The sequence below is a fragment of the Coenobita brevimanus genome, chromosome 14 (genome assembly GCF_032717465.1).
Source record: "Coenobita brevimanus isolate Jiangsu-jjx chromosome 14, ASM3271746v2, whole genome shotgun sequence".
Lineage (NCBI taxonomy): Eukaryota > Metazoa > Arthropoda > Malacostraca > Decapoda > Coenobitidae > Coenobita > Coenobita brevimanus.
The window spans coordinates 6,280,001-6,406,579 of NC_136967.1; the positions used below are offsets into that span (position 1 = coordinate 6,280,001).

Sequence of the window (126,579 nt, forward strand, 5' to 3'; positions counted from 1 at the left end):
CTAGCCCCTCCTCACCCCTACCTTCTTCCCCAGCCACCTGCCCACTCTTCCCTTACGGTACCACTAACTCTGCTATAACTTAACAGGACGTGACTATTTTTGTTGATACCCTCCTTCCATAAACCCCTTTGCCTTTTGTCTTTATATCCTTCTCTTCATTTTCTGGTTCCTCTTCTCCCTCTTTAACCCCCCCTTCCCTTTCCTTTTTCCCTGTTCCAATCCCTTCTTCCCCTTCCCTTTCATCCATCTTCGTTTTCCATCCTCCATTCCCTTCCTCCCCTCCCACTTCCCCTCTTCCCATCTCCTGACTCCAGACCACACCCTTTATTCAGCATCCCTGGAACATTATGCGGCTTCCCATCCATCTCTCTCTTAACCAGTTCTTATCTCATCATTCTATCTTCCCTCTCCCTCTCATCAGCACCCATATATTTCACTTTTCTGTCCTCCCCAATCCTCCCCTCTTTTTCTTAAGTTTCTGTCCTATCTCCCTGTTTTTTCCTCCCCTATCCTCCCCTTCTTTCTTCCGTTGCCACTGCCGTCCTCGACTCTATCCCTCCATCTATCTTTCTTCAACCAGTCCCAACCCTCGTCATTCTACCTTCACCATCCCGTGCCAGTTAACACCCATATAAAAAAAAATTCTCTCTTTCCTCCCCTTCTTGTCTCCCTCCATTATTCCTCTACACATTCTGTGCAAATCGTATAGTATTTCCTCATCGGTTCTTCCGGGGGGTGAGGGGGACACATATTTGTTCTTTCCAACAGTCATGGTGTCATTTATTCATTTTTTTCTGCAGGCCGGGGGGTGTGGTGGATAAGAGAGCCTTCCTCTTTTTTTTTTCCTTGTCTCTCTCACGTTCCTGTATATTTAATGTAATTAATATTAACCTTGTTACACATCAGCAGGCCTCTTGTTACCAGTACCTCTCATTAACTTTATTTTACTACATCTCTCTCTCCGTCTATCCAACCATCCTACTCTTCCTCCCTTCATCCCTTTTCCCCCCCTCTCTACCTCTCTCACTCCCACATCCCTCCCTCCATCCCTTCTCATCCTCTCTAGCCCACTCACTCTATTTCTTCTTTTCACGTTCCCTACCCCCTTACTCCACCCCTTCCTCTCACCCTCTATACTTCCTCCTCTCCTCCCCCCCTTCCTTCCTGCCTCTCCCCATGACCACACCCTTGGCCATGCTGTGCCCTGGTGGCTAGACGGGCGTGTCCCTGGTGCCCCTCGTCAAGGTCCCCCTGCCACACCCTCACAAGGACACCGCCGCCACCACCACCACCACCACCACCACCACCACCACCACCACCACCACCACCTTCACGCCTACCGCAAATACCCACCCTTCCACACCCCACACCCCTCACTCCTCCTCCACGCCCCTCCCTCCCTCCCTCCCGCACTTCCCTTCCTCCCACCTACAACTCCCTCCTTCTTACCTCTCTTCCCTCTTCACTTGATACTTTTCTTGTTTCATTTTTCTTTTCCTCTTTACTACGGTCTCCAAAATTATTAACTTCTAACTTCTTTCTTCGTTATCCAGCCCTCCCCACCCCTTTTTTCTGTCCCTCTATGCCTCTTCCTCCTACTCTTATCCCCGCTTCACTTGATACCTGTCCTGTTTTTCCCTCTTTAGATTCTGCATATTTTTCTTCTTTTTCATTGTAATCTCTGTCGCCTCTTCGTATTCCATCCACCTCTTCCATTATCCTCCCTCATGCCCCTCCTTGCTACCGCTCCACGCCCCTCCCTCCTACCCTTCCACTTTTTCTTCTCTTGTACACACTGCAGTTGTTTAACTTCTTTTCAGAGCCTCTTTTTCTCTCACCTGTTCGTTATCCACCCTTCCACTCCCTCCCTCGATTCCACCAGTTCTTCCACTTTTACCTTTCCACTTTTTGCAACTAGCACAAATTTTCATTTTTTTCAAATTCCCCCTCCCCCCTTTTTTTTCTCGCCTCTTCGTTCTTCACAATTCCAGTCCCTCCCTCCAATCCCTTCCACTTTTTTCCTCCAGTACACTACACAAAATGTTAAGCTTGATTTAAGAGCTTTTTTTTTCACGCCTTCGTTAACCAATCTTCCACTTCCCTTGCACTTGCCACCACACTCACGTCCCTGCCACCCTTTTGCTCTCTCCCCCCACCAACCCCTGCCATAGTACCCGACTTTTTTTTCCGTCTCCCGTCCAGTCTTCTAATCTCTACCTTCCTCCTCTACCTTTACCCACCTGCTCCCCTCTTTGTATTGCCTTTCTGATGCCTCGTTCCTACCATCATCAGTAACCCTCAATATTTTCACTCAGTAGCCTACCTCTCCGTTCCTTTCTGCAGTAACATCATCCCCTCTACGTGTAAATTATGTACTATCTATAAACATACTCTACATGCCTCTTCGTCTACCTCGCTGATCTTCCTTCCTTCGTCCTCTCCTTTCCTCGGTCACTGCTTCCTTCCTTTTCTCCATCTCCCTGTTTTTCTATCTTTCCATCTCTCCCACTCTCCTCTCCAGTCCTCTCTTCCTTGTTTTCTCTCTCTCTCTCTCTCTCTCTCTCTCTCTCTCTCTCTCTCTCTCTCTCTCTCTCTCTCTCTCTCTCTCTCTCTCTCTCTCCATCCCACTCTTCTTCCATCTCTCCACCATCCCCTTGGACTCTCCTTTAGTTCTCCGGTAACGTACCCAAATTCTCCCCGGGTCTTCATACCCTTCTCCATTTTCCCCTCTCCTCCCCTCCCCTCCCCTTCACCTCTCTCCTCTGTTTTACTTTCTTACACCCATCTCCCTCCCATTGCATCCTTACCCTTCCCTAGTTCACCCCCATCCTTCCCTCCTTGCAGCCCTCCCTTGCACCCCTCCTTCTCCTCTCCCCTCGCTTGCACCCTCCCCCTCCTCTCTCAGTCACCCCTCTCTTTCCCCCACTTACACCCCTCTCCCCTCCCCCAGTAAGTGGTTCAGCTGTCCCCCTTCACCTTCAGTGGGCATACCAGTATCTCCCGCTAACCCCACTCGTCTTTAGGAGTTTCTCAGGGTCGCCTACTTCACTGTTTTATCACCACTTCCCAGTTATGTCTTTTTAACAATAAATTATCCACTATCTCCCATGACCATTCACAACATATTTCCCATTAGCTCTTATGTGTTTATCCCGTGGTGTATTTCTCAGGATTTTTAAGTAACTTTTTATCCCGAAAATGACGTTTCTTTCTATTTAATTCCTCCTAAATTTTGGTGGGTTTAATCAGCGTAGGGAAGGCTTTTTTGAACTGAAGGTCCTTTCTAAGTTTAATGAAACCTTTTGGTGGTAGCTTGATTAAAAGGGAAGAGAAAAAAGTGTCTTCCTTATTGAGTTAATCTGTAGCCCCATTTTTGTTGCGTTAACGTGTTTAACTACGTCGACATACAATCATCCTCCACTAAATTTCCCGCTATCCCTGTCAATATATCATTGTCACACCCATCTCACACTGTCTCTGTTAATCTGTCATTACCAGCTGAAACACAGAAACAATCTCTGGGTACCAAATGATTAGCAGGAGGACCACAGCAAGGGACGTAAAGGGAAAAAGTGACAGACAGACAGACAGACAGACAGACAAACAAACAGACAGAGACAGAGAGACAGAGACCCCCAACATGTCTCCTTCTTATGGGAAAAACATGATGATGATGATGATGCACCAAGTCGACCGACGTAATGGGATCCACAAAACACCCGCACTGGTGAGCACAGCAGATTTTTTCTCCCCCCTCACTCCCAGCGTCGTCTGCTCAATGCCACCCTCATCATTTCGTGTTTTTGTGATGTATCCTTGTGGGTTTGTGTCTCCGCGTCGAAGAAGAGGGAGGAGGAGTGAGGAAAAAGTTGGAGATGGACTAGGTGTGGTTGTATCAGCTCGTCTGCACCACATACATACATACATACCGGACATACATACATACGTACATACATAAACATTCATGTATGAAATAATGACATACAATCAAACATATTTACAGTATCTCTAAGGTATTTCTCTCTCTCTCTCTCTCTCTCTCTCTCTCTCTCTCTCTCTCTCTCTCTCTCTCTCTCTCTCTCTCTCTCTCTCTCTCTCTCTCTCTCTCTCTCCACACACACACACACAAGCAAGGACGCACAGACCATTATGTAGGATCCGATAACTTCAAGTTGTCTCATTTGGATTCATTTGGATTCCAGGCCAGTCGATGCTGCTTAATTATTATTCTCCAGCCAGGCGCTAAAACATACGCATTATCATCATCATCATCGCCATTATCACCATCACCAGCGCCGCATCATCATCACCCTAACCCAATTTCATCTCTTAATCAGTTGGCATCATCATCATCATCATCATCATCATCATCATCATCAGCTTAAGCCAGACGACGTTGACTGGTATGCTGCGTAGTCTCATATAAAACTGTAAAGCCTAACTGAGAATATTCCATGCAGTCATAGGGTTGAATCCTAAAAAGGAAAACAAAAATCAGATGTTTCATTAAAGATAGCAGAAGAAACGGAGGTTGAGGGTTGGGATGATGATGATGATGATAGTGATGATGATGATGACAAAATATTCTTAGTATCCAGTGGGTTACAAAAAAAAAAAAAGTTGACCTTCCCGGCTAGTTGGAAATGTGATGCTATAATTTCGAGTACAACCAGAGTCATGGTTTTAAAAAAAAAATGATGCGTATGTTTGCCTCCAACGCTATGGTTTTTTTTACGTCTTTTTCTTTTCTTTTTTTTTTTTACGCCCTTGGTCCAAATTCCCGGGCGCTCTAAAAGGCTGTATTATCAGGTACTTATACGCTAACCTCGGTACCTCTGTCCCCTGATGATGATCGTTTTTGTTTTGTTTTGTTTTGGAAGATGGGATGCTATTATTTTGGGAAGGACGTGAGGGAAGATACATTTAGTAAATATTTGATTTTCTTGGTGGTCTTCTGTGCGCTAGGATAACAAGATGAGAGAAGATGTGTATAATAATAATAATAATAATAATAATAATAATAATAATAGTAATACTGTAATAGTGATGTTTTTCTACATCTCGACTGAAAATCCCCAGTGCGTTAAAAGACCATAATTATCACCGCCTTTACGCAAACTTACCTTGATTTTTCCCAGGTGCTCATCAGCGTACGCACTGAGGTTACGCCAGTACGAACACACAAACACACAGACAGAAGAAAGAAAGACAGACAGACAGAAAGAAAGACAACCAGAAAGAAAGACAGACAGACAGAAAGAAAGAAAGAAAGAAAAAAAGACAGGGACAGACAAACAGACATCACCTGAGCGTCACTTCCAACCCACTGTAACTCTGAACAAAGACATGATTGCTTGTGCAAATATGTTTGATGATGATGATGATGATTTCAGTACCGTAATATTCATACGAGTTCTTCACTCACGCACACTTAAACACACACAAATATACATATCTGAATACAGTCACATACACATACATGTTCACAAATACCAGACTACACAAATGCGCGTACACATATATACATAACTAAAAGCATACATATGTACAAACAAACTTTTATACACACATAAGCACACATAATTCATAAACTAACTCTCTCTCTCTCTCTCTCTCTCTCTCTCTCTCTCTCTCTCTCTCTCTCTCTCTCTCTCTCTCTCTCTCTCTCTCTCTCTCTCTCTCTCTCTCTCTCTCGACCTCATTAACAATTGAATACCAGTGACACTTATATCACAACTAATAGCCTTGTCGGGTCTCATTCATTACGTACATACTAATTATCTGCATGCACACACACACACACACACACACACACACACAGATCCAGGAAACCCTTACCTCAAGCTCTTTTACGCAACTACGCATACCACACACACACACACACACACACACACACACACACACACACACACACACACACACACATTTACGCACTCATCCTCCCTACGCATCTATGCCCACGGTCTCACACACACACACACACACACACACACACACACACACACACACACACACACACACACACACACACACTTCCTTATCCAGCACTCTCTGGTATGACCTTAATCGCCCTTGCCATTTCGTAACTTGCATGACTTAGAGCTCTTCCTGGTGGGCTTGGGAGGCTCCGTAGCACCTCTTCCTGACCGATTTATCCCTGCTTAATCATGCATGCAGTTCCGTAACGTGCAAAAGTTAATATCAAAGCGAGTCTTCTTTTCTTGCCTCTTCGAAATTGCCGCTCTTATTCATCATCATCATCATCATTATTATTATTATGATTATGATTATTATTATTATTATTATTATTATTATTATTATTATTATCATTATTATTATTATTATTATTATTATTATTATTATTATTATTATACTACCCCACTTTCTCATTTCCCACTGTAATAAGAGCAGAATCTAGAAACAGGAAAATGAAAGCTCAAATGAAGGAGCTGTTATAGTACCCTTTACCAGTGCTAATTATAGTATTTATTTATTTATTTATTTTTTGGAGAGTTCAGAATCTCGAAACAGGAACACAGAAAAGGAAGAGAAACTATATTACAACATTAAACGCAAGGTAATTTTGTCTCTCTTGTTTATTGCGTTTTGCTTATGGGCTGGGTTCTTGCGTAAGTTAGCTATGGGAACCGACTTACGCCCCACCCTACACCTCCAGCCTTTTTAGTTACGCATGAGGGTTGATGGTAATGAAGAGGGGTGGGGCGATGATGATGATGATGATGGTGGTGATAATAGGGAGGTGATAATGATGAAGGTGATAATGTGGTGAGAGAAAAGAAGGGCAGGGTGACGATTTTGGTGGTATTGGTGATGATGATGATGATGATGGTAATGGCGCTGGTTATGATAATGAAGATGGTAGTAAGAATGATGATGACGATGGTGATGGCACTAGTAATAATAACAGTACTGGTAACACTGATGATGATGATGATGATGATGGAGTTTGTGAAATAGTGGTGGTGGTGATGGTGGTAACTGTGGTGACATCCTACGCGGGGAGGTCGTTTTTGTGGTGAGGATGGGAAGGGAAGACAGGCTGAGACCCCGATCTTCTAGTTAACCTTGGAACTTATGTCGAGCATCCACAGAGCCACTCCCCCTCTCCCACTCCCCTCTACCACTCCCCTCTCCTACTCCCTCCTCTCTCCCCTTCTCCCACTCCCCCTCCTCACGTTCTTCCCCTACTCCCTCCCTCTCCTTACCCTCCACCATCTCTTCTTCCTCCTTCTCCGATTTCCAATGGTCTTCTTCCTCTTGGCTCATATCGTCTCTCTTCCATTTCTTTTATCGAGCAGGACTCAAACTCACTATCTTCTTCCTACCCCCTCCCCTTCGTGTTTTTCTACCCCCTCTCTCTCTTTCCCCTCCTTTTATCCTTCACTCTTCATCCCTCTCCATTCTCTCATACTCTTCCACTTCGTCGTTGCTTATTTAATCTCTTACTTTTTATATTGTTTAATCCTAGCCTTACATAAAAAAAAATATCAACACCCCACCCCATCTGTCTCCCTCCTCCCTCCCTTATGTTTTTTCCCTGCCCCTCCTCACGCCCTCCCCTGACCCTCCTCACGTCGTCCCCTACCCTCTCCCCTTCTCTTACTCTCCCTCTTCCTTCTAGCACAGAGGAAAACTGTTCTTATTTTTCTCACTGTTACTGCCACTTCCAGTTTTAAATCGTACAACTACCAAACCTTCCACCCCTCTCTTCCTTCCCTCTTCCCCCTCACGTTCTCCCTCTCCTGTCTCTCCTCCCTCCTCTCCTGGTCTTCCTCGTAGCACAGGATAAAGACGTATTTTATTTCTCTTGCATTCTTCCACCGCCCATTCCAGTTTTATTTATTACATCCACTACACCCCTCTCTTCCCCCTTATTTACTTCCTCTTCCTCTCCCCTCCCTCACGCATTCCTCCTCCTGCCCTTCGTCCTCATCTTATATTATCCCTCACCCTTTCTCCTCCCCCACATTCTCCCCCATCCACTCCCTCCTCCCTCTCCCCTCCAAATCTTCCTCTTCCCCATTGCAGGCGTGCTTTATTCCTCTTGCATTTCTCATCCAGTCCTCGTCCCCGTCTCTTCTGGGTGACAAAAAGGGCAGTGGGTAACAAGCTTCAACATTCTTTTTCTCAATAGCCTTTAGGTTTCGGCCTTCCCTTCCTCTTCCTCCTCCATTTCTTCATCGTTTCTTCTTCTTCTTCTTCTTCTTCTTCTCCTTCTTTTTCTTCCAATTCTTCTTCGTTTTCTGCCACATCTTTGCTTTATACCTTATTCTTGTTCGTAATCCAGTTGTTGATGCTTTTCGATTCTATTCTTGATGTCCTTAGTTGTCTTTGTTCTTGTCATTTCTCTTCCATTCTTGTTATCGTCCTTCTTTTCTTATTATTTCCTCTTTCGTCTCTAGTTTTTTTCTCTTACAGCCTCCCCTCATGTTTCCGCCATTTTATATTACCCCTCTCCAGTCTTTAACATCTCCCACCCACCCCATTCCCCATCCTCCTCTCCTCCCAAGTCTCCCTTCCCCTCACCTTGCACTCCAGGATTTTCCCCGATCCACCTCCAGCCCCTAATACCCCCCACCAACTCTAGCCCCTTCCCAAATCTCCCCTCCTCCTAAGTCTCACCCTTCTTCCCCTCCCTAGCATCTCCATCTATTCCCCTGCCCTTCTCCTCCCTCTCCCACCTTCATCCCTCCATATCTCACTCCTCCCCTTCAGCCCCTAAGGTCTCCCATCCACCATCTTCTCCATTCTCCTCTCCTCCCGTCTCACCCTCTCACCCTCCCTCCCACTCTCCCTCCCCCTGCCCACCTACCTTCCCCCCTCCCCCACCTTCACAAGGGTAGCGTCTTTAGTCATCTCGTTTGTTCTCGCCTGTTGACCTCGTCCTTCATGCAACCTTGGACCGATGCTGCTGAAAACTGGGCCGCCTTGGACCAATACCCAAAATATTAGGGCCACACACTGGACCAGGAAAAGGGGAAGACCAGATAGAGAAGGGAGGAAAAAGGAGAAGGGAGGAGGGATGGTGAGAAGGACCAGGCAAGGAGGGAGAAAAGATGGGGATAGGAGGAAGGAGAGGACAGTTAAGGTTGAGGTGGAAGGATATATATATATATATATATATATATATATATATATATATATATATATATATATATATATATTTATATATATATATATATATATATATATATATATATATATATATATATATATATATATATATATATATATATATATGACATGGATAGAATAGAGGTGAGTTAGTGGTGGAACAAGGAAGAGAAGCGATGGGAGTTAAAAGATCTGCAAGTGAGGTGTTGAGAGTGAGAGTGGGTGAGAGGGAAAGCACGTGAGGTGAGACTGCAAGTTGGTGAGAGGTGAGAGCGGATGAGATGCATGAGTGAGAGTGAAAACATATGAAAGGGGTTAAAAATAAAAGTGAAAGAAATGAGGGGGATAGGAGATGAATGGTAAAAAATGAGACGAGAGGGAGAGAGAGTGCGTGGGAAAGAAAAGTAAAAGCAAGCGTAGAGGAAGTGAGAGCAGGTGTGAGATAAGAGTGAGAGGAGTGGCTGAGAGAGGGTGCGAGAGTGAGAGCGAGGATTATATAAGTTACACAAGAGAGGCTACTGGCTGCACCACACCCCTGAGCGTACCCTTTGTAAGCCTGTACCCTCACTAAGCACGTACCCTAGGCATGTACCCTTTATAAGTTCCTATTTAAGTAAGCTTGTACCTCAGTACACTTGAACCTTCAGCAATTTTGTACGCCCAGTGAGCTTGAACCCTCAGTAAGCTTGAATTTTCAGCAAGCTTGAACGTGCAGTAAGCTTGCATCTGCTTTAATAGTGAACCCTTGTTAAGCTCCTGTCCTGTCTCAGTAAGCTTACACTCACAGTAAGCTTGAACCTTTTATGTGCTCCTTTTCTTAAACTTTTCTTTGAGATGTGGAACCTAGCTATTTATTTTGACTAACTCCAGACAATTATATTCAGCAGTGTAAACCAGTATCTCTAAACTCTTTCACTGAGATCATTAGCTTGATATACCCTATTGTTGCTGGAGAGTCCATTCAGCAGGAATGTCGACATAAAAAAAACACTTATCTTTTTAGGTGTTCTACAAGGTTTCGCTCTACCGAGATTTAATGAGAATATGATAACGCTCGTTAGAGAGAAAACCTGTAAAGACTTCTCCTCATAAGGTCTTTCCTAACCAGTAACCAATTATTTCACTGGGATAACAGAAGTTCAGTATTCCAATGTAAAGTAGGTAACCAACAACATATTCATCCACCAGACCCTGATCAAAGAATAAATCCTTAAAATGTACTCCCAGTCTCCGAAAAGTCTCTTCCTTTAAACGCTATCTCGTCCCCTCTTAGCGCTCTCGTCCCAGGTCCCCAAAAGGAGGGCTGGGCCAGGAAAAGGGAGGTGGGAGAGAGGACGTCGAAGGGGGAAGATTCAAGGCCCCGAAAAAGGCTAACTCGTCCTCCTGTCCAGCAACACCCATCTGTGACACTACCACACCCATCCTCTCACCTCGGCCTTGTGTGTGTGTGTGTGTGTGTGTGTGTGTGTGTGTGTGTGTGTGTGTGTGTGTGTGTGTGTGTGTGTGTGTGTGTGTGTGTGTGTGTGTGTGTGTGTGTGTGTGTGTGTGTGTGTGTGTGTGTGTGTGTGTGTGTGTGTGTGTGTGTGTGTGTGTGTGTGTGTGTGTGTGTGTGTGTGTGTGTGTGTGTGTGTGTGTGTGTGTGTGTGTGTGTGTGTGTGTGTGTGTGTGTGTGTGTGTGTGTGTGTGTGTGTGTGTGTGTGTGTGTGTGTGTGTGTGTGTGTGTGTGTGTGTGTGTGTGTGTGTGTGAGAAATAGGGGGGGAGGGTACAGAAAGTCACACCACACCCATCTTCTCTGCTCTTCTCGTCCTTCTGAGAGAGAGAGAGAGAGAGAGAGAGAGAGAGAGAGAATGTGAATATGCTGATACAAAAGGAAAAAGGAAACACGAAATTTTTTACTGGTGAATATCGTCAACCTTAATGAATCACATGCCTAAAGGTGATTCATCTGGACGTGTGAGCTGATAATTTAAAGGTGGGAGTGTGCTGAGCGAGATGCTGTGATGTGCTCGTTTGAACGCATACAAAAAATACACAGAAAAAAAGACAACAGATTTATCGATATTTTCAAGGCTATTCGTTATAAGACTGACAAAGACTAACGGCACCTCTTCTATAAGTTTCAGATAAAGACAATAAAGTGTGGTGAAGGTGTAAGAATGATGAGGGGCATAAATCTACGATAAGGATAACGTATTGTCTTGAGGGTGTGAAAACGATGAGGGTATGAGTCCAAGATAAGGATGACAAAGTATGGTGAGGGTGTGAGAACCAAACCCCCTTGGTGTGATCAGTGGGGCTAATTAAAGATGGTACGCAAGTCAAGATATAAACCGGTTAATTATACAGGTGTGCGGCAAAAAAGTGCAATGCGATCAGGTAAGAAGATTCACGTAATAGGGATGATTAAATTCACCCCTTTCCTGCGACTTAATAATTTTTCATTTTATTTTGTCCCCAGGCTATTTCATTCGGCTTAAGAATTCATGAAGCAGGAAGATTAACCTTTAAACTGATATTTATGAACTCACTAAATTTTTGCTGACGTTAGAAAACTTGGTGCAGAAGAATGGTTAAGTAAGGGATGATGATGATGATTATGATGATGATGAGGAGGAGGAGGAGGAGGAGGAGGGGGAGGAAGATTAGAAGGAGGAGGAAGGTGTGAGCATTATGGTGTTAGTCACTGAAGGTACAGGTAAAAATAGTGATGCAAATAAAGGCGTGATGATAATGGTGGTGGTGCTGATGGCAAGGATGTGATAATGAAGACGAAGGGTACGACAGTGACGGTGTTAGTTGCTGAAGTTGCAGGTAAAGGTATGATGCAATTAATTATGAGGGTGCAGGTTAAGGGTCATGAAATACGTAATGATCCTGGTAGCAATGGTAATGATCCAGCTGAAGGCGAGATGATACTGGTGATTGTGGTGATAGGGAGGGCGTGGTGATGAGGCGGGGTGGGACGGGGCGTGGTGGTGTAAGAAGTGGTCGGGTTGGGCATCAGTGGTGACCTTGCTGGGCTGGGAAGGTCGCCTCGGCCACCTTTTTGTGTTTACCATCTTAAAGTGAGGAGGCCCGGGCACAGGGGGAGGGGGACAAAAAGGGAGGGGTATGGGCACTGGAGGAGGAGGGAGAAGGGGGAGGGGATAGGAGGAGGAGGGAGAATTGGAAAGAGAATAGAAGGAAGAATAAGAGAGTGATAGAAGAGGGAATAGGAGAAGGAGGGGGAGGGAGGGGGATAGAAGGAAGAAGGGGGAGAGGGAGGGAAGAAGGAGGGAGAAGGGGAAAGGGGGGCAGGAAAAAGAAGGAAAGAGAGATGGCAAGAACAACAGGAAGAGAGGTAAGAGAGGGCAAGAGAAGGTAGGGAGAAGGGGGAGAAACTAGAGAGAAATAAGTATGAGAAGGGAGGAGTAAGCTATGGAAGAGAAGGAATACAGGACAGGAACATAAAATGGGGGGAAGAGGAGATGCAGACAGGAGAAAAAGAGAAGGTGGGGTGGGGTGAGAATGCAAGGATAAGGAAGAGAAGGGCAAGAGTTTTTTTTTTTTTTTCTGACAAACTGACCGAACCTTAGAACACACATACCTGGAAACTTAATAAGTGATTCAGTTTTTATTCTTATCGAAGGTGATTTTTTTATTTCTGGGGAGAGGGAGGACTATATTTTTTGAAGGCATGTCTGTTTTTATATACGGTACTACCCATAAAACCTGATGACATTTGTTCGCCTAATTTCGACTAGGACAAAAACTGGAAATATAGCATAAAAACAAAGGCAAAAAAAAAAGGAAGATTACTATTTAATGATATGCTTGTCTTTATATAAGGGAGCCTAAGAAGTGAAAGAAATAACTGATGAGGATGGACAAAGGATGGATGATTGATAAATGAACGGGGGTGAGGGAGGGGAAGAGGGAGATATGATAGAGAGGGAGGGAGGGAAATGGAGAGAGGAAAGGGAGTAAGACACCGAGAAAGGAGGAAGTCTAAAGGGAAAGGGAGAAAGGTAAATAGGGGAGGAAGGGAAGGAAGAAGGGAGATAAAATAGGGAGGGATGTAGGAAGAAGGGAAGGTAGGAGGGATGAGGAGTGAAGGAGGAGGAGAGGGAGGGAAGGAGGGAGGTAGGACAGTGGAGCAGGGAGGAGAAGAAGGGAGGGAGAAGAGACGGGGAGGAGGCAGGACAGTGAGGAGGAGTGGGAGGGGGTGGGGTGATGGAGGAGGGGAGAAGGGAGGGACTAAAAGAGCGGGAGAGGGGGACCAACTTTTTTCCCTCCGACCTTGTTCTTGTTTACGCGTGTGTGTTTTGCGTGTGCGTGTGCGCCTCTGTGTGTGTGTGTTTGCCTGCGTGTGTGATCAGTGGTTAGTGTGTGTGTGTGTGAGGGGGAGAGGGATTATTTTTAGACCTTAAGTACGACGGCGTGCTTGTGTTTATGTTCCTCAATTTTTTTTTCTTGCTTTTTTTTCCCTCTGTGTGATTGTGTGTGCTAAGTTGGTAGTCTCGTGGGCTTAGGAGGCTTTCTAGCACCTCTTTCTTGAGCGATTATCTTTGTAATATCGAGACAGAATACAGTAAAAACGCACAAGAGAATATTAACGTGAATACACTAAGAAAAAGAGACTGTTAGGGAGGAGGAGGTGCAAGGGAGCCTCCTAAGCTCACGTGAACAAGAAGCATTTTTTTTTTTTTTTTCCTCCTCTTAAAGGGAGATTGGCCTTGGCTAGTAGTAGTAGTAGTAGTAGTAGTAGTAGCAGTAGTAATTATTGTTCTTGTTCTTGTTCCTGTTGTTGTTATCATCTTCATTATTATTATTATTATTATTATTATTATTATTATTATTATTATTATAATTACGTCGTTCGATGCTTCTAAAAATACCCGCACTATTTTTGGCTTTCCTGTGCGAACTTCGGTGTGCGGGTGAATAAGGCTTGATTTTCGAAGGCCATATTGAGCGAGTGGAAGTGTTGCCCATACTGGCTGCCCACTAATGATGGTTCTGCCTGTGAGTGTGTGTGTGTGTGTGTGTGTGTGTGTGTGTGTGTGTGTGTGTGTGTGTGTGTGTGTGTGTGTGTGTGTGTGTGTGTGTGTGTGTGATTTGTTTTTCTTTGTACTTCTTTATGTGTATCTGTTTCTTTTTTTTTCCCATTTCTGGATCCTATTTCCCCCCATGTGTAAACCTGAGACTAGGGTGTGGAAGGAGATGATGATGATGATGATGATGACGATGATGCTTAGCTATGTGACGAAAGCATTGAGAGTGATTCTGGAGGCCGATGGATACACTTTCAGCTCATTAAATGTTCACTTAATTTACTCCTGTTACTTATTCTTTATTCTTCCTGTTCTTCGTCTTACTCTCCCTACTCCAGTCATCCTCTCAGTTTCTTCCTCTCCCTTTTTCCTCTCCTGTTCCATCCTTTCTCGATCTTTCCTCACCCCTTCCTCCTCTTTCCATTCCCTCTCCCTCCATCCAACATTCCCTTACTTCCTTCCCTTCCCTCTCACCGCCTGTCGTCTTACATTCCAATTTATCCCTTCTTCCTACTCCCTCCCTCTCTTTCCCTCTTCCTCCATTCTCATACTCCTACTCCTTCCCTTCCCTTCCCTTCCTCTCCACCAGCGTCCTGTCACTCCCCACCCACACATTCTCCATTTGCCCCCACTCCCAGCACCTTGCCCCCTTCATGTTCCTCCCTCCATCACGCCCGATCCCTCTCCCCCACTCCACCACACCCTTGCCCTCACCCTTACCCCATTCCAGCCACCCAACGCCTCTCAACGTACACCTCTTACCTCACTCCACCCCTCTCACCCCCTCACCCCTCTCACCCTCTCATCCACGTCCCTCTCCCAAGTCCCCTTACCGCGTACCACTCACCCAATACCCCTCATCCCTCTCCTCTCCCACGCTCTTCTCCTCATCCTCCTACACTCTCATCCCCCTTCCCTCACCCATTCACCCTCCTTTTACACTCTCACCCCTTCATCCCCCACTCTCCCACCCCTCACCAACTCACCCCTCACCACCTACTTTTCACCCCACGCCAGCCTCTTATACCCTCTCCCTCCACACCCCACATTCCTAACTCCTTATCTGATAACCTAACTTCACCTAACCTAACCTTACCCAGTGTTCCCCTCTCTCTCGCTCTTCTCATTCTCAGTTCACTTCTTACCCTCTTCCTCCATTTTTCTTCCCTCTTCCTTAACCGCTTATTTCACTCTCACACTCCTTCACTCTATCCTCTCACACTCTCACCAACACTTTTATCTCTTCATTCTCATTTCCCCTCCAACCCTCTTCCTTCATTATTCCTCCTTCTCCCTTTACAATCTATCCCTCTCACCCTCTCCCACCATCAACCATTCCTCTCACACTCTCCCTTCTATACATATACCTCGTCTCCCATCTCCCTTCCACCACTTTCCTAGAACTTGCCTCTTATTCTCGTGGTTGAATCATACATACCCATACAAAGGAGCTGCTTATTTTATTGGCCAACCGATCATCTGCAGTTTTCTTCATATATGTTTCTTCTCTGTTCACTTCTCTTCTTCCACTCACCTCTCCCCACCCATCATTATAGCTTCTCCATTTACTCGTCCCTTCACGCCTGCACCATGTCTCATTCATCATTTCTCCTTCTCCAGCGTTTTCTACTGATCTCTTCTTCATTCATTTCTCCCTCTTCCATCCTGTTCTTCTCTGTTCATCTCTTCCTTCTCCATTCATCTCTCCTCACCCACCCTCATCCTTCATCCCTCCATCTCCAATCTCTTCTCTTCCCCTCACCTCACCTTCCCTACCCATCTCTTCCTTCTCCATTCCCCTCCTCACCTCTCCTAACCCTTAACCCCTCTGCTCACCCCTCCCCTTCTCCCCTCTCCCCATCCCTCTCCCATCCCCTCTCCCAAAGTCACCTTTACGTAATGTCAGAGTGACAAATGAGGGATGAGGACGTTGTGGGGAGGGGAGGGAGAGAGGAAGCATGGGGAGGGGAGAGTAGGAGGGAGGAAGGATAGGGTGAGGGCGTAGTGGGGAGGGGGGGAGAGAGGAAGCATAGAGATGGGGGAGGGGTGTGAGGAAGGATAGGAAGAGGGGAAGGGGGAAGGGGAGGGGAAGCACAAAGAGAAACCCCCCTCTTCTCTCTCTCTCTCTCTCTCTCTCTCTCTCTCTCTCTCTCTCTCTCTCTCTCTCTCTCTCTCTCTCATTCTTTCCCTATATCTTCCATTGCCATCTACATCCTCCCTATTTTTTCTACCAATTCTCTCCCTCCACCCCTTATTCTCTGGCCCCTCCTCTTTCCTCCTTCCCCACATCCTCTCTCCTGCCTTCCTCCCTTCTCCCTCCCTCTCTCCCTCCCTCCAGCTCTCCCTCCCTCTCTCCCTATCCTCCCTCTTACCCACCTCCCATTCCAGACACTCCTTAAATTCCCTTGCTTAGAGCTAGTGGTGAGAGTGAGAGTGGATGAGAGAGTGAGAGAGGCGAGAGTGAGAGTTGGAGGGACGAGCCGAGAGCGAGGGACGGGCTGAGAGTGAGAGTAAGAAGTGAGAGTGAGTGAGCAAGGACAGGAGAGTGAGTGAGAGCGAGTGTGAGAGTAGCAGTTGATGAGAGTATGATGTGAGAGCATACGAACAAGGATAAGGCAGCGAGAGAGAGAGAGAGAGAGATGGGGGGGGAGAGAGAGAATGCAAGATATGCCAGTTCGGAATGACAGTGGAAGAAGCAAGGACGAAAGCGAGAGAGGACAGCAGAGTGAATGAAGGTGTGTGAGATAAAGTGGAAAGGGACGCTGTCAAGAGAAAAAACAAACCAAAACTATGATGAGAAAGGAATGTGTGGTGCAACTGTGTAGGGAAGATACAGACGGGGACAAAAATTTCCCCTACTATTCCACTGCGTCCAATTCTCACTTATAGAATGTCAGTCCTATTCCTCCCTAACGCATCATTTAAGAGAGAATCATATATGGGCAGAAAAACATAGGCCTCTCTGAGCTTAGGAATATTAGGCAACAGAGGAAATATTGTAGCACAAGAGGTAAATTGTTAGAACTTTTGTCCCCAACTGTGCAAGAAAAGGAAAAAGAAAAGGCGGAAAGGAGAGAAATAGGAAGAAGATGGAGGAAGAGATGGAAGCAGCAAAAAAGTGGGGAAGAGAGAACTGTGGTGGAAAATTAAGAGAAGGAGAGAAGAAAGCCAACAAGAAGAGGACAAAGCAAATGAGGAAATGTAAAGGGAGACAGGGGAGAGAAGAAGGAAACAAAAGAGTGAGCGAGAAAAACAGAGAGGAAAAGGTCAAGACAGAATGAGATGCACAAGAGAAAAAGAGATAAGAAAAAGATGAAGGAGAGCAAAGTTACCAGAACAACTTTTTTCAGCCGTCTTCTTCCTCATTCTTTTTCTCCACACCTTCTTCTTCCACTTTCTCCTCCTGCTCCTTCGTCTCTTCCTCTGTCTCTTATTGTCTCATCATCATCATCATCATCATCATCATCAATAACATCATTATCAGACGAGAGGGAGTGTGAGGTTACCTTTTGCGTCGTAAAGTTCTTTTTTTTTTTCCTTCTTTTCTCCTTATTCCTTCTCCTTATTCTCCTCTTGTACGTATTCACCCTCCTTTTCCTCCTCCTCCTCCTCCTCCTCCTCTTCCTCCTCCTCCTTCTTCCCCTCCTTCTCTCCTGCCATTTCCTCCTCCCCCTCATCATTATCATTATCATCAGGTGAGGAGACGTGCGAAGTTACTAAATAAGAGAGTCTGAGAGTGAAGGTCGAGTGTTTCCTCATTTTTATCATACTACTTTCCTCCCTCTTCTCATCCTCCACTCCATCTCACCCTTCCCTTTCCTTCTCCTCCTCCTCTCCATCTTACCCCTTCCTTTCCTCCTCTTCCTCTTCCTCCTGCTCCTGCTCCTCGTCAGACATCCCTCGTTGGGCCTTCAGACCTTGAGGACCACCACCCTAGAAAATGCCTTCCTTCCTTCTCCACCCACCCAACATCCTATGCCTCCCTTCTCCTTCCTCTTGTCCCTGCTTCCTCTCCGTCCTTCCTCTTCCCCCTCCCTCTTCCTTATTCTTCCTCTCCTCTCTCCTTCCTCTTCCCCTTTCTTCTTTATATGTTTACCCATCTTCCTTAGCACCCTCTCTTTCCTTTCCTCTCCCATCTCTCTTCTCTCCCTTTTTCCTCTCTCTTCCTCCCTCCTCTTCTCACCCTTCCCTCTTCCCCCTCCTTCCTCCCCTACCACTCCTTTCCTCCCAATTCTCCCATGTCTCCCACGCCCTCATTACGACATCCTACAGCACTGCCTCTCAGCTCTTCATTCATTTCCTTCTCACAGTCCATACCCTTCTGTCGCTCACTTCAAGCTATGTGTGTTTATGTACCATCGGGCTTATTAAACTCCGTCACTTAGAGGGCTTTTCTTTTATTCTATCGTTAGTATCTACAGACGAATTTATTCAGCTGATGTTAGATGTAGACTTCAGTAAATTCATTCAGTACTAAAATCCATCGTAGGTTAAGTAAAATCGACTGGTGGTATCCTGATTAAAAAAGAAAAATAAAGAAAGAAAAAGAAAAGAAAGAAAGAAAGAAACTCGCCATCGGTGGGAAGGATTTAATAACTATGTTGAGAATGTGTGTAGAATTTGGAATGGTGTTGGGAAAGCGAGAGTTAGAGGACAGTGCCAAATATGGACACTGTGAGGTTGAGTGAGGGACGTTCAGGGTGCCAGGAGAAGGTACGTACGAGAGGTGAGCTAGTGGCAGGTGAGGTTAATCGGGAGTATCTGTAATCAGTCAGCTGAATAAAAGCGTCTGGCGTAAATTTGTTAGAGTTCTCAGGTGAATAAAATCTCTTGCGAAATGCTCCGAAGGTTTCCACAGCTCAGTAAAATCATCTGGCATCCCTCTGCTGGATCAAACCACCTGCCATTAACCAAACTAAAATCCTCAAGTGCCTTCGCCGTCAGCTTAAGGGTATTATCAAGAGTGCCAAGTGGGGTTGGGGTGCCAGGTGTGGGCGTGGCACCAGGTAACAACCAGGGGGGGGGGGTAGGATGATGCGCGTGTTGGCCAAGGGCACCTTCATCCCCTCCCTCCATCTCCACCACTCCCTGCCCCGCGCCTCCCCCTTACCCCCCCCTCCCTTTCCTCCCCTCTCTCACTTCCCCTAACCCCCTCCCAATCCTTCCTTACCCCTCTTCCCCTCTCCTATCCAGCCATCCCCCTCACCTAACCATTCCCTTCCCTTCTCTCCCCGATCCTCCCCTTATCTACTCGTATCCTTCCCTTTCCTATATGGTCCCAGCCCTTCCCTCCTCCATCCCACTGTCACCCAACCTCACCTCTCATTTCATATTCGATTCCTCTCTCCTTTCCTTCTCTCCCTCCTCCCTTCTTTTCTCTCCCCCACCACTCCCCCTTCACCTTTCCTCCTCCTCTACCCCGTCCCCATCCTCTCTTCTCCCACTATGTCCCGCCTCCCACCCACTCCTATCCCCTTACTGCTTGATTCACTTGCCTGTGGATGTACCCATTTGGCCTTCGTCCTCGTTTGCTCCCATTCCATCCTTGCCACTGTCTCTGTCTCTCCCCCAACTCCTCCTCTTTTCACTCTTCTTCCTCCAGCCATTTTCTATTCTTGTTATTCTCTTCTTCCTATTATCAGCCTCTCCCTCCACTTCTATCTCTCTCTCTCTCTCTCTCTCTCTCTCTCTCTCTCTCTCTCTCTCTCTCTCTCTCTCTTTCTCTCCCTCCACTCTCTCTCTCTCTCTCTCTCTCTCTCTCTCTCTCTCTCTCTCTCTCTCTCTCTCTCTCTCTCTCTCTCTCTCTCTCTCTCTCTCTCTCCACGTCTCATTTTCTCCCCGTTTGTGTTCCTCCCTCCCTCCTATTGTCGCTCTCCCCCCACTGTCCTTCCTCTGTTGTCAATCATCTCGCCTCCAACACTTGAGTCAGCAGGTTAAGGCGAAGTTACCCGTTCAGAGTTGGCCAATCATCCCCTTACCTCCTTTGAAGCAACACTGAACTGAATTGCTCTCGGGGGTTCATTGGGCAAGAGATGTCGCAACAGTGTATGACGGGATCGCAGGGTTGTACTCGTATGTGAAAGCTTTTTTTTACCACCCCTCACGATGAATGAAAATGCCTTCGTATCTCGGGTATTTCCGGGACAAGCGATGATGATAATAATGACGAAAGGATGAAAATATTATTAAGAATTGGTTATATTTAGAACATGTATGTCACCGGGCATAACTTACCAAAGGCACAGCATTCCAAACTGATACGTTCCCAGAAATTTCCTATACCACCCTTCCTACAGCGTGTTGCGTCGTGCTGTGCTGTGCCACGTCATAGCATTGTGCCTCCACCTCATTCATGCTTCTCCCCCTCTTCCTTACCACTGCTCCTAAGCCCTTTTAGCGTGATAAATGTCCTCTGTAATTCACCCCTTCTGTTCGATGACTTATTGGCTGGCTGGGTGACAGGTTGCTCCGACACTCATATTTCCGCACCAAGAACCACATCGTCCTCCACTGTTCCTCTTCAGACCGAAGAAATGATACCAAGTTCGGCCAGCTTTACACCTTGCCTCACCTTGCCTCCCCACCCCTCACCCTTCACCTTGCCTCACCCCTCACCCTTCACCTTGCCTCACCCCTCACCCTTCACCTTGCCTCACCCTTCACCTTGCCTCACCCCTCGCCATGTCTGACCCCTCAACATGCCTCATTCCATACCCTTCCTCCCCTCTCTGCAGTATACCTTTCTTACCTTTCAACCCTGTCTCACTCATCACAAATCACCATCATTTCCCTCATGTTCCCATCATCACTTCTCATCCCAATCCCTACTTCGAACTTCACCACGAATACTCTCACATACCCACCTCCTACCCTCTCCACGCATTTACACACACACATGCACAAACACATACACACATACATACATATACACACATATCCACCCACCTTACCCACAGATACTCTCACCCCTAACCCACTTCGCTCATACACCCTCACCCACACATAACCCTCACCCGCACACAATCCTCACCTATCGCAAAACCATCACCCTTCATTATCCTTCACCCATTGTCTTCTCTCTCACCTGTCTCGGCCAAATCCCCACCCCCACCCTCCCTGCCTTGAACCCCTTCCTCAACCTCGCCTAAAATGAACCCCCATGGCTGAAGGAGCAAAAAGAGGTCCCATTAACTCCTGCACTAATAGAGGCCTTCCCAAAATTGAGTAAAGTCGTCTGGTGGAAGCAAGAATGGAAAAAAAAAAAAAAGGGCATCATCTTACTGCAGGAATTCACCTTCACAATCGCACTCGACCCAGCAAACTATTTTCATCACGATAACCGCTTCAGTTGGACACGAGGCTCAACTCAAATGCTCACGTTCTCTCACATAACAAGCACACTCAGGCTCCACGCACACACTTACACACAAGCACCCTCCACACACTCACACACACCGTCATGCAGGCAGGGGTGCGGGCAGGAACAGTGGACGTTGCAGGAACTCTTAAAAAACAGCCCAGCTCAAGGTCGCCCCGCGTGAGCACACAAGCCTCGCTCCTGTCCCTAACCCTCTGCCCCCTGCCCTCTCTCTTTCCCTACCTCCTACCCCTGCCCTCTGTTTCTCTACCCCTCACCCTCTGCCCCTACCCTCTTTTTCCTTTCCCCCTATCACTTCCCTCTTCCCCATGCTCTGTTTCTGCACCCTCTACCCCTACCCCTGCCCCTGCTCTATTTTTCCATACTTCATATTCTCTACCCCTGCACCTTCCCTCTTCTACTTCCTACTACTTTTCTTTCATCCTTTCCTTTATCCCTATCCCCAGTGGCATTCCCCATGTTTCCTTCCCCCATACCCTGTTTCCTACACTTACCCCTGCCCCATATACTCGCTTTCCTGCCACCTACCCCTTGTTCCCTTCCATTGTCCCTACCTACAATGCCTTGTCGATTGCCAATGTTGTCAGCTATAAAGCTGAATGAGATAAAACAATAATATACTGACCGATAATCTTAGAAACACGCCATTATTACAGCTTTTCGTTAAGGGCGACTCCCAGCGACCGACACCGACATATTTTTTCACACCAAATTACAGCCACAACTCACTTCCATGGACCAACGAAAGAACGGCTTGGAAACGAACGATGAATAACGAAACACCCATTCCCAGCCCTCAAAAGTTCAGAAATCATCATTCACACCTGCAGAGCTATCGTACGTACGGGCTGCGTTACATACACTTGGCCGCGAACGTCAGTATGCCAATCGGTGTACGTTCACTTGATCGCTCGTGACAGTATCGAACCTATTAGTAATAAAATAATAATAATAATAATAATAATAAACAATAAGAGGAGCTACAATGAAAATTAGGTATAGGTCGGAGGACAAAGAGATATATAAAGGTAGTACAAGAAACAAATAGAGAAAAACGGGAAGAAAAAAAGGGACGAGAAGGACAGAAAATAAAGATGAAATGAAGGCAATCCTCTAACTTCATAGCCAGTCACAACACATAACAAACAACCCGTCCAGAGTCTCTTTCACAGCTCCTTATCGCTGTACACAACGCATGGGTGTGGACGGACCAATAAAGATCTATAAATGCGTTGTCAGTTCCTCGATTGCAGCACTTAACTCATTCATTGCATTACAGAAAGGCTTCCCTTAAACTGAATAAAATCGCCTGGCGGTAGTAGAGACAATATAAGAAAATCAAACGTGAATTTAGTATCTCATTCCTGCAAACACCAGACAGTTTTATTTATTTTAGGTGTGGCCTCTTGTTGTTCAGGCTTAACAGTCTCGAGCAACCCCACCAGGAAGAAACTAATCTCGACTCTTTATTTTTATTAATTCAGATGATTTGCGTTGTTTCTCACTCTCCAAAAAAATAATAATAATAATATGTATAGGAAAAAGTTACCAGCGGAAATTACCAATCTGTCCTTCTGAGTCACATCGTTTTCTCTTTATCTCTCAGGTTTTCGTTTTTTCCCCGCACCTTCAGCCCCAGGACGTATTGAATAATCCACTCTTGTTACCTTCAAAAGATTTTATTCAGCTTAGGGTGAGGCATGAGGTTGTGAACGGGGATAACGGAAACTATTTCTAGTCCCCTCTACAACAAATTTTCTCCAAAGTTAACAAAATCACTTGGTGGAAGCAAAATGAAGATGAAAAAATACGCCATTTTAAAAAAGTGTTGGCAGAAAAAGAAAAAAAAAGAAAGCTGCCAGAGCAAATTTGGGATATCCCGTTGTGAGTCACACCGGACGCATTTTGAGATCTCTTATCTTGTCGTTTTTTCGCGTGCTTAAACATGGCCTTACTGGGAGTGCTTTTGGGCCTCGTAAAAAGTGGCATTGGATCCCCTTTAGCGCAGAATGCGTGGAATTAGATCCTTTTAGCACGGTGATGTCCTTCTGCATCTGAGTCTTCTAACCACAAGGGATAGATTGACAGAAAGGTCGACAGATAATAGGCTTAGAGGAGACTTTTCATGGTGAAGGAAGGGATTGTAGACAATAAATATTTACACACCTTCAATATGATACAATATTTCTGTGCTTTTCTGTATTCGGAACACATTTTATCTATATTTTCCATATTTCGGGGGAAAAATCCTTTCTTCTGTTTTGGAACAAATCTCTTTCTATATTTTGTATATATCAGAAATCAGTTTAATCTCTTTTTCTCCATTTTCAACCACATAATTGTTCTGTATTTTTTCTACATTTCGGAAGACATCCCTGCATACAGTGAAAGCTGCCTGTGTTGCGCATCCTGTTTTTTGCCGCCACGTTTGCATCAAGAATATTGCGTAGGGATGTAGTTCTCCCTAAGGCATCTTCTGATATTACGCCGGGGGACACTGTTATTATCCTCACCTGCTCCGGCGTATTCTCAAGGGCGTAAGCTGGGGGTATTGCACTCCTGTCACCTGGGGCAGTAATGCGTAGGGCCGCTCACTCCACGAATAAAACGTAAGACTGTGTCGGTTGTAGCCTACTCTTTTATCTCACTGGCCCGATTTCTACAGTATGTGGCATGTAGGACATTGTAACACCTCTTTCTCAGCGATCCATTCTATATATTAGACTTTTACATCATTTGCTGAAGGGAAAAAAAAAAGAAATCAAATTACGTTTTCTGATTAAATGGGTTACTGGATGCCACTTTAAGCCAATGGGAACTACTGCCATCGCAACATACGTACAGTACAATCACAATCAAAAGTTTGCTGACACCTCCCTGTATGCTGTGGCGATGGAAGGTGTTACATGATTAAGTTTGTTTTTGAGACAGGGGAATGATGAAAAGGATGGGTACTCTCTGGCTTTCGAGGAGAAATAATAAATATGGAAAACAATAAAATGGTGTCAGGGGACTGTTGGCGAACTTTTACTGAGATACTCCATAACTGTCACCCCGAGGAAGGACCGAGGTGTCAGTCCTACCCCACGGACCGTCCCTAGAGCAATCCAGTGGCTCGGTTGGATTGATATTGACCTCATGTTCGAAGGGCGCTCTGTCGTGAGTTCGAATCCTCTGTCTCTGAGTTCAAGGGATGGATATTCACAAGCTAACGCCAGTCCGCAACACTCATAACCAGACCCACACAGCACCAGTCTACTACCACTATCTTCTTAACCGCCTGTGCCTTGTACCTGCCATACGCATATAACCAAACCTACGCCATACCACAGTGTCCTATCACTATCTTCAGCTTCGCCACCTGTGCCTAGGATCTTCCCTTCTCTGATCCTAGCCCCCTATGACTTCACGTTCCGCACCTCACTCAGTCTGGAGAAACGGACATCACGGACACTCAAGGCCTCAGAGCGAGACTGGCTTGAACGCATCAGAAGCAGCCTTGACAAACTACACGAGATAAAGGTCATATTCTCGTGGGCTTGGCAGGTTCTATGACATCTCGTATTCCCATAGGCTTGGGAGGCTCTCTGAAACCTCTTTTCATTTCTAGTAAGGTAAAGAGTCTCCACGGCACTTCTTGATTTCTTGTGGGTTTTCCTCTCTGATACTACCATCTGTTGTCAGTTGTTTTAACATACAAAAAATAAGGGTATTGCAATGAGTGCCTTGCTTGTCTGTCTGGTTTGTTGGTTGACTGGTTACTTAATTACTTGTTTGCAAATCTGTTTCTTGTTTGTCTGTGTCCGCCCATCTGCTCGGATATCTGGAAAAAAACTTGACATTTTTTTTTACATTTCACGGTGATTCCCTAGATCAGTATGCAGGTCCTTCGCAAAAGCTAATTAAGATACAATCTGGAGTTATCGTTTACATGTATGTAATACAAGTAATCTGTACCGGGAGAGAGTGCGTTGGAATTCCTTAGACTTTTGCAGTTTTGCTCTGCCAGTAACCGAGACACATATGGGAGTGTGAGCTTGTGTGTGTGTGTGTGTGTGTGTGTGTGTGTGTGTGTGTGTGAGAGAGAGAGAGAGAGAGAGAGAGAGAGAGTTAACCAATGCATTAGTGAATATGTATGTCTGTCTAGAGCCGTGTATATATGAATATATTATTGTTTCTGCATGTGTGAGAATGAATATGCATGTTATTCGTCTTGCCTTAGTGTGTGTGTGTGTGTGTGTGTGTGTGTGTGTGTGTGTGTGTGTGTGTGTGTGTGTGTACTACCATCCAGTTTCTTCTGTATTTACTACCATCCCAACACCTCTTACCACCATTCTTAGCACCCCACGTCCCTACCCTATCACCAGTACCACCACTCTTAGCGCCTTACACCTCTAGCCCAGCCCTCCTCAGGATCAAGGTCAGAGCGGTGATCGTGAACTGCGCTTCATCCCCTTGACCTTTCACAACCACCTGGACAAAAACAACCTTGGCTCGTCTGTGGTGTTGTGTGTGTCCATGTGAAGCTTGAGCCCCGCCCTTCCCAGCCCTACCCTGCCCCTCCCTTATTACATTGTCTTTCTGTACTTCCTCACCAACTCCAACTCTTCCAGGACTCCCTCATTAACTCCTTGTGTACCTTCCCTCCTGTCTGTGCCTTTTCACTCCCTCTGCATTCCCTCCCTCTCCTCTGTACTCATTCATTCCCTCCACACTCCCCCTCTTCTCCCTCTGCTCTCTTTCCCTCTTCTTTCTAGTCTTTAAGTCTCTCTGCTCTTCCTACCGCATCCTAGTACTCCATCACCCTCATCTCTACTCCCCCATCTCCAGCTGTACTTTTTTCAATCTCTGTTCCCCCTTCCCCTCTTCCTCTGTTCTTTAATTTTATCCTCTCTCTCGCTTCCCTTTCACATCTCCACATTTCCTTCGCTCCTAATTAGTCCCCTCATCACTCACTCTGTATCTCTTCACAGGCATCCTTCTCTCTTAACAAGATCCTATCCGTCTCACCCGCCTCATCGCCCGTCCTTCACATCCCTCGTCGTCCCTATCGCCTTGGCCTATCCCTTCATCTTCCAACTCCCACTCATTCCTTTTTTGTCATCCCACACTCGGTCCATCTATCTTTTTTATTTTTAACCATCCCATCTGGCATCCACCCCCCCCCTCCTTCCTTCCTTCTATCCCTCACTCTTCAGCCATCCTTACCTTGGCCCCGCCCTCCTTCTCTCTAACCTTTACCATTCCCCACCATCCCCCACTCCATCCCCTCATCCCTCCATCCACAGTCTCATCTCTGCGTTCCAGCATCCCACATCCCATTCTTTCAGCTCATCTTATCATCATCATTTGCATCCCGTTGTCGTTTGCTTTATCGACTCGTTATCAAGGCATAGTCTCCTTCTCTCATGTTCATTATTCTACCTGATGTCTCTCAATTCTTCTCCTCTTTCTCTCCCTCTTTCTTCCATGTTCATTTTATACCTTACGTCCCTCTCCTCTTTTTCTCTTCCTTCTCCCCCCCCCTCTCTCCTTTTCCTCTCTTTTCTCTCTCCGTTGGGCTCATCCTCCTATCCTCTAATTTATAAACCTTCCCATCCCACATATTATGATGAAACTTGCATATTATCAAGTCATTTTCGCCCCCCCCCCCCTCAATATCTATTCCTTACTCTTCCCACCTCTCCTCTTCTTTCTCCCCCCCCCTCTTCTTTCTCTCATCTCTTCTTTCCTCCTACTTCTCCTTTCTCCAGTCCCTTCTTCCCCTTCATCCCGTCAGCTCATCTTCCCATCTCCTATATCATTATCACCTGTCAGTCTTTGTAACTTTCGGTCCATTACTTCCCTTCCCATTCTCTCTTTTCAACCTCCTTTTTATCTTTTTCTCTCTCATTTTCTTCTCGCTCCTTTCCCTCCTTCCCACCACCTCTACTGAAGTTGTCCCTTTTCCCGTGTTATTACTGTGGTCTCTCATCTTTTGCCATATCTTTTGCCCATTGTTCTCTTTTCCTTTCCTCCGTCTCATCCTCTCAGTTCTCTCTCTTTTTCCACCCCTCTGCACCTCATCCCATTCTTTCCTGCCTTCCCTAACTTGCATTCCTCTTCCATCCAAACATTCCTTCCCACAGGCTCTTCCCGTTTCTCACACACAGGTAACTCTAGCATAACCCTGCAGTGCATTACCATAACAAACCCACCCCAGCCCACTGCATCTCTCTCCCAGCATCAGCATGTGAATCAAACGAGGGTTGGGGGGGTTAGAGGGGAAAAAAAAATAGGGAGAAGAGAGGGGGTACTAAAGAAAAGAAGGTATAGTCTTGGTTGAATGAAACGCATAAGCCTCGAAATCCCACCCTTACAGTATGCAGTAGCAGCCTTCACACCTGCATCCACGAGGATAGACCGAGCATTCATCCTTGCACCCCTCTACCTGCATTGTAACCCTTTCTCCCCCCTCCCCTCCCTCCTGCACCCTTGCAACATGGCCCCGTTGCAAACTCTTCCCTCTCCAGACAATGGCAATGCAGTTCAACTTTCCCTTATGGGCGGGTGAGGATGCATCTCTGAGCCGACACTGAAGGGAGGGAGGGAAGGAGGGGCGGCTGAGAGGAAGGGAAGCAATGCAGGTCCTCCTTTGTTATCCTGGGGAACTTTTCGACGGGCGGATCCCAGGGGTGACGCTGGGAGAGGGGAGGGTAAGGTGCGGCCTGAGAGAAGGAAGGGAGGGAGTAGCTGGTGGGGACGAGGGAGGCAAGATGAGAGAGAAAAAAAAAAGAGGGGGTAACTGCAGTGAGCCGGTTGGCCTACGCTCTGCATATCTTGTTAGTTTCGTCTTCATTGCCATCCTGATACAAAGAGCTTCGAAAGGATCAATAGGTCACTTGTTATTTCCTTTACACTGTACTCTTTTATACTGCAGCAATCCTCTCTTCTTTTTGTTTTTATTTATGATTAGACTACAAGAATAAGCCGAGGACAGCAAAGACGAAGACGACTAGAGTAAAAGAGAAAGGAGGAATAGAGGAAGAAGGGTGATTACCACTTGGGAGATAGACAGGGAGACAGGGAGGTAAGGGAGAAGAGAGAGAGATTAGCATTAGGGTGAGAGGAGCAAGGAGAATGTAATGTGGAGTGGCCTGCATTGTGGAAGTAGAGGGGCTGGTAGGGAAGGTGGGGTGGGGCTGAGAGTGAGAGTGTGTGAGAGTGAGAGTATGTGAAAGAATGTGTGTGTGTGTGTGTGTGTGTGTGTGTGTGTGTGTGTGTGTGTGTGTGTGTGTGTGTGTGTGTGTGTGAGAGAGAGAGAGAGAGAGAGAGAAGAATGTGTGTCAGTGTGTGAGTGTGTGAGGACGGGTATGTGTGAGGGAAGAGATTGCGTGAGAGGATGTGGGCGTGTGTGTATATGACAGTGAGTGTGTATGCTGTTTGCCAGCGAATGAAATCAAGTGCAAGACACACAAATTCACAGAGCGAAGGGAAAAAGTAAAATGCACTGTCATAGTGGTAGTACACGATCTGAGTTCCAACCTGACCGTAGTTGACAAATAACCTCAATAACATTAATAAATAAATGAATAAGTACAAAGCCGGAATCCCAGAGCTCTCTAAGTTAAATAAAATCGTATGACATATCATCATCATCATCATCATCATCGTCATCATCCTTTTCCTTACGTAAAGACGAGGTTAAGACATTTGTATCACTAGGCAGTATCAAGGATGAAACGAAAATAAAGACGCCATCATATTAAATGGATTAACTGAAACATGCAAACTCATCCACTTGATCATCCGTTAAGGTAAATAATAATCGCCATCAGTGACTAGGAAAATAAAGACACGACAACCATGGCTGCACTCGGTGTCAGAAAAAACATGCCTTTTTTTTCTGGAATTTTACCTGCATAAAACCTTCATTTCAGTGGGCAGGCGGAGAGGGGTTGCATCCCATTCTTGTCTCCATCCATCTATTTCTGTCTCTCTCCCTCCCTCCCTGCCTCTCTGTCCCTCCCTCCCTCCTGCAATCATTCCTTCATTGCCTCCCTCCTTTCCTTCTCTCCCTCCCTGTCTCACTTCTGTTGTCCTTCTCTCAGAGCCTGTCTCTTTGTCGGCCTTCCCTTCTTTTATGCCTTTCTCCTTGTCTTCCTCTTATAATTCTTATCTACCTTGCTGTTCACCAAATAGCCACGAAAGGACCAACAGATCGGTTGCTGTTTGCTTTCCTTGGTACTCCATTGCACTCCATCCCTTTCCCCCCACCTCTCGTTCTGTTACCATGCCTCCCTTCCTATCTGCCTCCCCCATGTTTCCATCCCTCTACTCCATTCTCCCTATCTTCATGCCTACCAACCTGCCTTCTTCCATGCTCCCCCCCTTTACTGTCTCTTCCTCCGCCCCTTTTACTATCCCTTTCCTTCCCCTTTTACTACCCTTTCCCTCCCCCTCTGTATTTCTTCATCCTTCCTATTATCCTTCCCACCCTCTCCCCTTCCGCATCTCTCTCCGTCTTATCATCCCTTCCTCCCTACCTCTCACTCCTTCTTCCCTACTCCTTCCTTCCCTATCTTCCTTCCTTGTCTTCCTGCTTGCCTCTCTCACCGTCTCTCACTAGCTCCCCATCTCTCCCTCCCTCAATCTCACTATCTCTCCCTACTTCTCCTTCCTTCCTCCCTCCTCCCTCCTTCCCTCCCTATCTTTCTACCTCTCCCTCCCTATCTCCCTAGTCCCTACTTCTCCCTCCCTCAGTCTCTCTCCCTATCTCTTTACCTCTCCCTCCCTTCTATCAGGTTAGTGGGGATCCCCAGGTCATAGGTCAGGCGCAGGAAGCACGTGGGGACGTCCGTCAGGTGTCTGTGAGGGGGGAGGTGGTAGATAGGAATGTAGTCCAGGTGACGGAAATTAACTCAGCTCCAGTACCAAACAGACGTTCGACCAGTGAGAAGTATAACGAGTTAATAAATATAATATACGGAGGCCAAGATAGATATATTCCTTCAAAACCGTTTAGAACTAACAATTCAGAACCAAGATGGTTAAACAACAGATTAAAATCTCTCATAGGCCAAAGGAAAGGAATATATAGAAAAATAAAACGTGGAGAGGAACACTTACGTAACCGGTACACAATTTTAAATAGAGAAGTAAAGAGGGAGATAAGAAAAGCAAAGAGAAGTTATGAAATTAAGGTTGCAAGTGAATCAAAAGTAAACCCCAAGAGGTTTTTATCAAATGTACCGAACGAAAAATAAAGATAGGATAGGACCACTCAGAACAGAATCAGGTGACATTACCAGTGAAGATAAAGAAATGTGCTCCATCCTAAATAATTATTTCATATCAGTATTCACCAAGGAAAATCTAAGCCTGGTCCCTCAAGCAGCAAATATTTACCATGAGAATACGGAAAAAATTCTTAGTAAAATAACCATTAGTAAGGAGGACGTATTGAAAGAAATTAACAAGTTAAAACCTCAAAAATCGCCAGGTCCGGACGATATATATGCAAAAATTATAAAAGAAACCAAAGAAGAATTATGTCAGCCACTTTTAACGTTATTTAATGACTCTTTAAGTTCAGGAGAAGTTCCAGAGGCGTGGAAAACCGCAAACGTAGTGCCCATCTTTAAAAAGGGTGATAAATCAGCTGCGTCGAATTATCGTCCGATAAGTCTAACGTCAATAGTAGGAAAAATGTTAGAGTCAATTTTGGCAAATAAGATTAGAGAACACTTAGAAAGATTTAATCTTATAAACGAAAGTCAGCACGGATTCAGGCAAGGACGATCCTGCCTCACAAATTTGTTGTCATTCTACTCGGAGGTCTATGAGGCAGTAGATAGCGATAAAGCTTACGATGTTATTTATCTGGACTTTAGTAAAGCTTTTGATAGAGTCCCACACGAAAGGTTAGTTAGAAAGGTTCGTGCACACGGTATAGACGGCGATATCTTAAAATGGATAGAATCCTGGCTGAAAGGACGAAAGCAGAGAGTATTAATAAATGGAAATAAGTCGGACTGGGGATTAGTAACTAGCGGTGTACCACAGGGTTCAGTACTCGGTCCCTTATTATTTATCATATATATAAATGATCTAGACTTAGGAGTCAATAGCAGAATCAGCAAATTTGCCGACGATACAAAAATAGGGCGTATCATTAACTCGACTGACGATTGCCATTACTTACAAAAAGACCTCGATACATTGTCCAAATGGTCTAAAACTTGGCAAATGGAATTTAACGTTGAAAAATGTAAAGTACTTAACGTAGGCAAGACCATTGGAGATACTAAATACAGCTTAGATAACAAAGAAATTAGCAAATCGGAATGCGAGAGAGATCTAGGAGTTATGATTAGTAACGACCTTAAACCTAGGCAACAGTGCATTAATGCGAGAAATAAAGCAAATAGGGTCCTAGGATTTATTTCGAGAAGCGTGAGCAATAGATCATCTAAAGTAATACTGAAACTTTATCTAGCATTAGTAAGGCCACATTTAGACTACGCAGTACAATTTTGGTGTCCTTACTATAGAATGGATATTAATTCGTTAGAAAATGTACAGAGAAGAATGACTAAAATGATACATGACGTCGGAACCTGTCATATGAAGACAGACTGAAAAGACTAAGTCTGCATTCGCTAGAGAGGCGTAGAGTAAGGGGAGACTTAATTGAGGTTTTAAGTGGATGAATGGTATAAATAAAGGAGATATTAGCAAGGTACTTAAAGCGAGCATACAGGATAGAACTAGAAATAATGGTTTCAAACTAGAAAAATTCCGTTTCAGAAAGGAAATCGGTAGAAATTGGTTTGGTAATAGAGTAGTAGACGAATGAATAAGCTACCTAGTAAAGTAGTTGCTGCCTCTTCCATTGAGAGTTTCAAGCATAGGCTAGATAAGCATATGACAAATAAGGGGTGGATATAGAATAAAGAAAATATTATAACCAATACTAATTAAAAATAAATTTTCTTTTCAGGTTACACTATGATAGTCTCTATTCTCCTTTCACACTTTCCTGTAAAATGTCCACGCCAGTTTTTCTATACGGCGTGGTGTTCTTTCTGACTTTTTCCTGCCGGCTTCGGCTGGAGGGTTTGGAGGGCGGGGGAGAGCCTTCTTCTTTGCTATCCTTATCTCATTCTAGTAGTTCAGTTACTCTTCTAGGAGCTGCCTAGCATGGGCCAACCGGCCTACTGCAGTTATCCTCTCTTCTTATGTTCTTATGTTCTTATGTTCTACAGGCCTCCCTACCTCCCTACCTCTCTCTTCTCCCCCCCTCTCCCTATCTCCCTACCTCTCCCTCCCTGCCTCCCAAAGCCACACCTGGGGATCCCCAATATGGCGGAAAGGACACCAAGGCACACAGGATGGTAGGGTGTCCTTGAGAGGGATGCTCCAGTTTGCCCTTGCACCACAGCACACCCCTCGACCACAGCACCACACCACGCCACAACCACCCTTATGTTCGTCATTTATACAGCCGACCTTCCTTCTACCCCATTCACATACACCACATCACTTCATTAGAATCTCTCCTATTCCTCCCAGTCACAGAGTCGATTTTACCTCCACGCTTTTCACACACGCCAAAACCACCCTTAGGTCCTTCATTCATAGAGACAACATTCCCTCTACCCCATCCATACACAACACTACGTTTATTAAAATCACCCGTATATTTCCCAGTCGTAGTGTCGACCTTACCTTCGCCCGATTCACATACAGCACAACACAATTAAAATCACCCCTATTCTTCCCTGTCACAGAGTCAACCTTACTTCCCTCCTATCAACACACGGCAGAGCACTTCATTAAAATCACCCTTACTTCCCCCAGTCATAGAGTCGACCTTCTGTTACCCTATTCCCCCCCCCCTCCACACAGACATAATACCAGGATATCATGAAAACACCCTTATGTCCCTCTGTCATTCTCCCCACCCCCTTCCCCTCCATACATACGGCAACCTGATCCATAAAATATTATCCCTTTATTCCCCTATTATAGAATCGTTCTTCTGTTACTTCACACACACACACACACACACACACACACACACACACACACACACACACACACACACACACACACACACACACACACACACACAGTCCATTCAAATTCACCCCTATCTCCCCACGCCACAGAGTCGACCCTCGAATTCATTTCCTCTCACCTTCACCCCCTTCCCTTCCCCCTCCCACAGACGCCACCTGTTTTTGCGAGTGTGTTTTTGTAGCGGCGTTGTCCACACGGCTGCTTTTCCCATCCTGTACCGTCGCACCCGCAAATAGAAGAGGATCGAGTACTCCTTTCCGAAGCTCAAACTCGGTGCTAAAATGATCATAATTGGCGCCCGGCGGAGAGTTGAATTAAAAAGTCTTTCTTATTTCAAAATGCCGGAAAGAGTTAAAACGTATGAACTATAAACTGAATCTGTGTTTATTTTTTCAGGCAGAGCAGTTTCGGACCGGCTTGGATCCTCTTGAGGCTTTAAATCAGACAGATAGGGTTGCCGTCTCAAAATAAACGCAGCCTAAGCATGATGTGGGATTAACCTTATAGAGGACAGGTTTTCACTTTCGTATTTAATCTAGCTACTGCCTGATTAAGGAAAACCTCTACCCATTTTGACCCTTAAGCTGAAAAACATCGTCTGGAGAGAGAGAGAGAGAGAGAGAGAGAGAGATGCAGGAAATGAATGCCTACTGAGGTGATGCAGGACAACCAAATGACTTGTGTGATAAGCATTATGAGAGAGAGAGAGAGAGAGAGAGAGAGATATGCAGGAAATGAATGCCTACTGAGGTGATGCAGGACAACCAAATGACTTGTGTGATAAGCATTATGAGAGAGAGAGAGAGAGAGAGAGAACCAGGAAATGAGTCGGTTACTGAGGTCAACCAAGTTTCTAGATATTGTTGTGCGGTAAACAATATTGACAGATAAGGTTATCGCCGGGGCTGTGATAGACCTTGGGTGCCCGGGTTCATGACAGATTAACAACCCTTCTATTGAACATGATTAACAATTGCATGAGGATTTTTACTATAGTCTTTCCACATTAACTTGGCCCATATGTCCACCCTTCTGTAGTTTTTTTTTTTTTTTTCACGTATCTTAGTGACTGAAGAAGACATTACTATGGCTCTACATCCTTGCCATAGAGTTAGTTGTGGCTAGGAACATTTCGCAGTGTTAATCTATTGTTACAACTCAGCATTCACGATGGAAAGTTGGCAATTATAGGCCAAGTTAGAGTAAAAAGAGTCTAACCTTTCTCCTCGCAGCTGAACAAAGTCGTCTGGAGGTAGCAAGGATGGAATATAATAGAAGGCATCGTACTGAAGCGGTTTAATACTCATGTAAAGACCTATCTATTAACTTTTTTCAGGACGTCAGACATTTCAGATACAATTTTCTACCTACCGTCAATTAGTAGTAGCAGCAGCAGTAGTAGTAGTAGTAGTAGTAGTAGCTGCAGGTGTGGTTGTTGTTGTTGATCTCGTTTTTGTCGTTGTTGTTGTTCTCGTTCTTGTCGTTGTTTCAGTTGATCTTATTATTTGCTGTAGTAACGGGTTCCTGTTCTCGTACGATCAAAAAAAAAAAATCCCGAACAGACTCAGGACGATAAAAATTTAACTCAATTAAGATAGAGTCAAAAGGTCATATTAAACCTAAGTGCTCATATAAATTCTTCATGTCTCTTAATTTTATTGCCCCACCTGTTTAAAAGTCAGCACGTTCTTTCTTATTTCTTTTTTATCCAAGGTGTACCAGTATTGCACGATTTGGACGCAGATTGTGATTTGGATTCATTGGTCGTACAAGGTCTCGTAATACTGTACATTCCGGATTTAGTGCACGAATTTGTATGAGTTGAATTTCTGTTATTACTAGTGGTCATGCATGGGGTCTCAGTATTGCACGAATTGGATTCAGTTTGTGATTTGGATTCATTGCTCGTGCAGGGTATGGTAATATTGCCCACTCCGGATTTTTTGCACGAACTTGTATGGGCTGAATTTCTGTTATTACTGGTGGTCATGCATGGAGTCTCAATACTGCACAGCTTGGATGCAATGTACGTTTTGGATTCAGTGTACACTTTCGCTGGTGGCTATATAAGGTTGAAAATTGCTAGCTTTGGACCAAGACCGGCATTTTAAGTAGCATAGGAGACTTCACAGCACGAATTATTGAAAATATTGCACTTTGGCATTCTTTTTATGTTATTGGTATCGCTTTAATATTGACCTAGTTTACAATAATAACATTACAAAAGAATACTGAAGTCTAGTGAGAAATCGTTAAGTAATATATTAAATTTTAAAGCAAAGAATGAATTGCAAACAAAGAGGTGCCACGAAATCTCCAAATCCACTTGGAATACGTCCCCTAGAGCCTGCCAACCCCACCAGACAGCGTCCAAAGTTGTCTCATTACTGCACGTCCTTGGCGGCGGTCCCCGAGGTCAGATGAAGCCTGGCCACCTGAAGGCAGACCCAGTTGACTGTGACTGAGGACGCATACTTGAGCAGACGGTGGGCTTTGGAGGCTCCCTGGAATCTCTTCTCGTATACTCGTGGATTTTCTGGATGCTCTTTGACACATTTCCTCGTATTCTCGTGGAGTCTGGAGGCTGTCTGACGCCTTTCGTATTCTTGTGAACTTGTGAGGGTTTCTGACACCTTTCCTCGCATTCTTGTGGACTTTGGAGGCTCTCTGGCACTCCTTTGTATTCTCTTGGACCTGGGAGGATCTTTGACACCTCTTCTCGTACTTTGGTGTACTTTATTTCTTCATATAATACGTTAATATTTTGTGCATATCACTCCTGCAAACTAAATTTCACGATGTTATATTCCTATGTTCCCTCTGTTACTCTGTCGACAAGTGAGATGCTAGAAAGAACGAATGAAAGCCATAGACTGAAAGTATGTTGAGATGGCATTCTAAGTCCACGAGAACGCGACATCCCTTGCTGTCCACTCACTTCCTCCTTCCCTCACTCCCTCCTGACCCCAGTGTCATGCTTAGGTGTCGTGCTGTGCTGCGTTGTGATGCGTTGTGCAGTGCTGTGTCGCAATGCATTTTTCTGCTTTGTGATGCGATGTGTTGTACTGTGCTGTGTTGTGACGAGTTGTACTGTATTTTTTTTTTATGATGTGTTGCGATGTGTTGTATTACACTGTGTTCTGTTCTGTCGTGTCGTGGTGTTTTGGTAATTGTGTTGTGCCATACCATATCATGTTACTGTGCTATGCTGTGTTGTGTCGTGCTCTGTTGTCTTGTGTTGTGTCCCTTCCTGACGCCATGCAGCCTCGGTTTTGGCCACGTTCTTGCATGATTCAGTAGAGAGAAAAAATAGCTCCTTGCCTCACTCCACCGACGACCTCACCACCAAGTGCGGTTCCTCAAGGGGTGGATTTGGCTCCCCTTCTCTACCTATTTTGTGTTTTTCCTCTCTCTTCCATCCCAAAATGTCAGTTTGGGTTATAATTGCCGTAGGATTGTCTGGAACAGAAAAAATGTACCTTGTTTGGAAATTGTGTTTATAGCTACTGTATCCTCTCCATAAACCTAGCCTGTAGTCCACTGGGTTCGCGTCCACATAAGCCTGGGGTTGCAATGAGTACAACTAATTCTGCTATCAATAATAATAATAATAATAATTATAACAATAACAACAACAACAATAATAATAATAATAATAATAATAATAATAGTAGTAGTAGTAATAATATCATCATCACCACAATTTCCGTATTCAGGCATAATTCCTCTATTTAAACAACACACGGGACTGCAAAATCAAAACGCATAATTTTGATGAATCCATACAGTGCGGTTCACCAAAGGGGTATAATTGCGTCCCTTTCAATAAATATTTTGTAATTTTATAAGTTTTTGTGTCCACACGTGTCTCTACGGAAGGGAGGTGCGACGATTATCCTGAAGGTTCTGTCAAGTGCGTTTCCTCAAGCAGTGGATTTGGCTCTCCTTCCGCATTTTAGAGAGAGAGAGAGAGAGAGAGAGAGAGAGAGAATGTGTACGTATGTATGTATGGTTATGTATGTATGCATATATGTATGTATGGATGGATGGATGGATGAATGGATGGATGGATGTGAATGTAAACAGAGATTGGTACCTGTGTGTGTGTGTGTGTGTGTGTGTGTGTGTGTGTGTGTGTGTGTGTGTGTGTGTGTGTGTGTGTGTGTGTGTGTGTGTGTGTGTGTGTCCCACTGTTTCTTCTTTTTTATGTATTGTATGTGCTCATCTCGACTGCCGGTTGTTGGGATAATTGCCGCACGAGTGGGAGATGTGAGAATTATTTTGAAGGTTGCGTGCAGGATTCCCCCCGGTAGGATGCGTTACGTCATGTGTCCTTCAGGCCTCTGCATCCCCAGCCTCATGACTACACCGCTGGCAGGAAACACGAGCGTAGATTGACAAAAAATAATTACGATGGTTTTCCTCACGTAGCTAAGATATATTTTTGGCAGTAAGACAAAAAATTAAGATGGGTTTCCTCTCATAGATAAGATATATTTTTTGCAGAAAGGCCAAAAAACACTTACGATGGGTTTCTCTCGCGACTAAGATATATTTTTGTAAGGGAAGACATTAGCAGGTTCCTTTCATTGCACTGCCGCCAAAAATGGGAATATGGTAATGAATTAATCTTAAATTTGTCTGTTAATTCTGCCAAGACGAAGACGAAGCCATTTTTTAAGGAGCTGTCTAGAATGGACTACCCGGCCTATTGCAGAAGTTCACGTTTTCTTACTGTATATTTTTATGCTTATTTTATTTAAACTTAAAGATCTCTTGTAATGAAGTTAATGAAAGCTATTACTAATTCAACCAGTTCACAGTCTCTCCTAATTTGTATATTTATCAGGTTGCAACACACACACACACACACACACACACACACACACACACACACACACACACACACACACACACACACACACACACACACACACACACACACACACACACACACACACACACACACAAGAAAAAAAAAATCACTGGACTGTAGCAGCAAAAACTTACCAATAAAAATACGTTATCAGATCGTATCTATCTATCTATCTATAGCCCGACGCCCTAATCCCGCAAAGGGTGGCCGCAGACAAAACGCCTCCAAGTCGCTCTGTCACCCATCATTAATAACAAAGAAATAAATAAGTAAATAGAAATACGTCATCGGCCTGAAGTAGTTAAGTATCTTAGAGGGCGGCGATAATTAATATCCTGCTGCGGTGCCGAATGCGACGCGATGCAAGGTTATCAGGAAGTGCTCTTACGTCTGGCGGTGCTGACGGAGATCGCTGTCAGGACGCGGATTCGTGAAACGCGCTTACGATATAATTTCCCGCCGTAAGTAGGATGTTTTGCCGACTCTGTACACTGATTTACATAACCAACTACCTACGATCAATTTCCGATAATACTTTCGCTCAGTCAATACACGGATTCATAAAACAAGCGTACGATAAATTTCCCGCTGTAACCAAGATATATTTTGCTGACTCAATAAACTGATTCACAAAACCAACTACTTGCGAACAATGTCCTGTCGAGCCTAAGACTTTTTTTATATGCACTGGATCAATGTTCAGTCGTTAATAACTAATGTGTTTGCCGATATACACACGATCAGTATTCTTCCGTAACTAAGATATTTTTGCTGAATCAAGACAAGGGCTCACAAATCGATCAATTTCTTGTTGTAGGTAAGATTTATTCGCTGATATACATACGACTAATACTCTCTGGAAGCTGAGTGAGACGTACTATACATTCACAAACTTAAGACCCGTTTCCTGTCGTGACTAAGATAATTTTAAAATGAAGGACGTGAACAGAAGGATAAGTAGAGGAAGGTGCAGTTTTTACTCTCAATTCAGCCATACCTAAGATTTTATTTTTAGTTAGACAAGGACGAAGGTAGACGAGGAAGTGGAATTTTTACGATCAATTTTCTGTCGTAACTAAGATATATTTTTACTAAGAAGGATGAAGGAAGGGGGGGGTCGAGGCACTTTCATGAGCAGTTAATTGGAGTAGTTTTAGATCTGTCTAGTTATATCTTGAACAGCCACGCCTAGGTTTTTTTTCTCGTCAAGGTCACCCCTTACTGGATACGGTGTCAGGCAATAGAGGTAAATCGATGGATAGGTAGACAGATAAACAGATAGACAGATAAATAGATAGGTAGGTAGACAAGTAAACAGATAATAATAATAGATAGGTAAGTAGGTAGGTAGGTAGGTAGGAAGATAGGTAAGTAGATAGATAATAATAGATAGATAGGCAAGTAGACAGACAGAAAGACAGACAGGAACGACGGAACGACTGCAAAATCTTTGCAATTAATTCTGTGTCATAACTCATTTTTTTAGAGGTAGAACAAGGATATGAGATTGCACAACCTTCCCACGTCTCTAGTCATTCCTCCAAAAACAAATACTAGTTACGAAACAGACGCCATCGTAAGTGTGTCTGTGTATCTACCTATGTCATTATATGCTTCGTGATACTTTCTTCAGAGCGATTTATTATTGTTCTTACACCTCGACTGTGGACCTGGGGATGGGGTCCTCTGGTGGTGGCATTGGTATAAGTGGTCGGCTCCACTTCCCGATTATACAGACGTCCCTCATCTCCCCTATCCCTCAAAAGGAGGATGGTGGACTGCAAGAGGAGGACAACTTCAACTTGCAGTCCACCGGGTTCACGTTCAGATGAGTTGCAATTACCTCTACCACTATACCTTGATAATTAGTACCTACAGTCTTCCTTGGCGAAATACAGGAGGATAACTGAGGTGTAATGGGCAGAATAAGTTGCTAAGGAAGAGGTGTTACGAAATCACATATCACTTGCATTACTGACCTACGTCCGGAACAGCTTCGCATAACAACAGCCCGCCAGCCCACCTGTGTCTACCCACTGACAAGTTTGAATAGACAGGCAGTACGTAAGGTAGCTGTGACGAGAGTGGAGGGGGGGAGGAAAGAGGTGAGGAAGCAAGAAATAGACAGAGGTAGGGAGAAGTATGGAGAAGCTGGAGAGAGGAGGAGAGAGAATGGAAAGATGAGAGAAACGAGAAAGATAGAGAACAAACGAGAAATTGGGAGAGGTGGGAAGGAACGAGTAGATGATGCAGGAAAGAGAGAGAGAGAGAGAGAGAGAGAGAGAGAGAGAGAGAGAGAGAGAGAGAGAGAGAGAGATGGACGACGAGAAAAGAAGGAAGGAATAAGGAGAGACAGAGGAAACGGGTGAGGAGAGACGGAAGGAGGAAGAGAAGGGGGAAGGATGAAGAAAAGGTGAAGTTGAAGTGAAGAGAGAAGGGAGGAGGAAGGGTGGAGGAGAGGGAGGAGAGGGAAGGAAGGAGGGAGGGAGGGAGGAGGAAGGCCCCGACTCTGACCTTGATCTTGAAGTTGCCCAACACCCCCGACGCTGCCGCCTCTCCGGGAAAACTTATCGTTCTGGGGATTGTGTCGTCACCCCGCCGTAGGATTCAAAGGGTCCTATTTATAAAGGATCCTAACCGACCCACAGGATAAGTAAGTCTCCAGACATTAACTATTTCCACAGATTCTTTTGTTTTCCGCATTTCGGGCACTTTTTTTTTTTTTTTTTTTATTCTGCATATGGCGCACTGATATTGTTTGTTTGTTTCTGTTTTTTATTTTGCCTTTTTTACCAAGGAACGTATTTTCGTGGCTTTTGGATGCTCCCTGGCACGTGTTCCTTACCGATTTACTCTGCTTGTTGGACCGTAACATTCGCAATAACCACTTCAGCCTGGAGACGTCTTTTTTTTATTCATTCACTCATTTATTCACTTATTCATTTAACGCCGGACGATTTTATTTATCTTAAGGGAGACTTCGTTGTTAATGTTGCTTCTTCCCAGACGAATTTCTTCTGCTCACGTGATGCCTCTCGCCTTGGAGGGGTTTAAAACAGTTGCCATTAACCGCTGCAGTGAGATCTCGTTAATTTCACTTTATTCTCGCCACTTGCCAGACGATTTCATTCAGCTTAGGGGAGACCTCGTAGTGAAAGGGTGAAAAACAATCCATCTCCATTAACCTCAACACTGCGATGGGGTGACATCTTTTATTATTCCAACTACTGTCAGGCGATCTTATTAATCCCTTCAGTCCGATTTTTTTTTATTCATGCCCTTTTCAGACAACTATATTCAGGTTGAGTCTGCCTCAAGCTGAATAAAATCGTCTGTAGTGAGCAAGAATAAATCAACGAAACATGTCATCAGATTGAAGGAGTCAAGCCTGTGGAAGAACGCTTGTCATGCAGAAGTAAAGCATGATAAATTAGGAGGAAGATAAAGGGAGATGCTATTGTTGTTGCTGCAATTGCCATTGCTTTTGTGGAATGTCTGAGTAGTTTTAATGAGCCCCTTTGGGGCTAAGATGCGAATGAATGTGTTTGAATGGATGAGTAAATGGGGAGTGTGTCGTCCTGTCTTGGCTACCTCCCTTTTCTTGGGGGAAGCAGCCTATGGTATACACAGTAGATAGATAGAAGATTTTTATTCATATTATCACCGGACGAATTTATTCAGCCGAGGGGCTTATTTTATTGTTGTTGTCGACAGGTAATTTAAATCAGCAAATGGAAGTGGGTTAGATACGATAAACAAGCACAAAGATAAGGCCTGTTATTATGTATGTCCCCTACTTCCTATGAGCAGAATCGAGGCCACTTTTTACTGCCCTCGGGAAGGTCATTATCAAAGCACACTTTATTCAGGAAGAGTGAATCTGCCAGCGACCCAGTGAGTGTGTGTTCGTTGCCACGGTAAACAGATAAGAGCTGCTCAACCCTTTTATCAACGCGATAGGGAGGGCGCAGATATCAGTCAGTGACCCCTCGGAGGCCACTCAACAAGGCACGGGTAATCAGCAGAGTCAATGTACCCGATCGTAAAAATGTTCCCTCCTTATCGTGTATCCTATCAGGGTCCCCCCACTGACACCTTCTCTACTACCCCAACATATGTAAGCACCCTGCCCAACCCTTCCCTCCCTACTATCACATGTTCCTATCTTTCCTTCTTCCCCCCAACCCAGCCCCTCCCTACCTACCTACTTTTGCTCTTTCCCCCCAAACCAGTCCCTCTCTATCCACCCTCACATCTCCCTACTTTTCCTCGTTTCTTCTGTGTCACCTAACCTGTCCCTGATCATTTCCAAACGCCTTATTCTTCTTCCTCCTCTCTCCCCTTATCATCACATATCCCTACTTTCATCCTCCCTCCCTTTCCTAACCCATACGTCTCCATTTCCACACCTCTTTCGTTTCCTCCTCTCTCCTCTCTCCTCCCAGCCTACACCCTCTCCGCACTTTATCGACCTTCTTTCCCTCCCTTCTCTCTCGACCTATTCCACCCATCTTCCACATCCCTTCTTTCATCCCCCTTACTCTCTACATTCCCCCTCCTTAACCCTCTCCAGTCCAATGCAAAGGTTAATGTCACAGAAGGGTTAAGATGAGAGTCGGGCAGATACGGTGAAACAGAAGATAATGATGGCAGACATTGGGATGGTGTATGTTTGATTGTTTGGAGTGCTGACACCTTGCGTCTCAAATCCTGTCCCATACGTCTCCTCTCACACTTACCCATTCTTGTCCCTTCCCTTCGCTCTCCCCAAACCCATCCCTCCCCATTTTCACGCCCCAAGCTCCTTTTTCCCTTCCCTTCCCCCATTCCACCCCTCCCCACTCCCACATATCCCTTCCCATCTCCGTTCCTCCTTTCCTCCCTCCTTTTCTTTAGTTCCGTCTTCTCCCTCACCTCCCCTTTCTTCTTGCCCTCTCCCCTTCTCTATCTCGCCTTCTTCTTCTCTCTCTTTCTCTTTCTTCTTCATAGTTCTGTCTACCCTTCCTCTTCTCTCCTGCCCCCCACTCCCCCTCTCCGTTTCTTCTCAGAATCTCTTCTACTCCTCCTCCCTTCCGTCTCTTCCCTCTCTTCTTGCTCCCCTGCAGTGCCTCCGCCCTTGTTTTTGTCTGCCCTCTCCCTTCCCTGTTTCATCATTGCTTCCTTCTTCTCTTCTTACATCCTCTTGGCCTTTACCTACAATTATTCGTCCTTTTATTCATCGTTTCTTTGTATCTTTCGCCCCTTTCACCTTCATTTTTCTCCTTTGATCCTCACTTGCTCCTCTTTCAATCGTCTGCTTTATTTTTTACGTTTCTTCCCACCGTCGTTATTCCTGTCTTTTAAAGTCATAGATGGGTTAGCAGAATACGATAGCTTAGATACAAGACACAAACGGTGGCACAGAAGATAGTGGTAGTAGATGGTAGTGTGGTGTAGGTTTGTTTATTTAACTGTTGTGGCTGGGCTTATATTATCTATCTCTGCCCTAAAATTTCAGTGACAATTAATGGCACTCGAACCCAAGCCAGAGAGTCATCGGTACGCAAAGCCAATACTAAACTGACCGACCTACATAATCTTTTTTTTTTTTTTTTTTGCAAGGGGGGGGGAAGGAAGAGGTGGAGAGGATTGGTTAAAATGATGTACAGAAGTAAAACAGACAAGTACAGATGTATGATGTAGTTTACGTGATGCTGTTAGTGTTGAAGCTTAGTGTTAATGTTGTCTTAAGTGTGTGTGTGTGTGTGTGTGTGTGTGTGTGTGTGTGTGTGTGTGTGTGTGTGTGTGTGTGTGTGTGTGTGTGTGTGTGTGTGTGTGTGTGTGTGTGTGTGTGTGTGTGTGTGTGTGTGTGTGTGTGTGTGTATGTGTGTGTGTGTGTGTGTGTGTGTGTGTGTGTGTGTGTGTGTGTGTGTGTGTGTGTGTGTGTGTGTGTGTGTGTGTGTGTGTGTGTGTGTGTGTGTGTGTGTGTGTGTGTGTGTGTGTGTGTGTGTGTGTGTGTGTGTGTGTGTGTGTGTGTGTGTGTGTGTGTGTGTGTGTGTGTGTGTGTGTGTGTGTGTGTGTGTGTGTGTGTGTGTGTGTGTGTGTGTGTGTGTGTGTGTGTGTGTGTGTGTGTGTGTGTGTGTGTGTGTGTGTGTGTGTGTGTGTGTGTGTGTGTGTGTGTGTGTGTGTGTGTGTGTGTGTGTGTGTGTGTGTGTGTGTGTGTGTGTGTGTGTGTGTGTGTGTGTGTGTGTGTGTGTGTGTGTGTGTGTGTGTGTGTGTGTGTGTGTGTGTGTGTGTGTGTGTGTGTGTGTGTGTGTGTGTGTGTGTGTGTGTGTGTGTGTGTGTGTGTGTGTGTGTGTGTGTGTGTGTGTGTGTGTGTGTGTGTGTGTGTGTGTGTGTGTGTGTGTGTGTGTGTGTGTGTGTGTGTGTGTGTGTGTGTGTGTGTGTGTGTGTGTGTGTGTGTGTGTGTGTGTGTGTGTGTGTGTGTGTGTGTGTGTGTGTGTGTGTGTGTGTGTGTGTGTGTGTGTGTGTGTGTGTGTGTGTGTGTGTGTGTGTGTGTGTGTGTGTGTGTGTGTGTGTGTGTGTGTGTGTGTGTGTGTGTGTGTGTGTGTGTGTGTGTGTGTGTGTGTGTGTGTGTGTGTGTGTCCTCCCTTCCCACTGCCCCGTCGCCCCTCTCAGTGCCTCTCCCTCTGGCCCCTCCTGGCACCTCCCCGTCTGAGAGATAGCGTAAGTCGTCCTCCTGCCTTCATGCCCTTGTCTGCTCGAGGTGCCACTTAATCCACATGCTATTTGAGGCCACATTCTAGGTGCATGGGAGGCTTCGTGGCGTCTTTTCCTTAACCATTTATTTTGTTTATTACGGTTGAAAATGCCCTTGTTTGTCATCAGTATCCTATTTATGGACATCGTTCGTATCAGTAATATAAAAAAGGATAAACACACACACACACACACACACACACACACACACACACACACACACACACACACACACACACACACACACACACAGAATAATGCCTACAGTTCCAGTAAGAATACAACATTATTCACCCTTTGTTGTTACTGTCGTTGTTGTGTATAGGAAATCAATGGGATGACACATGTTCTTATCGCAGATGGTGTGGCAAAGACAGACTTAGAGTGGTGGTAAAAATAGGTCGTGGTAAAAAAAAAAAAGGTTAAAAAATCGTAGAGGTTCTGTTCATTAACGTAAAGATAACTGTGCCTTAATCCCTTTACGGTGCCTAGGGATTCCAGACGGATGAATAAAATCGTCTGACATTAAATAGGCAAAAATATCTACATGAGAGAGGGTTACTGAGACAGCCATTAACACCTTCACTAGGACGATGGAGTATTTAATTTATTCTTATTACCTCCAGACGATTTTCTTCAGCTTGGTTAGATATAGTTTCCATTCACACCTTCGCTACAAGACGAACTGAAACAGTCTGACTCTAGCTGAAAGAGAATGAAACAGACGTCCACGGGCTGATGGGGTTAATTTGAAACCGGGTCTAAAAGTGAAACTCGGGCAAAGACATTTTCACTTAAATATTCAGATCCGTCTCATATTTGTAAACAGAGGGAATCGGCAACCCATCTTGACCTGAAGGTGACCTGAGTGCGCGCGCGCTCGCGTGTGCGTGCGCGCGTATGTGTGTGTGGGTGTGTGTGGGTGTGTATGTATGTATGTATGTATGTATGTATGTATGTATGTATGTATGTATGCATGTATGTACGTGAGTGCGTGCGCGCGTGAGCGCAGGTAAAACCAGGTCAAATGTCCTACCAACCGCCCAGCTGGGTGAAGGTCATATTAATGTTGTCTCTGGGGTGTAAGATTTATATTCTGTTTTGGTTTAGTACTCGTAGTAGTAGTGGTTGTAGTATTTATGATCATTTTATATATCAATCTATTTCATCTGTTTCTGTCTATGTATCTCTCCATCTATCTGCCTGTATATCTGTGTATCTATCCATCTGTTTCTATGTATCACTCCATCTATCTGCCTGTATGTCTGTGTATCTATCCATCTATCTATCTACCCATATTGCCTGGCGCCACATCCTGTATAGGGTGGCCTCGACAATATAATCTTCAGGCATTTCCTTCCGTCCTACAGAAAGGCCTTCAATGATTTATTTTTGTCCCTGCTTATTAACAACCCACTATAGCCCCTCCACACTGAACTGGCTTAGATATTTGGTCATTCTGCAAAGTATTTCTCGTAGCTCTTTGGCAGAATAATACAGTACCGCTCTTCTCCATCTTCTCGATAGCTCTTTTTCGTGACTAGCACCCTATTCTAAAGTTAATCTCTTGTTACTGCTCAATGGTAGAATAAGACTGCTACGGCGCTGCATCCTTTCCACAGCACTTTTTCGTGACTAGCATCATATTCTAGTGTTGAACGCTTCCTACATTTCATCAGTCAACATGGAAGGACGGTAATTTTAGACAAAGTTAAAGTGAATAAATTATAACAGTACCTCCAATAATTTAATCCAGTAATGTCAGTCAGAACGGTTCATCCCTCCTTGACCTGACCTTCGGCATCCTGGGTCAAGGGTTAAGAGAGAGAAAAATATAGGACGTGACCCCTGGAAAGGAAAGCAGGTCAGCGTAGATAAATGAGGAAAGGGTTGGAGCGCTATTCTTAGAAACTTGTTTATTTAGCGAAATGATAAAACCACGATGAATTCCAGAGGGCGAGAGATAACTTGGGAAAAATAAGAGCCATACTCGGATCCTTCTCACTTTTTTTCTGCCGGCTTCGACGAGAGAGATTTAGGTACTGCTTCATGCAAAAACAAAATAAATGCTGAGTGCCTGCGAATTAAGTCAACCAAATAGGATACCATATTTATTATCCTTTCATTTTGAGGTGCCTGGATACGCTGGGTAAAAAAAAAAAAAAAAAAAAGTAAAATAGAGGTCATAGGCAGTGGGAAAGATAGTTCGAAGAAGACAGCTCTACAGTGTACAAAGACACAACTATCTTTTCAGTTCCATCTGACGAAAATTTACAACTGGCGAAATAAAATGAAAACCCTATCTTTGCTAGTGCGTATTTCAAATAGTTCGATTTTTCCGCTACGTATTCGTCAAACTTTAGAAATGTGTGTTTCTGTCTGTACAAGAAGAATCGAAAATATCAGTCGGTTCTTCTTTTACAAAACTGAAAAAAAAAAAAGGAATAAACAAAAGAAAAGTGGGGTAAGATGGTAGAGCTAAATGGCTCAAATTGTATATGCCAGCCTTCTTGGTTTCCTCTCCATGTCTAACACTAACAACAGATACCATATGCATAATCTGCCTCAACAGTAACTCTTAAAGTTTTATTGAAATGTTAACTAAATCCGTATTTTCTTTTCTTTTCAGGTAATGATGATATGTGAACGACTATGACAACTGTACAGCAGGAACTTGTCAGGATCCCCTTTAGTCCTGCCAACCCCAGACGATTTTATTCAGCTGTGAGTAGATAAAAATAAGAAGCTTACTAGTTTAGCATAATCATATAAGCTGAAGAACAGAAATAAAAAAAAAAAAAGATGTGGCTCTAACAATAGTGGTAGAAATAACAATGGCAAAGGATGAAGAGCCAACTTGACAGGTGAGTGTCTAAATAAAGAAGTCGATGTTAACTAAGCAGTGATAGTAACTGAGGAGAAAGATAGCAGACGAAAAATAGACCCCTGACATAAACAGATCTTCCCTGATGTTTATAAGATCGATGGGATTTAAGTTGTTTGCTTTTATTTGTATATTACTCGAGAATGTGTGTGTGTGTGTGTGTGTGTGTGTGTGTGTGTGTGTGTGTGTGTGTGTGTGTGTGTGTGTGTGTGTGTGTGTGTGTGTGTGTGTGTGTGTGTGTGTGGTCGTTGCCTGCCTTTTCGTATTCTATATCCCCTGTTTTCATCGTTATTTATCCCATGCATCTTCTGTTATATACTCGATTTCTCCTACGTATTGTCTCTGTTCTACCTTACTTTCCTCACCCTTAACCTCTTTTTTTATTCTGCAGACAGCTAGTGTCATATTCCCTGCCTTTTCATTATGCGTATCTTTACTGTAATTTATCTCATGCATCCTTCATCATTTGTCTTACTCCACCTCTGTTTCTGTGCGTCCTTAATTTCTTTGTCTTGATCTGCCTTTAAATTGCAGTCATTATGCATATGAATAATGTCACGACTCTTGTGTTTCTCTCCCCATCCACAAAAACTCCCTCATGCATTCTCCGTATCGTTTCCTCACTTCCTCCATTCTGCTTGCTACTTTCCTATCCTGTCTCCCATTCTCCCTCTTCTCCTGCTTATATTTTCCCCTCTCCGCTTATTCTACTGCCTACCCATTCTCCCTTCTTTTCTTATTTCCCTTTCTTTCCTTCCCTTCCTATTCGAACGCACTTCCTATCCCTCCATCCTCTTTTCTCTCTCTTACACTCCTTATCTCCTGTTATCATCTCTCTCTCTCTCTCTCTCTCTCTCTCTCTCTCTCTCTCTCTCTCTCTCTCTCTCTCTCTCTCTCTCTCTCTCTCTCTCTCTCTCTCTCTCTCTTCATACCTTCCATTTTTTCCCCTATCCATAACCCTACTGTACTTTACTACTTCCCCTCCTCTCTCTCCTTCTCCCACTTTTCCTACTGTACTTCCCTTACCCCACTTTCCTTTTCCCCGACCTGCCTTGCTCCTGATGTCCTGCCAGAAATTTTTCCTATTCCTCCTTCATGACGCTACAGTTTGACCTCTGGCGCAGTCTAGTACGTCGCACAATATCCCCCGCCCATTCTTTATTTTTATTCTTTTATTTATCTTATTTTCACAGCTCAGTTTCGTTCCCTGGAGATCTGGACTGAGACTCGCGAATACGCATAAGATCAGTTCTGTGTAGCAATTCTCCCTGACAACAAATTGGTTCCGCGTCATTATTCTCCATTACTTGTGTTTCCTGTAATATAGCCTGCATATCAATACCTGTCCTTACAAAGATTTATTACCTTATACACGAAGAACGAGAGAAATCTGCAGCCTTTATACCTCCCTCTCCTTGTTCTTCTCGCAAATACAAACAACTCCCTGTCGTAACGGAGATTTATTTGTGTGGTATTAACAACATTGAAAGATAATACACTCTCATCTCCTTGTCCTTCTTGAAATTACAGATCGATTTCGTGTCGTAATATTTTTTTTTCCTCGGGTGAAAAACGAGGCATAGATGATTCTGTCCTCTGCTTTCCTTGTCCTTTTTACAAAAATAAATCCTTGTTACGAGAGGCAGTTAATCTTTTAAGTCTTTAGAAATTTCAGCCTTTGCCTTATATTTGTTGGGATCTGCTTTCTTCAAGGCTAATTTCCCCTTTCCATTACCTTCCTTCATTTTTTTCTATATTTTTTTTTCTCCCATTTGTTCTCCAAGTGCTCTCGTTCTTTTGTCAACTGAATCTACGATCTCTGTGGTCAGTTTCCCTTTCTCCCTTTCTCTGTTTACGTCTTTTTTCACACTCCATCCACAAGTTTGTCGGTTTCAGTCTTTTCCCATAATTCTTTCCTCGTCTTTTTGTTCGTTGATGTAGTTTAATTTTTTATTTTGTCTTCCTCCTTCTGATATCCTTCCTTATACATTTTCTCTTAGTCATCTCTGTATTCTTGTTCTTGTCTTCTCACCTTTCCTGTCCTTCCCTCCTCTCTAACCCCCTCCCCTCCTCCTTCCCTCCTCTCTAACCCCCTCCCCTCCTCCTTCCCTCCTCTCTAACCCCCCCTCCTCATTCCCTCCTCTCTAACCCCCTCCCCTCCATCTTTCCTCCTCTCTAGCCCCCTCCCTTCTTCCTTCCCTCCTCCCTTCCCTTCTCCTTCCCTCACCTTCTCAACTCCTTACCTTAGTCTCCTATTTAGTTCCACCCTCCCTCTTCTCATATCTTTCTAACCCCCCTACGTTTGCCTCCTTCTTCCTAACCTCGTATACTAACACAGTCTTTTTTCTGTTATTCCCTCCTCCTTTGTGTACTCTTGTTTGCTCGTTTCCCCCGGTTCCTCCTTCCCCTACTCTCCCCGATTCCCCCCACTGCTTCACCCTTCTCCTCCCTCTTCCCCCCCTCCTCTCCCTCCTCCACTAGTCTCCTCCTCCCTACGCTTGCCCCTGACCCTGGGCGACCTTGGCTGTCATTCACTGGAGGAGCCCGGGAAGTGAGAGTGGCAGCAACGCTCACTGACGCCACCATCAACAGGCCACGCACCGAGCATTATTACACTCACGGGCTTAGAAAACACCACTCCGTTTATGTAAGCTGCTAGTGAGGGTGACTTGAACCAGCCTCTTGAGGTTCCAGTCACCCTCATTGGTCTATAATTTTCGTACTTATATTGTTTGAGAGTACAGGTTGGTTGGATTTTATTTATTTATTTTTTTTGGGGGTAGGGGGTGTTGGTCGTCGCCGATTGTTACCTGTAGCAGCCTGAGCCTCAAAAAATAGCGGAATATGCTCCCGGGAACAAGTAAACGTCTGTAATTGCATAGCTGTATTGTTCGAGAATAGAGGTTATTTTAGCTCTTTTTATTGGGGAGGGAGAGGGGGCTGGTAAACCTCGCCCCATGTACCGTAATCTCAAAGACCGTTGTGGCTACTACTGTACAGTCTCAAGAAAGAAAAAAAAAACGAAATATGCATGGGAAAACGAGCACACGTCTAAAATCTACAGTTTAAGAGCAGAGAAGACAATTTTAGTGCCATAATGTATATTTTTGGATATCGCGTGTCAGCTCAAGGACCGAAGTGGCTGCCTAGGTCTCAAATAAAGGCGGGATATGTTACCTTGAAGCAGCTTACGACTAAAATTTACATAGTTGCATCGTCTGAAAGTTGACAATCATCTCGGGAGGTTATTTTATTGATCTGGTTTTATTTTTTTGTATTCCTTTTACGGCCGCGTGTGATCTCAAGGACCGATGTGGCTGTTTGGATCTCAAAAAATAGCAGGATATGTTAGTGTGTTCCCGCGCGCTGATTTTTGGCGGATCTGAAGCAAGGTGGTGTGCCGCATGGTCCGCATCCCTGGCTGTCCTTGGCGGGCCCTCGGATCGTATTTACAAAGGATCTGAACCATTTTTTTCTTTTTCTTTTGTGATAAACAAGTCTTCATACTAGTCGGTTATTACGAAAGCTTTTGTTTCATTGCTGGGGCTGTGTTTATAAAGGATCTCAGTCAGTTCTTACGGTAAACACGTCTCCTTAGCAATCAGTTATTAATATTTACTTTTTCCACTGTAATTTTCACACTATTGTTAAGTGTAGTTTGGTTGTAAAGGATTAGGTAGCCATTAATGTGAAAACGAAATGTGTAAACAAGCAAGCTTACACACAACTTCTTCACTACGATGACGTCGTTTATAATCATTCTTACTGTCCCTAGATCGTCTGAAGGTAGCATAATGAATAATACTCGTAGTAATAGTTAGGCCTGTACGTTACCGACTGAAGGGATAACGTTCAAGAAAATCTGTGAACGTGGACACTCTTCTGATTCATCCCAGTTATTAAGAAATTTTGTGAATGCAGACACTGGCTTCCCCCTTCCCCCCTTCACCTGCAACACACTTTCCGGTGGAGGTGGTGGCAGTGTCGGTGATGCAAATAATGGACCGTGATGGGGATAATGGGTGGAGGTGTGGCTGTAATGGTGGGGGTAAAAAATGAGATGTATGAGATATTGGTTGGTTTTGGTGATGAGGTTCTTGCGAGGGGTTGGTGACTCGGGGGAAGATGCAGATGTTGATAGGTAAAGAGTGACAGTGACAGTGAAAGCAATAGGGCGGTGATACTGATGAAAATGGTGATGGTGATGTAAGTGGACTTTTTGTTGAACCAAACCCAGTGGACTGCAGGGGCGGTAAAAAGCGAGAACATTTTGTTCATAAAGACGCAGATGGACACCGCATATGATGAAAATAGTGATGGTAATGCAGGAGCCGGCGTGACGCAGAAGAGAAATAAAAATGCAGAACATAGGAACGAAAGAAAAGAGGATAGGTGCAGAAGGCCGGTTGATCCATGCGAGGCAGCTCCCGTAAGAAACTTCCTAGACTAAGAGCATTAGACCAGGATACCAAAGAAGGTCGCTAAAGCCTTCAGCAGAAACTGGCAGGAAAAAGTGAGAAGGAGCACAAAACATACACTAGTGATGCAAGGAGTGAGTGGTGGCTGTGAAGAAGTTGGTAAAATGACTGTGATCCACGGGAAGGCAAATGCAAAGAATATGATGATGAGATGAAGGAAAAGTAGAGAAATGTGATGATGATATGTAAACAAACTTGGTAATTATGATGAACGTGATAATGGTGATCGTGTAAATGTAATGATAATGGATAATGACTAATGACGATAATGACTGTGGTGAAGAAAATGGCTGAAAAGTAGGATGGTGGTGACGGTGATGAAGTATGTGGTGAAGAAAATGAGTGATGACGAGAGGTGACTAAAATGTAGGATGAGAGTAATAATGTAACATATAATGAAGATTAAAATATATGTGGAGGTGAAGATGTAATATGTAATGGAGGAAACGACAATAATGATGATAAAAGCAAATTATTAAAATGTAGGGAGGTGGTATATTGCAATTATCGTCCTTTATGTTCTTACGTTAAAGTGTAATTAAGATGAATAATGATGAATGACTGCAGCCAGAAACGTGACTAATGCCCAGGATGGTGGTAGTGATGATGCAATACTTGAAGAGAATGAGAGTGGTGTTGAGAGAGTCAAATGAATAGAGGTGGAGGTGATGTATGGCACTGTAAATTGCAATGAAAATGAATGATGAATGATAAATAAAAAGGTGACTAATATGGAGCTTGGTGAGAGTGAGGATATAATACCAGAGTGAAGAAAATGAGAGTGGTGGTGAAAGAGGTGAGTCAAATGTAGGGGAGGTAGGACAGGGGGGGAGCCAAGCACCCAACCATTAATGTTGACAGAAGTGACGCAACCACCCCTGTCCTGGTCACGCTCTACTTGTCCCCCCCATCTCTATGTCTATCTGTCTATCTATGGCTCTATCTATCTATCTGTCTATCTCTCTATCTATCTATCTATCTACGTATCTATCTGTCTGTTTTTCTATCTATTTATCTCTATGTATCTCTTTTTTATTTCTGTCATTATAGCAAAATTTTCTCACGAATTACCTAGAAAGGACCTAAGGATTTATGTGGTCTGTGTGTCATTACAATAATGTCTGTCTATCTATCTGTCTACCTACCTACATGTCTGTCTATCTATCTCGACTACTTGCCTCACGACTCCCTATATTTCACAATCACATTATTCCGCTCAGAAATTATAAAGAGGATTCGACGGTGGGGAAGACACACGTGAGGAAAGAGGCAGTGAGATCACGAGAGTGTGGGGTCAGAATGTGTGTGTGTGTGTGTGTGTGTGTGTGTGTGTGTGTGTGTGTGTGTGTGTGTGTGTGTGTGTGTGTGTGTGTGTGTGTGTGTGTGTGTGTGTGTGTGTGAATAAACAAGGATATGATGTGGATGAGGCATGACTGTGCTAAGTGGAGTGAAGAGGGTCCTATTAAACGGCAAAGTGAGTGAAGGAATGAGTAAGAGAAGACTGGTGAAGAAATAGTCTGGAATGTGTGGTGGCCTTAGGTGTAGAGTACAATGATGAGCGCCCCGAGTGTGGAGGGGGGAGGAGGGAGGGAGAGAGAGTAAACAACCGGCGGATGTAGAAGTAAGAACTGAAAGGAGGTGGAGAGAAGGTGGAATGAAGGAATGGGACGAGTGAGAGAAGTGAGGTGGTAACAGTTGAAGCCTGGGAGGGAGTAAAGAGGAAGTACATGAATATTGATGATGAGAGAGAAGTGTGTGAGGGATTGATTGAGAAAGTAGTGGAAGGATGGGTAAGGAGGAGCTTGGGGACAGAAGGGAGAATAGTAGTAGTTCCACTGAGGAGGGCGACAATCATGGTCGAAACTGTTTAGAAATACATGTTTTCGTCTACCAGTATTTCTCTGTCTTCATCGATGTTTCCGACAGTGTGACTCTTCAGCCAAAAATGGAAGATAATGGAGAGAATGAGTAAACAAGGAGTGAGTAAGTGGTAAGGAAGAGAATGAGTAATCAAAGAGTGGGGGAGAGAATGAGTGAACAAGGACAAGGATAGAGGAACAGGAAGGGGAGGAGAAGGAACACTGAATATAAAGGGAGAGGGAGGGAGGGAGGTATTCATGAGAGTGGAGGGAGGAAACTGGAGAACAGAGGAATGGGAGGGGCAAGGAGGAGGATTAGGAGGGAGACAGGTGCACAGGGGGAGGGGTTGGGTAAGGGGGTGGTGGTTGCGGGGAGGTGGGATGGTGGGGAAAGGATCAGGAAATGGAATTGGTTGGGATTGGCATGTAGGCAGACTGAGAAGCCAGGATGTGAAGGAAATAAGTGGCAAGATGTTAAAATGTGGGTAATGAAGTCGAAGTAGAAAACGAAAGTGATTTTTAACAAAGACAAAAGTGAATAAGGAAAGCAAAAGATAGACAAGGATAAGGAGGAGGTGGAGGAGGGATGAGGAGAAGCGTATATGAAAGGGAAGACGAGAAGAAAATATAGACTGACTGCAAAAGATGAATTGCCACGTTCCAGAAAGCTCCTAGTTTTGAGTGTAAAACAAGTATAGGAATTAGGAAGTCGAAAGAAAAGGGACAAAAAACAGAAAGATAAGAAAATGAAACGACATAAAAGTAAAAATGAGAAGCAGAGAGAGAGAGAGAGAGAGAGAGAGAGAGAGAGAAACGAGAAGTTAAGTATGAGAGAAAAGATTAAGTAAGAATAAGAAGCAGAGTAGGGGGACGGGGACGTTGGGAAGGAGAGAGAGGGAGAGAGAGAGAACCTGTTTGTCCTTGAGCAATTCCTGTCCTGACGCGGAAAGGAAGGTCAGCCAGAGGTCACTGAAATAGACCAGCGGCACTCGAGAGAGGTCAGGTGGGGTCATGTGTGAGAGAGAGAGAGAGAGAGAGAGAGAGAGAGAGAGAGAGAGAGAGAGAGAGAGAGAATTTCAATGGATGGCATTTTATTTGTCATTTTTCTTATCTCCAGACGATTTTATTCAGCTTTATATAGACTATTCTAACTGGATGGGTTAGATGAAGCCCTCATTAACTACTAAGTTGACTAAAATCATCTAATATCTGAAGCTGTTTGTGTTTATGTGTTTGTGTTTGTTTGTGTATGTGTTTGTGTTTGGATGTTCTGTTGCTCTTGAGGTTTTTCGTGTTTAGTTTATGACTTTGACTTTCTAGCTCACTTCTGCTACCTTGCTTATCTCTCGCTCTCTTGCTTTATCCGGATTTACCTGGCTGAAATTTCCTCTCTCTCTCTCTCTCTCTCTCTCTCTCTCTCTCTCTCTCTCTCTCTCTCTCTCTCTCTCTCTCATTTTCCATCATGATCTCATCCCTACTTTGTCCCTTTCACTCCCTCCCTCATTCCCTCTCCCCCTCATGCTTTTCTCCTCTCCCTTCCTTCCCTCTCTCTTTACTCTCTCCCCTTCCCTCTCCTCCTCCATCCATCCCTTCTTTTTCCCTCCTCCCTATTCCCTATCCTTCTTCTAATCCTCCTTCTCCCTCCCTCCTCCTACCTATTGTTTCCTCCCTCTCCCTTTCCTGCCCCCCCCCCTTCCCTCCCCTCCTTCCTGACCCACCCATGTGCGTATTAGCGTGTGCGTGTGTGCGAGGCGGGCAAGGTTGAACTTGACATTGGAGCTATTTATACGCTGCCTCCATCATAATTCTTTCATTACTATTTCTTTCTCTTTATCTATCTATCTGTATCACAGATTAGTAACATCATTCCATTCACACTGTAGGTATCCCAAAATACATTCTATCACTTTGCATCCCATCAAATTACGTATACAATTCTCATAATCACATATACATACCCTGTCACATAAACACCATAAAAATGTGTCTCATCACATAATGCATAGGCTAACCCATTACATATAAATAACCTTTCAACATAGTTCATACGGTTGTTCATCCGTCACATACGCGTACGCTATTTCACCATCGTCATCCATTTCTCATTACACTCCCCTACCTCTCCTCCTCCATTTACGTTCTTCCAGGAACTTTTATTATTCTTCCTACCACCTCCATGTAAACGAACACTGGCTGACGCTCTGCCCGGCTGGCGGCAGAACGTCAGCACACACACACACACACACACAGCTTAGGTTTTCAAGGTCGTGAGGTATGTGCGTGGCTTAGCTTGCTCTTCAGATATCCCCTTCCCCCGTCAGTCACACTTGCCCCCGAGTTCTTTATCCTCCTCATTTTCTATCTCCATCTCTAAGTCTGCCTACTGTGTAAATTTAAGTCTCCTGGAGTGAACGCAACATAATGCAACATAATCTAAAACAGGAAGTGTCGCGCGGGTCCGGTCTCCTGGTAATTTTGTCGTTCGTTCATTCATGAGCTCCTAGGTTATGGGGTAATATTTGGATCTGTGCAGAATTAATCGGTTGACGTGCTAGAATATACGTAGCTTCTTTATCATGTGCCATTTTTCTTCGAGGAACGCTTGAGACAAGAGCCTTTGGTCATGACTCAGGAAGGAGAGGAATACATGAATAAAAGCTCCCGGGTTCTTTCGTTAGAGGTTTCGATAAGATCCCAAGTCGGCGGTAAGGTATGTAAACATATATCGCAGAATCCTTATGTTGATATGTCTGGCAATATCCCTCCAAAATTTATTATATTCTCTATTTGCTAAGCGTGTGTGAACATGCACTAAGTTAACAGAGCTTGAAAAGGCGTTAAATTATTTGCGGGAAAGCATTTCACGCCGTATTGGTCCAAGGTGCGTGTTCTCCCCTCGAGCCGTATCCCTGCGAAGCGGCAGTGTGCGGCAACTTTTATCCTCTCCCCTGCCAGAGGCACGACAACCTGCCTGCACTACACGCTGAGGCCAGTGTTTCAATACACAGCGATCACACTCAACACTCACACCACCACTCAGCCACTCCCGCGCCAGTCACCAAGCACGCACGGACGCGCGAAACCCAGGTTACTCTGAACTGGAATTGTGATTGTGCTCGTAACTGGTAGTGAAAGGAAAAGTAAACTCTGTAGTGGATGCAATATTTTGACCATTTTACTCCAACAGTGCATACGAAAACAGTGATGTATAGCTGTAGAAACAGAGTACAAAGTGATCGCTCACTCGCGCAACTATACCAACCACGCCACTGAAAAAAAAAAAAAAAAAAGCAACAATTGTGAATGCCCCACGATTTCAGTACAAGTTTTTATTGTGGCCGTGAACCATAATCAGGGACAGCCACAGTGCTCACGTACGGTGATTAAATGCATACCGGTGTAAAAAAAACAAGCCAAAACAAAAGTGCATGCTATCATCTGGTGTCGTACTGAAATAAAACAGCATATACACGTTTTATTAAGTGTCGTGTCAAAGAAAACCCGAAGAAAACTTTGAGCCCCATTTCGTGACTCGTATCCAGGAAGGTGAAGGTGATGATGAAGGCTGACAGGGAAAGTGACACGGGACTTTATCTCGGTGGAAGTTGGAGTAGGTGAGTAGTCTTGAGCCGCCCCATTGTTACGTGTTACCTGGTGTTACGTGTTACCTGATTTTACTTTTTATGTTGCTTTTTCCCCTGTTCTTGTTAGGTGACTTTCATAATCGTATTGCTTTACCTGTAGTTACTTATTACCTGTTCTCATTGTTGCTTGTTATCAGTCCATCCACGTTACAGGCTACTTATCTCTTGCTATCTGTTAATTGGTATCAGTTACTGTTACCTATTACTTGTCCACCCATATTACCGGTTACATCATTAGGCCTTTTCACGTTACCTGCATTTACTCCCTGGTGATACCGATGTATTACTGATCCGCGTTAGGGTACTTGCTCACCCATATTACCTCCCGTTACTCATTCATCCATGTTACCTGTAAGTCGGCCGTATCACCTGTTGTTACCTGCCGGCTTTAATGTTACCTGTGGAGTATTATCTACCTGTTATCGATGTAATCCTTCACATCCCTCGCGTTATGCTGTCACCTGTCTGATTTCTCACCTTAGTGTTATTAAAGGAATCATCATCATCATCATCATCATCATCATCATCACAATCATCATGCCAACTGTTCCCACCAAAAAGATGTAACGCAGTGATCATATATACTGAAGAAATGTTTATACTCAACAGGGCAGGGTAATGCTTTTGAGTGGACAGGGATGAGCGCGTAGGGTCCTGAGGCTAGGATAGGTGAGGTGCATAATATCAGTAGTGTAATAATTTTTAGGTGAAATGGAGGGCAAAAAGAGGTATGGTGTTTAGGTGCTCAGTAGGTTAGTAATGTACTGAAGGTGAGATGGTGTAGAGGAGGGGAGGGGAAGGGAGAAGTACGGTCGAGTGCTGAGGCCAGGCTGTGTGCAGAGCATGATAATGTAATCCTTTGGGGGTGGGGTGGAAGAGAGGAAGGGTGCTGAGGTTAGGGTATTTGAAGTTTAATTGACAGGTGTAACTATGTATGACGAAGGGTTGTTGGTCAGATGTAAATATGTGGTGAAGACAGATGTGTTGGTAAATACTGCAGTGCTTAGTTATAGGGGTGTGATTCTGTGACAGGTGTGGTATAAGATGGTGCGATGAGAGATAGGAGTGTAGGAAAGTTATAGGTGGCTGGGTATATGCTGGAGTGATGATAGGCGATTTTAGGGGTGTGATGAGGTGACAGGTGTGCTGGTAAGTGATGATGATGATAGGTGATTTGCAGAGGTTACAGGTGTGGTTCCAAATGCTGAGATGATGACAGTTAAATAATTCGGGTGTGAAAAGGTGACAGGTGCACTGGTAAACGCTGACGTGGTGATGGATACACCGAGGTGAAAGATGATGTAATGATAGATTATAGGGTTGTAAAAAGATGACAGGTGAAAAAGCATTAAGTAAGTCCTGAGATGAAGTGATAACAGACAAGCTACAAAGGGAGGACAGGTGAAGAGAGAGAGAGAGAGAGACAGAGGGGTGGGAGGGAAAGAAACCCCAAGGGAAAGACACGAGGATGTAATTGGGATCAGAGTAGACATGAACAAGGCAAGCAGTGACTGATATATTGCGAGGGACGATTAACGAGGTGGCCAGGGTTAACGAGGTGAGGTAAGGTGATAAAACAATACACTCGACTCTGCTTCAGGACTCTTACGTAAACAACCATTGAGAGACATTCTTTGGCAGCCGCCCATCCTGCATGAAGGAGTAGGAGGGTGAGGGTGTAGGGCAGAAGAGAGGAGAGGGAAGGGAAGGTGAGGGGGAGAGAGAAGAAGGGAAAGAGAGAGGAAAGGGGACTGGGACAAAGAAGAAAGAGGAGTGAGGAGAGCTAAGGAGAGGGTGGGGGGAGGAGGAAGGGGGAGAGGGAAGGGGACTAGGACAAAGAAGGAGGAGGAGGAGAGCTAAAGAGAGGGAAAGGAAATTTATATTAAGGTGGGGGAGAAGCTGACAAAGGAGTAAGAGTGAGAGGTCTTGCAAGGATGGAGGAAGATCAGGGGGATGGAGGAATGGAAGAAGGAAGAAAACGAGAGGGGGATAGGATTAGTGGCCAAGGAGGGAGAAGAGTAGGATATGAAGATTATACGATGAATGAGAATAAAAGAACAGAAAGGTAGAATTTATGGAAGTTGAGTGAGAGACAAGGAGATTGTTGGGGGTGTGGGGTTGATGGAGGGGATGGTGGGGGTGGGGAGGGTTATGTGTTGTTGCTTAGGGAAGTGATAAGGCCTGGGAACAGCACTTCAGAAAAGAGTGGAGGAGCGGAAGAAAGATGGGACGAGGTAATGAGAAGAGAGGAACGCAGAACAGGTTATGGGGAAAGAGAGAAAAGGGAAAGAAGAACGGTGAGAAGGAAATAAAAGAATAAAAGAGGAGGAAAGAAGCGGGAAGAAAAAATTGGATGTGATAGAAAATTATGAGGAAAGAAAAAATAGATTGCAGGAAAACAGTTAAATGTATGGAAGGAGACTGGAATGGAAAGTGAAACTGGAGAAGTAAGAAAAACGGAGGAAAGAGGAAGTACGAAAGGAATGTGAGAGAGAAATACGCAAGGGAAATAAAAAAAAGACGACACTTGTACAAATGAGAAAAAGTGGAAAGACGAGCAGACCTGGAGAAAGAGAGAGAGAGAGACACACACACAGAGAGAGAGGAGGAGGTGGGGTACATGGGTAGGGGATGAAAGGAGAGGGGTGGGCAGGGTAAGGGGCGGATGAAACATTGAACAGAAGGGGAGGACCGAGAACGCGTGGGAGTTGGGGAAGGGCAGGGGGGGGGGGAAGCAGAGATAGGGGGGCATCGCTGTGTCAGCGATAGTGATTTAACCCCTCCAGTACGACCACGCCCCTTTACATTCGATTTTTTCAAGCACTAGACAGTATTACTCATCTTAAAATCTAGACACCCGTAAAGAACTGATTAGAAATTATCGCCACCTAAATTCCATTACTACGAGAGGTTTCCAGAAAGATGCATAGAATGATCTCGAAATGGCAGTATTGAAACATGAAGTCGTTATCGCAGTCAAAGCATTAATGCCGACCTGGTGATGCAATTGCATGATAATGGTGGGGGAACGACGTGAATTTGTTGCCGTGTGGTGTTTATGTGGTATTAGTTGGTGCTGTGGTGGAGTGATGTCGTGGTGGTGGTGTTGTGGTGGTGGTGGTATGATGCCTAACCTCACTGTCCTTCTTAGGTGGTGTTGGTGGTGGTAATGGTGGTGTTAGTGGAATGGTGTGATTGTGAGGTTTAGGTGTGAGTGTAGTGTACTGTTGTGGTGGTGATTGTGGTGGAAAAGATGTCGTGTGATGGTGTTCCAAAAGCATCATGGAATTTTTTTTTATTGTGGTGTCAGTGTTACAGAAATGCTGTATCTATAGCGAGATTTTTTTTCTTTTTCTTCTGTGGTATGGTAGTGTGGTGATGGTGGTGGTGGGGCTGCGGAGTGCCAGGGAAGAGGGTCAGGGAGGAGAAGGACAAGGACAGGTGCCAAGTCAGGTAGCCTAGGTAGCCCTGTAGCCCCCCCCCATGTAATGAACCCTAATTAATCACCTGCCTAGCCTACCACATCCTTCACCCCCCCCCCCCGTCCCCTTTTTCAGGTCATTAACCTTTTCATTCGGAGGTCCTTTTTTTTTTTCTTTTTTTTTATTGCATTTTTTCTTGCTATCACAAAAATAAAAAATCTCGTCAGCTTAGAAGGGACGTTTGGCAGTGCATAGGTTAGAAACAAACATTACAAACATACACCCTTTCCATCCGAATATATCTTTATAATTTCTTTTTTGCTGTGACGCCAAGGTCTTTTCAGCTTAGGGGGGACCGACCTTTTAACTGTAGGTGATGGATACAGCCTTCATTTACCCCTTTACCACGAAAGGTCTTTCCAAAATTGATCTATACCTTGTGGAAGCAGCAATAATATATAAATAATAAAACATCAGCTTTGTCCTGATTTTAAGTACAGTGACGTCCTCCTTTATTCTGTTCTAACACCAGACGATTACATTTAGCTTAGGAGACAGCCCTCGCAGCGAATGGAGTAAAAATAAACCCCGTTTCGTAATCATTGCACTGGCAGTCTCGGTGGTGCTGCATCGAAAGTGACTGAAAGTGAAGTTGAGGATAATTAAACGAATATATAAGCCTCTTCTTTTTTGTGCCAATTATTCATTTCATTTATCCTACTTTAAGATTATTTTATTCATCTTTGGGGAGGTTTAGTTACAGAGCATTATTTATTAATTTAAGTGCAATGCAATACCCGTATTTTTCATTTTACTCTTCCAAATTTCAAACGATTTTATTTTTTAATTCTTGGGTGAGACTTTTCGAACTAGTTGGGTTAGATTTCATTAACACCTTCACTACGAGAGGGAGGAGGTCTCTTAACATAATTAAAAGTCTGACGGTAACTAGAAGAAATTGAAAAAGACACCTTCGAGCTGAAAGGATCAAAAGCGCAGGTGCACATTATAGTTCGTTCACCTTAATCTCGCTGAGAGTTTCGTCCTTTCTCAGTTTATTTCCTGCAGTTGAATGACAGAGTAAGACAATAATCCCTATGGCACTTCTTCGTGACTAGTAATATATTTTAGTATTGGACTCCATGTTTCACCTCGATATTCATGACAGAGAGATGACAAATTTAGAGAAAGTTAAAGGGAAGGGAATAGTTTCCATGACCTTACTAGAGTTATGCTGATCGATTTATCTTGGCCTGAGACAGCCATGGCAGCCATTTGAGCAAACGAAACGAAACTGAGCTTTAAAGAACAGTCCGATGTACAGATTTTATTTTTTAATGGAGAAGTTAGTTTTATCCCCCATTAACCCTCCAGTGCGAGAGAGCTTTCCTTTGCTGAATAAAATCGTCTGTCGATACCAAACATAGATATGACGCCCTCATAATGAAGGGAAGATTGTAAGTAGGAATGTATGTAATTAAAATGAAATGTTGAAAGAGATGTTAAAAAAGATGAGACTGCCTACTGTGGTTAGAATAGTGAGAAAGATGAAGTACTAAACAAGATTTTTTTTAAATGAAGTTGTATTGTGGATAGCAGAGTGAGAAGGATACAGTGGTGTTAGGTGAAAACATTGTACTAAATGAAGTTTCTTGTTGTGGACGGGGTTGTAAGAAAGATGAAATTCCACTCTTTTTTTCTCTTTAAGATGGCATGAAATTAACATATCCGTCGTCAGTACTCAGTCGTAGCAAGATATTAAACACATGTACTGGCCATAAGATGTGCAGTGGAAATGGTGCAGGGTCGTAGTTTTGTGTTTTTCTGTTATCGAGCTACGGGAAATAAGCTGCAAAAGGACGGAAATCTCTGCCAAGTTGCAGTGAAAGAATTACAGTGAGTTACGGTGCTGTAGGAGCGATCGATGATCAAGAAGGTGGTTGTCGTGGTGTTTCTGGTAAGTTGTTGTGGCTGTGTTGTGATGCTTCAGTCGTTGTGATCGGAGGCGTTGTTGTGGAAACTGTGCAAGTGTTGATTCCATGCTGGGGTATACTCGTATCGTGAAGACTCTCCCTATTCCCTCCTCCCTCAGGTTAAACCGTGGTAAACCTTCCTCTTTCAGTCTCTGTTTCTTCCATTTCTTCCTCCATCAGACAGGCTGTCATATGTTCTTCCTTCAGTCTCGAGGCCTTCTCTTCCCCCCTTCTTCAGGGTAAACTGCCACAAATTTAAACTTCTCGTCCTGCAGTCTCCAGGCCCTATATTCTTCCCTTCTTCATACGTAACTATAATAATTTTCATTTCCTCCTCGATCTCCTCCTCTTTCGTCTTCACCACATCCTCCTCCTCCTCCCCCTCCAGTCTCTAACCCCTCCTTACCCCCTCCAACCAAGTCCCTCCAATGCCTCCTTTTTCAGTCTATAAAGTCCTCATCCTAAAGTTTCCACACACACGTGGGGTTTGGGTATGAGAAAGTTCCCCCCGAGGTGGATGGCACATTAATGCCCCTCACACCTGCGCACACTCAATGACAGGTGTGGAGGAGGTGGACACCTGTGTGAACCCGAACAGAGCGCATGCATTTCTTTACAGTGAAATATTTTGAAGTCAGAGTGTTCGAAGGCTTGGCTAATGAGCGAATGGGTGGGTGTTTATTTATGTTTAGGATAATGTTTTTTTTTTTTTTTTTTATGGCCATTCGTTTAATAGTTCTGATTTTTATGCGGCGTGAATAGACCATATGCATTTCTTTACAGAGAAATAGCCTGAGCGTCTAGAGTGTTCAAAGGCTTGCGTGACTGGTTGAGTGGATGTATATAGCTGTGTAAGATGTTTACTCACAGACTAATATACGAGCAATTTTTCAGTCATTCATTCATCATCTAATCCTGTGTTGTCCCATGAGGAGCGTAGGAGCCTGGGGCTAGGCAAGTTGGTCCTGACATTTAAGATGAGAGTGACCAGCCTTACTCAACCCTGAGTGGCATTGCGTGAGCAATAAACCCCAACCATCCCTTGAATATAAACATGCACCGGCTCATTCCGATTGGAGCACCTTAATTACCCACTAAACCACCAGGCGCTGCAGTTTGGATGTATAGTTACCACCCAGCTTAGTAAATGGTTTCCTCATGTACAAGAACCCATTTGGCTTGTCGCTTAGTGTACAGTCACCCGTAGACAGAAGGAAGAGGAAAGAATGATGGAAAGAAAGACAGAAGAGGAAGGAAGGAAGAAAGGAAAAGGCACCCACCTGAGAGCAGCACTACATCGAGTGAGTGGATGATGAGAGCCCCCACCTACCATCTAGTACTGCTGTACCATACTGTATATTGATGTTAGTGATGATGATGTTGATGATGATGGCGATGATGATGATGATGATGATGATGATGATGACGATGGCAGACTGATTGATTGACTGATTGATGATATAACTTTGACTTCCATATTTTTACAAAGCCTCCCTTCTCACTTTGTCAGTATTGCTCCGCCTGAAAATCTCCCAGTCCTCTTCCATCACCCTCTCTTACCTCATCCATACCCCACCACCCACTCCATCCACGTCCACCAAAACCACTGCTATAGGCATTATGGCAATCCCACGCTCCACATAGCCTACCCTGATTCCTACTGTACCTCGCCACCTCGCCATCTTCCCTCCCTTTCCACTGTCCCTCCACCCTTCCACCTAACACCTTCACTTTTTGTTCCCCTACCCAGTCCTCCTCTGCTTTGTACTCTTCCATCTGTGCACCCCTCCGCCAGTTTCCTGTCTCCAACCACTTCTGCTCCACCAACGTCCCTCCACCTACTTCTGCTCTACCAATATATCTCCACCTGCTACTAACCCGCCATCCACCTGCTTCGCCACAAAATACTGCTCCCTGTCCTCCTCCTCCTCCTCCTCCTCCTCCTCCTCCACCTTTTAGTCGCTCCACCTATCCCAGCTCCCATCCATCACTCCCCGGACTCTCTTTGTTCCCTTCCACTCTCGTCTTTGCTCCTACTGTGTCTGTACTTTGTAACATCACCATCTTCGCTGACTCTACCCTCATCCATACTTTCCTCGTCTTTCTTTGTCCTTTTTAACCCGGAATTCATGTACGTAACACCTACACATAATTCCTTTCTTCCTTCGCTCCCCCCGCCCACTTTCTCCGTCTTATCCTCCCATCCATCACCCGTCCACCATCTCCATTCTTTGTTTATCTTCCACATCCACCTGCACCCACAACCTCTCCACTCTGCAATCTAACATCATTCTTTCCTCTCCGCCGTCTAACCCCCATCATTCTCCTCGTTTCAGTTCCTCACCCATCCACTCCTTCTACCTCAAACCTCTCCTCCTTTCTCCATCATCTTCCTCCACTTCATATTCTCACCTCCCCACTTCTCCACCATCCTTCCTACCATCTTCCTCCACCCATCTCTATCCCCTTCCCTCCACCTTAACCCCCCCCCATCATATTCTTTGTTTTCTTTCCCCCCTCACCCCCCTACACCCGGACACCACAGGGGCCGAACATGTGTATACCATAATGTGACAGATGCAGTGGCTATAGAGGAAGAGGGGGGAAGGGGGGCGGAAGCCCCTTTTCCTTGCCTACCTACTGTTTTTACCCTAGCACGCCATTTGATTTATTTTCGCCTTGTGGTACTGTGTGGCTTTGTTCTAGGAGGGGGTCATTTTGGGGTGAATGTTGTTGGTGTTGATGTTTTTGTTCTGGTCTTATTATTATTATTAATATTATTATTATTATTATTATTATTGTTGTTGTTGTTATTATTTTGAGCAGTAGTAGTATGATAGTATCATTATTAATCCTAATGTCCAGATTTGGAAATTATTACCGAATAGGCAACTACTACTACTACTACTAGTACTACTGCCACTACTACTATTACTACTACTACTATTACTACTACTACTACTATTGCTACTATTACTACTACTACTACTACTACTTATATTACTACTGCTATTACTACTACTACTACTACTGCTACTACTACTACTACTACTACTACTACTATTCTACTACTGCCACTACTACGACTAATGCTGCTGCTAATTGTACTCATTGCTCTTGTATAATTTTTCCGTAATTACTGTTATCCATCCTGTTATTATTTTTATCATTGTTACATCCAGTGCCACAGTTTCGTAATTCATATATTTATTAGCAGTCTCTCTCTCTCTCTCTCTCTCTCTCTCTCTCTCTCTCTCTCTCTCTCTCTCTCTCTCTCTCTCTCTCTCTCTCTCTCTCGTTTGGGTACATCTCTTGGTCGTTAGCTGTGTCTAGAAAAAAACTCCCCGGGTTAGGTAATCTCTCTCTCTCTCTCTCTCTCTCTCTCTCTCTCTCTCTCTCTCTCTCTCTCTCTCCTGTTTTTATTTGCACTTATCGTGTGTGTATGTATGGGTTTGTGTGTGTTTTACACACACACACACACACACACACACACACACACACACACACACACACACACACACACACACACACACACACACACACACACACACACACACACACACACACACACACACACACCTCACTGCCACTCCGGGATCTTGAGAATGTTGCAAAGGGGGAGGAGTCATGGGGGGCAGCAGGAGGATGGGAGGTAGGACTGAGTACGGTAGCTAGGCGAGGGGTAAGGCAGGTTAGGTTGAGGCAGGCAAGGGTGAGGCAGAGGAAGGCAGGCAGGAAGGCAAGTAGACAAGGGTGAGGCAAAATGAATAAGAATAGGTCAAAACAGGGAGGCGAGGCAGGGTGAAGGGGCCAAAACAGGTTGGAGTGAGGCAGGTTGGGGTGAAGCAGGGTAGGCAGGCAGGGAGAGGCAAGAAGGAAAGATGCCAAAACGGGAGGGTAGATGTTGGAGGAGGGGGAGCAGGGGGTGGCAGATAGCTAGGAAGGCAAGAGTTGAGGAAGAAGGGGTAAGCTTAGGCAGGCAAGGGGCTTGGCAGGTTAGAGGTGAGGCAGGAGAAGGTGGGTTAAGAAGGAAATGGGTAAGAAAGGCATTGACAGAATTAGGCAGGAGAGTGGTGAGGCAGGGTAAGAGGAAAATGCTGGTCTGAAATTAAAGGGCGAGGTTATACAAGTGTTCAGGAGAGAGAGAGAGAGAGAGAGAAGGAAGGAGTCGGGTAGTGAGAGCAAAAGTCACGAAGGAATGAAAGAAGTAAAGAAAAAGAATCATGCATGTGGGGTGAAGTAAGGTCACACAGGAGAAAGGTTAGGGAGGGAGGGAGGGAGAGAGAAAGGGTCATGCGAGAGGGAGGGAGGGAGGGGGGGAAAGGGATTATGCTGGAGGGAAGGAGAGAAAAAGTCATGCAGAACGAATGGAGAAAGAGAAAAATGACTGCGAAAGAGAAGGGAAATGGATTATACAGAAGAGAGAGAGAAAGAGAGAGAGAGAGAGAGAGAGAGAGAGAGGGAGAGGTGGAAGATAATGCCTTGGGAGATATACGACCATGGAACTCGATATACGTGGCCTCGTCCGGAAGGCAACAGTCAGGGTCACGTAAGGTCATGGTCACGGTTACGGTGAGGTGCGGTACGGTGATGGTGTGATTGCGGTACGGTTTTGGTGGGGTGCGGTACGGTGACGGTGAATTATCGTTACGGTGATGTACGGTGCGGTTCCTGCGTGGTACTGTTACGGTGCGGTGTCTTTACGGTACAATACGGTTACGGTTCGATTTTGGTGAGGTACAGTACGGTGACAGAGATATGGTTACGGTGTGGTATCGTTACGGTGCAGCCTGGCCCAGGTGCGGTTACGGTACGGTTGCGGTGCAGTAAGGTACGATTACATGAAGAACAAGGTGCCTGCGTAGTGTGGTGGTAAAGGTATCAGGTCGGAGCCCGCCTTTTCTTCTTTGTCTGTGTTATGGGCGTGTCACGGTTACGTAATAGAAGTTCATAGTATTTGTTTCTCCTCCCGCTGTACCTTAACCCCTTGTAGTAATAATAATAATAATAATAATAATAATAATGACGACAGTGATGACGATGAGGCACCTTGAATTCTTCCTTTCAGGCAAACACAGCCAAGGTATGACTTTATTGCTCTGTGCTACTGTAGTCTAAAGGTAAAAGAGGATTAGAGGTCATGACAAAGCCTTATTATCCCTGCCTTCCCCTTTACGTGAATGATCTGTCACTTTGATACACAAACAACAAACATATGATCTTTTTCCCGGCTTGCGTAAGATTAGTTTATGCTGCAAAGGACAGATTAAAGCAAAAACACCAGAAATGAACTAGTCGTAACTAAGAATGAAATAAGAAGGGATCCGGTAAACAACACTCTTACGATCAGTTCTCAGTCGCATTTTTTACGAGGAAAGGACAAGGCAAGGTCAGAGCAATGAATCAAGCAGGGGGACGGTAGTCAGCGCCACTCTTACGGTGAATTTCAGGCGCAACTAAGATCCATTTTTATCAGGAAAGGACAAGGATAGGTCAGGGTCGCGGCGAAGAACTGTCCCTTCCTCTCCCATCACGTGCCTGGCCCGTCACGTTTTCTCAACCCCCTTATCTGGGCCTCTTAAACTCGCCTTCCTTTCCTCCTAACCTTCGTCCTTCACAAATACACTTACACTCTTTTTACTCTAAATTGGACTAAAATTGCCATCTCCTCATCTTGAATGCTGAGTTGTGACATAAAATTTGCACTAGAATATAATGCCTGTTGTAAAAAATAAAAAATGCTGTGGAAAGGATGTAGAGCCGTAGTATTTTTTTTTTCCGAGCTGTGAAAAATGCCAACAAAAGACGAAATCCTGGGCCAAGGTACGGTAAAACGATTATAGCTATGAATTTTGACCCCCTGGTACGTTGCCCTTTATTATTTTTTTTTATTACGACTAGAGAATTATATTTATGGGAGTAGGAAAGGAGATCAAAGTGTAGAGATGACGTTGTGACGAGTGAGTTAAGCTGTGAAGGTAATAACTGCAAGATTTTATGTTGTTGCGGCTTTACTGATTCTTCCTCCTCCCCTGCCTCCATCTTCTTCTCCTTTCTTCCTTTTATCCCCTCTTCCTTTCCTCATTTAACATTCTCTCTCTCTCTCTCTCTCTCTCTCTCTCTCTCACACACACACACACACACACACACACACACACACACACACACACACACACACACACACACACACACACACACACACACACACAAACAAACAAACATCTTTCTTTCCTCCCCCTCTTACTCGTCCCCTCCTCTCTCCCTCCGTAAGCCGAGGCCAGTGCCAAGGCCAGGGATCGGGACATGCTGGCACTCCGCGGTCATTCACCCAGTGGCACTCTTGTCTGGTTTTCAAGGTCTCTCTCTACCAGGTGACGCATTAGGCACTGCTCGCTTGTGTAATAGCTTTCGGTCGTTTCAGAATGCTTCGTACCCTCAGTGCAGCGACGCGTTATGGTTGTTTATTTATTACCGACGTTGCGTGTTTTTCCTTACGTTATATGCCAGTGACGTGGGTGGTTACGGGAGACATATACTGCACCTAGTTTGTTTGTGCTGGTGGAATCGTAGCAATGTTGTTTTGGATGTTTGTGCTTCGGTTCGGGCCACCTCTCAGCGATAAATTTAGCTTGTAGTGCTACGTGCTTGCCTAGAGACCGCGGCAATACAAGAGCAGGGGTTAAATCCATCTTGCTTGTACCACGTGAACCTCCCCCTAGAATCTTCCCACACCCTCTGATACCCCCTTCCTCCCTTATCCTTAGGTCGTACCCTCATCTCCTCTTCCCCCTCATACTCCCTCCCCTCCCCTCCTCTCTACGAAACTCAACCTTCCCCTCAGTCCCTCCCCAACTCGTCCCCTCCCCCTCCTATCATTACCCCTTGGAATCCCTCCCTCATTTGTCCCCTTCCCTCACCTCACCTCCCTTTCCCGCCTTTTTACGTCACCCCTACCCCTCCAAAATCGACACCTCTCCTCGAGTCCCCTTTCCCTTTACCTCACCCCCTCCCCTCCAATCCCCTTTCTCCTTACCTCGTCCCCTCCCCTCCCTTCCCTTCCCCTCCCAGTCCCTCCCTTTAATCTCGTAACCTCCCTCCCCCTCCTTTCCCCTTCCCTTTCCACGTGATTGTCTAATACTCACGTGCCATACCCATTGATAGGGAAGTGTGGTATATCAAACTCAGTGATAGGATGAGATTCTAAATGTCAGGAAAAGTATTATTATTATTATTATTATTATTATTATTATTATTATTATTATTATTATTCGTAGTAATAATAGTAGTAGTATCATCATCATCATCATATCATTGCCAACAAATACTTGAGGGTGGGTAGGAATATGTAAAGACTTAAATTAATCACACACACACACACACACACACACACACACACACACACACACACACACACACACACACACACACACACACACACACACACACACACACACACACACACACACACACACACACACACACACACACAGTGACGTAGGTATTGATTAGCGAGGGGGAACATTCTTAGCGCCACAAAAACAAGCCACCATCGACTCACAAAAAGCCCGTGATAATGCAACTACTTCTAATCATGCAGAGTGCCCGAGTTTCATCTAATACACAATTATGTAACATTGTACAGTACACTATATGCAGCAAATACAGTGTTATGCAGCTTTGTACAGTATACGCAGTTTCGTACGTGATATGCAACTTTATACAGGATAAGCTCATTTGTAGCCACACCATGCAACTTTCCACACTTTACACAATACTGTACACTATACATAATATTATGCACTAGCCTATGTGCGGCATTGGGCACTGTACGTAATTATATGCAACATCGTGCACTATATGCATGTCTGTACACCACATACTACAGTGTACACATTGTATGCAGAATAGTACATCACATGAAAAATTGAACACCATATGCAACTTTGTACACTATCTGCAACTTCGTAGAGCATATGCAAATTTCTGTGCAATATTCATGTAAAGCAAGAGTGTCACTGAGGGCGAGTGGAATACGGTAATGTGCTGAGTGGCCCCATGTGAAGAGCTTTATCAGGTTAAATCAGGCACTTTCTGAGAAACACAAAAGTAACTGATGATAATACCTGCATTGTCTCTTGTAACTCTGATTTGCGTCGTAACTGTTTGTGAATTTTTATTATTATTTTTATTATTATTATTATTATTATTATTATTATTATTAACAACAAGGGATATGGAAAATGCTGTACTCTCCCTTTTTTCAACGTACTTTCAGCCTTTTTTTTTTTTTTTTTATAAAGAAGCTACTTGTAGAAAGTGTGTTAGGAATGTACGAAGACATTTTTTCTGTTAAATATTTATTACTGTATATTTTTATAATGATAATTTTACTAGAAAGACAGACAGGCAGATAGATAGAGTGATTGATTTATTGATTGACTGACAGACAGACAGACAGACAGACGGATAAATAGATAAACTGATTGATAGTTATGTAGACAGATCATTGTTTTGAGCACAAGGGAGACTCTTGTAGTGAAGGAGAGCTTAACTTTGTTGAAGTAAGCATGACTTGGGAGCCCGCGACGACACGAACATAAAGGCAAGCATAAGGGGTCGAATTAGCAAGTTCACTGACACCGAAAATTCTCGTAAAAAATTAATGCGGGCTTTTCGTCACGAGCACTGGCGGCCGAACACGAAACACGAGCGTTCTATTTTTAAACGAAGGCAAACATCCGGAACATTACAAACATGATTATTTAGATATGTCTGATGACGGGGAAGCTATGTTGGTGGCAGTTGCTCTGAGGTTGTATTTTTAAACACTTCCAAGCATAACTTTCCGTATAAGATTCCTTTTAGCCTATGTGCGTTTCTCTTCAACGCATGCGACCACCATGCACTTCACACCCAAACTCAGAGTAAAAATGAAAGTACCACATCGAAATAGCAAAACGGTCTGCAATACTAAGGTATGTATTTGTTATGGAGACTTCTTTGTCGCAATAAGTGGCTAGGAGTATTTGTAAATACTCACCTTGGTACCTTATTATGAACATTGCGTAGCCTGTCAGTTTAAGCAATACGAACACATCAGACATTACTATTAGATAATTGTGAGTTATCGACAAGGAAGCTTGAATGATGATTGCTCTTTTCTCGTTAAACGTTACGAAGATAATTTTCCTTACGAGCATTTCAAGCATTACCTGCCCCAAAAAAATTAGCACAAAAATATGATGATACAGTCTTGGCGACGAGCATTTTATACATATTACCATTTCAGACATTCCTGGTAAAATTATGAACGCAACTAGGAACCAGAATTTAGCTGATGATTATTTTTCTCGATGACTGGTGACAGGGTGGCGAATCATAAATTATATAATGTACCCTCCCAAGCTCACAATTATTATTAACACGATCATTGCTGGTAAATACAGAGAATAATTTGCCTCGATGACTGATGACAAGGAAGTTACGAAATACTATATAATAATTACCCCTGACCTTGACAAGTCACGATTATGCATTGGGAATTCTCTAATCTAAAAGGACACACCCCGCCAGCCCGTGAACAATATAACCTGGCAACCTCGAGAGCGCCCCGTCCCCCCTCCGCCTCCGCCCCTCTCCCCACACACATTTTCATTGCAAGTTCATTGACACGGGGCGGTGGCAGTACGTGACCTTGGGAGCTATAATGATGGCGTGGTGGGCTGTTGTATCTAAGGTGTTTGTGTGGTGCGTTTCCCAGGCCCTGCCACCACACACACACACACACACACACACACACACACACACACACACACACACACACACACACACACACACACACACACACACACTTACAGATTCTTTGCCAGTATATACACACACACTCTCTCTCAGTATGTACCCACCACCACCACACACTCACACTTGTGTTTCTTAGTCACCTAACACTGCCACCAATACACTCCTTGTTACGTCACACTGCTACCAACACACATTCTTACCACTACTCATTACCACAACTCTCACTACCACCACACACTTTGCCATCACACTGCCACCACACACACTGCCACCACTTTCTACCACCACACACTCTGCCACCATTACACACTCTGCCACCACCATACCACTGCCACCACACGCTCTGCCAGCTTCCTTAACTTGTACCCTGGCAACCATACGTCGTACCATCATCCTTACCCCCCACGACTCCCCTCTCCTCTCCCACCTCCCCTCTCCTCTCCCACCTCCCCTCCTCCCCTCTCCCATCATCACCCCTCTCCTCCACTCCTACTCTTATGTCCCCTCCCCCCCTCGCACCACTCCACAAATGCACCCTGTTACCTCTCTAATAGATCCTTGTACCTTCCCATCCACCACCACACTCACACCTACTACAATCATAATTTTCCACCACAAACACATTCTCTTGCCCCACACCCACCACATCACCACACACCATGTCCCTCAAACACCACACTCGTTACTTCCGTTCTACCATGGTCACAAATAACGCACCACCAAAACATTCCATACTAACACCACTCAGCCACACCCCCACCACTCCCCCCACCATCACGCCACTCCCCTCCCCAACCTCGCCCCGCCCCGCTTCACACACGTCACCCACCCCACCACCCTCACCCCACCGTACCCCACCACCCTCACCCCTACCATACCACACCACCGTCCTCCTCTCCCAGCCCCCACCACCTTCGTCTTCCACCCTTCTCTGACTCCCTCACCTCCCCGACTTTTCTCCCTCCCTTACTAACCCTCTCCCCACCATAACTACCGCTTCGTCCACACCCATTACCCCCCCTCACCTTGCACTCACTTCTCCCCTCAGCCCCCCCCCCCGCTCTTCTCTCTCCGCACATTACCCCTACCACCACCCTTATCCCTATCCTCACCCTCACCTCCCTATCCTATCCTCCCATCCCCAGCCTTACCGCCCACCTCTCCTCTGCCTCACCTCTCCTCCCCACCTCCATCCTCGCCCTCACTTTCCTTTCACTCACTCCCACTCTCGCTCCCTCTCCTTCCCCGCCTGCACCTTCACCCCTCACCTCTCTTTATCCCTCTTTCTCCCACTCTCACCCCCACCCTTCCACCTCCCAACCCTTGCTTACACATCCACGCACACAACTCTCAGTACACACTCAGATATTCACACACACGCGCCCACACACTTGAACATACATACACACGTATACATATTTGATGCAGTATGCAGGAAGGCATGCACATTAGCTCACATGGGCAGATATCCACGTACATACAAACACACACACAACATATACATACATACATACAGACAGACAGACATGCATACATAACATTTTATTCAGCATGCAGAAAGGCATGTACATTAGCACACTTTGAAAAATGCGTACTCACACACACACACACACACACACACACACACACACACACACACACACACACACACACACACACACACACACACACACACACACACACACACACACACACGACACGCGAGGTCAGACGAGGGCACTGACTTCTCTCTGTTGAGGGACAGGAAGGGGTGCTCTCTCTCTCTCTCTCTCTCTCTCTCTCTCTCTCTCTCTCTCTCTCTCTCTCTCTCTCTCTCTCTCTCTCTCTCTCTCTCTCTCTCTCTCTCTCTCTCTCTCTCTCTTTCCTTGTTCTGTTCTCTCCTTGTTCATTTTGTTTCGTTCTTTCATTTCCCCATCGTACCCAATACACGCAGATCATCGCACGTCATAATTCACTATCTCTTTAATTACTGTTTTTATTTATCACTCCCTGTAATTACTCATTTTCTGTTTTCCCTCTTCACTCCTTGCTCATTATTTTTTATCTTCCTCTTACCCTCTTCCGTGTTACTAAAGTGTTTCGTTATCATTTTGCAGTGTTTTCCTTACTTTCTTATCTTTCATATCTTTCATCTGTCTTTTTCGTCATTATCTTATCTTGCACACATCTTTTTTTTATCATTCAGACTTTCTTGTTTCCACTTCATTTTCCTTGTTGTATCCGTCTTTCATTCCTCTCTTATTTTACATCTACTTCCTTCCTTTCTTCCATCCACATTTTTCCTTTCTTCCATCCATCCTTTTCCAATCGTTCGCTTACCCTCTCTTTCTCTTCCCCAACTAATCTCATCTTCCATACTTTGTGCTATCTCTCTTTCTTCTCTCCTACACACCCCTTTCCCCTTTTTCCCTCCGCCCTTCCCTGTACTCCATGCGTCCTCATTATTTCCCCAGTTTATCAGCTATCTTCACGCCTGTTCTTCCATGCTATTCATCATCTCCTTTTCTTCTGTAACTATCATTCCATTCCGATTTTCCCCCGCGTATTCCCTGTATACTATCCTGTATAATTTTCCTTAACAAATCTCATCTTCTGTTCCTTCTTTCAGTCACTCATTCCTTCTCAGCAATTTTCTTTCCTTTGTGTCTCCATTCACCTCCATTACCATAGACCCAGCTAATCTTTCTTCCCTCCTTATCTCTCTGTCTTCCACGCCTTCAGCCAGTCTTCCATCCCCACCTAATCTTTTCTTCCACCCTTAGAACTCTGTCTTTCACGCCTTCACTCTTCCATCCCCGACTAGTATTTTCTTCCATCCCCAGCTAGTCTCTTCTTCCATTCTTTGTTTTGCATTCCACACCTAATTTTTCTTCCATTCTTTGTTCTGTCCTCCACACCATATCTTTTCTGCTATCCTTTGTTCTCTTTCTTCCACTCCTTCACGGCCTTCTGCTTGTATTGCTCGTCCCGGAGATATCGACCGGCGGCCCCCACCTAAGGCTCGGGGTACTGAACGCCTGATGGCACTTCTTACCTTTGACATTTCGTAATTGTAGGAGGGGGGGCGGCGGAGAGGGGGGCGCATGTAGAGAGGGAAAGAGAGGGGGGGGGTTGAGTGTAGGGGATGGGTGTAGGGAGTGCGTTGGATGGAAAAGAGGTGGAAGAGGAGACTGAAGGGGAGAGATGAGGGTATAAAGGGTAAAAGTGTATGTGTAGAGTAGTATGTGAACGGTGTAAGGGAGGAATCTGAGGGGAAAATAAGGGGAATGTGAGAGGAAGTAATGGGAGTGATAAAAGTTAAATATTTAGGAACAGAATTAAAGGGGAAAGATGTAAACAAATAATGTATGCGAAAATGGTGAGGGTAGAAGCAAAAAGAGGATGAGGAAGAATATAAGAAGAGGGGAAGTTTTAGCTACAGGGTGTGAGGGGAAAGGGATATTAGGGAAAGAATGAGGGGTTTGGATAATCTGAGGGGAAACGATGAGCGGTGAAGAGGGGAAAAGGCGTAGGTGATGGGATAAGACAGAAGGGGTAATGGAGTGGTGGTGACAAGGAGAGAGAGAGAGAGAGAGAGAGAGAGAGAGAGAGAGGTATGGATTGAATCAGTGTTTATGGACAAGCTAGGAAAGAGAGAACGAAAGAATATTGGATTGAGAAATAAAGAAAGAAGGAGAGAAAGAAAAGGAGAAAGCTGTAGGAGAGAGAGAAGACAAAGACAGATTTAAAAAGTAATTTGTGAGAGCCGAGAGAAAGAAGATTGGAATGCAAGAAGATAATTAGAAGAAGAAAGAAATAGAAAGTAGACATGCAAGGAGGGAAGGGAAATTGAGAGAGAGAGGAGGAAGAAAGTTAAAGTAAGAGAAGAATTGGGAGAAGCGTGAGTTTGCAAAAGAGAAGCTAGGGACAGGGGAAGGGAGGGAGAAAGAGAGAGGGGGGAATGGAGGGAGAGAAAGAGAGGGGAAGGGAGGGAGAGAGGGAGAGGGGAAGGGAGGGAGAGAGGCAGAGGGAAAAGGAGGGAGCGAGAGAGATGGGGGAAGGGGAGGGGGACAGGTGTGGTGGCAGTGAACTTGGCACAAAGAGCAACACACACGCACGCACACACGCACACGTACACACGCACACACACACCTGCCGCGTTGTGTATGTGGGTCAGAGACTACAGGTGCGGGGTAGGTAGGTAGGTAGGGATGTAGGTAGGGGGGGGAGGAGGGTGAATAGTTTGGAGGTTGGTTGGAAGGTAAGAAAGTTGGTAGACACATAGGAGGGTGGGTGGTAGATAGGTACAGTTGATAGTTGTTAGGTAGGTAGGTAGGTAGGTAGGTGGGCGAGTGGGTTGGTAGGCAGCAAAGTGAATTAGTAAGTAAGTAGGTAAGTGAGCGTCCAAATAACTGTAGGTAGGTAGATGTTATTTAGGTTAGTAGATAATTAGATAGGCCGCTGTATAAGTGGCAGAGAACATCTACAACACCTACCTACATATTACGGTACGTAGGTATATTAGTAAATAGGAGGGCCAATAGTAAAATTATCTGGATATAAGAAAATGGGTAAATAAGTCATTAAGTCGGAGAGAAGGGAAGGAAAGCAGGAGAGAATGAGGGACAGGTGTGGCAGGTATTAAAGAGCGTGAATTAGGTGAGCCAGAGAAAGTAGGAAGACAGAGGTCGGGGTGTGAGAGAGAGAACGGTAACGAATGTGGGTAACAGGAGAGAGAGAGAGAGAGAGAGAGAGAGAGAGAGAGACAGACAGACAGACAGACAGACAGACAGAGACAGAGAGAGAAAGAAAGAAAGAGAGAGAGAGAGGGGAGGGCTGAAAGAATGAAGAGAGAATGAGAGTATATTGGTCTAACATTGTGAATGGATGGAACGTATTACCGATTTTCTTTAGTGTCCGCTCTGACGCGATATTTTTTTCTCTGACGAGTAGTGTAACAAAGAAAACGTTAACATTAAATCGGACACTAATCTCAACACATCTGCACCCATGAGTTTTCGGTCGAATGTAAAGATGATATTTCCATAAATTGTGAAGTGATGGAGGAGGGGGGAAAGGGGAGAAAGGTGGACAAGTAGATAAAGGGTCAGGTGTAAAATTACTATATTTATCAGGTTTTACGACAAGCAAACGCAGCTGTGTCATTTGAGTTTATGCTCGGTGACCCGTACATTCAACTGACTTACATATTGATTTGTGTACTGATTTATATGTAGATCAGGCAAAAGTTTAAGTTAAATCACATGGCATCGCAAAATATCAAAGGCTGGAACACGATTTATGCCGGTTAAAGTCTGACAGTGTTTCATTGTCTAGTAAGGTGAGGTGTTCTGGCAAGCAGTAAGGTGGGAATGGTAGACCGAACAGCTGTGGTAAGAACCTCCCCCCCTCCCGCGTCTCAAATGCGCAGTGGCCACGATATCACATGCACATACACTCGTACACACACATTTTGTTAACACCTGTGTATCTGTGAGCGACCTGACACGCACCCTTCCGGTCACTCACCCCTACTGTTTGCGCAAGACGGAAAGGCATGACATGAATGCAGTGGGGGGCGTTAGGTGGTAGTGTATGAATTATTTTGCCGATTGCTTGCGCGGAAGTTGCTGAATCCGTTTTATTTTATTTTATATTGCATTTATTATTTTGATCTTGTGCGATATGCTATGATACCAAGAACACTGTGTACACAGAGGCTTACTGAATTGGTTTTTAGTGTTTTCTCGGTATTTTATAGTAGTATACTAAGGAGCATTTTTAATAAAGGTGTAGAAGATTATGCTTTTTACTTCCACTGAGGTTTATTGTTCCAGTCTGTTCATTATGATGATGATTGAGTACCAAACAATATTTTAGATTATAAGAACTGTTTTTAGGTTCAGCGCATTTAGTGCTTCTAGACTATAGAGTTCATGTTATTCTTATCTTTGTGTGTTTTAATAATAAGGTACTGAATGAACTGTACAGTACGTTAGCGGTAAATATAGTCATGTATGAAGCATGAAATATGACTGGAGAAAAAGCTAGTAAAAAAAAAAAAATATTAATTGAACTGTGATAATTTTTTTTCTTCCTCAGCAGGAAAAAATAAAGTAACAAATGAATGGTGACGCAGTTATCTTCTTTTCTACTTTATTCTTGACATTAAACAATATATATATATATATATATATATATATATATATATATATATATATATATATATATATATATATATCGTGGGTGTAGATAAAGTGAGGCACTGAATCTTTTCTCTCTACTTGCAGGACCCCCCAAGTGTGAGGGCAGGAGGAGACCCCACCATACCCCCAACCCCCATCAACCCCCCCATCACCCCCTCCAACGGCGTCCCCGGGAATGTGGGCGTCACTGCAGTGAAGACACCGTACAGATGGTAAGAAGGGAGACTGACAAGGATAGCACCGAAAATACACACACACACACACACACACACACACACACACACACACACACACACACACACACACACACACACACACACACACACACACACACACCGCTCGCTGGCTCAGTGGTAGCTTTTTCGCTTACCATCTGGTAGACGGGAGTTCGCGCCTCGCTCAGGTTGCGAAAAGTTTCACTGACGAAGTGGGTGGTTACTGTCCCCCTTGAGCAAGGGGATGGGGGTGTGCGTGTGTGAAGGTCACAGCCTTGCCCTTAGAGAGGACTATATGAGCTCAGCTCCCTTCCGGGAGGGTAAAAGCTGACGATCACGACCATCAAGTGATCCTGACCGACCCGGTGAGTTACGCACACACACACACATTTTTAAACCCGTCAGCACGAGGACGGGACTTCTAAAAATTGTTCTTGCTACTACGAAACTACTTTAATCAGCTTTGGGAGACTTCTGACTGGAGGTATTACATACTGACTTCATTAATCCCTTCAATGCTACATATTACAACGTCTTCAGCTCAGTAAAATCGTCTGGTAGTAGTAATAATAAAAGAAAATGTCCTTGTAATGACGTGGTTACAGTGTTCTCTAGGTCATAAGACTAGTTTGTTTACATTCATTCCTGGTTTGAAATATATATGAACATTTGATATCTTACTGTACCATTTTGTTGGCTGTTTAGTCCCTCACACAGTGCTGCTTAGATGTTTCTTTTTTCCTTCCGTTCTCACTATGGCCTCTTGTCATTGCAGACTGTGACCTTCCTAATCCTAAACTCTCCTTGTTTCTCTTATTGTAATTTATTTATCTTACTCAAACTTATCTCTACCTTTTTATAACTCTCTCTCTCTCTCTCTCTCTCTCTCTCTCTCTGTATATATATATATATATATATATATATATATATATATATATATATATATATATATATATATATATATATATATATATATATATATATACATACACAGTATATGCATGTATGTATGTATATAATACTGTCCGCAAGGAAAAGGAAAGAATAAAGTTTTCCGAACACTTTCTTGTACTGTAATCGCATTTCCTCATATGATGTGATTACGAGTGCGCTTGGGACATTTTTGTTTTTCCTTTTCATTATGGATATAAGCATATCTATGAATCACGCATAAGCAAGTGATATAGGCTATAATATACAGTATATACCGTGGTATACTCATTCACATCAAATTTTTCCTGTTCTTCCTATTCATCATCCACTCCTCACTTACGCATGCCCACTCCACAGACCTTATTCCTCATCTCTCCCTAACCCCCAGTCTTTCTCAGTAACCCACGTCTTTCACGCTAACCCCCCCTCTCCCTCACTACCCCCAGCCAAGCAAGATGGGCGAGGAGTGGGACTTGGAGAGCATCAAGGAGGAGGAGTGGGAGGAGAGGGCCGTCTACCTAGTTCCGGACACCCCCACCGAGGAGAACTGTCCCAATCATGCCACACTCTCACTCCCTCGCAACCTCGTCCTCAAGGCCTCTGCTACCATATCGGATGTGAGTATGGGGTTTTGTGTGTGTGTGTGTGTGTGTGTGTGTGTGTGTGTGTGTGTGTGTGAGAGAGAGAGAGAGAGAGAGAGAGAGAGAGAGACTGTTCAGGTGAGGGTGAGAGTGACGATGTAATGAATGCTTGAGTGTAAATAACTGTACATGACTGGAATCAGCGTGGATGAGAGTGAGAACTGTGATTAGTAACTGTGAGTGTGTGGGAGTGCGAGTGGATTGCGTTGGTTAGTTTATTTTCTGTTGTGGGAGAGTGTGAACTGTGGTGAGTGCGTGAGGATTGTCTGAGACCGCGAGAAATGCGTGTGAGTTGTGTTAAGGACATTTGTAACTTAAGAAAACGTGTGTGTGGGTTGTCTGGGTGTATTTTGTAAATGGAAAATGATGAATGTGTCTATATTGCTCTGACTTATTCTGTAACTTATCGTAACCTGGGCAAACCACAGCTACCTTAATGCCTGTCATGACAGATCTCTTAAAGGGGAGGATCTCTCTTCGATTTTTAATGCCGACTACTTTTTTTTTTTTTTTTTTTTTTTTTTTTTTTTTGAGAGGAAAGCTTGTGCACAGTAATGAACCAGCCTAACGTAATGTAACCAGCCGAACCAAACCAAACCAAACCAGACCATATTAACCTTCCTTAGCCTACGCTAACCACTCTAGATAGACCTTAGCCTGATCTAAATTAACCCAACCAGCCCAGCCCAACCTAACCTCGCCATACTTCACCAAACCCAAATCAGTCCAGTGAAAGCCAATCCAACCTAAGCTCACCAACCTAATTTTACCCAACCCCAGACCCAACCAACACACCCCCCTAACCATGACCAACCTTTCTTCGTCAGGTTATGGGCATCTGGAGCACGGACTACATCCCCCGGGGCACTCGTTTCGGGCCGCTCCAGGGCAGGTGTTATGCCAAGGACCAGGTGCCCAAGACCGCCAACAGGAAGTACTTTTGGCGGGTAAGTACCAACAGAATTTATTTTTATACTACTACTACTACTACTACTACTACTATTATATTCTTTGGTATTGAATTACATTTATTTAGGCTACCTTTTGACAATTTTTTCCCTAGCTGTCACCTTAATTTTTTTTCTGCTAGCTACATATTCTTCTTAATAACAATTTTTATTTCTTGCTACATCCAGAGAATCTTATTTCTGCCTGACGATTTTATTCTATGCTACTGCTTAAGCCGGATTTTTACCCCCTCCTGCTGGTTGGTTGGTTGGTTGACTGATTGATTGATAGATAGATAGATAGAACACACACACACACACACACACACACACACACACACACTTATTACCCTAGATATTAATGTTATGTTGCTGGGAATAAGTGTTATAATGAGGATACAAACTGGGGACTGACTCACCCATGAAGTTTTATGGTGAAATTTTCGTTTGTTTATTGGAGATTTCGTGAAACCTCATCCTCAGCGATTTATTTTGCGTGAATTTTTATTTTTTTTATTATTATTATTATTTTTTTTTTTTTTTTGGGGGGAAAGGGTTAGATTTCGAAACATTTCTTCAGCGATTTATTTTGCACGTTACACCTCACTGTAGGCTACTTACTGGTCCAAACTGTGCCAAAATTAAAATGATACTAAGCCTGACGGAGTCCAGGTTGGGCCGTAACTGTTCCACATTCTTAAGGAGCATTTCCATAGGTGGGTATAATTCTTCCCTTTGAAGAATCCACACTACAGTAAAATTAAGACACATAAACATATGAAAACAGCGCCAGCAAATTTTAAGATTTACTACGCAAAATAAGTCGGAACGGAGAAGGTGCTACGAAATCTCTTATACCAAAAGAATATGCATGGAGGTGATGGTAGTAGTGAGAGTATTGGGAGACTAAATCGTGGCCTATATGAGAAAGGTAGATAGTTGGTATTAGATAGTAATCAAACTTAAATGCTCCAGAGGTTAATGATATTGCCCACAAAGCCTTTTTTTTTTTTTTTTTTTTTTTTTTTTTGCCCCTTAAACTTTGGCTGCCCTGAAACCTTTCCGGGTGACGATCATTATAGGTCCTTGTGCCTTGCCAAAAATTAGAATAAACAGACTTCAGGACTTGTTTTAATTTACTTAAACTAAACTGCCTGTATTTTCAACCTAATACTTTAAGATTTCAAATTATCGTGTATGAAACATGAAAGAAATACAACTATACCTGAAGTTCAAGAGTTACCATACAGAAAGTATTTCTTTCACATAAACTTGGCCTTGTTTTTCGTTCGTATCATAGCATTTCTTCGTGACTAGCACCGTATTTAAGTGTAAATCTCTTGTTACAACTGAGCATTCAAAAATGGAACAATGGCAACTTTAGGGCAAGTTTAAGTGAAAAGAGTGTAGTGTGACTAATGTACCCTGTGTGGATGGGACAACCTCTGTCACTGTGGCGTGTCCGTCACCCATGAACATCCAGTGGTAATTTTTGGAACGAATCAGCAATACAAATGAAGAATTATAGTTCTTTCACATGGCCTTGGCAGAAAATTTCGCTCTTTTGCAGCTTATTTCTCATTGTTCGATGACAGAAGGACAACAATACTACAACTCTGCATCTTTTCCATAGCACACACTGTCTGATGCTATGTGTTTGTCAATGTGTTGTTCCAGCGCAGCATTCAAGATGGGGAAATGACAGTTTTAGGCCATGTAAAGGTAAATGGCTATAACTGGGTGACAGACGCACCACAGTGGTTCATTCCTTTTATCACAGGGACTGCTAGTTTTGGTTCATAGGGAGAAGGGTACGATGGTGTGAGAGTGACTAATTTCTCACTTATATACCTACAGACAAATTTCCTTACCGGTGATGGGCTGTCAGATAAATTAACTCTTGCACGCCCCTTCCAACCATCTTCCATGATAATTGGCTGTCTCCGTGAAAATAAACAAACAGACAAAAATCTCTCCATGTGTCCTAGTTAGCGACTGGTTGGCAAAATGTAAACAAAAGCCTCCAACTTTTTACTCTCTGGTGATGGGCTATCAAATTATAAACAAAACACCCCCTTTCTTACCTGATGATTAGCTGTCATATTGTACACGAAACACGCGTTTTGTTTCATCTCTGATGATTGGCTGTCAAAATATAGGCAAAACTAATTGGCTGTCAGAAGTAAACAAAACAAGCCCGTCCACCTAAATGGCTGTCAGAATGTAAAAAACCCACACCCTCTCTTTCCTCCCTGGTGATTGGTTCTCTTATTCTTCTGTAGGTGGACCTCGACCCTGGGAAGCCATCTGAGGTAAAGGGAAATTTATCAGTATACTTGCATGTCTTCCATCGATCCTCTCCTCCTCCTCCCTTCCTTCAGCTTTGTAATATTAATATCCCCTAACCCCCGTATTTTCTTTCAGCGCCATTGCTACTCATCCCAGCTTTTTATTTATATATGTTCTGACATCTCTTTTCAGCTCCATGTGACCCTTTTAAGCTTTAATTCATTCTCTGTAATCTCCCCCCTCCTTTTTTTTTTTTTTAACTCATTCTCCTAACAGCAAAGGCAGCGATAACCTTAACAGCTTCATGTGTACCTCTTATGCTTTCATTATGTTGTCGTATACTCAAATTCCTCGTTTACCCTCAGTATTTTATGTATTACACTTTACTTCTCATACTGTAACTACTAACTGCAATACTTTATCTTATACCCGTAGCTTACTTTCAATATGGTGATGGAGAGGGACGCCTTTATGCGGTGGCACTTATGTACCTGAGCAACTCCTCTGCCCGAATAATATGTAAACGTTTCTCATCATCACCCTTCCTGTCCCCCAAAAGGACGGTTGTGGACTGCAGGATGAGGGCAGCTTCAGTCCTCAGTCCATTGGGTTCAGAGGATCCTGGGGTTGCAACTATTGCTAGTACTACTTTCACTACTTTTTTAATTTTATTTTTCTTTATTTCTCATACTGTCGCAACTAACTGGATAAACTGCGATAATTCTTCAATTTTGTTGCTCATTACTTTTTATAGTCTTATCTCTAACAGCCTAAACCAATAATCATCTCCAAATCATCATCCCTCACCCCTCCTGACCAACCTGGGTACCTTATATTTAGCATATTCCCCCTTAGCCTGTCAATATCCCAATTACTAACCAACTTATAAGCTTTTACTAAACCCTGCCAGCCACCCAACCCTCCACTTACGACTGCTACCCCACCGACTGAAAGGGAAATGTTAGACTGTAGGAGGGGGCAACCTCAGCCTGCAGTCTAACCGAGTTACAGCTACTACTACTACCACCCTACCAACTACTGATCCGTCCCTTGCCATTACCATCCAGATGCACTGGCACGAGCAAAGGTTGTACACTTCCCAGCCGGTTGCAGCGAACCAGAGGGCTAGATGACAAAATTGCATATGGGATCGAAAAGAATGAAAATTCTAAAAATATGTAACATACAAAAAAGAAAACAAAATGGTATGAAAACAAAGAATACTCTGACGATCAGGGAGCAGTGAGACGTAAAGATAATGCTGGTGACTGATTCCGAATATTTAACACGACAGTACAATAACATCCCTCTACATTTCTGCTAGAATAAAGAAAAAAAAAATAGGCGGGTTGGAAGGGTAGGAATCTCGTTTAAGTACCGTAGTTCTGGTACCCTGACTTGCAAAGGGAATATTGAGCGTGATTGTAATTCTGTTCAAAATGTTTGCGGCGGGTGTGAAAGCAGAGGGTAGGTTTGTTGGTTGGGGTAACAGAGGCAAGTTCACTGACCGACAGACCAGGCAGTTGCACGGAATAATTATCTACCTTCCCCCCCACCACCACCCCTCCTCCTCTTCCCCCAACTCTCTCTCTCTCTCTCTCTCTCTCTCTCTCTCTCTCTCTCTCTCTCTCTCTCTCTCTCTCTCTTTCAAAAAAAAAAAATCCTTTTCCTACTTGTCCTTTTATCTCATTCCTTCTCTTTCCCCTCTCTCCATTTCTTATTTGTCATTTCCCCTCTCTTCCTTTTTCCCCTACTTGTTTTCCTCCTTTCTCTCTCTCCTTCATTCCTCCCTCATAAATGCCTAAGCAGCATTTCCGTCGCAGGAGCTTCCCAAACTAACAATGGGCTCGTCTGAATGAATACCTAGCCTAAGCACGCCCGCCTTTCCTTCCACCATTCTTTTCATCACCCTCGCCACGTAAATATGGGGGAGGCGGTGGCTCAATCGGTTGAGAGGTGGCTTGTAGTTCTAACGGACCCGGGTTCAAATCCCGCTGGAGCAGGGAACAGTTTAAGGATTTGAATTTCATAAAAATCAGACCTTACTGATTTAAAAGAATACCCGCCGACATGTGAAAATACCCTCGCTAATACCAATACACCAGTCCTGTATGAAACAGCCCTAGCATGTATTCAGTATGGACGGTGGGTGTTAGCGCCGAATTGGTGACATGTAGAGGTGTGCGGTACGTAGGAGGGGTACTGGGTCTTGAAAGCAGGCTGTGAAGCCTATGCCCAGAGTCGGACACACGGGGGGGAAAAAAAAAAAAAATCCTATTAACCCCTAGTCCCTGCGACGTCTCTCATTTTATTCTTGCTATTTCCAGACGATTTAAGTCAGCTTATGAGAGTTTTATCGAATTTCAGGGATTAGCATTCGTTAACCTCTCCACTACTAGAGATTCATCCTGAGCGGAATGGCATAGCCTGGTGCTAGTATGATTGACCCCATAAACCCAAGAGTGCTATTTTTTTAATTCTTGCAACTACAAGACGTTTACTCAGTTTTAAAAAATTACCCTACAGTGCAGGTTTTAAGGAAGGCTACATCTAAACCCTTCAGTAATAAATATAAAAAAAAAATGAATCAAATCGCCAGCAAGGGGCAAGAATAAAATGGAGAGAGAGAGAGAGAGAGAGAGAGAGAGAGAGAGACGTTCTTACGTTGAAGGACCTAACAAGCAGCGTGTGTGTGTGTGTGTGTGTGTGAAGACAGGGCTGTACTAGAAACTCATGTAGCAGTATCTTATGTTTTGCGGGGACGGCACATTCTGTTACTATGGACGTGGGTGTGGCAGTAGGAGTAAGAAGTTATAAAATGATGCAGGGTAGATACCGATAACACTGACTGAGCCGTCCTCGCAACACGCCAGAAATCGCCCAGCGGTGTGGGATTAGAGTTATATAATGGCCACCTTGTACAGTATAGGCTAGCCTACATATTGCCCAAGCACGCCCGACTGTCTCGTCTTTCCATGACCTTGCTAATTAAACTCGCTCATAATCCCCCTGCATTGAGCTTGCATTTTGATAAGAGTTATGATAAGGATTATATGTAAGTCTCCCCCCCCCCGTCCGCTTTCCTTCGTAGTTTTCCACTTTCCATTATGACCGATTTTTTTCTTAACGTCCCTCAGTTTTCTCTGCCATCGTGGCTATACTCTCTCTCTCTCTCTCTCTCTCTCTCTCTCTCTCTCTCTCCTGTTCCCCGGTTTCACTTTCATAAATTTCATTTCAGTTCCACTCATGTACTTTTCAAATTTCTTTGTCCCTTCGGACTCATTCCACTGTCTCACGATATTCACTCCTTGACCATCATGGTTCGAGCTTCGTCAATATCTCAAGGTTTCTCGTCCTCCCCTTCCTTGGTTTTCATTATTTTAACCCTTTCACTACAAAACCTTGATGTAGAGTGGTCTGTAAATAGCGCTGTACTAGAAACTCACTTAGGAGTATCATATGTGCTGTGGGATGGCTCAGTCTGCTGGTGTGGGCGTGGGCAGGGCAGTGGAAGTAGGAAATGAGTAAATCATGAAACACTGATATCGCTGACTAAGCCGTCCCAACACTCAAGAAATAACCTGGTGGAGTGGAAGAGGAGTGTTATATACGGACCACCATGTATTTTTTCTACTAATGGAAGAACTGATTCAAGAGAGGCGTACTAAAGTGGTTTGAAGCAGTCTAAAGTCACCCTCGCAGCACCAGGATGCCTTTTTGTTCTTGCTGCAACCAGACAGTTTTTGTCAAGCTTATATGATAGAGTTCTGGTAGTGACGATGGTAGAAATTTCATTCCCTTTTCCTTCTTACTCCTCCTCCCTTTCCTCACTATGTCAGAATTCTTCCTCATGCTTCGTCTCCAAGCTTCATTTTATTTATTTATTTCATTCTACACCACTACAGCACCACAAAGACTCCTTCATTCCCCCCCCCCTCACCCCTCCAAGCCTCACTGAACACATTCCTTCCTCTTATCCTTTTCCCGAAACACAGCAGAATGCCAGCTCCCAATCCTAACCTGACCATTCCCCCCCCCCTTTTTTTTTTCTATCCCTTTTCTCCACAAATACAACATTGCTTCATCCATTCAAAACTCGGTGATTGCATTATCCTCAGTCAAACCCCATTAACTATATTTCCTCATTCAAACCCCATTAACCATATTTTCCTCATTCACACCCCATGAAGTGTATTTTCCACTTTCAAACCCCATTAGCTCTATTTTCCTCATTCGAACCTCATTAACTGTATTTCCCTTTTCTTTCTCACCACAGGTATACCGTGGGGATGAGCTGTACTACTATATCGATGGGTATGACACCAGCAAAGCCAACTGGATGCGCTATGTCAATCCGGCCTACAGCTCAGAGTCACAGAACCTGATTGCCTGCCAGTACAAGGTGAGAAAGAAAATCTTATGAAAAGCCAGTTAATTTTATCTACAAGGGTAAATGCAAAGAAAGATCATTGTTTTAACCGACTGCCTGCTAGTTACTAAAAGAAAACCTATGGTGAAAGCCAACAAAAATCAAACACAGAATTAAATTTGAAGAAATGTAATAATTTTTGTTGAGACTGCAGATACTCAGTAAAGTGGAGTACTGATTGATTGCTGGTGCAACATGAGAGAGGAAATCTAGCATCAAAATCTAATTTCTCCAATGTGACAAAAGATCATTATTTTGTCTGAACTTTTTGAGAGCTTCCCAGTAGCGTATAAAATAAGACTGCTGATTAACTGCCACAAGGGAAGTATTTCAGGAACAGTGAAATCCAGGGTGAAGAGGAAACCAGCAATAATCACGATGTCATATGTGAAGAAAGACCATTATTTTTGTTGCTGACTTCTTTAGAGATTACCAGTATAAAATAAAACTGGAAAACACAACAAAATTAAATAAGATTGTGTGATTAACCTAAGTTCCCTCCCCTTAACAGACCAACATCTACTTCTACACAATCAAACCCATCCTGCCAGAGCAAGAGCTGCTTGTGTGGTACTGTAGGGAGTTTGCCACCAGACTCAACTACCCACTTACTGGAGAGCAGATGCTGCTGAAGATTCGTGAGTTTCATCCCTCTTTCTGTTACAGATTAGAGATTACTGCAAACATTTACTTCAAGCTAATCTGCATCTGATATGAGATTCAGGCTGTTAAGATTTCTGTTATAAGAGACCTGTGTATCTGTCAATCTATAGCCAGACACTGTAATCCTGTAAGGGGTTACCATTTGTCTTTGAGGTAATTGTTTTACGGAGAGGGGCACCAACCCTCCACCAACCCACTTGTTGACACATAGGGAACACGTATGGGTTGGTTATATGGTTACCACCCAGCATTGTAAAGGGTTTCCTGGCTTACAGGAAACCATTAGGCTTGTCACTCAATGTAAAGCCACCTGAAAAGGAATGAGTAATAAAACGTGACAAGAAAGATGGGAGAAATAGGAAGAGAGGAGGACAGAAACAAAAAAAGAATGATAAAGGTGAAAGAAGTAGGCAGCATCACATCTGGTGAGTGGATGATGGTTGCCACCATGGATCTTTTATAAAATACTGATTTCGAGCTAATCTTCATCTTACATCAACCTTAGAAAGGGATTGTCACTGGCAGGAAAGACCATAATACGGTACTTTCGTGGCAATTTATTTTGCATATTATATATTTCTGTAGTACGTTATTAGTGCAGTATCTTTAATATCAACACAGTTTTCATCATTAAAATATATTAGGATAATTATGTGAACTAGACATAGTAGATCACAGGAAGAGGTCCTATTTCTTCTAAACATGGAGTTATATGGCTCTTGAACACTTCCCTTCCCAGGCCAGCAAGTAAGTGAGGTTGAAATAAAAGAGGAACCAGAAACTCCAGCTCCCAAGAGTGTGACATTATCCCCAAATGGATCATCTGCAGCAGAGTCTCCTCTTGGTACTTCCCCAAACCAGTTTGAGGCCCGCAATGGACAGTTGACCCCAACAGAAGGATCTGTTAGATCAGATGAAGGATATGATAGCAATGGCTATCATCATGACTATAACCTTCCTGAGGACTCCTCAGATTCTGAAGGTGACAACAACTATGTTCTGGATTTCAGGTAAGAAAAGTGTGTGTGTGTGTGTGTGTGTGTGTGTGTGTGTGTGTGTGTGTGTGTGTGTGTGTGTGTGTGTGTGTGTGTGTGCATGCAGAGAGAGAGAGAGTGAGAGTGAGTGAGTGCTTTGGTCATTTTAATGCTGCTGCTAATAATAGGACATTTACTCTATTTGCAAACCAGCACTGACATTTTTGTGTTCTGTTGTAGCAAAAAGAAGAGGAAGGAGTCCCCAGCTGAGGATGAAGAAGCAGAACTGCGTAATGAATACCGCAAGGTGAAAATTAAGATGTCAAGGGCATATCACTATCGATCCAAATCCACTGGATCAGATTCTTCTGAGAAAGAGAAGTCTGTGTCACCACCTTTGGAGCATCAGCAATCTGCAGCTGAGCCTCAAGCAGCACCACAACCACCACCACCACCACCACCACCACCACCACCACCTCAGGCAGCACCACAGCCACCCCAAGCAGTGCCTCAGGCAGCATCACCACCGCAGTCTCTAACACAGGGAGCACCCAAGGTTACCCCTACATCTGCTCACCCAACGAAACGTGATGCTGATGATTCAACATCCATCCCTCGTCGTTCTCCATCATATCCACCACCACCACAGTACACACCTTCACCACCTTTCAATGAGCAGACACATCGAGTAGACTCAGTAATGGAAAAGGAACAGCGACCTGAGAGTACACAAGAGAACAATAGCCCACTGGTGCGTCGATATCCACTTCCAGACCCTCCTCCACGACGGTCTCCAGGTGTGCAACGCACAGCTGAATTGCGCCAAGACGCCCGTCCCACTCAGGTTTTCCCAGATTCCCGGATGCCCATGTTACCAGACACCGCATTGCCTGGTATCACCATTACCAAGCAAGTAATTAATCCAGATACCCGACAGCCCCACCTACCAGAGTCTCGTGTTGGCCTTCCATCTGTTGCCCGCCTGCAAATGCCACATGAGCCTCGTCTAGGACCAAACCGTCTCCCTCTACCACCTATGGCACGACTGCCTGGCTTGGGTTCCAGTGTGACCACAGTGCCACGCTTACCTGTCATGCCGCCTCAGGACCCCCGAGTTACAGTGGGGCCAGACCCTCGGCTACCAGTTCCTCCTGACACACGACACTCAGTGCAACCTGATACAAGACATCCAGGTCCCCAGGAAGTCCGACATACCCATCCAACAGATCCAAGGTTGGGAGCGCCTCCTGATACACAGTTACCATCCCCACGGCCCTCAGGCTCCATTTTGGAAAATATTTTGTTGCGGCGGTTGGGTGGCAAGGATGAGGTTGATACCACAAATATTGCAACCACAGGTGCAACCACTGTTCCTCCACGTGACCTGAAAGAACCTGTTCACATTGCTTTGCCTAGTGATGCACACTACAAGCCAGACAGTGCAACCAGTAGTTCAGGGCCTGTCCAAGATTACCACTATAAACGGAGTTACTGCAGTTCTGACTCCAGCCAACAAATATCACCAGATTCATCCTCAGCCCATCAGAAGCCAGGATCAGCTTGTTACACATCTCCGCATCCACCTCCTCAAGTTTCTTACTCTACACAGCCACCTCCTTCCAACACCTACCGCACACCAGTATCACAAATGTTTTCTACCCAGCACTTTAATATGTATTCCTATGGTAGCTATAATGGCAGCAGTGGTGCTTTCCCTGCCAACAACCAGGCCTCCATGCCCATGGACCATCGCCTCACCATCTCCATCCCTACCACTGCAACAGGGCATTCTCCTCCATCCAGCAACTCATCTCACTCATCTCAAGGGTCCCCATCCTCACAGGGTTCCACCTCCCCTACGAACGGAAATCGTGGCTACCGCTCACTGCCATACCCCCTGCAGAAAAAGGATGGCAAGATGCATTATGAGTGTAATGTTTGCTTCAAAACCTTTGGACAATTGTCCAATCTCAAGGTGCACCTCAGGACCCATTCTGGTGAGCGACCATTCAAATGTAATGTGTGCATCAAGAGCTTCACTCAGTTGGCACATCTCCAGAAGCATCATTTGGTGCACACTGGTGAAAAGCCACATCAGTGTGATATCTGCAAGAAGAGATTTAGTTCCACCTCCAACCTTAAGACACACATGAGATTACATTCAGGCCAGAAGCCATATGCATGTGATCTCTGCCCTGCAAAGTTTACACAGTTTGTACATCTTAAGCTGCATAAGCGACTTCACACCAATGAGCGGCCATATACCTGCAACACATGCAATAAGAAGTACATTAGTGCATCAGGGCTAAGGTGAGAAAACCTTTTAGCTGTATAAATACATCATAATAGTATCAGATGACCAGATAGTTATTGAGTTCTTGTGCAAATATGTTTAAAAACAAAAATGGTAATCATAACTACCAGTCTTGAATGGAAGATTGTAAGAAAGGAGCTAACACTAATATTCCACAGGACTCACTGGAAAACAACCAGCTGTAAGCCGTCCAGCCCAGAGGAGGAACTAGCTGTGGAACGCTCTCCACCAGGACCTTCTGGCAGCTATGATTACTGCCCCTCTATTGCCTCAGGTAAGTTATCTAATAACATATCTGACTAATTGTTCATCCTTGTGCTCAGTAAAATATGAACCCCACCCTTCACATATATCTCATTTGATTCCCTTCTGTTACATATTATTAGCCTAATATTAAGATGGCAGTAATTGATGGACCCAGTAATAATGCCTTAGATAGAAAATTTTAATATTTCTGTGTACTGTATGTTGTTTATCATAGGTGAGAGTATTTCACTTCAAACTGTTTTGTTCCCTGTGCCTGTATCAGTGAAAAATAGTTAAGACAATGTTGATGATGATGAAGATAAGGAAGAAAAGGAGGAAGAAGGAGAAGAAGATTACTTTGCATTGTACCTAAACTGTTATGATACAACAGGGGGCAGCCTGGAGACAGCAGACACAAACAGCATGGATGGTCTTCCTCACTCCCCCCACCACCACGACCTCCATGACGCTGGTGACTACGAGCCCATCATCCCAGAGGAGCTCATCAAACAGTCACAGGAGGAGTTCAAATCCTTCACACCTGAAATCAAATGCGAAACTGACACCAGACCAACAGTAATTGAATCCTCGGCCCACCACGCAATCGAGTGTACGTAGGGCAAGGTTAGGGAGAGCAGACAATATGGACATGTACGTGAGAAACACAGTGAGAATAATTGTTAAGAGAATGGCTAGTATACAAAGTGCAAAATGAGAGGAACATTGTGTGGGATATAAAGAGATAAAGAGCTAGTTTATCACAAACACAGTGAATGACTATTTCCTGTATTCTTGTGATGTGAAAAGCTAGTGAAATGAAGTATGGGAGTTCCTCCCACTGATCTTGAACACTCAGGTGCAGATTAGATGTACAGTATATACTATGAACTCTGTATGTTATGATAATGATATGGGGAGTGAACAGTGATGATCTTCGGATTCGATACTGTAGAGTGAGAGACAAGAAGACAGACAGTGTGCTCCTTATACATATCTTAAGCCATAAATGAAACTTTACAACTCCTTCTCCTCTGCTCTTTATGGCCACTGTGAAACACATGGCATGTGAGCAGACTGCTTCTTTGCATCTACACACATTCTTGCTCCTCTGACATCTCTGTGACAAAAGCGTTTATTACATGGAATCAAAAACATATCTTCAAATCCGATATCGGCATTATTTGATTTTCTTTATTAGTTTATCAGCTTGTTTTTCTGTTTTCCAGTGGCATTTGCAGCAGTAAAGACTTTTTTTTTTTTTTTTAGTATGTCTTAGCACAGTCCAGCTGGAGTCATGACTTTTACATATCATATCACCTATCATTCAAGAAACTGTTCAGTTTCATGAGGAAAGTTAGAATACAGTGCCTTAGAGATGACTTTTTAGAAAATGCAACCAAAACTTGTTCATAGGCCTATGCATACTCTGACCTGACTGTAGTAAGGGCAATACAACCCCTTTCAATATCTCATAACTATCTTATTTGCAAGAGTTACATACATCATTATAGCATGATGATTTCATCTTTTTTTTTTTTTTTTTTTTTTTTTTTTAAGACAGTAGAAATTAGCTGATAGTTTAGAGTGATGACTGTTTGTGAGCCCATGGATCTGATGTATATTACTGACTTCCTCCTGCAGCAGAGACACTCCCCACCATGACACTAAGACATGACAGCTACATGCACCACAGTCAGTTGCATCACTGCAGACAGTAAGTACGATTACTAGAAAACATCGACCTGTATGTAAAGGAACAGCACTGAGATATCAGCCACATTTGACACAAGTAGTCCTCCGACCAGACATAAAACTAATTGGATGACCTGCTATAGCATCTACAAGCATATGTAGAAAAGATTGTAGTTCTAATCTAAAGTTAATGTTTTTTATTTGAGTAGTAATTCCACATCATATTAATGGTAGCACTGACATTATAGCCTACAGTATTAGCAATCATCTGTTGAGCACAGTGCTATGCATAATAATCATTAATGCAGTGACATGGTGCATCAAAATAGTTTGCCTGACATAAGTGTTTTTGTAACTATGTTTATAAAAATAACAAAGAAACTTGTTGATTTACAGTAATAATACAGTATATCGATGCAAGAGTCACAGACCCACAAACTAAGCTGTCCTGTTACTGCAGGATCAATACTTGACAGTTAATTGAAAGTAACTTGAATGTTACAACCACTAATTCCTCTAAGAGACTGACTGAAAAACCGAACACTGAACTGAGCAACTGGGGCAATTGGCCATGAAGCAAACATTAACATACTACGTTTAAGTCACCTGAACATTATACAGAAGAAAATGGAAACCAATTGTGTTACGACTCTCGGAGCACAGGATCCCATGTATCATTTCAGTGACTTCACTTATGATACCAATTTCAAGACAGGTAGGTTACCGAAGTTGCCATATTTAATATTAACCAGGATTATTGATGTTACTGTACATGACACACGACAACTGGCAGTTTAATAGCTAATGCTGTAATTCCTTAACAGCACAGTGACAGACACCACAGTGACCTGCAATACAGTTATAGCTACCAAAGTGACTGTCACCACAATAGCTTGCAATACATTGACATATAACCACACTGCCACCAACTAAATTGGACATGACAGTAATTGACATCAGAGTACCTTACTGTAATGACTGACATCCAAGAAATTGATGTCACTTTGATGACCCCATGTCAGACACCACAGTGAATTATTGTATAGGTTGTCACAGTGACTGACATTATTAGACTGACCCCACAGTGACTGATATTCCACCTAGTCGACACCTGTGATTGAAATTATAACAAATGACAACACAGTGACAAATATCAGACTAATGACAATGACTGATGCCACTCCCACTTACTAATATCTGTGACATCAAAGTTACATAAAAAAAAAATTATGTTAGTAACAGATATCACAGTCATTGATATCACACTGCCAGACACTGACTATACACTGACCAACACAACTGACAAGACAAAGATTGATGTCACACCATTTGACAGCACTGTGGTTGACATGCCAACTCAGCACAGTGACTGACATCACACCAACTAACAACACAGTGACTGACATCACATCATCTAATTGCACAGTGACATCACCAACTGATAAAGCACCAGCTGACAGCACAGTGACTGACATCACACCAGCTAACAGCAGTGACTGACATCATGCCATCTGACAGTGCAGTGACTGACAGCACACCAGCTAACAGCAGTGACTGACATCATGCCATCTGACAGTGCAGTGACTGACATCACACCAGCTGACCATGAAGTATTGACATCACATCATCTGACAGCTCAGTGACTGACATAATAGTAGCTGACAGTATGGTGACTGATATCACACCATCTGACAGCACAATGACTGACATCAGACCAGTGGACAGCACAGTGACTTACACTACACCAGCTGACAGCACAGTGACTTACATCACACCATCTGACAGCACACTGACTGACTTCACACCATCTGACACCACAGTTACTGACATTACACCATCTGGCAGCAGTGGCTGACATCAAACCATCTGATGGCACAGTGACTGACATCACTCCATCTGACAGCACAGTGACTGACATCACTCCATCTGATGGCACAGTGACTGACATCATTCCATCTGATGGCACAGTGACTGACATCACATCATTTTACAGCACACTGGCATTATTCCAGGTGACAGAACGTTGACTGACATCATATCAACTGACAGCACATTGCCTGACATTACATCAGCTGACAGCATGCACAGTGACTGATATATACACCATCTGATAGCACAGTGACTAACATCACACAGTCTGACAGCACACTAGCTGACATCACATCAGCTGACAGCACAGTGATTGACTGCACACCAGCTGATACAAAATGACATCACACCAACTGACATCAAAGTGACTGACAACACAGTGACTGACACAACTGACATCACAATTTTGTAACATGTTTACCCTGGCTGACCACAGCAGAAACACCTGTGACTTGATAGAAACAACAATTCACAAGACTGATAAAAGTAATAACTAACATAACACTGACTTACATCAGTGATAAATGCATATTAGTAAATGAAGGTGCATCAAAAGACAGCCAGGTAACTGACATCAAAAGTGACATCACAGTAAGAAGATATGCAACAAATTGCACATCACTGGACATCATAGTGACTGACATCAGTGACTTGCATTACAAAAATTACAATAACTAATGTCACATTCATTGGTTTCACATTAAGATACAGCTAATATCAAAGTCACACCAGCTGACCGACACCATAGTGATGCTATAACGACTGAATTGACAGTGTTGCCACAATGATACCACAGAGACTGACACTGCAATGATTGACATCACAGAGACTGACACTGCAGTGACTGACATTACAGAGGCTGACGCCACAGTAATTGGCTCCGCAATGACTGACGACACCACAGCAACTAAGATACCACTGCAATTTCCTTACTCGAGATTAATGCAGAGGTGACTCATCTGCAAAACCTCTCGCCTTCTTGAATACTGCTCAGCTGACACTAACGCCGAAGTGTATGGTGCCATGTGTTGATGCATGGGTGGATGACCTAGCCTTAGAAAATGGACAGACTGATTACTGATAAATTTCTGGTCACTCAGCTGGTTCAGCCAATGTTGCTTTGCTGATGATTTTAGTAAGGCCTTACGCTGACTTACCAAAAGATAAATGTCTTGACTGTGGCTTAACCAACACAAATTTAATAAGTGACTTGTAACATATTTGCTGCAAATATACAGATTTATGCATTACAAGTGATTCATGACTTGGTGTCTTAAAGACACGAACGTACGGTAACAAATCACGTGACTGAATATTTAATGACATGGACACTGACCCTACAGATGTTAAGTACCGTAACTGATGCATTTGTGGTTTAAACACTGATTTGCCAGTAACAGTTGACCGTTTAAACCATTAATTGGCTAAATGTTAATTGACGACTTAGTGTTTTAAACAGACATGGACTTATCGAATAACAAGTACGGTAACTTATGACTTACTGACAAACATTGACCTACCAAATGAAAAGTGATTGATTTATGACACACACTGATTTCACAATCAAGTTACTGGTAACTTTTCACATAAAGACACAGCGAATAACAAATGACTGGAAACTGAGGCAAACAGACAACAGACATTTACCAGATTTATAAATTCAAAACCTGCTCAACTAACCTGAAAATGACAACACGAATGACTGATTTTCAGCACTAGCACTGTCCTATACATCTGACAAAATTCATGACTTCAGTAAAAACTATTGACAGATGAAGTAAAAAATTTATAGGGCTGATGGAGCATACTTCATACAGTGCAACATGAAGGGAAGTTTACAGCTGACTTAAGACACACAAGCTGAGAACAAAAACAGCTCATTGAAGACTTCTTCAGCTAACAAACCTTAAATAGATGACTGACACAGTTAACTGAATATACACAACTGAGACTCAACAAACAGAATTTATACAGTTTACTGACAGCTGACTGAAAACTTTGCCAGCCGACTGAAAATATACAGTACACAACTGACTGAAGACATACACAACAAACTGTCAGCACAGAGAACTGAAGATTTATTTGACCAACAGAACTTACAGTTGACTAAAGACACACACAACTGACTGACACAGCTAACATAACTTAAGAAACTGACTGACACAGTTGACTGAAGAAGAGATACCCAGCTGACTGACAATATACTGTACAGTAGGTAACGAACGGACTGAAGACACACTATTGTCTGAGTACAGTATCTGAAGACTGACACAACAGACTGAATACATAACATAATGAAGACTGACACAACTGACTGAAGACTGACACAACTGGCTGAATACACAAGTTACTGAAGGCTAACACATCTGAATGAAGACTAACACAACTTACAGAAAAATGACATGACTGATTAAATGCACAACTTAATGAATACTGAAACATCTGACTGAATACACAACCTGTTGGAGACTTGCACAACTGAATGAATATGCAACTTATATAGGTCTCCTAAAACTAACACATCTGACTGAATACACAACTTACTGAAGACTTACGGTACAACACTGACTGAATACACAACTTACTGAAGACTTACGGTATAACACTGACTGAATACACAACTTACTGAAGACTGACACATCTGACTGGAGTGACAGCTGACTGAATACACAACTTACAGAACTGACACAGCAGAGTACATAAATGACAGGACTTACACAATTGCCTGAAGGCATACACAACTGACATCACATACAGCATTGAAAGACATGCGCAACAGATAGGACTCTCACAACTGCTGACTGCATACACAGCTGACTGACACAAAGTGACTGAATACATACACCTACAGTGTTGACATATATACAGTAGATGATGCATACCGACTTGCACAACCGACATTGCTGACGTACGGTAGTCAGCTGCCTGAGTGCTTACAAAACCGGTAGCAAACTTACACAAGTGACTGAAGATACAACTTTGACGGTAGTGTTGATATGCAACAGAGACAAAACTGGCAAGGCTGACTTGTACAACTTACAACAGACACAACACTGTCATACAAATGACAGAACTGACTTATACAGCTGATATAGTGACACATTGATTTCCAGATTACAAATGACATAACGAACTGCAACTGGGAGTGCTTACACAGCAGGTTTATTGGATTTAAATATCTAACAATGCTGACTGATTCAACTGACAAGCCAGCTTACACTGCTGACAAGACTGACACAGCCTGCATTCGTATACATCTGACTGTTATGACAGTCTTGACTCGCACAACTGACTGCTTACTTATACACCGGGCTCAAAACTGACACAGCTGACAAAACTGACTTATAAATGACAGTAATACATAATTATACAACCAACAGATGACTTACACAGCAGACTGATGATTTACATTACAGACGATTCAGACTTATACTATACAACTGACAGTGATAACATACACAGCAGACTGATGATTTACATTACTGACGAATCAGACTTATACTGTACAACTGACAGTGATAACATACACAGCAGACTGATGATTTACATCACCGACGATCAGACTGATAATGTACAATTGACAGTGATAACATACACAGCAGACTGATGATTTACATTACTGACGATTCAGACTTATACTGTACAGCTGACAGTGATAACATACAAAGCTGTTTGGAGTCTTGCACAACAGACAGTGCTGACTTAAACAACTGGCTTGAATCAGTGACTGAAATCTTGTCTGTTGACTCACTAGTGGCCTAAAATTCAATCCCCAGTCACATGCGCCTTTATTTCAATAACTTTCAACATTAGTGCAGTACACAACATTTAGTAGACCACAGTATTTTGGTATGGCATTACGGACATAATACCCCCATCCTCACCACCCCTGTACCTGCCACTGTAGCGAGGGACCAGGGTAAAATGAAAGTATTAACGACATCCCATGGCAGCTCAATTTCAGAGGCATTTATTGATTTTTTTGCTCGTTTTCAATGGAAAGGCCTTGTATTTTTGTTATGTGCATTTTACTTCATTTGTTTTTACTTTAAGCCGACAGACGAAAAGGACTTTGGGAAGTGAAATTACACATTAAGATATAGACTAAGACATTTCTGCAGTACAAGGCGATGTAATGACCCTTCAACTTTCTGACAGACTGACTTTCTTATAATGTCTCCAGCTGGATGCTGTGCAAAAACCGCTCACCTCCTATGGGCTGTATTTTTTATTGTTATTATCGTTGTTATTGTTATTATTTCTTCCGTTTCTTACTTCATGCTCAAATTTTTTGTGACCTGACAACGCTGAAGTGACCTTTACGTAACCGTCCATAGTAGTTGCTTCACTGCCCTTCTACTGGGTTTGTTTACAGAACTCGGCTCCTCGGCAACCTCGGCACTCAGAACTGTGATGGAAACGAACAAGACTAGTGAAAATATTAAGGAAAATCTTCATATTCCGCCCACTGAAAATTTCACAACTCAAAGGAAATTCTGTGTTGTGCTGATATATCGGAATCGACAAGCTCTAAGGTAGCCTCGTCAGAGCTTAATATTGTCCAAGTTGTGATAAAGGTGCAGTTCTGTTTGCATCGAAAAGAAACGATTTTTTTTTTTTTTTTTTTTATTAATACGATGACGTCCTTTTGGTTTATTCTTGCCAGTAGTGGAAGGCTTAGATGCAGCTTTCATTATCCTCTTCACTACCAGGGGGCTATCCCAAGTTATATGAAAGTCTTATAGCTGCAAGAACATGAAAGACGTCAATGAAATGAACAGATTAACCACGACTCACGGAAGCCGAGATGGGGAGGAAAAGCGAATCGTCCCTCATTGCCTCCATTACATTAAGACCACACACTCTCCTTAGAATTTCAAGATGGCTGCCTTCGTCATACTGAAATATTGTAATGGCGGTAGTGGTGGTGCTGGTGAGGCTGTATGTGGAAGAGGAGAGATGGATTGTGGAGTGGAGCAGATGCAAGCCTTATCTTTTCTCCACTTTGTTACTTTTCCAAGGTTCCCAAGATTCATCCGACTCCCTCCACTCTTACCAACCTCTCCATTTTAGTGTATAAATGTGTACAAAGGTAAAATAATGTATAAACTGTATATAGCTGTTAATTTATTGTTCACTTATTGTTTGTTTTCTCCGTGAGGGAAGCAATAGAAGACTGTGATTATAAACATTTCTTGCTTAAATGTGAAATTAAAGAGAATCACTGTGCCGGCTAGTGCTGAGATTCATAAACATTCTTACGATCAGTCTTATTATAACTTAAGATTTTGTTGTTGCAGGAAGGATGAGGGAACAAGAGTTCTTATTCTTTTCCCCCCAGTGTCTTGCTCTTTCCTCCAGAAAGAAGTAGTTTTAAGTTACGAGAGGAAATTTATCGTAATGTGTTTCATACATCTCAGCATAGGGATTTAGTGTGCAGATGGGGTCAGTACTTTCTCCACACTCGAGGTTCTGTCCAAAATCTACAGAGATATCTTGCCCTAATAACCAGTAATATATCAAAAGGGTTGCAGTCTTGTTTTGTTTGTTCAGAACCAAAAAGGTGTACGGAAACTATTGATCATGGCAGTACAGTGGGGTGAAGCCAATGGGAAGAGCCTGACTTCTGCGCCCCCTTTTTTTTTTTTTTTTTTTTGGGTTTCAGTGGATTATAAGCATATTTTCATGGACGTTCCCCCCACCGATTCAGCGCTGGTTTGTTTTTCATTATTCAGTTTGTTTTCCACCTTTAATGTTTTCTCGTTCAGTCAATGCAAAAATTCATAAATCTTTTTGAAGTTGTGCACTGTCTAACCTCAACGAACAGTTTCCAGACGCTGCCATGGTTGAATCGTGATTATTTTTTTTTTATAGGCGTCTTTTCTGTTTCACAGATTTTAGACATTGCCATGGTTGAGTCATGATACCTTTGTGATTGTTTTGTTGTTAACTTTGCAGTTATTTCCCGGCAGGCATTCTGATATCAATTTTTGGCATTCTTTGTTTTGTTTTTGTTATGATGTGAGTTGTGAGGATATGAAGCCTTTTTTTTTATATATATATAAAACCGTATCAAAACAAGCAAGAGTTCAAGATGGTAGATATTAGCAGCGGTGGTTATACAGAATATTATTATTATTTAATTATTTTTCATTCAAGTACAAAAAGCATCCCAAATATTGCATAACTAAGTGCGTGGCACGCAAGTGCACGTAAGTAACTGAAGGAGAAAAGTATTAGAAAATACAACAAATCTTCGTTATATCTCGGTAATAAATTCCAAAATGTCACAACTTTCTCCGTACAACTGATAATGTAAACTGGGGAAAATGACAAGTGTGAATTATAGGTAGTAGGGCAGGAAGAAAAGTAGCCTTAAATCAGTGCCTATCAACTGCACCAGGATCATTATTAGGCAGACAATCAATTTCTGCAAAATCCCAAAACACGTTTAATAGGCATTTTTTCTGTACAGTACTGTCTAGTTAATAGCAGAAATGACGGTAAAAAATGACATCTTACAGCAGACACCTCTGTATATACAGTACATTTCTGCATCATGCCTTTACCAACATAGAGAAAAATTGCCTACCGTACTTCCATAGTAAATTAAAAGCCACATTGCAAACTTCCTTAGTAATTTACATAAAAATTCCCTATTAAAGTTCCATTGCTACCTACAAAGGAGATTTGCAGGTATCCCTCAGTTTATAGTGCCATTTGTATTGAAAAAAGTCCTGTTATTCTGGAATGCATTATCATCTTATAAGGAGGACTTTTTGTGTTCTGACTTGATATGGTTCCTAGCCCCTTCAGTCCTGTGACGTATCATTCATTTTCATCAACCCACCATCAGATGATTTTATTGTCATGGAAGCATGTATTGGTGAGAGTTAATGAAGGCTATATCATCATAGACACAAACAGGATAAACGTTGACCGTATCCTATGACCCTAACCTTTGATTACTCTTAAAATTGGCTCCCTTCACCCTTGCCATACCCTCTACCCTTCCACCAAGTTTGGTCTAAATCGGATGAAAACTGTTTAGTCTGGCCTTCCCATGTGACCATGACCTTTGACCTGTTGAGATTCCTCCAGTTGGGAAGCCGTATGAAATAACATTTTCACCGCCAAAGATGCAGCTGGGTATTTTATTCAGGCTTAGTCCACTCTGTTTTGTGCATGTAAGGAAAATATGAGCATTCTTAAGGTTAACAAGAACAGTTTCCAAACCATTAAGGAACAGAAGTTTCCTCATCTGATGGGCATTCTAAAGGTTATCACGATAGTTTCAAAGCCATTTAGGAAAAGAATCTTCCTCATCTGATGAGCATTCAGAAGTTTAATCTGGACAGTCTAAGCCTTTAGGGAACGGAATTTTTCTCACCTGAATAAAATTATCTTCTGGTAGCCTGAGTAACATTACCTTAAACATCAGTAGGTGAAAGAAGTACAAATCATCTGAAGACAAGAAGAATAAAAAATACGTCATCGAACTACAGGGGTTAAAATGTTCACTGTGCGAAACTTTCAAAATATCCAGCAAATCCAGGAAAGTCGGATGTACAGAAGCTGTGTTAGTGTTTACTCGTGATCTCAAGCATTGTATCTTCAGGACTCAGCGAAAGTATATACATATATATATATATATATTCTCTATTATATGCAGCTGTCTGTGTATAGCCCATATCTGTCAGAGCTATCGGTAGTTTGTACAAATTTGGTATATAAATGTAATAATCTCTATATTCTTTCCTCTGAGTATGGCTGAGTATACAAATGAAAAATACTAAGAGGTGAAATTATATAGTATAGTTTTACGTTTTCTGTGTGAAGAAATGATATGGATAAAAGCTATATATATAATTATAAATATACAGTATATATTTTTTGGTTTCTTGACTTTAAGACTGTGTGAGAAAAATATTTCTTTTATTGTTAATTAATATTAATTTATTTTTATATGTGCAAGCCCCATCTTCCATCTGCCTGCCTCTCCTCCTGCTCACTAGATGGCATTACCGGCGTGGCCGTAAGTTACGCGCGCATCTTCAGTATTAGCAAGTTCGACGCCTCATTCTGGGGAAAGTATTCATAAATATGTATCTTGATATCACTATGCCGTGAGTTGTTCAAATTAAGGAAATATACTCACATTTAGGGGGGAGGGGATGGAGAAAAACATTTTCGACATGGTTTCGGATCCCCTTTAAGTCAGGCCGAAACTGTCCCATGTTCACAGTAAACACCTTTTTCTAAATGTGAGAATAATAATTAAGTTCATAAATATCTTAACCCATTTTTTACGATAGACCAGTGTCATTAGAAGTGAATTTTTGTCATAGGAAGTCATTCTTTGATTGGTCATATTTCTCAACTTTCAACAGTCACTGGTTTGGTCGTTTCTCGTATGTTTGATAGCAACATGGGTAAAGGTAAAATGTTCTTACTCACGACTTTTTAAGCTCAAGAAAGTTTATGGATATGATGCCTGGTGTCAGATGTACTCTGGATGGGGCGAGACCTTTTCTCAATCTCTTCAGTATGATGACTTTATTTCATTCTTACTGCCTTCAAACGATTTTATTCAGGAGAGGAATTTCGAACTGGTGGGTGTGTGGGAGAGGATTTAGATGTAGCTTTCACTGATCCCATCACTGCGAAAGGTCTCCCCTTAGCTGAATAAAATCGTCTGGAGGTAGCAAGATTAAACCTGTCACGTGATTCGAAGGATTTAAATTGCTTTTTTTTTTTTTTTTTTTTTTTTTTTTTTTACTTCAGCCCCCTCCAAGTTAATTTATATCATATTGATATTGTGAGATGGAAGGTGTCGGCGATTTACTCTGGTCTCGTAGCACAACAACTCACCAGCCCAGATACTGTATAACGAGAGAGATAAATAAAATAGAAAGCATAATTTTTGTCCATTTCATTTGCTAACCTTACTATGGACCGTATTAAAGGTACCCTAGGAGGCTTCATAGCACCTGTTCTTCAGCGTTTTTTTTTTTTCTATTATACCTTAAAAAATATTGTATATTATTTAAATCGCATTAATGCAGAATAAATAGCTAAGGAAGGGGTGTTACGAAATTTCTCAAGTCACTTAGAAAACGTCTTGCCAATAATTCGCCCGTCTTAACGTGTGTGTGTGTGTATCATCATCATCAGCCGTTTGAGTATCCACTGCAGGACCAGCCTATCCCCACCGAAGTGGGAACGTTACAGCCAATGTATCTCTACCAAGTGGCTTAGGTTGTCTAGTAGAGAGTGTATGTAGGGTGAGAAGTGCTTGTAAGTGTAATTGTTGTGTTGGCGTGGCTTTGGATGTGTGTAGTCTGTGAACCAAGGGTAATCGGCCCGCGCAAGCCGTTTGGGGGCAAGCATACTTTATAGTATGCGACACTGGTTCAACCACAGCACCCCTGATGTCCGCCAAAGAAGCACGTGGCCAGAAGAACGCCCCCAAAGTTTATTACCCTGACGGGGCGCGAACCCTCGTTCTTCAGTGTACGAAAACGCACATTTTACCACTGTACCACAGAGGCTCCATATATATATATATATATATATATATATATATATATATATATATATATATACTCGCAGCTCAGTGGCAGAACAAGACCAAATACGGTTCTACATCCATCCCATAGCTCCTCTTCGTGACTAGCCTCATAATAGCTCAGCCTTCAGGATTGGGAAATGGCAGTTTTAGGACAAATTAAGGTTGACGCGATATAGGTCACAAACGTATTGGTGCACAATATGCCTGAAACACTGGGAACAGAGAACGAAGGTCGCTGAAATATTGTCCGACTTACCACACGTTGGTAAACCTGTCGGGAGGTGCCATATATCGCCAAATAGCAATATCCTCCTGCAAACATATAACAAATGTTATGTTTATATAAACTGACGTTGTCAATACACAATGAGACGTTGGTAATGTCCAGTGTTCGAAAGTTTTCGGTAGGCTTCAGACCCCCTGTGCATCGATACTTTTGTGACCCATAGTACGTTTCTGGAACTGTGCATTAATGTTAGTTTCCAACCACTGTTTGTATACTGACGAAGAGCCGCATTTTTGTTTGACAGGTGTCGCAGCATCTCTTTCTTAGCGATTTATTTTGCCTATTGCACCTTCTTGTTCTATTTTATTCTATGTATATCTATTTCACATCTTTATAGTATGCTTTAGTAACATACTGGTGGATATTAAGGTTCAAAATTCAAAATAATTACTGATGAAGAGATGCTACAAAAGCTAAACCGATGAAAATAATGAAAGGTCTTGGGAATGGGTGTTCTTCTGTCCGTCAACACGTGTGTCCAAAGGAGAAATAACTTTAGAAGCACTCAAAATACGAATTACAAGGATACAGAGCTGTGGTCATTTGTATTAGCAAATTATTAAGGTGCATAACTTATTTAACTAATTTTGTCAAGCCAGTGTATCATGCGTGGATCTTTGGATAACCAACACAACTTTTTTTAACGCACGCAAGATATATGACAAGGATACGAAACTAACGACCAGCTGGGGGAACTCTCTACATACTGAGAGATTGTGATTGGAGAGAGAGAGAGAGAGAGAGAGAGAGAGAGAGAGAGACGAAGTTGGAAAACACTGAGGTTAGCTACCACAGATAAGAGTAAGTTTTTTTTTTTCATCGTATGTAACATGAATTTAGTTTAGGCGTCACTGATTAGGGTGAGTATTCATAAACGATCTTAACCAATAGACAAGATACTGGAAGTCTTCATAACAATATTAACTGCTACCAAAGATCTTTGTTTTTCGTGTTTTGTAATTTTTTCAGTCAGCAATTGTTAATTATTTGTTACCTGTATGAATGAAAAGTGTTTTTACGCATAACTTAAATTTAAGTTTTTTGTTTTTTTTAGATGAACCCAGGACCTTTATTCACACACAATCCTCAGCCGTTCTTGATATTAATAGGTCTCCATTGCAAGGAAATATTGTAAGAAATCGTTTTGTCTTGCCGTGGTTTTTTACGTTCTTTTAATCACTCTAGTTGGTAGTTGTACAAGTTGGGATAAATGCAAACAAATGCAACTTGGGCTCTAGAAAGGTTGGGAATACGACCTTGGAGCCTTTGTCCCATAATTATCCTTCTCACAGGGTCGGGTGAAGCACTCGAGTCGAATAATCCAGTCTGAATTCTTGAGCGGGTCTCAATGGTGGTGTAGGATATGTATTCCCAGTAACCAGTCCATTTTCTGCATTATTTTTAGATCCTATTATTATATTCACCATGAACAAAACACCTGTTGCAGATAATCGTAAGGGCTAACAGCATCCCTAAGAGGACAGCATCATTTCAGTGTTTCATCTGGGTATTTTAGACACAGCCTCACTTGGACCACCGAACCAGTACTTCGAACCAGGGCAGCTGAGCCGAATGAGAGCCTCCCGGTAGTTCGGTACAGTGGTGAAGGAAATCGACAGTTGTGGCTGGTTTATGGTGGGAAGTGGGTGTAATGAGTGAGTGGGAAATACGGGAAACAACTTTAGGTTTTTACTTTTTTTCCACCACTGATCTTTGCAGTTTTTTTCTTTTTTTGGGGGGGAAGAAGGTTAGGACAGCAAAAATTAACTGTCTGCTTAAAACTATAATAATAATAATAATAATAATTATTATTATTATTATTATTATTATTCTACTACTTATACTACTACTGGGTACTACTACTACTATTATTATTTGGTGTTGTGTTATTTTTAATACATCTCTAATGTTTCGGACATGGTGCCAAACGCTACAGACAAATTTCCTAGCTGTTTCCTGTGTTTCCCTCTCTACTCTAATAGACAGCGTTTTGGTTTGCTGCTTGTCCGTTAACTCATTTACAGTTGTTACAACAATGCAATTCCAGCTAATGCTAGACGTTTTTATTCATCCGAGAGTGCGTCATAGGAGTCTGAGGGAGAATACTGTCAACATAAGGCCTCTCATCGGAACAGCCCAAGTTTTTTGTTCAAGCTAACGCCAGACAGTGCTATTCAGCTATATGAGCATCGTAGAATCCACTGTTTCCCCTGACAGATGGAATGAACAGATTGGTGGCCGGAGACTAATTGGACGACTGCATCATCTGGTAAGGTAAAGTTACGTCTTGTTGGTATTATTGCAGTTTCTGACTGTCACCTCCCGTCTCCCCTCTCCGTTTACCATTTTAATATATCTTCATAGTTCTGTCGACTTTTCATACTTCTCTATTTTTTTTTTTTTAATTCCTTCAACCCGACTTCACCCCATCCTTATAAAGAGGTCGGGAATGATGGTGATGACGACGATGATGATCATGATGACAATGATGATGACTATGAAGGGTTAGGTTAGTTTTTTGGCATTTGCAGTAGCACTGACGGTTAAAATTGACTGAATCACAGAATAAAGAAAAACAGAATAACCTACTCGTGACTGTCCGAAACAGTAGTTTCACTAGTCTTGACAAGTGTCTCTCCTTCCCTAACCCAGCTTTACCTCCTCAGCCTCACGACGTCTTTTTCATTTTGATCAAGGTGGCACCAGACGATTTTATTAATTATGGTAGTAAGAGGACTGCCTAAGGCTGTACCTAACCCCTCCAAGTCGAAAACCTCATAAGCTGATGGTCATCGTCTGATAATAAGAAGTATAGTTAAAGACGTCATCGATGTGAAAAGATTACTGCTGGGGACAAAGGCCGTGGCACAGGAGGTTTCGGAGAACCGCCTCCTTAGTGATTTAGTCATCATATTACACCTTTACTTTTTGAGGAAGCTATTAGTGTTTAACTATAGGGACCATAATGCAGAAGAAATCAGAAAACGTATAGATAGATAGATAGACAGAGTACGAAATCAGCAGAACCGCTTGGAATACGACCCAAGTTTCTGTTGGAATTCTCTGATCCATCTATTGTCACATTTATCAATAACTTGGTGTGTGTGTGTGTGTGTGTGTGTGTGTGTGTGTGTGTGTGTGTGTGTGTCGTTTTTCATCATTTTGAGCCTTTTTCCAGTCTAAATATTGAAAGCAATTTGAATGTTGAATTAAGACAATTTTTGCTTTCATGAACTCAGTGAACGAGGAGTCATGAATGATATCTAAGTTATTATGTCTTCCTTTTTCGTATTTTATCTTATTCTGGACACAAACAAGATATTTTGGTCCCCGAGACAGATCAATCCTCATACGCGCAACAAATGGCGGCGCTCAAATTTCAGGTCATACTCGGCTTAGAAGGAGTGGAGTCTCTTTTATCCGAAAATCATGTGACTTTCAAAGTTTCGTTTAATCGATTTTTTCGGATAAAAGATACTGTAATAATATGTAGGATACAAGGGAACAGTATTGTACTCACCCATCACCCATTTCTGGCTACTTCTAGACCAACACCATCACCAGCACCCCAAAAGCCACTCAACCATCACCAAAACAATACACTGTAGTAACTACTTATGTAACTGCACTTTCGTAACTGTAATAGAAACTGTCAACTTAAATCTTCATTCAAATAAACGTAAATGAACCTTCACCAAAACATTTACATAATTCACTAAGCAATTCGAACAAGTAAAGTCTTAAACCTAATTACTTTTTTCATATTTTCTGTTTCCTTGTTCAATCATAGCCACATCATCTCCCACATCATCCAAATCTTCCGGGGTGGTGGATGCAGGTGAGGGAGCAGGCAACTCGCGCTATTGACTAGCGGAGCAACCGTAAACTAACGCTAGTGGCGCGAACTAGCGCGCCGTTAGAATTTTCGGATAGATTTCAGATTTTTGCGGTTAATCGAAATGAGGACGTTTTAGTAAAACTTACGGTTAATGGCATATTACGGTTAAAAGAATTTCGGATAAAAGAGACTCCACTGTATGTTTGAGCAGGAGAGGTTAGCTATGCCCTTCATTAATCCCTTCATTACGACGTCTCTCAAACTGAATAAAAATATCAGGAATTAACAATTGTAAAGCAGACAAATTATGTCATGGGATTTACGGTGCTAAATGAAGAACAATCACCTCTATCGTGTTGGCACCACACCATGAAAGTTTCGGTACTTGTTGCTTCGCCATTGAAACATGCATCAGCACTTAGAATCAATGCCGGACATTGATATTACCACTGTTGCCATGTCGCAGGCGACCCGTGGAACTACGGAAAATGAGCTGCAATTGAACGAAAATCTTCGAAGTTAATGTGGACGAAGTTTTGTGCAGAAATGAAATGGAATTGTAATGTCCATGCATAGTCAACCAACCACTGTCATGTCAACTTTTTCATTATGCTGACATCATTACATTATTCTAATTACACCCATACAGTTTTATTCACCTTAGCAGAGACCATGAATAGCGAAGGGATGATTATTTTCACAACAATTTCAAATACATCGGTTATTCAAAAAGGCTTAAATACAAAGAAAAATGTACTGTTGCGGATATAAACACTGGTAGAATCATTATGAAAATAACGAGACTGAACAAAAACATTGGAAACACAGTGATACTACTCTCGGAGCCTAGCAGATTTTTCAGAATGTTTTAAAGAGATCTATTAGGAGTGGAAACCCAGTGATACGACTCTCGGAGCCTAGCAGATTCTTCAGAATGTTTTAAAGAGATCTAATAGGAAGTGGCGCGACATATTATCCACGACTGTACATCATAATTACCCCCTCAGTCTGATAACGTGTTTTGTATATCATTCTGTTTTATTCTGCTGATTTTTCTTTTACTGGAAATATTAGAGTTAGCCACAATTAATACCTTTACTGCTGCCCTAAGTTCAATATAAACGTTTGTAAACAGCAAGAATAAAATAGAGCTGCGTCCTTAGTGAAAAAGTTAATTCCATGTCACGTAAGCACTCGACGGCTGTACACAAACACTAATATAACACTGTTCCTGATTCAGTTGGAAAGATTACGAACTTTGACTGGACTACAGCGGTCTCTGTTGCTCCAATTTTGGTGCAACACCCGTAGCCGTAGTCATTCCGAAATATGTGAAAATTGCGAAGTTCAGCGAACAATGCGAATCTTAACGCTAACTCATAGGAGCACCTGGTTGATTCCAGCTTAACTAATACTTTCGTTTCAAACTGCTCCCTACATTCTTGAAGCACCATATAGTAGCTTAGGCATACAGTCATAAGGTTCACAACATCCCTTCCCGCCACAGGCCAGACAGAAGGAGATGCAGATATGGAATTAGAAGCAACAGCACTGGGGAGTTCACCCTCACAACCACGCAGACTGAAAAGGGCCAGGCGGGTGATGGGAACCACACCACGGCAGTTCAAGTCTCCAGTCCACCAAACACAAAGAAATATCTTTACATGGTCAGATGAAGATCAGGACAAGGGTGGCAACTACCAGCACTTCAGCCTGTCAGATTCCACAAACAGCACTGACAACTCAATCCTAGACGTAAGGTATGGTGCGATGTGCTTATGGTGTAGTCATGTTGTGCAATTTCGAAAGTTCACTGCCATTTCAGAACTAATGTATTCTTATTGCGTTACAGCGTGACAAAGCAGAAGCTGCCAGTGAAAATTGGTGCGAGAGTATTCAACATTTACCACCAACTGAAATTAAAACTACCGCTGGTGTACTATCGTTGTACAATAGTTGGCAAATCCAACTTTACAGACAAGCCACTAAACTTGAGAAGTAAGCGAAGCACAGCAGAAATGGAGAGACTGCCCCCGCCTCTAATACCGTTGAATCCAAGCCTTCCTCCGAGTCCTACAGCTGTTCAAGATCTTAGTAATATCACCCAAAAACCCTCGCAAGCTTACTGTATGAATCCTTCCAAATGTCCATTATGCGGGAACACTCAGCAGTCTCGATCAGATATGAATAACAAATGGCAGAACACATCTCAGGAGGCACATACACAACCGTTCTGGAAGCCACTGTCAAATTACCAGAGGCAGAACATCGAGAGTGACGACAGCCAACCTGCTATTCCTCGTATTAGAAATATGGAGGATTCATTAAACAATCCTGGCATCACTGAAAATATGGCTGGCATTCCAGATTTTAGCATCTTTTACCCTGATCACTGCGTCTCTCCAAATCTTTCATTAGCTCAGCAAAATCCCGACCCACCCAGATACACATCCCCCGACCCGTTAGTCCAGGTAACCACCAGAGAACAGCAGCAGTTGCCCAGTTACGAGGCCTCATTCAGGGAGCATAACTTTAACGACAACAGTCAACCTTCAGCTACATATAATTCCCATGACATTTTGGCAGATATCCTGGAGACTACCTTGACACGTAGCATCTCCCCTCCAGATGATTCCTCCGATGACTTCTCATCAGAAGTTCCTACACACAGTGCTGCCGCCCAGGATACTACCACAAAAGATTCCTTCTTCAAAACTGATATCTCTCAAAGTATCTTCTCGAGATGCTCTTCTTTACAGAGCATCTCTTTGCAGAAATGCTCATCAGTTAAGACCTCCTGGCCAAAGTTACTGCAGGACACCACGTGGCCAGACTCATCACAGAATGTCCTCCAACAAACCACTTCACCAAAGAGCACCTTTCAGAGGAGCGCTTCATTACAAAACATCTTGCCCTGCATATCATCACACAGTATTTCTCAGGAGAGCATTTCCCAGCTGAGCATCTCCCAGCCTAGCATCTCCCAGTCCAGCATCTCCCAGTCCAACTTCTCCCAGTCCAACTTCTCCCAGCCAAACACCTCCCAGCTGAGTGCCTCTCAGCCAAGTGCCTCTCAGCCAAGTGCCTCTCAGCCAAGTGCCTCTCAGCCAAGTGCCTCCCAGCCAAGTGCCTCCCAGCCAAGTGCCTCCCAGCCAAGTGCCTCCCAGCCAAGCGCCTCCCAGCCTAGCACCTCCCAACCAAGCACCGTTAAGCCAACCACCACCTGGCTAAGAGCCTCCAGTAAGAGCCGCTTCAAGTCAAGCACCTCCAAACCAAGCATCTCCATGCCAAGTGTCTCCATGCCAAGAGTCTCCATGCCGTGCGTATCCATGCCAAGCACCTTCAAGCATGGCGTTTCCAAGCCCAGCAACAAGCCAAGTGCCTCTGACCCAAGTATCTCCAAGCCGAGTGCCTTCAACCCTAGTGCCTACAAGCCGACCACTTCCCAGCTAAACATCTCCCAGCCGATCACTTCAGTACAAAGTATCTCCCAGCCGAGCACTTCAGTACAAAGTATCTCCCAGCCGAGCACTTCAGTACAAAGTATCTCCCAGCCGAGCACTTCAGTACAAAGCATCTCCCAGCCGATCATTTCATTTGAGAGTATCTGTCAACCGAGCACTTCGTCTGAGACCATTTGTCAGTCGAGCAATGCATCAGAGAGCATCTGTCTGCCAGGCACAACACCAGACACCATTTGTCACCCAAGTATTGAATCAGAGAACATTTGTCAGCCCAGCACTTCGTCGAAACGCAAATACCATCCAAATGTTGCATCAGAGAGCATCTGTCAACAGACTACTGCATCAGAGAGCATCTATAAGCCGAGTACTGCGTCAGAGAGCATCTGTCAGCCCCAAACGTCATATCAGATCATCTGTCAGTCTAGAGCTGCATCTGAGAAAATCAGTCAGCTGAGTTCTGCATCAAAGAAAATCAGTCAGACTAGTATTACATCAGAGACCATCAGTCAACCAAGTTTTGAATCAGAGAGAATCAATCAGCCTAGTATTGCTATCGAAGAAAACAATCAGCCTAGTATTACATCAGAGAAAATTAGCAAGCCTGGTATTACATCAAAGAAAATCAATAAGCCTAGCATTGCACCAGAGAAAATCAACCAGTCTAGTACTGCATCTGAAAAAATCATCCAGCTTAGTACTGCATCAGAAAAATTCAGTCAGCCTATTGTTGCATCAGAGAAAGTCGTTCAACCTATGATTGCATTAGAAAAAATCAAACAGCCTAGTACTGCATCTGAAAAAATCATTCAGTCTAGTATTGCATCAGAGAAAATCAATCAGCCGTGTTTTTCATCAGAGAAAATCAGTTATTCATTTTCTTCAGAGAAAATCAGTCAGCCGAGTTTTGTATCAGACAGAATCAGTCAGCCTTGTATTCCATTAGAGAGAATCAGTCAGCCAAGTATTACATCAGAGAAAATCATCCAACCGAGTTTTGTACCAGAGAGCATTAATCAACCGAGTACTGCATCCGAGAACATCAATCGGCCAAGTACCGCATCAGAGAGTGTCTATCAGCCATGTACTTCATACCAGAGCATTTCCTGTTCTAACACCTCATTCAGCGCCTCCTCACAAGATAACTTTCCACATCCTGTCTCTCAAGTAACCACACAACCCAAGAAAATTTCAACCAGGCGAAAACCATTGGGAAAACGAACCTCACAGGCCATGGCACCACTGCAATCCCCTGCACCGCTGCGACCCCTTGCACCTCGGCAACCCCCTGCACCGCTACATTCCCCTGCATTGCTGCAACCCCCTGCACAACATACCTTGGAGGAAGTTAACTGCCCACTTCCAGTCTACACCGGGCCTATCACAACCTACACCTGGCCACTCACAACCTACAACTGGCCACATAACACATCCACGTGCCCTAACAACACGACTGGCGGCAGCGTTGAGTATGGAGGCTCTATCACCTACCCGCAGCAGCAGGGGGAAAGCAGGATATAAATTATGTGGTGTTCGATCCACAGTATGGTGTTTCAAGTCTATCTTGTCGAGTGGTAGGTCGCATATCACCGTGCCCCACCTCTCTGTTCCTCTAAAAGAGAAAAAAGAAATCACATTTTAGGACAGACCATTCTAGTGCACGGTGTATTTCAGAAACTTCAGTGTCAGGTATATATTCCACTATTCCGCATCATGACACAGAAGGTTTTTTGCTTAAATTGCTAGGGATGACGAAAATTTTTTATAATCTCTGAGTCATAGGGAAGCAACCATTCAGTTGTGGAAAGGGTCAGGCCATGACGAGGACAAGGAAATAGCACATTAAAATATTTGAACTGTGGGAAGAATTTAACAATAGCTAATTAGTCTAAGAATATACCAAGTACTTGGAACCGATAGACAAGAGTCGCAACTATAGTGACAGTGAAAGCTGGATACAATCGCCATTTAATCATGCAGATGTTAAAGAACGATTAATTATCCCAATGTTTTTAATTGTATGCCCGAGACAAAATAAATTTTATTGCTATTCTGAGTTTCACGATCCAGTCCAGTATGAGTATGATGATTAATCATTTCAACACAGCAGCACAGATTATGTATCGTGGCCTTACTTAAAATGCCGAGTTGAAGCATTTATTAAGTTTTATATTCTCAGCTTAAAAACAGTTAAGACAACCCCTTTTAGCTTTTAAGATACAAAAATATCCTTTTTCTCTGCGGAAGATTGCAGTCTTAATTTATCTGCATTGGTGAGACATAAGCTGGCTCAGTCATAAAGTGTTCTTAATTTGATAAAAATGACCATCAGTAACCATACCTCATTCTTACCTCCCATTGCCTTTGACACTAACTGTCATGAATAAGAAACTTTTCAAGAATATGGAGCCTGTCCCAAAGAAGAGTGACAATTCCCAGCCCTCTAACTTCGGCCCAGTTCTTTTAACATCGTATGTTTCAAAAATTTTCGAGTCTATTCTTAAAAGAAAATAATAATAAATAAATGAAACACATTTTCTATCAGAAACTTCGTTCCAATCATCAGTATGGGTTCCGCCAGGGGTGCTTCACTGGTGATCTTCTCACCTCCATTCAGGCTCCTGGTCATCCTTCTTTCGGGATTTTGATGAAAGCTTTGCCGTTGCACTTAATATCTCAACGGCTTTCGATCGAGTCAAGCATAAATCTTAGTTTCCAAACTGCCCTCAAATGATTATTATCCTTCTATCTATGCCTTCATCTCTAGTTTCCTCTCTGATTGTTCTATAGCTGCTGTTGTAGGCGGTCATCATTCTTCTCCTAGAGCTATCAGTAGTGGTGTTCCTGAAGGGCTCTGTCCTATCACCAGCCCTCTTCCTTTTATTCATCAGTGACCTTCTAGCTGTACAACTACCCTATCCATTCATAAGCTGATGACTCCACCTTCACCTTGCCATTTGCTTCTCGCAGCTTCCATTTCAGCAGTTACTTTAACAAAGAAGGGAAGAGGCTGTGGCACACCTAATGTCTAATTTGTCTCATATAACCAGTTGGGACAAAAGTGATCCTGTTTCTTTAATGCATCAAAAATACAGTTCTTGCATCTTCCAGCCCTTCAGAATCTTCTGCAGGAGTATCCTCTAATTTTTAACAATATCCAGCTCAATCCTTCATCATCTTTGAACATACTTGGGATTTCATTCTCTCGAGATTTATCTTGGAAAAATCACATTACCTCTCTTGTAAAATCTGCATTCAAGAGACTATGTGTGCTAAGTCGACTCCTTGCCTTCTTTACCCCTGCACAGTTGTTGACTTTATACGTGGGTCTTGTTCGTTCCTGTGTAGAATACAGCTCTCATGTATGGGATGGCTCCCAACTAACAGCTCTTCTCAACAAGGTGGAGTCAAAGACTTCTCGTCTCATTAACTCTCCTCCTCTTACTGACTCCCTTCAACCTCTGTTTCTCTTCCCACCTCAGTGATCACTGCTTCTGTGAAATGTCTGCTTGCATCCCTCTACCACTACGGCGGGCGAGTAGCACCCTTCCAGCAGCAAACTCTCATTCCTTTTCTGTCCAACTCTCTGATGCAAGAGTTAACTGCTACTCCCAGTCTTTCATGTATGCAACAGGCAAACTCTCGAACTGTCTTCCTGTTCGTATTTCCTATTGTCTATGACCATTCTTTCAGACGCAGTGTGCCCAGGCCTCTCGAAATGAACGGATCTTGAATTTGGCTGTCTGTTATCTTGTTTTTATTTTTTCTTGGAGGGAACAATCTTGCGGGCTCCTAGCCTTTGGTTCTTTCTTCCTTACATTTAAAAAAAAAAAAATCATAATCAAGCGAACCAGTCTGGCATTAAATGCGTTTTGCGCTTTTTTAATACTTGCTGTGCTGTCCACAGATGAATTAGAGGAGATACTGGGGGATAATTGCGAGTAAAGAAAATGTCGTACTCTTTGCAGCCGTCAAGGAAAAAATATATATATATATATTTTTTCCTAACTTTACTTACCTAATGGTTTTATAGAGTCTGATCACTTAAGGTATCTTACGTTTCTCGGTATTTTAAATCAAGGAAACTTCAAAATGATGGCGAGAAAACGTCAGTAAAGAATAAATTTTAAAATGTTACTTTCACCAAAATTCTTCACCTCATATTTAGAAGACATCATTACCAACGATCTTTCCTGAGTAAAAAGAAAAAATATATATGGTAACAGGAGTAAGGCAAAAATATAATCTCTGTCTCATGGTGTCAATTGTGACTCTTCCCCATCATCTTTACACACATGTCATTGCGGCATACGGAGCCACCTATTGTTGGGTCAGTAAAATGTGCATTTACTATTTCTCCTGACCCGGGATCGATCACACCTGTTGGCAGACATTTAGGAGGGTGCAGCAGCATGTCGTTTAAGGGTTCTCAGAGTTCATACCTTGCTAAGGTTCTTTGATAACATATGCAGACCCTAGCTCACAAATGCAGTTGCTCCAACAAAACACATTTTCTACTACATTTCAAAAGTTTTCCCCACCTGTATCCGTGAGTGAATCGCTGGGTGAGCACAAATCATTAGTTTTCTCTAGTGACAGAAAGTGGCATTTCTCGGTCCTAAAGATCAGTTGCACTTCAGTTTTTTTTTTTTTTTTTTTTTTTTTTTTTTTCACAGCTCTCAACCCAAGTCGGGCGTGTGTAAGTCGTCAGCTACAGTATATACATATCTGCGGGTTCATTTATAGCATCATATGGATAGCTTTACTAGCCCTAGCTTAGGATCGAAGGAGGATCCTTGTCTTTATATCCTACATTTGCTGAAAACTGCAAGAAAGGAGCTTGTGTAATTCGTGCAGCTTTCCTACATTTTTATTATTTCAGCCCACTTAGTAATGTTAACCACACATGTTTAACTTTATTATCTTTTGCTGCTCTCCAGTGAGAAAACACGCCAGACAGATGGATCTCACCACGAACAGCCAGACCCTTCCGACCAATCAAGAGGCGGTCGGCCAAATGGAGGCTGGATACCGTTTGCCAGATGTGCAGTTCCCTGACTGGTCTGTTGACAGTCCTATCGTTGCAGAGTTCCTGCAGCCAAACGCAAACTCCACTCCTGCATTACCTAGATCCCACAGTCAACTGCTGGCTAACTCAGTGCCTCCTGACAACACTCAGTACAAAGACAACAGTGCCTTCATCCAAAATGTAGACTATGAAGAAAGCCAATATGCTCCTTATACCAACCAGCAGAGACCTCCAGAGGTGTCCCAGAACGAGCAGGAACTATATCCTAACTACCACACACTGTCACACCCACTGTCCCATTTATCTTCCAATAGCAACCAAGTTCCTCTGTCTATGCATCACTCTTCTGCCATCCCCATCTCGATCACAGGGGCAGAATGGTCTCCCAACAACTTCGTACAGTCACAGCAGAGTACATCCTTTCTGACAGCCCCTTTTCCATACAACTTTTCGCAAGGTATTTCCCCATTGGATGCATCTATTCAGAATGCTTTACAGATGAATACCTCCTTGCAGGGCATATCATGGCAAAGTACCTCATGGCCCAGTGCCTCATGGCCAAATACCATATGGCCAGACACCTCCCTCTGTAACACCTTTCAAGGCCACTTCTCACAGGACAATTCAGACCATGGAGCATCTGCAGATACCGCTATTCTGGAGAGTCATTCACTCCACAGTAATTCTTTACAGAGCATCTCTTCGCAAGGCACTTCATCACCACCCATATCACAGAGCAACTGGAAAAAAGTCACATCGCATCTAACCTCACACAACGGTTGGAAAGGAATCTCATCACAACCCACCTCACAGAATAGGTGTACCGAAGTTTCATCACAGCCCACCTCACAGAACAGTTGGATAGGAGTCTCACCACAACCCACCTCACAGGCCAGTCGGACGAATGTCTCATCACCACTCACCTCTCTTTGCAGTTGGACAAGTGTGTCATCACCATCACTCCCTGACAGTCGGACGAATGTGTCATCGCCACCCACAAAAAAGAGTAAAAGGATGAACTCTACAACGCAAGGCATTATCTCAAATCCATGGCCACAAATCCATCCAAACACTAAATCCCACAATAGCTTGCAAGGGTCCGCTTCACTAGGCACTGGAATGAGGTCCTTCTCAGAGGGTATCTTGCAACACTGTGCGAGTACTTTCCCATCTGACACAAGACAGGGCACTTCACCGACCTCTTCCTTATCTGCCACAGCACAGGGAACTTCACTAACCCCCTCGCTATGTGACGCAGCACATGGAGCTTCACTGTTCTCATCTGTATCTGACACAGCACAGGGAACTTCGCTGCTCTCAGCTGTAACTGACACAACACAAGGCACCACAACAGTCCTCTCCCCGCCTGACACCGCACTGCCAATTCTCTCGCCTGGAGCAGCACATACCTTCCCCCCAGTTGCCACAGCACAGGACTTCTTACCTTGTGACACAGCACAGGTGCCCTCCCTACCTGACAAAGCAAAAGGCACCTCAATGACTGTCTGTCTACTTGATACCCCTTTGACTCTTTCCCCGCCTAGCGCCACACACAACCTCTCCCCAGTTGACACAGCACAGGCCCTCGCCTTATCTGACACAGCAAAAGACTCTTCATTAATCCTCTCCCCAGCTGACGTCTCTCTGGCTCTTCCTTCGCCTGGCACAACACAAACCCTCCCCCTGGTTGACACAGCACAAACTCTTTCCTCACCTAACACAGCACAGACCAGCACTTTACCAATTACATCTCAAACCACTTCACCACCCTCCATCTCAGCTGATGCTTTTATCGTGCCCTCTGCGCACTTTAAGCCCTCTCAGAATACTTCATTTCCCACCACCACACACGATACTTTTATGGTTCCCTCTGAACTCCTCAGACTTTCTCAAGACACTTCACATGACACTTCACAGGCACAGAACACTTCACAGGCACAGAACTCTTCACAGGCACAGAACTCTTCACAAGCGCAGAATACTTCACAAACACAAGACACTTCACAGGCACAAGATACTTCATTGCCTATCACCTCACAGAGTACTGTTTTGGACCCCTCTTCACAAAACATGTTTTGCACCCCCACTTCACTGGGCATTTTTTTTACCTCTGCTTCACAGGACACATGTTTAGCTCCCTCCCCACAGGGTATTTATGTGGCACCCTCTACACAGGGCATATTGTTATCCCCCTCCTCACAGGGTATTTTTCCGACTTCCTCTTTACATCACAGTTATTCTCATGACACCTCATTGGCCGCCTCTTCACAGGATACTTTTTCTGGGCCATCTTCGCGTTTCATGTCCTCTCAAAATACTTCCCAGGTTTCTCCAGTGTCAGCCACCTCACAGGCCACTTTTTTGGCCTCCACCTCACAAAGTACATTTTCGGTCTCTTCACGGGGTACTTTTACGGCACCCACTTCACAGAGCACTTCATTGCCTACTGCTTTTCAGGGTGCGTTTTGCACCCCCTATTCACACTACAATCTCTCGAAGGACACACCACAAAACTCTTCACTGTCTACTACGTCTCAGGGTGCTCTTATGACCCCCTCTTCATCTCACAGTCTCTCACAGGACACTTCACAGGGCACTTCATCGTCTGCTACGTCTCAGGATGCTCTTATGACCCAGTCTTCACATCACAGTCCTTCACCGGATTCCCCAAAAGTCACTCCACACTTTGGACCCTATCAGTGTACCACATCCTCTCCGTACCACAGACCCTTTCAGGCTATCACATCCTCATACCACAACCTCACTCAGGCTACCACACCCTCACCTCATCTAATGCCATCTCAGGCTACCACACCCTCACCTCATCTAATGCCATCTCAGGCTACCACACCCTCTCAGACTACTACACACTCCCAGGCAACCACACACACTCAGGCAATCACACCCCTTACACACCTCAGACCTTCTCAGGCTGCCATACCCTCTACATACCTCAGACCCTCTCTTGCAACCACACCCTCTCCACACCTCAGACCCTCTAATGCAACCACACCCTCAACACACCTCAGACCTTCTCAGGCTACCACACCCTTTCCACACCTCATACCCACTCAGGCTACCACACCCTCTACACACCTCACATCCTCTCAGGCTACCACACCCTCTCCACACTTCAGATCCCCTCAGGCTACCACACCCTCTCCACACCTCATACCCACTCAGGCTACCAGGCCCTCTCAGGCTGCCACACCCTCTACACACCTCACATCCTCTCAGGCTACCACATCCTCTCCACATCTCATACCCACTCAGGCTACCACACCCTCTACACATCTCAGACCCACTCAGGCTACCACACCCTCTCCACACTTCAGATCCCCTCAGGCTACCACACCCTCTCCACACCTCATACCCACTCAGGCTACCACACCCTCTCCACACCTCATACCCACTCAGGCTACCACACCCTCTCCACACTTCAGATCCCCTCAGGCTACCACACCCTCTCCACACCTCATACCCACTCAGGCTACCACACCCTCTCCACACTTCAGATCCCCTCAGGCTACCACACCCTCTCCACACCTCATACCCACTCAGGCTACCACACCCTCTCCACACTTCAGATCCCCTCAGGCTACCACACCTTCTCCACACCTCATACCCACTCAGGCTACCACACCCTCTCCACACCTCATACCCACCCAGGATACCACACCCTCTCCACACCTCAGACCCACTCAGGCTACCACACCCTCTCCACACTTCAGATCTTCTCAGGCCACCACACTCTCGCCACACTTCAGATCTTCTCCGGCCACCACACCCTCTCCACACCTCAGACCCACTCAGGCTACCAGGCCCTCTCAGGCTGCCACACCCTCTACACACCTCACATCCTCTCAGGCTACCACATCCTCTCCACATCTCATACCCACTCAGGCTACCACACCCTCTACACATCTCAGACCCACTCAGGCTACCACACCCTCTCCACACTTCAGATCTTCTCAGGCTACCACACCCTCTCTTCACTTAAGACCCTCTCAGGCTACAACACCCTCTCCACAAATCAAACCCTCTCAGGCTACCACACCCTCTCAGACTACTACACCCTCTCCTCACTTCAGACCCTCTCAGGCTACCACACCCTCTCAGGCTACCACACCCTCTCAGACTGCTACATCCTCTCCACACTTCAGACCCTCTCATGCTGCCACACCCTCTCCTCGCTTCAGATCTTTTCAGCCTACCACACCCTCTCCAGCTGCCATGCCCTTTCCAGCTGTGACACCCTCTCCACACCTCAAGCCCTCTCAGGCTACCACACCCTTACAGGCTGCCACACTCTCTCCACACTTTAGGCCCTCTCAGGTTACCACACCCTTTCAGGCTAGCACATCATCTCAGTGTACCACACTATCTCATGCTACCACACACTCTCAGGCTACCACACCGTTGCACCCTACCACACCCCCTCCAACTGCCAAGCCCATTCCAGCTGCGACACCCTCACCCTCTCCACACCTCAGGCCCACTCAGGTTACCACACCCTCTCCACGCACCAGACCCTCCCAGGCTACCATATCCTCACACCTCAGACCCTCCCAGGCTACCACACCCTCTCAGGCTACTACATTCTCTCCACACAATAGAACCTTTCTGGTTACCACACCCTCACACCTCAGACCCTCCCAGGCTACCACACCCTCTCAGGCTACTACATTCTCTCCACACAATAGAACCTTTCCGGTTACCACACCCTCACACCTCAGACCCTCCCAGGCTACAACACCCTCTCAGGCTACCACACTTGCTCCAGCTGTCACACCCTTTCCAGTTTCGACACGTTCTCCACATCTCAGACCCTCTCAAGTTACCACACGCTCTCCACATACCAGACCCTTTCAGGCTTCCACACCCTCACACCCCAGACCCTCCCAGGCCACCAAACCCTCTCAGGCTACCACACTCTCTCCACACTCAAGGCCCTCTCACGCTACCACACTCTCTCCGCACGTTAGGCCCTCTCAGGCTACCACAGCCTCTCAGGCAACGAATACCTCTCAAGCTACTGCACCCTCTCAAGCTACCACACTCTCTCAGGCTACCACTCCCTCTCAGGGTATTACATCCTCTTCGACTGCTGCACCCTCTCCGACAGCTATACCCTTTTCTGCCACCACACCAGCTTCACAACTCAGCCCCTTACAGGACACCCAACAAAACGCTTCATTGCTCACCACCTCACTGGGTACTATTTTGGCTTCATCTCTACACCTCATACACTCTCAAGATACCTCACCCTCTGCAGATAAGTCACCCTCTCCAAACGTCACACCCTCCCATTATGCCCCACAGGACACCTCATCACACTCCACCTCACAGGCTACATTTTTGGCTCCTTCCCCCCACTTCACGCCCCCACACGACACTACACAATCTTCACACGACACTGCATACACTTCACACGACTCTACACACATTTCACACGACACTGCACACACCTCGCACGACACTGCACACACCTCGCACGACACTGCACACACCTCGCACGACACTGCACACACCTCGCACGACACTGCACACACCTCGCACGACACTTCACACACCTCGCACGATACTTCACATGACACTCCACAAGACGATTCACAAGACACTTCACACGACACACCCCTATCTATTGCGTCGCAGGGTACATTTTTAGCCCCCATTGCACACATCAAGCCTTCACATAATACCTCACTTTCCACCATCTCACAGGGTACATTTTTGGCCCCCTCTCCACACATGAAGCCATTCCAGAATACACCATCGTCCACCACCTTACAGGATACATTTTTAGTTCCCTCTACACCTCTCAGAAAGTCAAAGGGCACTGGTCGGCCTCGTGCCACCACCAGGAGAAAATCCAAAACAATTTCCAACCCCCCACCGTCGTCAAGCAGCTGGATTCCGCACACTTGCGTCATCTGTGGTCTGGTCTTCGGGAGCACGGCCACATTGGAGAGCCATCTTGCTCTTCACCGAGAGGAACTGAAGTGTGAAGTGTGCGATAGTCAATTCGCCACTCACCATGACCTAACTTTGCACTTGCAGGAGCACACGGACAAAGAAAAAGCGTTCATGCGTATGAGTCACTGTTTCATTTGCCAGAAAGTGTTAAGATCCGAATATGCCCTGGCAGTACACGTAAGGACCCACTTGGAGGATCTGCCGTATAAATGCCATCTTTGCAACTCGAGCTTCCGTGAGAAGTCGTGGTTGGAGTTGCACATCACTGACACCCACAAAAATAATAAGACCTAATAGTAATTGGACGAAAAAAAAAAAAAAAGGAAGAAGAAGAAACGCTCAGTGCTTTACTCTTCCAAAATGTAAAGCTGCATTCGAACTAGGGCTGCTAATTACCTTTGGCTGGTGAATAATTCTGTTTCTGACATTTTATCTTAGTTAACTTCAAGGTATAATTTTATTTGTATATTCACCAGTTTCATTTTTCTTTCTCAATACGGGGAGAGCATGGGGATAACAGGAACGAATGCCAGGATAATTTTTAGTCATTGTACCACGGACGAGTTCTTCCTGTGTTAAATTATAGAGTTCTTGAATATTCATTGCACTAGCTTAGGTTGAAATCTGATGAAGAGGTACTACAAGATCTCCAAAGCCAAGGAAAATACGTCCCTTTGAACTGGATTGTTCATACTGCAGAACATAGTTTATTAATTGAGCCTTCATAAAGAGTTTGAAGAAATCGAAATGTTTTAGGTCAACTCTGGCATTCACAAAACACACTATGGCCTCAGTTTACCTTAGCTACATTTCATTTTTATGACCATTAGAGGAGATTTATATGATTACATTCAAAATAATATAGCTTTATTGCCATTATATGCCAAAAAAAAAAAAAGTTGCCTACGATGTGGAGCCAAAACTCCAAAGGTTTGAATGATGTGTGTGAATGACAGTGTAACCTATTCCACCGAACATGCTGTTTGATAGTTCTCTCACTCGTACAGTATGTTCTGTCTTCCTTTGTATCTTAATCCTACCTCACCCAGTCTGTCAAGCAGGGGATAAAGGCTGAGATGATGATGATGATGATGATGATGATGATGATGATTTGTAAATTTGAACGGATTAATTATTATTGTGTACAGCTCAAGCTTTTGCCGTAATAAAACTACTGTACATATCTGTTTTCTATTTTCAAACACTACTCGCGCATTATAGATACTGTCTAATTATTCTGCTGCCGTAAAAAAAAATTTTTTAGGAGTCTCCGTGGGTCATAATATCTTCAGCTTAGGGGGCTTTCTGGCATCTCTTCCTTGGCGATTTGTTTTGCATTACACCTTGATATTCTATTCCATGTTAGTTATATCTTTTCAATAGTCTCCCTATGTACTGTAGTATACAAAAGAATACTGAGGAATTTCATATACTCATTTTAAGGGACTGGGTTCACAGTTAAGTATTGCCGCATCCCGATTTTGGCTTTCTTGAGTTATATGTAGGATCTCAGCCATTGGTTCTTTCTTTACTGTAGTAATGTATGCGGTAGATAATTCTTACTTAATCTCTACATTACATTAGAAAAAAAAAAAACTGCTTGACAAGTAGCAATACAATATTCACTTTAACTAGGCGTAAAATTACCATCTCTCCATTTTGAATGTGAAGCTGTAAAAAAATTAACTCAAGAATATGGTGCTGGTCTCGAAGAAAGTTTTTTTGTAAAGGATGTA

General features: G+C 43.8%; 1 protein-coding gene across 1 annotated transcript; it reads left to right on the forward strand.

Moving 5' to 3' along the window:
- Nucleotides 1-38,846: 38,846 nt before the first annotated feature.
- On the forward strand, nt 38,847-93,739 carry Blimp-1 (PR domain zinc finger protein 1). Its single transcript, XM_080286658.1, has 11 exons — nt 38,847-38,900; nt 79,555-79,647; nt 81,065-81,235; nt 82,087-82,206; nt 84,489-84,518; nt 88,772-88,897; nt 89,436-89,562; nt 90,327-90,597; nt 90,802-92,871; nt 93,034-93,149; nt 93,513-93,739. The coding sequence occupies exons 1-11, from the start codon at nt 38,847-38,849 to the stop codon at nt 93,737-93,739; spliced, it is 3,405 nt and encodes a 1,134-aa protein (XP_080142784.1).
- The last annotated feature ends 32,840 nt before the right edge of the window (nt 93,740-126,579 follow it).

Coding starts and splice junctions, on each gene's coding strand:
- Blimp-1 (XM_080286658.1), top strand. CDS start 38,847: ATGCAAGGTTATCAGGAAGTGCTCTTACGTCTGGCGGTGCTGACGGAG. Junction 89,563..90,326: donor GCAGATGCTGCTGAAGATTC/GTGAGTTTCATC, acceptor TTCCCTTCCCAG/GCCAGCAAGTAAGTGAGGTT. Junction 92,872..93,033: donor ATTAGTGCATCAGGGCTAAG/GTGAGAAAACCT, acceptor AATATTCCACAG/GACTCACTGGAAAACAACCA.